At 45.5% G+C, this 144,179-nt stretch overlaps 1 protein-coding gene across 3 annotated transcripts; it reads left to right on the top strand.

Annotated features, from left to right (window-relative positions):
• The first annotated feature begins 27,978 nt into the window (after positions 1 to 27,978).
• Positions 27,979 to 139,536, top strand: KCNK10 (potassium two pore domain channel subfamily K member 10). Of its 3 annotated transcripts, none has more exons than XM_059688776.1 (7): positions 27,979 to 28,864; positions 75,943 to 76,277; positions 93,456 to 93,573; positions 104,466 to 104,626; positions 131,276 to 131,462; positions 135,637 to 135,779; positions 137,685 to 139,536. In XM_059688776.1, exons 1-7 carry the CDS (start codon positions 28,822 to 28,824, stop codon positions 138,303 to 138,305), a joined length of 1,608 nt encoding a protein of 535 aa, XP_059544759.1. In that variant the 5' UTR covers positions 27,979 to 28,821; the 3' UTR covers positions 138,306 to 139,536. The 3 variants fall into 3 exon arrangements, with proteins under 3 accessions (XP_059544759.1, XP_059544749.1, XP_059544769.1); XM_059688766.1 differs by lacking the exon at positions 27,979 to 28,864 and adding an exon at positions 32,138 to 32,634; XM_059688786.1 differs by lacking the exon at positions 27,979 to 28,864 and adding an exon at positions 68,703 to 68,891.
• The last annotated feature ends 4,643 nt before the right edge of the window (positions 139,537 to 144,179 follow it).

The following is a 144,179-nucleotide window of genomic DNA, read 5'->3' as shown; positions in this document are numbered from 1 at the left end:
GAAAATATTCATTACCTTTTTAGAAACTTATTATTTGGTTGGGGAAAACATGAAAAAAAATCAAAAGAAAAAAATTCAGAGGCAAAAAACAGGAATATGCTTAAAGCAACCTTCAAGTTTTTTTAAAAACAATCTAATAAGAATTGATGTGAACATACTTTGTAAATTTTGAAGCACTGTGACAGGTTCAGGAGTTTTTATTACGGTTCATTGAACAAATACTGAGCTTTTTCTGTGTGTCAGGCACTGTTTTGAGATCATTCATAATAAATGCGTGGAAGTTAGCAAGGTGGAGAGCAAACTGAGTCAGTGGGAGACCTAGAATCAAGTCATGACCAAAATGGCTTGCAGGTTATCCCCCCTCACACTGCCACCAGCTTTTTAGACACCATCATGGCTTAGAGATACAATGGACAGTGTTAAATTCAGGCCTGTGACTGGAATCCCAACTCTGCCATTCATTAGTTATTTGACCTAGTTAAGTCACTCGAAGGTCATTGATAATAATATACCTTGAAAGTCCCTAAATGTTTCAGGGTAGTATGTGTAAAGTAAGTCAGGGCACTATCAATGGAATCTTTTATCATCCTTAGGAGCTAGATAGGTGTCCTAGGGCTGCTGTAACGAAGTACCACAAATTGGGTGGCTTCAAGGAACAGAAATGCATTTCTCCCAGCTCTGGAGGCTTAAAAGTCCAAGCAGGGTTGGTTCTTTATGAGGCTGTGAGAGAGAATCTATCCCATGCCTCTCTCCCAGCTCTTGGTGATGTCTGCCAACCCTTGGCGGTCCTGGGCTTGTAGATGCATCACTCCAATCTCTGCCTCATCTTCATGTGGCCTTCTCCCTGGACCTCTATGTCTTCCCATGGCATCTTCCCTCCATGTCTCTCTTCTTAGAAGGACAACAGTCTTATTGGATTAAGGGGACATCCTACTATAACATGACTACATCTTAACTAATTACATCTGTACAGACCCTATTTCCAAATAAGGTCACATTCTGAGGTTCTGAGAGTTAGGACTTAAACACATGTTACTGGGCAGGGGGGGGGGGGGTGCAAGGAGGACTTGAGTCAGCTTCTCATCCCATTCTATCACAAACCAGCCATGTGACTTTGAATGAGGTACTGCCTTGGATCCTTAGTATTTTCATTTATAAATGGAGATAACAATGCCTACCTTACAGAACTGCCCTAGGAATCAAGAGAGACTATAATGAGAGTGTGCTGTGAACTGTAGAGCATTATGTAACTTAAATTAACCATAAGCATTTCTGGGGTATCTTCTCTGGTGTATTTCTCTGGGTGCCTATTCTCGTTCCAGCCGTCAGCTCCCACAAGCTCCTGCAAACCTTTGGATGCACCCCAGTTCCTAGCTTGCCTTCAACAACCCCAAATAGGACATTTTATTAACCATTCATTCTCTTAACTCTAAGTGAGCTAAATTCTGCCTGCAAATGATTGGGCCGGGCAATTGAGTTAGCTGACAATTTCCATGTGAGCCCCAGTACTAACCTAATGCAATGTGACAGCTCTTTCCTGTAACACATTCTCAAATGTGATTATTCTGAGTAAGGAGACATTCATCGGAAGGCTCACGTGGATTGCACAAGACCTGTTCAGTGTCCATGTGGAAAGATGAGGCCTCAGGAGTGAGAGCCCAGAGGGTAGCCAGCCTGCCTGCCAATCATCTTCCTCGGGCTGCAAATGGAGCAGAATTGACATACACCTGGTCTTGTCACCTTCTTCAGAATGAGGGACGTCGCTAGCCCTTGAATAATGAAATCTACTATTAGCCACAGATTGGAGGAGGTTGTCTGTATTTTGACTCCAAGAAAACAATTTAAAAGGAACTAAGGCTTCTACACTTTCCCAGACCAGGCACATTAGGGCATTCGAGGCAGCCTTCACTCAAGTTCTTCATTCCATTGCGATTGACTGCCTGTTGCCAGTGTCCTTTCAGTGGATGATTTAAAACAAAACACAGTCATGTGGTTTATTCGTGTTTACTTCTGTACTGAAAAAATGTAACTTTTCCTTTTTTGTTTTCTATTTCTACATGATGCTTCCCTTCATCAGTTATTACCCACCCCCTCCAGAATCCCCAAAGTTACCATCTGCCTCAGCACTTCCACTCCTAGGTATATATGCAAGAGAAGTGAAACCCTATGTCCACAGAAAACCTGTGCACAAATATTAATGGCAGCCGATGAGTGAAATAGCTGGGCCAAAGGGTGTGTTTCTTTTCTGGCTCGGGACAGTGTCCTCTCACTCGTGTGCAGCCTGAGGCACAAGGAGACTTCCCTGCAGATCTCTGGAGCTTCCTGTTTGCTTCCCTCCTCTCCAGATACCAGCCACATCAGCATTCCCAAATTCTTGTCCCTGTCCTTCACTCAGAAAGACTGGCTGGCTGTGTTTGGGCTCCTCCTTCCCGTACTGCAATTTGCAAACTGCATCCAGGCAGTAGACTGGATATTCCCAGGCTCAGCTCATTCATTTCCCTTCTCGCAGAGATCATAGGCCAGTGCTGCCTGGCGCCCGGTGCCACAAATCGTTAAATCATATATTTGATCTGCTTCCTTTCGTTGCTTGAGGTGGCAGGGTCAATTCGACCTGCTATCCCATCATGACTGGAAGCGGGAGGCTAGCTTCGCATGCTTTTGAACTTGATAAAAATGGATCCACAGGCCATGTGTTCTTTTGTCTCTGGCTTCTTTTGTTCAACATCATGTCTTTGAGAACCAGCCACGTGGTTTGAAGTGGCATTTGCTCCTTCATTTTCACTGCTGTTCTGTATTCACAATTCCACAAGTGCTCACTGATTTCTTGCCATGTGTGCCAAGTTCTAAGGATAGGAGTTTTATCAAGAGAGGTACCGTTTCCACTCTCAGGAACATATAACCTAGTGCAGGATTCAGCAAACTACAGCTCATGGGCTAAACCCAGCCTACTGTCTGATTTTTATATAAATTGTATTGGACACAGTCAGACCCATTGATTTGTATATTATCTATGGCTGCTTCCATGCCACAGTGACAGAGCCAAGCAGTTGTGACAGAAACCATATAGCCCACAGAGTCGGAGATATCTACCATCTGGCTTTATATAAAAAATGTTGCTTATTTCTTATCTAGTGGATAATATTAGTAGCTTCTCACTATCACAGAGCACAAATGTGGGCACGGAGGCTCAAAGAGGCTAAATGATTTACCTAAACTAGTCATTTACACCCAGATGTGCGGGTAAAACCTAAGATCTGGCTGTCCTTCCTATCTCCTCCCCCCACCCCCCAAAAAAGAGGTATGAATATTATACATTTTACCTTTGTTATAAATTATAAAGAATATGATACCCCATTTTACAAATAATAAAAAATGTATAATATTCTCTTTTTTTCAGCTGTATACAGCTCTGTATAAATTGCCACAGTTTTCTGGGTCTAGGGTGGAGGAAGTGGGGAGTGGGGATGGAGAATAGCTGCTAATAAGAATGGGGTTTCTTCTGAAGGCATTGAAAATGTTCTGAAATTAGATTTAGGTTATAATACTCTGTAAATATACTTAAAACACCACTGAACCGAAGAGCTTTTTACAAGCAATTTACTTTCTGTCTCCATGGATCTGCTTATTCTAGACATTTCACATCAATGGAATCTAACACTATATGGCCTTTTGTGACAGGCAATATTCTTTATTGTGAATTCCATATGACCCATTGATTCTCAATGATTGCTTTGCTTGATTTTTGCTGAACTCTTCTAGCCATAGGTAAGCAATGGTTGCAACTGATGATCAAATGCAGTTCCGACATGGTGTGATGATATTTTCATTTATATTCAGGAGCAAAGAGAGAAACAATAAAGACGTGTGTCAGAACTTCAGTCACACTTCAATGATGTGAGCAACTTCTTTGCTGACTCGCATACTAGTTTTTGAATACTGAAAGAATATTTTCTCAATGTTTTATGCCATTCACAGTGTAACAGCCATCAACACAGAACCCTTTTAAGTTTCATCTTAATAATAATTTCTTCATCACTTTTCAAATCCAGGCCAGGACTTCACAACCTTTTTCTTAAAGGAACCCACAGTAAAGATTTAGGCTCAGGGGCCATACAGTTTCTGTTGCATCTGCTCAGCTCTCCCATTGCAGCATGAAAGCAGCCATAAACATTATGTAAATAAATGGATGGGGCTGTATTCCTGGGAGACTTAATTTACAAAAACAGATTGCAGGCCCACAGGCTATAGTTTGCCAACCTCTGGTCTAGACAATCAACAAAATAAATAAAAGACCTGACTTATAGTGTTTATCAATTTCTAGGACATAAAAACTCCCACCAGGATTCAAGCTGCCAATAAGACATCAGTGAATGCAACGTTCGGAAGGGATGCACAGTAGGAGGATATGCTAGTGCTCTATTACTAAAAGGAGATAGACGAATAAAGCGTTGGAAGCATAGTATTTAACATGAGACCCACAGCGTATGTAAGGCATCTTCTATCTTCCTGCATATCTTCCTGCATAAATACTGATGGGCTTTGCTCAGGCCATGTTCTCCAAAGATAAGGTACAAGTATAAAGGGAAGGGAACTTTTATATATCTTTATCAGGCTAATAAAGGTTTTGGTAATAGAATACAAATTAATATTTTAAGTGGCTGAAGATATTGTATTTTCTTATGAAATGATGAATATTGAAGAGAATGGTCTAAATAGATTTCAAGGAAGGAAGGTAAGTTTCTAATAAATGCATGAACAAACCTTCTAGCAACTCATTCCTTTCTGCGATCCAGAGAGAAGTATTGTTCATAACAATAAAGCACACGTATTTCTCCCGTTTACCCAAGTTATATTGAAATTCAGTGACAACTAAAACATCCAGACCAAGTCTCCTCAATAATCCAACAATATAGTTTATCTTAAAATGGCAATTTGTAACACTAAAATATTATGATGGTTTACATCATCTCTTCCTACCTCCCAGTAGCCGGAGCTCAGCCATATGACCCACAGACCTAGCAAGGGGGGTTGGGACATGTAGTCTTCCTGTGTGCCAGGAGAAAGAAATGGAGAGGGGAACATCTAGCATTATGTCTGTCAAGTCTGCCCCATCTAACCACCTAACCACTGGAGCCAAAGCAATAATCTCCATTGGTTCTTACCCTCTTCATCTGGAAATTTATGAAATAAGAACAAAAAATCATCAGTTGCATAAATACCAAAATACAAGGGTAGCTTAGAGACCAAAAGGACTTCTATCAAAAAAGTTTAACAGCAAACCTGTAGCAATCACTGCCCTGTAGCAATTTGAAACCTTGGGTACGGGGAGGGCTCCCAACCTTGGGGGCAGGGAAAGTTCCTGGACTGGGCCCTGATTCTGCCTCTGGCTATTATTCTCTGTGGCCCTTTTCTCTTTAGGAACTTTGACCTTTCTTCCCCTTGGGCCCACCTGACCTGAGTGTTGGCAAGCATGTCCCTTTGGGAGGGAGGTTTCCAGGGCCTCTGGAACCTCTTTCCTGGTTGTGAAGATGTGGATGGAAGGGTTGTTTCAGTTAAACTGGTTGAGGTGTGTGTTTTTAAAATCATTTTTTTTTTTTGGCAAAGAAATTCCTTCAGAAAGCTAAGGCTTTGATGTATTTGCTTTCAATCGATTGACAAAGGCATTGGTGTGGGTGAGCTGAGCTTCACACACATTGAAGGATCTGGCTTACTTCTTTGAACATGACTGCATGGTTACCTGGGCATCCAGCTGGCAGACGGGAGGGGGGAAGGGACACTGGGGGAGCAGAGGATTACCCACGGATATTTTTATGGGCCAGGCCCAGAAGTGGCCCACATCACTTCTGCTCACATCCTATTAGCTATGTTCTCAAGGGAGGTGGAGAAGTGTGGTCTAGCTGTGAGCACAGGAAGAGCAGGTTATGGGTCTGGTTGTGTACATGCATATTGATGATCAAACATGAAATCATTTGTAGGGACAGGCTGGACTCTGCACTCTAGAAGTCCTAGCAACAAGCTACTAAAAATAGAACTCCTCCTCCGTGTTAGTCAGAGAGAACCTCTCACTTCTTGGCTGTGGCTCTGTGTCATCTCCGCTCTGCCCTCTGCATGAACAGTTACTGACGACAAACGCAGTACAAATGGACATCAAAGAGAACAAAGCCACCCTTGTTCCAATAACCCTCAGCTGTCTGGATGCATCTGTAATTCCTCAAGTTCTGATGCCCATGTTTCTTGGAACTGATCTCTTTAAACCAAACCAAGCTGCAACGCACTTAGCATTCATCATCTCCTGCTTTTATGTTGCTCTGTAGTAAGAGCTCTGAGGCTTCTTGTCAGACCCTTTGTTGTTGTTGAATAAAACACATTTGTTTAGGGGGCGGGGGATAGAAGATGGCAACATAGAAAAGAGAGCATGAGTCCATTGCAGCAAATATAGTGGGGCCGCTCTTCTTTGTGGGATGGGCTGTCATTATAGGCCAAATGTCCTCAACCATGGCCATTGTCTCTCCTATAGAGAGGCTAGTCTGACAATGGAGGGATTGTCATATTCAAGATCCTGGAAAGACCACAGGCATTGATCCAAACCAACATTTCTTAGCCAGAGAACATATATGCATAACCCATAGACACAGACAGCAGTGTGGTGACGGCCAGAGGGATAGAGAGAGGGAGTGAGGGCCAGGTGAAAGTGGGCAAAGAGAGGGAAGGGGAGGAAATGGGGACATCTGTAACAATGTAAACAATGAAAATAAAACAAAGGAGCCCTAACTGGTTTGGCTCAGTGGACGGAGCATCGACCTGCGGACTGAAGGGTCCCAGGTTCAATTCCGGTCAAGGGCATGTACCCTGGTTGCGGACACATCCCCAGTAGGGGGTGTGCAGGAGGCAGCTGATTAATGTTTCTAACTCTCTATCCCTCTCGCCTTCCTCTCTGTAAAAAAATCAATAACATATATTTTTTTAAAAAAAACAAAGGAAAGAAAACATTTTCTCAGCTTAACAAAAGCACGTGGAACACTTAGTCATTGCATAGTAATGTGGCGGAGCTTTATGCCTTAGGTGAGGTTTACATGAAGTCTACGATGTAAACGTGCATGTCTTCCCAGCTGTTTTTTGAGGATAGTTCACCTGCAGAAACCATTGAATGGCAGCTTGTCATATAGTCATACGAACCTGTTTCTATTTTGTAATATGTGAAATATAAAACGCACGGACTATGTGATTGCTTTGCAAGAGTGGTTACACGGAGTCTAGTTCCTTCCCCACTGTGAGTGCACGTCAGCCGTAATGTTGTAGCTGTTGACCACAAGTGATGGTAACTAATTAGGATTCGGTAACTTTGGAGGCTTATGCCATTGCTCACACTGTATGTTGCTTAGCAGTCGTTGAGATGTGCCATTTTAAATCATTGAACCACAGAAAATGCAAGTTACCCATAGTTAGGATGGATCAATAACGATAACTATGATAATAATCTTGATATCAAGTCTAAAGACACTCTAAAAGAGTCAAAGGGGTAGAGAAAAAAACCTCAATGGTATGCAATATAATAATAATTTCATCAGGTAGAAGCAGAAGTTTGAAAGAGTACAAGTGCCTCACTTGTTCCTGGAGCTGAGTGTCTTTCCATCAGTGGAGCTCACTTTAATCCTCTGGGCTTGTGGCTCCAAGCCTGGTCAGGCTGACGCCCAGCTGGGTGGTAAGATCAGTCTGAGGCTGGTTGTGCCCTAGCTACCAGGCAACCATTGTTTGGTACAGTGAGTAGAACCATCATATCCAAAATGAGAAAATTTTACCCCATCAGCAAGGTAATCAAGCAGCTAAGGAGGAGCACGGACAGTATTTATTGAGCATCTGCTAAATGTGAAACACCATATTGAATGCCTAGAAAATGGCACAAAGTGGCATGTTGGTAGGGGTAGGTGGGGGAAGACGTGGACCTGACCTTAGAAATCAGCAGATGTGACTTGAATTATTTAATGTGAGTATAGTGTCTCCTGCAACTCCCACACTTGCCTCAATAGACTGTGCATTCCTGAAGGACAGGAACTCCAAAGAGATGCAGCACAGTATGAGGGAAAAGTCAGGTTATGGGGAAAATAGTTCAGCTTTCCAGTCAGATCAGCCTGCTCTGGTCCTGCTGCATTTCACCTCTTCTGAGCCCCATGTTTTCCCTCTATATAATAAGCGTAAAAGCAATGACCTCAAAGGGTTGTTGTTGTTTTTTTGTTGGTTTTTTTGTTTGTTTGTTTGTTTTAATATATTTTATTGATTTTTTTACAGAGAGGAAAGGAGAGAGATAGAGAGTTAGAAACATCGATGGGAGAGAAACATTGATCAGCCGCCTCCTGCACATCTCCCACTGGGGATGTGCCCGCAACCCAGGTACATGCCCTTGACCGGAATCGAACCTGGGACCCCTCAGTCCGCAGGCCGACGCTCTATCCACTGAGCCAAACCAGTTTCGGCTCAAAGGGTTGTTTTCACACACATTAGATGCCCAAGGTTAGCTTCTCTTCCTCTGGGAGCTTGCTGATAATAGATGCTTGGTAGAGAAATGAATTGAGGACATTTTGTAGAATTGTGGAATGTTAAAACTTGGAAAGCCTTTCAAAATCATCAAGTTCAACTATCACACTGAATTTAATTATATTTTTCCTTTTCTTTGAGTTATGAATTGATGGGAGAAGATATGCTACCATCAAAACATGATGACATCTTGTCTACTAAATGGGAAAAGATAAAAAAGAATGAGATACCAAATATTGGTGAGGGTGTAGAGAGACTTTATTCACATGCCTAACAAGCCTACACAGGGTGTCCCAAAAACATGTATACACACTTTAACAGCTGATCGCTCAATTTTGAAAATGAAATGTATTTTCATAAACACTACGTTTATAATTATTCAAGGTGTGTGTACACATTTTTGGGGGCACCCTCTATAGATTAACTCAATTTTCCCAGGTTGCAGTCTGGATGATTGACCAATTGCACAAAGATATGTATGCAAATGAATCTTTATTGTAGTGTTGCTCATAATAGCAAAATGCTAGAAACACTCTTAATGTTCTTAATTAGGGATTTTTAAAATAAATTATTGGTACATCTATGCAGTAGAGTGTATGATTAATCTATATTAATTGGTATAGAAAGTCTTCACGATGAATTGAATGGGAAAAGCAGATCACAAAACATGGTGCTGAGCAGCACTTCATTTCTATGCATTTAGTAAGGCACCCATGTCTCTCCCTAATCACAGAGATATTTTCAATTTGAAAAAAGTCAGAAAAATAAAAATCCCTTTGTTTCCCAATTTTATACTCTTCTAAAATGCATAGATTAGCTACTTGACAAAGGAGGCAAGAGCATACAATGGGGTGAAAACAGTCTCTTCAATAAATGATGCAGGGAAATTGGACAGGTACACACAAAAAATGATACTAGACCACCAACTTACACCATACACAAGAATAACCTCAAAATGGATAAAAGACTCAAATGTAAGTTGTGAAACCATAAAAATCCTAGAAGAAAACATAGGCAACAAAAACTCAGAGATCTTTCCTAGCAATATGTTTGCCAATACATGACCTAGGGCAAGGGAAACAAAGGGGAAAATAAATAAATTGGATTACTTCAAAATAAAAAGCTTCTTCACAGCAAAAGAAACCATCAACAAAATGAAAAGGAAGCCCATCATATGGGAGAACATTATTTGCCAATGATACATCCAATAAGGGGTTAATATCAAAAAATATAAGGAACTCATACAACTAAAAAGGAAGACAACAATCCAATAAAAAAAAAAAAGGGCAAAGTACCTAAATAGATACTTCTCCAAAGTCGACATACAGATGACCAAGAGACATATGGAAAAATGCTCAAAGTCACTAATCATCAGAGAGACACAAATTAAAAGTATAATGAGGTGCTGGCAAGGATGTGGAGAAAAGGGAACTCTACTACACTGCTGGTGGGAATGCAAACTGGTGCAGCCATTATGGAAAACAGTATGGAATTTCTTCAAAAAATTAAATATGGAACTGCCATTTGACCCAGTTTCTAGGAATATACCCTAAGAAACTCGAAACACCAATCAGAAAGAATATATGCACCCCTATGTTCATAGCAACACAATTTACAATAGCTAAGATCTGGAAACAACCCAAGTGCCTAACAGTAAATGAGTGGATTAAAAAAGTTGTAGTACATTTATGCCATGGGATACTATGCAGCAGTAAAAAGGAAGGGTCTCTTACCCTTTGAGACAACATGGAGGGACCTGGAGAGTATTATGCTAGTCAGAGGAAGGCAAGTATCACATGATCTCACTCATATGTGGAATCTAAAGGCCAAAATAAATTGATAAACAAAATAGATCCAGAGACATAGAAACATGGAACAGACTGTAGAATCTCAGAGGGAAGGAGGAGATGGGTGGATGAGAACAGATCAACCAAAGAATTTGCATGCATTTATGCAAAACCCATAGACACAGACAATAGTGTGGTGAAGGCCTAGGGCGTGGAGTTGGGGGGTGTGACAGCTAGAGAAGATCAATGGGGGAAAAAGAGGAACATATGTAATGCTTTTAACAATAAAGGTAAATTTTAAATGTATGTATTAGCTACTTGAGCGTGTATTCACTTTATAATCAGAAAAAAATCATAAAGATATTTTCAATTTGAAAAAAAGTCAGAAAACTAAAAATCCCTTTATGTTTCCCAATTTAATACTGACACTTGGGCAGTGTTGCTGGACAGAATCCAATTTTATCTTTATTATTTAACCTGACTGGCAAACCAGTTGTTTACATGGTCATAACTGTACAAAGCCCACACTCCAATCATCCCCACTTTCTCCATCTCCTCTTTTTGGAGCTTCTGGGACTTACCACAGAACTCTTTTTGAAATAAGGCAATCTACACTAATAAAAGAGAAAAATGGTAATTGGCGTACGACAATACCCTTTTCATTGGCTAATCAGGGCTATATGCAAATTAACTGCCAACTATGACTGGCAGTTAACCGCCAACAAGATGGCGGTTAATTTGCATATGTAGGCACAATGCAGGGAGGCGAAAGGGAAAGCAGGAAGAAGCCCCCTGCCACTGACAGTGATTGGAAACCCAGGGGGGAGCTAAGAGCTGGGGGGCAGGGCAAAGGCGGCCCTGGGGCTGCCTTTGCCCTGCCCCCCAGCCATGATCGGAGAATCAGGCGCCTTTGCCACCCTGGCCAGTGATAGCAGGAAGTAGGGGTGGAGCCAGCGATGGGAGCTGGACACGGTCGAAGCCGGCAGTCCCGGGAGCTAGGGGTCCTTTGCCTGGGCCTAAAGCGGAGCCCACGATCGCGGGGCCGCTGCAGCTGCGGGTCCCCGCTGCCCGAGCCGGACGCCTCAGCCAGAGGCGTTAGGCCTGGGCAGGGGCGGAGCCTGCAACCGCGGGGAGCTGGGGGTCCCCTGCCCAGGCCTGACACCTCTGCTGGAGGCTTCAGGCCTGGTCAAGTGGCCGATCCGGTGATTGGTGATCGGAGGGTGATGAGGGTCAACTCCTCTGGCCAAGGCATCAGGCCTGGGTGGGGGGCGGAGCTGGGGATTGGGGGGATATGATGGTCCCCTTGCCCAGGCCTGAAGCCTGGGTCAGAGGCGTCAGGCTTGGGCGGGGGGTGGAGCAAGCGATCAGAGGGAGATGGGGGTCCCCTGCCCAGGCATGATTCCTGGGCCAGAGGCCTCAGGCCTGGGCGGGGGCCAGAGCCAGTGATCGGGGGAAGATGGGGGTCCCCTGTCCAAGCCTGACACCTCTGGCGGAAGCATCAGGCCTGGGCAAGGGGCCGATCAGGCAATCGGAGGGTGATGGGGGTCTACGCCTCTGGCCGAGGCATCAGGCCTGGGCAAGGGGCAGAGCCAGCAATCGGAGGGGTCTGGGGGTCCCCTGCCCAGGCCTGATGCCTGGGCCAGAGTCATCAGGCCTGGGCTGGGGGAAGAACCAGTGATGGGGGGAAATGAGGGTCCCCTGCCCAGGCCTGACACCTCTGTCAGAGGCGTCAGGCCTGGGCAAGGGGCTGATCCTGCGATTGAAGGGTGATGGGGGTCAATGCCTGAGGGTTCCCAGTATGTGAGAGGGGGCAGGCTGGGCTGAGGGACACTCCCCCCACACACACACCCAGTGCACGAATTTCATGCACCAGGCCCCTAGTGAGTTAATAAACACATACATAAATAAATAAAATTATTCCTGTCTCTCCCTAATTGTACAGCTTATACTATCATAAGTCCATTTCTTCCCTAAATAAAAGCAGATGGTTGACCATCCTAGAGAGTAAATCTCTCCTTAAATGACAACCAAACCAAACAGATTTCCTGTCTTGTGATTAAAGAATGTTAAGGACTAACGGGCAAGATGCAGGATGTGCACTGTGTAGTGGTTGCCATGGTTTTGCCTGAGGATGTGCTATTTAAGCTCATCCTTAATTTGGACAGGCATGAGTCTCGGCTTTGCAGGCTTAAAAATGGTGCAAAGGGCATGGCTGTTTTTAGATTAAATGGGAGTTGAGCTATAGTAACAGTTAAAAATAGAGATTTCTCGCTTTAATTAACCATTTGGCTACCAAGTTGGATAAATAAATTAATTGCAGTAGATTCTTCTTAGAAAACAAAGCTAGTATGACAGAGAGAACGCTGGTGTCTAATTATATATCATTTAAAAAGCAACAACCTGATGTGTTTTTTAAAACCTGAAATATATGTATATATTTTAAAGGCTTGTTAAGCTTTAAAATCAGCTAGTCAGTTCCCATGGCAGCTTTACTCTACTGTAAAATTCCAGATTGCAAACAATTTCATGTTCTTTGCAGCTAATTTCTGTTTCCACGTGCAAATAGCACTTTGGAGCAAACAGGCAGTGGACTCCTTTATAGTTTATCCTTCGTTCTGTTAACCATATTATTTTATGCAGTGTGCCATGCATTATTTCTAAAAAACGCAGCTGGTCTCTGTCCCTCGGGCTTTAGCATGGAAGATAAGGGAACCTATAAAGGCTGTACTAGTATAAATAAGGTTATAGCCCTAGCTGGTTTGGCTCAGTGGATAGAGTGCTGGCCTGTGGATTGAAGGCTCCCTGGTTTGATTCCAGTCAAGAACATGCCCCGGTTGTAGGCTCTATCCCCAGTAGGGGGAGTGCAGGAGGCAGCCAATCAATGATTCTCTCTCATCATTGATGTTTTTATCTCTCTCTCCCTTCCTCTCTGAAATCAATAAAAATATTTTTTAAAAAATAAATAAATAAGGTTATAATAGTTTCTGCTCAAGACTTCCACCCTCTCTTTTTGGAAACTTCATAGGCTCCATGATGGGCATCTGGTGGTCTGGAAAGGCCCTCCAAATCAGAATCCAGAAACAAAAGCTCCAGTTGGAGTCTTGCCCCAGCCTAGCTCTGGGGTTTGGGGCAAGTCCCTTAACCTGCTCGGGACCCAGTTTCCTTGATCGTCAACTCTTACGTTTTGAGGATTCTTGGACCAGATGAGTTAGTCTACTTTAAAAATGTTATTAAAGAACATATATGCCTACCCCATGGACACGGACAAGGGAGGGGGGCTGGGGGGATGGATGGCGGCAAATGGGAGGGGGGAAGGGGGACACTGGCAATCATGCCAACATCAAAAACTTTTAATAAAAAATTCTTATTTCTTATTTTTTTAATGCTTTCTTCAAACAAACACATGTGAAAGCCCCTTATGAAGAAAGAAGAAGTGGAATTCCACTTGTTAATGCTAGTCTGGGGTTGGGAGGGTTTTGGGTTTTGCTCTCTTGGTCCTTCTCTAACCAATCCCTGCACCCCCACCCCCAGGACACACCAAGTAGGAGTCCCCAGGGCTCCCTGGAGCACAATCTAAGGACCATTGGTTTAAATCAACTTTAATGTCTCATTTAATTTTAAAAGCCAGTCTATGGTTCTGAGAAATCTCAAAATATAATGCCATAAGAAAATTTTAGAAGCTTGAAGCCTCCATATTATACCAACAAAAATAAGCTATAACAGCTTCCAAAAGATAGAAGTTATCCTTTTCAATATTAGGGGTTAGGAAAACGGTGGCTTTGGTTTTCCCGGTATTTGACATCAGGGGACATTGTGTGAGTCCTCTGAGAATAAAATGATTTACTGCCTGATGCATCCCCTTTGCTATTTTGTCTGTTTACAAATGTCTACGCATTAACTCATCGTTTCATAATCTAAAGATTTTTATGTTCTTTTGGATTTTTTATGGCTGTGCCTGGTCCATAAACTCTATTATTATGAATAACAGGATACTGCTCATAAGGATAACTTGTTTATTCTCAATGTTAGTCCAGCTTCTATCTGTATTTACCTATTAATTACCTCTTTCACTTTTATTTACAGAGGAAGTCGCAACACTTAGAAGAGCTCTGGTTGGATCAAAGGCTGGTGGGCTCACGTGGAGAAAGCTGAATGAGCTCCAAAACAGAGATTTTTTTTATTAAAACCTGGTTATGCTATATCGGCTACATATAGGCTACTAGTGGGAAATAGCAGTAATATGAAAAAGGATAGAAAATCTCAGATTTTCTTCATTATTTCAAACAAGCTCTCAGGATCACCAATGAAGGCTTTAGCTGATGCTTGCTTTCATTTAATGTCTCTTGTAGCTGTGGTCTTCATGGGAATCAATTGTTCTATAATCCACAGCTGGAAATCAGGAGGGCTTCTGGGTGTAGCGCTCACAGATCAAGTATAACACTGAGTGAAAGTACTATGACTTCATAATGCGATCCCTGTGAGAAAAATACTGTGCACACCCCCTCAGGCTTAAAACTAGCATTTATAGTATGCTTCCCAAACCGCTCGACAAGCTATTTATAGAGCAATCACATCAACCGCCCACCCCTTGTTAAAACAGAGCAAGTATTTTAACACTGAAAGGCAACCTTATAAAACAGCAAGGGAATTGGTAATGGGAGGAAATGACAGGCTGGAAGTGACAGGTTGATTCCTTCCTTTTTATTTTTAACCTTTAAAGTATAATATGTATTCAGAGAAATGCATATGTGTCAGCTCACTGACTAAGCGCGCTTGTTGCATTGGCGCTCGTATGAAGAGACAGAATCTTACCCAAACTCCCCAAATCTTCCAGTCACTGACCTTCCAAGGCCGCCCGGTGTCTTGTCTTCTAATTGCGTAGATTGGTTAGTCTGTCTTTCATTTCACATCAATGGAATGATGCAATAGGTCAGTGGCTCTCAACCTTGGCTGCACATTAGAATCACCTGGGAATCATTTTAAAAATCCTGATTTCTGGGCCTCATCCTCCGGAAATTCTGTTTCTTTGTTATGGGGTGGGGCCACAACATTAGTAACAAAGAAACAGAATTTCCGGAGGATGAGGCCCAGAAATCAGGATTTTTAAAAGATTCCCAGGTGATTCTAATGTGTGGCCAAGGTTGAGAACCACTGCAATAGGTGCTCTTTTTTGGTTGGTTTCTTTCATTTAACTTTATTTTTGTGAGGCTCATCCTCATCCCTGTTGTTTTTTGTAATTGTTGTTTGTTCATTTAGCTGCAGAGTACTAGACTGTGCAACATGGATCGATTCCACTACTGATGGGCATTTTGGTCGTTTTTTGGTTTTGACTGCTACAAATTGTGCTTCTAATGAACGTTCTTGGTCATGTCTTTTGGATATATATTTAAGAGTGAAATTACTATGTCATAAAATAAGCACATGTCCACATTGATAGGTACTGTCAAATGGTTGTACCAATTTACACTCTCAACAGTAGTGGATAAGATCACTGTATATACCTGCCAACACTTGTTATTTGCTTGTGGGAGAGAGGGTGGGGAAGTGGTAACATATTATGCTTTTAAGTTGCATTTCCTAGATGACTAAGGAAGTTGAGCACCTTTTCACATGTGTATTGGTCATTTGCATAGCTTCTTTTGTGAAGTGTCTTTTCAGCAATTTTGCCCACTTTTCTCTTGAATGTCTATCTTTTTCTTATTGGGTTCTAGGAGTTCTTTATATATGATCAATATTGTCTTCATTTTCTTTTGCACAATGTGATTTTAAGTGTTCAGGTTTATGCTAGGTATGTTTTATGTTTTTAGTTACTCTATTTACTATGCACCTTAGGCTACTGTACATTCAGGTCTGAAAAGTTTCTAACAACATTTAGAAAGAAAAAGTAACTGTATTCCAGAATCAGAGTGCTGCCTGCAATAAGCTACCATAAAATACATCATCACTATTCAATGACTTTACACGCACAATCTTTCGGAATTTTCACATTGTTTGATCCAGTGCCTAAAATTGAATATATATTGAAGAAAGGGACAAAGAAATCAATGGGAGGGAATAATGATCTCCTTTAAACTTGTTAAAATAGATCATGAAGCCTCTCATTTGGGAAAGTATCTATCGTGAAATTCATAAAAAGTTAAAAATACTGGTTTGGATTTCGGTTTTGCAGCTTATCAGTACTTCTTGGTCAAAACACACTAGAGATCATGCCACTTTTGTCTGTCCAGTCTGTTCCTTTTGGTAATACAGTGGGGCCTTGACTTACGAGTTTAATTCGTTCTGAGACTGAGCTCGTTAACTCAAATTACTCTATCAACTCAATGCAAAAAATCCGCGGAGAGACAGCTGGTATCTCAAAAAACTCGTTAGTCGGGACACTCGTAAGTCAAGGCCCCACTGTAGTATCCTGTATCTTTTTGAGAGCCACCCTGATCACAGCTGGTCCCTATGTGTGGAATCTACCATCAGCTCCAGCAGAGAGCAGCTGCCACTGATTCAGACCTGGACAATTAAGCATCATCCCTTGGGTCACAGTCATTGGTTCAAGGATGGCCATGTGACCAGTGAGAACCAATGACATGTAACAACACTTGTGCTGCAAATCCAGAGGGAGAGGAAGCCTCCCTGATTGGACTTGATTTGAGGAGGACGTAATGTGGAACTCCTGAGACTGCTTTGCACACTCGAGAGGAAATTCTGTTGTCAACAGAGCCAGCCCAGAAGAAGCGAAGCTGAGACGCAGGCAGAGAGAAATGGAATTGGAATAACATTTTGAGGCCTGTGGATCAAGCCATGATTGAAGCCGGTACTATCTGGGCTTTTCAGGAATGTGAGCCAGCAAATTCCTTGTCTGCTTGGATTGATTTTCCTGACACTTGAGACCTAAAGTGCTTTAGTCGATGCAAATACCTGGCCCAGGTGGGGTTCTCAATATTACGTGTGATAAACAAAGTAAGGAATGATATGATTGTAAGCAAAGCCTTCTCTCTGTGAGGCTAGCACTGCTTGAAATAATGGCTTTAAGATGTGAAGTTTCTTAAGGACTTGTGTATGGAGTGAAATGTTTCCTATCGTGATAGCATTTGGTTAGAGTTCATTTGGTGGGGGTAGATGGGAAGAGAGAAATGTGTGCCCATCTCTATGGTCATGAAAAATCACTGTGCTTCATGAGAGTGGTTCCCAGACACCTGTCCTAGACCCGTTCTATCAGAATTCCTGGGGAAGCTTGTTACAAATACACATCTTGGGGACCCACACCTTAAGATCAGAATCACTAACTGTGGGATGGTGTCTAGAATCTGCAGTAGCAAACAAACTCCAAGATTGGGGAACCAGTACTTGACTCCAGGGTTTACCCACACCCACCCAGCCCTGGGACACTGATACTAGTACCTCCTGTGTACCTTCCTCTGGGAATTCTGAGCCAGGCAAGGGGAGAAACTGGGCAGGAGAGAAAGCTTAGAGAAGGGAGAATGAGATGCAGACAGGCCATTCAAGCAATGTAACTGCTAAAAGACTGAAGACTTCTGAGGTGGGGGCAGGGAAAAGAGACTTTATATTAATATTATCTTTAAGGAATCAGAGCTTTCTAGACATAAAAATAAACTTATTTGTGAAGGCTCAGGTGTATTCCTGTTCCCTCCCTGGATGCTTTAATTATGAGGAAGAAAATGAAAAGAAGGTGGTCCCAGAGTTCTCTGGAGTTGTTATTGTAGTTCACACACACTGGTTTTCGTAGGGAGCCAGAAAGAGGATATGAGCTCCATTGTATAGCTAGCTGTCGGTACAATAGATGGGGGAAAAACTAGCAATTATTCATCTTCTTCAAGTTAAAATTTTCTAGTTCCTTCAACTCTATTACCATTCACACCATATACACTAATAAAACATAAAGATTTCATTTAAGGACATATGTTGACTTTGATACAGTTTCATATGTGAAAAGCCTCCAGGCTCAGTTATTAAATGAGAGAACAGATACCAATAAGTAAGTATTAAAATCACTTACTTGATGAATCTGGTACCAGGGAGAAGAGCTAGTCCTTCCCTTGCAGCTCCAGGAGTATTACGTTGCACTGACCAACACCAGTTATATTTGAGGAGGGAGCCCTTTCCACTCTATAACATAATTGGAGCCCTGTTCTATTGGAATCCATGGACTAAAGAGCTGTGAATCTGAAACTTAAGACTCGCATATCATATTGTATTTAATACTGAAATATTATTTTTAAAAACTAAAATAGCATTAAATTAAAACAAAGCCGGGGAGAACAAAGTGTGGGAACTGTCTAACTTTGCTGTTTCGTGTTCTGCTTTAAAATGCAAGCAAAGCAGATTCTTCTCAGTATCAACAGAGAAAAAAGCTTTTCTCCTAACCAAACTCAAGCATTTTGATTTCACAATTGATTCAAATCCCACCCCACCCCCCCTTTTTTGTGCACAAATTGCCATTTACTGACCTTCTTGACAAACCACAAAATGCTCAAATTTTACTTCCTGTTTGCCAAACGTATGTGTCAACTATGTAATTATTGTGGTTCCTCTGCATCTGGCAGAGCAATATTCACCAACCTAAATAGCTAAGCTCTCTTATTTACCTTCCAGTGGGAAAGCATGGGCCTGGATCTCACCTGCGTCCTGCTACTAACCAGGTGAGTTCTTTGGCATATTGCCAGGACACCTGGCCCTCCGTTTAACCAAGGATGCATATGGAGAAATGGGTGAGTGGGTCTAGGATTCGCTTATAAGCAGTGGCTGCCTGGAGGCATAGCCAAGGAGATAGTGCATTTGTGGCTTCTGACCAGAACCCCCCAAATAAGAAATAAAATAACAAGAAAAGTAAAATTCATGATTTCCTAATAACAGAAAACAGACAAACAAAAAAAACACCACCCTCATTTATTTGTCAGCTTTGGAGGAGGCTAAGGAACCAACTCCTTATTCTGAAAACTGGTACCTATAGAGAAAAAATTGGGCATCTATCCTGTCTTTTCTGTATGGACTGTACATCAAGGTAATCAAATTATCTATGAAGGGCCATGGCCGGGTGGCTCAATTGGTTGGAGCATCATCCTGAACACCAAAAATGTTTGCAGGTTTAATACCTGTTTGGAGCATGTATGGGAGGCAACTGATTGACGTCGATGTTTCTCTCTCTCTCTTTCCCTTCCTCTCTCTAAACATATCCTTGGGTGAGAATTTTTTTAAAAAATGACTTATTAGGGAAAGTTTTTCTTTCTTTATTTTTTTTGAAAGTTTTTCTTTAATAACAGACCCAGCTACTAAATGCAAAAGGGGTGGTGGAATATTATCATTTTTCAGCCCCAAATAATGGCTCTAGGTAATAAGCACAAATGCATGTAAAACAATTAGGGTTTTGATAATGCATGGGTTAGGCAGACAACACCTGAAACCACTCATCAGTCTTAGCATCGCACAAAAAGAGACCCAGGCATGAATGTGATGCGATGCAAGCACAACCCCCTCCCCCCCCCACACACACACACACCTGTGAAGCATTCTCTCCAAAACTATTGAAGCTGGATTTGCTCAAGATCCAATTTCTAGTGTACAGGAAACACAGGAGACAGGAAATGCTGAAGAGACTCAGATGGATTAAAATCCATGGACTTGTACTGTGCCAATGGCCTGACCTGGTTTCTTCAAGGAATGAATTAGAGGGAAAAAGAAAAGACGGAGAGGAGAGGAACTCCTAGATTAAGAGACTTACAGTAAGAGGCATATGAGCCAAACACAGAATGTCACTCTCCTTTGGGTCCTGTTTCAAACAAACCAACTGAGAAAGAAACCACATTGGCCATATTTGGGAAATTTTGAATACTGAATAGAAATATCTGATATTATTAAAAACATTTTGATAATTTTAGGTAATCTATCACATGTTTATTGTGTTAAGAAGGAGTCATTATCTTTTGGAGATATCTCCTAAGGTATTTTTAGATTGAATAATAATATGTGACAGGGGGTGTATAGAAATATAGAGGAGACTAGATTGGCAGTGTATGGATAATTGCTGAAGCTGGGTTTGGGGAACATAAAGGTTCATTGTATTACTTAGAGTTATCCCTAATTTCAGTTTTTGTACATGTTTGAAAATTTCCACAATGAAGTAGTGTTTTTTCATGGGAAAGAGTAATAAACAATTTGTGATCATTAAACCGCACACTTAAAGGTTTGTTTGTACAGGTTTTTTGCATCTACGTCTTCATTAGTTTCTTGTGGCTGCCATAACAAATTACCAGGAACCGAGTGGATGAAAACAGAAATGTATTCTCTCACAGTTCTGGGGTCTAGAAGTCCAAACTTCAGCGGGGCTGTGCTCCCTCCAGGAGCTCTAGGGGAAAATCCATTCTGGACACTTCCAGCTTCCATCGGCTGCTGCATTGATGAACCTGTATCTGCCTCACCCCCATCTTTTCTCTGGGGTCCCATTACTCTTGTGTCTATAATCTCCCTCCACCTCACTCATTAGAGTTAGGGCCCACCAGATAATCTTGGATAATCTCATTTTAAGACCCTTAATTGAAATTATATCTGTAGCACCCCTTTCCAAATAAGGTAACTTTCACAAGTTCCTAGAATTAAGACATAGGCATATCATTTTGGGGGCCACCATTCAACCCACTGCAATGACATACTTCAATAAAAAGATTTGAACACTAATATTATAAAGGAGTAGTTTAGCCTTTCTAAATTTGATACTAAGGAATAACTTAGAGTTATCCCTAATTTCAATGCGTGAGATATCCTTGATTTCTTCTCTTCTACCTAAGAGCACAGGCAAGCTCCATCATTTTAACTTCTAAAATCGAAATCAAATCTTTGTTTCTTTCCATCCATATTCTCAGTGCCTTAATTTCATCTACCATATTCTACAATGGTCGTCTCACCGATCTTCCTGGCTTCTAATATTGCTTCACTCCCTACCATTCTCCACACAGAAGCCAGAGTAATTAAAAACAAAAAAAATCACAAATCTAATCATTGCTTTTTTCTCGTGCTGTCCCTGAAACAGTGGTCCATTGCTTCCAAATAAAATCCAAACTCTTTGCCATGATCAAGGCCAGGCATAATTCATTCCTTGGCTATTTGACTATTATTTGGGGCCATAACCTTGCCTAACTTTAACTGTCCAGCCCATTGGCTTCCCTGTAGCATCTTAAACATGCCAAATCCAATTCTACCAAATGTAGATTTCCCCCTCCCCCGAAAAAGAAACTGGTCAATTATTACCATTAGAATCCTATTGATAGTTGTATAAATTGTTGTTTTTAAAGTGGAAACAGCAATTCATGTTGAATACAGACACATTAAAAAACATGTAAACAAATGAAATATGCTCCCCTGCCTCCCAACCATCCTATCCTCTAGTGCAGTGATGGCGAACCTATGACACGCATGTCAGAGGTGACACGCAAACTCATTTTTTTGGTTGATTTTTCTTTCTTAAATGACATTTAAATATATAAAATAAATATCAAAAATATAAGTCTTTGTTTTACTATGGTTGCAAATATCAAAAAATTTCTATATTTGACACGACACCAGAGTTAAGTTAAGGTTTTTCAAAATGCTGACACGCCAAGCTCAAAAGGTTCGCCATCACTGCTCTAGTATGATGCCATTTTGGTTGATGTCCTTTCAGAATGTATGTCTAAATAACATAAATACGTGATTATAGAACTTGGTAACCTACCTTTTCTACTTAACAATGAACTGAGGATCTGTTTTCATGTTATTACATATATAGCTCCCTCATTATTGTTTAGGCTTTTGATCCACATTTCATAATCACCCTGTTCAGACTTGCACCAATTTGCATTCCCACCAGCAGGGCATGACTGCTCATTTCCCTTCATCCCTGGGAATCTCTTTAATCTTTGCCAATCTGAGAGATGAAGAACGGCATCCCATTGTTCCTTCAATTTGCATCTCTTGGATGGTAGTGAGGTAGCCCTTTCTCCGCTTCTGATACTGCTCACCTATAGTTCTTATGATTGTGTATTCAAAAGTGTTAGCTTATGTTTTGTTTATTTTTTATTTTTTAATATTTTTTATTGATTTCAGAGAGGAAAGAAGAGGGAGGGAGACAAAGAGATAGAAACATCAATGATGAGAGAGAATCATTGAACAGCTGCCTCCTGCACACCTCCTACTGAGGATCAAACCTGCAACCCAGGCATGTGCTCTAACGGGAATTGAACCATGACCTCTTGGTTCATAGGTTGGTGCTCAACCACTGAACCATGCCAGCCAGGCTACATTTTTTAAAAGAAACAGCAAACCAGCTAAGGAAGAGTGTGCATACTGCTCAGCACAGCCTTGTATTGACCCTGCCACCTCTCCCTCCATAGATTACATCAATGCCTTGAGCTGTTTACCCGCTGTATCTGAGCTATAGCCTGGGCTCCATATCCCTGATTGGTGAAGTCTTTACTCTCTCCTTGTAAAATGTGGACCGTAGAAAATTGTCCACAATCCATTTAAAAGCTTCTTGATTATATTTTCTGGAAATCCATATGGGGAAACAAACAAGAATTATAGCTTTAGAAGCTGAGCTTCAGCCTGTGGGCCAACAATTTGGACTTGCCACTGTCTGGCATTTGATCATCTTCAGGATTCAATCCAGAGTTCAAGTAATATTCTGTGTCAGAATATTCAGTAATGATTTATCCTGTTGTGTTAATTTTAGGAAGCAGTTCAGAGAAAAGTGTTGGGAAACAGTACCTAATACTGGAATCCATTCATTTATGCTGCTTCATCTGAAAGAAAAAGAAGACAGCAAGATATTTTAAGGTATCATATCCCTATAGATTTTCAAATGTACCACAAACTTGCTTCTGTGGTTTCACCAGGGATTACAGCAAGTACTTTAACTGTCCAAGGTCCTGAAAGCTTGCACATTTTAATTCTACAATGTTTAGTATTATTTTGAACTTTGAGTGACTTCCTATCAGTCCATACTTTTTATGTTCTCTTTATTGTATGTTTATTTAAAGTTAGTGCATTTAAGTGTGGATTAACTGGGTGAATATAGCAATTTTATATGTGATAGTGTGCCATATGTTTTAAGAGCTACTTTAAAAAAAAAGAAAACAAAAACAAATAAAGGTGCTTATGGTTGTGATTGTGAGACCAAGTATCTTCTAAAAAAATGCAAAACTGTAAACCAACATGAACCAAACCAGAAAGCTAATTGCAAATAAAAATTCTAAAGAAAGAAATTAAAATAGACCAGGTCATCAGGGATATGAGTAAATAATATGATATACCCCCAAATTGGGAATGCTATCACCAAAATTAAAAAGAACCTGTCAGATAAAAGGGACATGAGGAAATAATGTTTGATTTTAATGGCAAATGTGGAGGCCTAAGGAATAGGACGTGCAGTTTCATCGGCAAGGATAATGCCACTGGAAAGACACACAGTTAGTGCTATTTTAGTCTTTACCAAAACAAAGGTCAGCTGTAATCAGTTATGTGTGCCTCATACACCATCTGTGATAGAAGGAAAGTCAAATTATCCAATGATGGACGTGTCAGCATTTACTGAGTGAGCACTAGATGTAGCTTTGTGAAATAGGCTCTGTGTGAAAAGAAAAATACATTAGAAAAGATGGTCCCTCCCTCTTCGTCTTCCTCTCACCCTCTTTCCCTCCTTCCCTCCTCCCTGCCACCCTCCATCCCTCCCTTCCCCTCTCTCCTTTCCTTCCTTCCTTGAAGAGATACGGCAGACCTATAGAAAGAAAGGACTCAAAATCTCAGAGGCTCAGAAAAGCTAAGTGACTTGTTTAGAGTCACACAGTTTATTAGTGACAGAGTTGGGACAAGAAATTAGTAGTTCCAATCTCTGTCACGATGGTCTTTCCACTCTATAACACCTGTCTCATATGCAAACACTTAGCATCCATATAAACAAGAATGAATTAAAATTAGACACACAGGATTAGAGAAATAGAGCAATAAAATTAAAATGTCTTCAGAGGAAGATAAGTATCCCATGATCTCACTTATATGTGGAATCTAATGAACAAAATAAACTGATGAACAAAATAGATCCAGAGACACAGAAGTATGTAACAGACTGATGAATTTCAGAGGGAAGGGAGTGAGGGGGGAGGGAGAGATTAACCAAAGACTTTAAATGCATATATGCATAATCCATGGACCCAGACAATAGTGTGGTGAAGGCCTGGGGAGTGTGCAGGGTGGAGGAAGTCAATGAGGGGAAAATGGGAACATCCATGAGACTTTCAACAACAAAGATACATTTTTAAAATGAAAGGATGATAAATTGAATGGTGTGGGAAGTAACTGTGCCATATAAGCCAACAAGGGAGACATGTCTTGTTTGATACAAGTTTTAAGAAGAAAAGTACTGATCAAGGAACATGAATGATTCAGGCAATTATTGGCGCAAAGTTACCAAGGGAGACCCATAAACCGTAATCAAGCGCACGGGACCAATCAGAGAAAAGGTTGGAGGAATGTGCTCAGCAAAGAAAGGACAAGGGTGTCATAAATGCTTATTTAACCATAATGCATCTGAAACAAGGAGTTTCAGATAACTAAAATTTCTGGTTATATAACTGCTTTATTCACAGATGAGTGGGGATCTGGTTTGATTTCTACTTCCATCCCTAATTATCTATGTTTACTTGGAGAAGTCACTAGCCTCTCCTAGCTCCAATTCCCTCCTCCATATGTCTATGCCTAAAACATGCCAGGCACTGTTTCATATAAAATCATGTTGATAAGAGTACCCATATTCTAGGATTGTTATGAGAAATAAATGGGGTAATCTTAATATGATTGCTCTGTACCTGGCACAGAATAAGAAAGATCTTATGAGGCAAGTAATTATAAGAATGATCCTTTAAATGTTAAAGTTTAAAAGTACTTTCACATCTATTATCTTCTTAAGCAACCCTGTAGGTAGCACTAGCCAGGTATGTAGTATCTCATTTTATAGATGAAGAAACTGAGTGAGGCTTGGCGCAATTCGCTTACTTGGTTGTACTTCCTACTGAAGAGGATGGCTGGCTAACATGTGGGTAAGTTAGCCAAATACTTTGTACTTATTACTTCTCCCTGTTTTATAGATAGAGAAACTCAGTAAGGCTTAGAGAGATTTTCATTTTTTATTTTCTGAAACTTTTAGCAAAAAGATGCTTTTTAAAAAAGTATGTTTTGCCCAGTCGGCATGGTTTAGTGGCTGAGCATCAACCTGTGAACCAGGAGGTCACAGTTTAATTCCCAGTCAGGGCACATGCCCTGGTGGGGTGTGCAGGAGGCAGTCCATCAATAATTCTCTCTCATCGTTGATGTTTCTACTCTCTCTCCCTCTCCCTTCCTCTCTGAAATCAATAACAAAAAAATTTTTTAAAAGAAAAGTATGTTGACAAAATGCTTGTATATTTTGGGAAAGGGGTGAAAAGAGTTACTTGTCATGAAGAAGAGGATGTTGGACAATTTAATCTCCAACAGATAAAAGTTACTATAAGGGTCTTGTTGGTCTTTATCTTCCCTTAGGTATTGGAAAAGTAAAGAAGGAAGATGTAGACTGGAAATAATATTTGACCTAATCAAAGTTCCTCAAAATTTGGAAAGCGTATCAATACCAAGTTTGGAATCTCTTTCACTAGATATATTTAGAAATATTGGATGGTCATATAAATTGGAATGCTATTTAGAGATCAGAAGCTGAGCTAGAAAGTATCTTGACAGGGCTTTCCAAATCTGGTTGCATGATTCAGCAGACTTTTAGATGACTTAGTGGTAAGAAAGCAAGCTGTAACATTACACTTGGTCCAATCATTTTCAACCAAACACATATTTGCTTCAAAAGCAGCAAAAATGAAATTAATTTATTTCAAACATTCCCATTGAACACTGAGATTATGTCCCACCTCTTCCTGAACAAAACCTCTTCCATTGGTCAGACTATCCCAAGTCTTTCATTGGCTGACTGGGAGGAGCATTTGTCAATATGACAGGATAGTAGGTGCCTTCAAAAGGATTCTCTACTCTTTGCCAAAAGATTCTGGGACTAAGGGTTGCTCATAAATAAATAGGTTGTTGAAAACATGAATGCCTTGTACAAGCCTTAAAATTTTGGTTCAAATTAAAACCTTCCTAGAATGACATGAAAATCAGAGCTCACTCATTATGGTGTGTAACCTTGCTGAATTCTTGTTTTTAAATTCAGTAAAATACCATATGTCCCTGTCAACTTGATGTGTATGTGTGAAAATGCTCACCCATCCCTGAAGCAGGGCCGTTTGATGAATAAGAAACAAAGATAACTACTCTGACTAAGGCTAGGCTAATTCCGGGGAGAAGCTTGAATGAGCAGGAATACAACTAACTACTTTCTGTTTCATGGATACTGGCATGCACACATTTATAGAAGGCCTTGAGTTATTTTAATGTCCTGCTATGGTCAGGAAATCATGTGTTTTCCCAATCTTTGACTCAACTGATCTTTAACTACATCATGACATTAAACATTAGCAGACAGCAAATGAATTTGGACTCTTAAAAAAATCAATGTCATTAAAAAATAAAAAGAGCGAGGCCCTGGCCGGTGTGCTCAGTGGTTATAGTGTTGGCATGCACTAAAGGTAACGGTTCATCCTGGTGAAGGGCACATACCTGGGTTAAAAAATTTGCCCAAGATCTCGATGTGTTTGGGAGGCAACCAATTGATGTGTTTCTCCCATCTCTCTCTCTCTCTCTCTCTCTCTCTCTCTCTCTCTCTCTTCCTCCCTCCCTTCCTCTCTCTTTCCCTCTCTTTCTCTCTCTTTCCCTCTCTTCTTCTCTCTTCCTTCCTTCCACTCTCTCTGAAAAGCAATGGAAAGGGGGGGAAATCCTCTAGTGAGGATTAACAAACAAACAAACAAACAAAGATTGAGGACATTTTCTAGGCTAAAATACACTAAATATATAGAACAGATTCAACCTTTGGCTGGATCCTCTTTTTTTACTAAGTGAACACAACATTTGTGCGTGTTTGAAATTTTTTCAAAATAAAAAAATTGAGGGAAACCCAAAACAATTCCAGCTCCAGCTCTCAAATTTTTTTTTTTACCTGGGATTATGTTTTCCTAATAACTCAGAGAGAGGGAATCACCTTAAAACTTTTTTATAAGGAACTCTGCACATTTTGGTTAAATGCTTGGCACAATGCTTTATGGGTGCTTAAATTATATTTTCTCAAGGGCTAAAATTTAAAACAAAGCAACTCACAGAGGGAGAGGATATGGTTGCTGGTTATGAAACACGTTCATCAACCCGATGTTCTAATTACAGCTTCTTTGGAGTTCAGAGTATGCTGTCCTCATTAACCCCCATCAGAGGTCTGAGTCAGGCAGTAACGCTGCAGGATTTACACACAGGGGGTTCTTGTGGAGCAGTCGAACATCTGACACCCTCTGCCCTGTAGCTGCCCGTATGCCTCTAGCCTTTCCCAGAGCAGTGGAGCCCAAGATTAGAGCAACATATATTAAGGATGTGCTTCTGCAGATGCTGGTTGGGACACGGAGACGAATGTTCTCAGCTTAAATGCTGAGAACACAGTGGCAACTTCACTAGGGAAATAAAACATTTCTGGTAGAAGAAGTTCGAGCGAGTTCACTTTCGTACAGAATGGTCCCATCGGTTTTATACCAGTGACTCTACACGGGGTGTGTATGGGGGTCTCTTCACAAAATGACGTGGTTCTTTTGGGGAAGAGGGCTGGGAGGTGACTTGGGAATGGGGGAGGTCTTGGAAGATTGGGGTTTCTTCTGGACCTCCAGGGGAAACAACCCGAGGCCGATGAATGAACGCATCCTGATATTCGTGAATTAAAGTTGGTTCTAATCAGATCTGTTCCCCTTCTCCTTCCGTTTGTGGAACCAGCACTAAGCAAGGCTCCCCAAGCTGCTTCACCTCTCCCTGTCCGGACTCTTCTCCTGCTGCGCCCCTGAATCCCTGTTCAGCAAGGACTCTTTCCTGCCGCACCCCGCGATCCGCCTTCAGCAGTCCTCAGATGGAGCGGGGCCTGGGCAGCCACTCCGAGACCCCACAGGAAGCAGTCAGCTCCCCTCTGCTCCCCCACAGTCCGGGTTGCGCAGTGGGGAGGAAGTATAGGAGCCAACTCGCGGAAAACTTCCGCGGGGAGATGACTGGGCCACCTGGCGCTCATTGAAGTGGTGCCGCCAGGACTGCAGGTTCTGAGCTGCGGAGACCGGGGGACCTGCAGCCACGCCTCCCGGCCAGGGCCTGCGTCCCCCCCCCCCCCCCCCCCCCGAAAGCGCAGGGGAGGCTGCCCGCAGGCGGGAAGCTGAGCCACTTGGCACCACGATGCTTTGTGGTCCTGCCGCAGGAGCCCCAGGCGGTCGCTTCCCCCCCGGACTTCGCCCGCAGCCATCAGCAATAGCCATGGAAGTTGGGGCAGCACAGAGCGAGAGGGAACCGCTTGGCGCGGCATCTCTTCTGGATGCTTTCCCTCTGCACAGACGCCTTCTTCCCGCCTGGCTGGGGTAAGTGGAATCCAGTTTGCAGTAACGAAGGCAGAGAATGGAAGCTGATGGAAGGGCATGGCAGTAGAGCAAAGGGTTAATGTGCTAAGTTGTTTTACTTGGGGCTGAGGCGGGGGAGTGGGGGGCGGGCTTATCCCTTACACCCCACCCCCAGTCCTCAGCTGTCTATTCCAAATACTAAGCAGATTAGGAGTTGGACTTGATTTAGGCCAGTTAGGGGAGGGGGTGCTGGGGTTAATTAATTAATTGGTTAATTTTTGCTGAACTTGCCCCAGCTCCCGCCCTCCCCTCCCCCCCCCCCCCCCCCCCACACACACCCTCTGAGAAAGCAGAATGAAAGCAGAGATGAGAAAAAACTCCAGAGGTTGTTCTTGGTGGTGGTGGTGGTAGTTGTGGTGAGGGTGGTGGGGAGGCACTGAGTGATTTAGCAGAGAGATGATCATAAGGGCCAAAGACTAGTGCCCATCTCTAACAGCAAGAGGACTCCGCAGCCCTGGTCCTGCTCCTGCTCCCTCACCCCGGTGGGTCCGTCCCAACCCTCCCAGCCTCTAAGCAGGCCTTCCGTTGTCCTGCTGATGCTTTTCTGGGGAAGGTTCTCCAGGCCCCAATATAACTTTTAAGAAAAACTGCAAACCATCTTGTACACAGGGGATGCTCCCTATTTGTTCTTTGATTGGCTGAATCATGCACCCTAAGGCTGTATATTGTGCCTCGGGAATTTGCCTTGGACAGTGAACTAATTCCCTGATGTAGACCCCAGGGCAGGAGGTTAGTCCAACTCATTTTGCAATGGAGGGGCTGGGACCAGATGAGCTCACTTAGGTTTGAATCTCCGTGTTGTGACCTTGGGAGTGTTTTGGGGTGTGTGTTTTTTGGGGGAGGGGGGGTTGTGGTTTTTTTGTTTTGTTTTATCTTTCTGAGCTTTGATCTTCTCACCTGTAAAATGGGACTCCTTAGGGCTTCCTCAGAGGAAAGATGTAGGGAAGCTGGATGGAGAGAAGTGTGAGAAGGAGAGGGATGCATTTGATAAATGTTAGTCTGACATCCCGTCCTCAGAAGATTCAGGCGAGAGGGTATCTTTCCCTGTGGACACCTCTCTGACTCGGATGCAGGTGGGAACATGGCATGGCGGTGACTGGCCTAGAGCCCTCCTGGCCGTGAGCACTTGAGGAGAAGGCAGAGAGAGGCTCTGCAGGCTTTCTCGGGAGCTCACCAGCTGTTCCCTTTGGGCTTGGGAGCAGGATCCACATGCATACTGATGTCACTGGGGCATGGCAGGAGAAGCAGAAATTCCTTGCTCGTCTCATTTCCATCTCATCCATCCTCTCAAGCCTTCTAGTGGAAGGAAGCAAAGTGCAGAAACAGAGTCTCAGAGAAGCTGGCTCTGACGGGCCTGGGGAACCTGCCCGGGACCTGTGCGCTCCCTGGGGTGGCTCTGTCAGATTGGTACCAGTTTTTTCTGAACAAGGTTTGCAGAGAACTCTGGCTCCAGCCATGGCAGCCTGAAGGGTCAGTGACCAAGCACTCACCAACCTCTGCCACGGATGACAGTAGCCCTCTGTGCATCTTGCCCTGGAACTCAGAGCCTGGATGTGACTGTGGAGAATCGATGAAGAAAAGGATGCCACTGACACAGGCCCCTCAGAAGCCTCAAGCAGTTCAGAGAGCAAAACTCCGTGGAGGGTTTAGGGCCCCAGCTGGCAGGCAGGAAGTCACTTTCCCCTACTTAAAGTGAAGGCAATGACGTCTAACGCCAGCCATGGGCAAACTACGGCCCATTTGAAATGAATAAAACTAAAAAAAAACAAAACAAAAAAAAAAACAAAAACGTACCCTTTTATGTAATGATGTTTACCTTGAATTTATATTAGTTCACACAAACACTCCATCCCTGCTTTTGTTCCGGCCCTCCGGTCCAGTTTAAGAACCCATTGTGGCCCTCCAGTCAAAAAGTTTGCCCACCACTGGAACCCCACCTCATGGCATGGACCGTAAGGCCCATGCCTATTTTGTGCTTTGCCATATCACCAGCACCTAGTGCAGTGATGGCACATCGGAGGGGTTCAACATATGCGTGGCATGGACAGTGAACGGACAGTAACTTAAACTACTTCCTCTCCAACACGCTGTATGCAATTCATGCCTTCCTTTAGCAAGTATTTCTCCAGCATGGACTAGTGCACGGCTCCCATGCTGGGCACCCAGAGTCATTTCTAAACGTTGTTCAGATGGGTACATCCAGTGGCCCATACAAGACCATCTCAGCCCACTAGGTTCTCTTGGAGACTGAGGTCCCACCACAAGCTCTTGTGTAGTTTCAGGCGGAAGCGGGACGGGGGGGGGGGGGGGGGGGATGAACGTGTCTGGAGCCCCGCGCACCTGTACCCACTGGGCCCTGGGACTCCTGGGGCCACCGCTTCCAGGAGTTGCCAGGTCTTGGCAACTCCGCTTTCCTCTAGGGCCACTGCGTCTCTCTCCACCCTCTTCCCCGGCCTCCAACCAGCGGCCTCAGCCGCCCGCCCGCAGGTAGCAGGAGAAGAACCGGGGCTGTGCCTGGGGAGCGAGCTTCCTGGGCGGGAGAGCAGAGCTGATCTGAACGGTCCCAGAACAAAAGGCTCATGGCTGGCACCTGCGTCCTCCGAGCGCGCCGGGGATGTAGATTCATTCGGGGCGCAGGCGAGAGCACCTGGCGCGGGAGGACACCGGAGCGAAAAATGATGTGAGAAAAGAAGCGGGGTGCGCCCAGGGTGGGAGCGGTGACAAGAAGTGATCCCTGAAGCACAGGTCTGCGGCAGGGCCACCTCGGCTCTTCTTCCACCTCCTGCAGCGCCTTCCAGGCAGCCAAGCGTGTCTCCGGCGGCAACTCCACCAAGAGCCGCGCCTGCCTCCCCGCCCGCCCGCCCGCCCGCGGAACCAGTAAGTAGCTGTGCGCCCGCCGCCTGCGCCCGCCCCACCGCAGCTTCCGAACCCGCAGCTTCCCGCAGCCCGCACCGCACGCACTCGGCGGGGCAAGTCCGCAGCTGCCGCTGTCTCAGGCCAGGCGCCAGGGGCAGAGCCCTGGCCAGGCATCTCCACCCGCCTCGATCTCCCGTCTTGGCGCGGCTTCTGCAGAGCAAAGCGCAAGCAGGGAGGGTCGCCCGCCCTCGCTGCGAGCTCCCTGCGCGCCGCGCCACCCCTCTGTCCAATGGCTTTTCGGGGGTGGAGAGTGGGGGGCGTCGCCTGCAGGCGAGGAGCCACTGGTGGGGTGGGGCGTGCGCTCTGCACCACCGAACCAGGCTGACGTGCCCGCCGCCGGAGCGCGCGCCGGGCGAGTGTGTGTGCGGGAGTGTGTGCACACGCCTTGGGGGCTGGAGTGACACTGCAGTGGGCTTCTCCCTCCGCAGCCCTCCAGCGGCTCGGCCCAGACCTGCCCGCACGCTCGGCGTTTTCCATCTTCCCGAGCCTCCTCCATCCTCCCCTCGAGGACCTCACTTTTCCTTGTACCCAGGGGGTTGCTCCCAGGCACCGCTCAACCGGTGCAAACATCCCAGCCGCCTCCAGTTCTCTCCTAAGCCACTATTTTCCATTTGTCTTTCTCTGGGGTTCCTCCGCGAGCCAGTCCAGGGCTCCCCCATCCTTGGAAATTGTTTTTGTTGGACTGCTGTGCCGAGGTGTTGAAAGCTTGAGGACTTTATCATTTTGATTCTTTCCCTTTCCTCCCCATCTGGGCAACGGAGCAATGAAATTTCCAATCGAGACTCCAAGAAAACAGGTTAACTGGGATCCTAAAGGTTGGTATCTCCTACTTTTGGCCGCCCTCGCCCTGCCTGCCCTGCCTCCACCTCCGGCGTGTGCGCGCCTCCGCGAGTGGAAGCACTCTTGCTCCCGGCAGTGTGTGTCCTGAGGCAGAAAAATGCGCCTGGGAACAGCAGTAAGGGTGGGAGGAGGGTGGAGGCAGCGTGGGTTCCAAACCCAGATAGTGCCTGTCATTATCATATAGTCATTGTCCCTCCTGGATTGTTGCAAAATCTATTTAAAGATACATCAAGCTGGCTGTTTGGCTTGAAATTGCACCAAGTGTCGGTATTTGCTTTTGACTTTGTGTGTGTGCGGGTCTGTGTGTGCCCTTTGTTTCTGGTGATCTTTGTCTCTCTGGCAGATGGGTGCGGTGCCTCCCCCTGGACCTGGGGCTGCTGCGCTGCCTGCTCAGGGTGTCCTCAATGGGAAAGGTTTCCTGGCAGCAAGAGGAGCTCAGATCTACAGCAACAGTCCCTGGAGGTGGCCCTTCTTGTAGGGCGTGCGTAATAATGGAGCCCAGGGGGCCTTCTGAGTCTTCCCTCAATCTTATTACCAAACCAGGCAGCTAGTTTGGCTCTGACCTGAGTAGGAGGAGGAGGGGGCAGTGGTTTGTGAACAGGGTGGGGCTGGAAAGGGCTGGGGAGGGGGCAGTCCAAGCAGTAGTGTCATTTACAAGCTAAGAATGTTGGACAACGTTTCCTCCAGGCAAGAGACTAAGTCAGATTTGCTGTGCCTAGCGCTGGCCACCGTGTCTGTAATTAGCATACAGATGCTAAGGCTCCTCTTGAGAGCATATGGGACTGGGACAAGTTGAAAGCTAGTGTCCAGTTTTGACAAGAATGCTGTATTTAACATTTCTCTTATCTAAAGGCTGATTCTGGCTTGGACACACCTCTGTATATATTGGGGTTGAAATTTCTTTTTTAGATGTGTGTGCGTGTGTGTGTGTGAGAGAGTGTGTTTAGTGTTCTCTGAGAGTACTTTTTCTTTTCTTTTCTCCAGACTGGAAAGGAGGAAACCCACTCACTCCTTAAGTAAATGTCTCATGGATTGACTGGCTACTGAAGAGTGGAGAGATAGTGCCAATTTTTAACCCTAAGGCTGTTACACCTTAAATATGACCTACATCTTCCCTTTTGTCTCTAGATCTTTGGGAATATGGAAGTGTGCCTTGGTTTTTGTTTTGTTTTTGTTTGTTTTTTTCTAATTCCCTGCAAAACATATTCATTGAATACCTGCTACATAACAATTGCTGTCCCAGGTACTGGAAATACAGATAGAATAACACAGACAACAGCTCTGCCTTCTTAGAGTTTATAGTGAGGGAGACAGACCTAAACCAATCATTGCACTGAGTAATGCATAATTATAAGCTTACTAGTGGTCCGGTGCACAAAATTCGTGCAGGCGGGGGTGGGGGGGTGGGAAGAGGGTGTCGCTCAGCCCAGCCTACACCCTCTCCAATCTGGAACCCCTCAGGGGATGTCCGACTGCTGGTGTGGGATCAGGCCTAAACCAGCAGTCGGACATCCCTCTCGCAATCTGGGACCGCTGGCTCCTAACCGCTCACCTGCCTGCCTGCCTGATCACCCCTAACCACTCTGCCTGCTGGCCTACTTGCCCCTAACTGTCCCCCCACCAGCCTTCTCACCCCCAACTGCCTCCCCTGCCAACCTGATAGCCCGCCAATTGCCCCCCCAACAGCCTGTTCGCCCCCAACTTCCCCCCGACCCTGCTGACCTGATCACCCCCAACTGCCGGGGTCCAACCCCAGCAGGTCCAGGGGTCCCCAAAGGTGTGGACGGAGTCGGTGAAGAAGGAATGGTCTCGATCTCCAGAGAGGTTCTGCTTCGGATCTCCAGCCAGGTTCTGTGGCCAGGTCCTGGTCCGGTTCTCTTGCCAATCTCCGCAGTCAGGTTCAGTCCAGGATCCCTGCCATGCTCTCTTGCCAGGCTCCACCTCCAGGCTCCGAGGCCAGTCCCTGTCCAGGATCCTCCGGCATGCTCTCGCCAGCGAAGTTCTTCTGTCTCTAGAGAATGCTCTGTGTAGGTTCTGTGCCTAGGCTCTGTCTCTCTTGGTCCTGTCTTCCAAGCCCTGTGTTCTTGATTCTGTGTTCTGAGTTCTGTCTTCTTGATTCTGTTCTAAGTTCTGAGTCTTTCTGTCTTGTTACAACTGTATTTATACCAGTTGATTCAATCCTATCAATCTCTATTACAAAGGTTAGGGCGTTTCTTATCTCCATTCCAAGGAGAAAAGATTATGTAGTTTAAGCATGATTGTTCATAGTTAAAGGGATTAATTACCCGCCTGGCACTTAGTTGAGGGGTTTTATTCCCTCCCTAACTTCAGGGGGAAATCCCTACCTGGGGATTCAACCTTTCTCGGAGAGGTGACTTTGGTTAAAACACAGCGCCAAGAAGGTGAGCAAACATATTAAGAACCGTATGCCATATATGCCAGGTCCCTTGAAACAGCAAGGATGGACCGGCTCCCAGCACCCAACTGCCCTCCCCTCCTGGCCTGATCGCCCCTAACTGCTTCTGCCTTGCCCCCACCACCATGGCTTTGTCCGGAAGGACATCCAGAAGGTCTCCTGGTCTAATTAGCGTATTACCCTTTTATTAGTATAGATGTATGTTCCATGAAGGAGAGCAGCAGTGTTTTAAGAAAGTATCTGATAGAAGAGATTGACAAGAATCAGGGGAGGTGGGTGGTCAGGGAATGCATTCAGACACTTGTATTGAGACCTGGAGGATATGTAGGGATTAAATGACTAATGAGGCGGACTGTTGCAGAAAAGGAAACAGCAAGTGCAATGGCCCCGAGGCAGGTGTGTATTTGAGGAACTGAAAGGAAGTTTCTATGGCTTGAGCAGAAAGCAAGGGAGTGTGTGTTTTGAGGTATGGCTGGGGGATCTGCAGGATCAGACCCCGAAGCCACCTGTTCTTGCAGGTAGGGTGTGATTGTGGCATGCAGGAGAACCATAATCATAATCTTAAGTCACTGAAGGGTTTCAAGTTTCAAAATAAGTGCTGTGTAGCTCTTGTGGATGTGAGGGACCAGATACCATGGTGTCAAGGGTGAGGGAAGGAGAAGTGGATGGAGTAGGGGGCTACCGAGGACACGAAATCTACAGGCTTTGAGTGAAGAATTTGTGGAAGTGGAGGAATTGGAATGACTGAGACAGCAGGGCAGGACCAGTCTTGAGGGAAAGCTCGTGAGTTCAATCCAGGACCTGCTGAGTAAGAGATGTCCCTGTGTCCATCAAGAGGTGTGTCAAGTGGGCAGCTGTCTAAAGAGTCAGGTAGGGATCTTCAAGGAGCTTTGATAGGGAGGACTGTGGGGCTGCCTCCGTGAAGCTTGCCTGGGCTTTTAAACTACATTTCTATATGACTATCATTCTCTAGATATTTATGTCACAGTGATAAACACAGATGAATCCCACATGTTAGAGCCTGACACAGTGACGAAATAAGCAAGTAGCATCTACAATCACAACCATTGATGCGAAAAGTGAGAAGACCCTAATAAAAATAACAGCATTTGATGAGCAATCATTGCATGCCAGATGTGTTCTGTACATTATTTCATACTAGAGGCCTGGTGCACGAATTCGTGCATGGGTGGGATCCAGCCAGCCCACCCCAATCTGGCCGATCGGGTGGCTGGGGGGAGGGGCCGTGGACAGTTGGTCGGCTGGCCCTACCCCCTGATTAAACTCCCCTGGTCAGACTCTGGGTCGAACTCCCAGTCGAGGGGACAATTTGCATATTAGCCTTTTATTATATAGGATAATCATTTTCAGATAAGCATTATGATTATGTCCCCATTTGACCCTGGATTGCCATTAGGACACCCCTGAGCTGCTACCAGTAAGGTGCTTGGCTGTCATGCACAACTGTTCCTGAAGCTGGGGTGACAGTAGTTTTCCCTAGCCAAAAGGGTGGAGGCAGAAGAAGAGTGGAAGTGACGGTGACATATCTCACACCTGTATAGAACTATGTGCCAGACGTCGTATCGTTTTACATGCATTAAATAAATAAATTACTAAAATTAATTATACAATAGAAGATTAATTTATTTCATCTTCTTTATTTAATCTCAGGCGGAAGATACTGTCCTTATTTTACAGTTGAGGAAACAGAGAGGTTGAGTAACTTGCCCAAAGTTATAGAGATAATAGGTGGTGGGGATGGATTATATTATAGGTCCTTAAGCACTCTTTAAGTCTATCTCTTAAGTTGTTGGGACCTCTGGCCCTTGCCTTGTGAGGCTACCAGAGTTCAGAGACTGGAGAAGCTTGTTTCAAGGAGAAAAAGAAAAAGAGGGGAGGAAGAGGGGGAGGAGGAGATACTGGAGGAGGAGGAGGGAGGCAGGCAGTGAATGAGCCTTTCCCACTAACCCGTCCAGCCAGATAGCATCTCTGCATCTTCCTCTGGTGAACCAGTCACTGGTCACTGGACAGACTTTGGGTCTGTCCTTTGGAGGCTTGCGTCTACACAGGCCAAGTGTGTTTAGCAGGACAAAGATAAAGGGGAACCTAGAATTATACCAGAGAAGTGAAGGGACAATTCACGTTAAACAGACTGTAGGATTTGGGTATTCACAGATTTGAACCTTCAGGTGGAGGCGCTCACAGATTGTGGAGGAAAGTTGTAATTACGATGTTTTGCTTACAGCACCGTTACCTGACAATTTAATCGTTCAATATGAAGGCGGATTGAGAACAGATTGGTTTTGATTGCACTTGGGTGAATTACGCAAAGCACAGTCAAGAGGTTTAGGTGTCAAATTAAGACCTAAAGGTGAAATGATTATTCTCTGGTGAGCTCCGGCCTCCCTCCTATTTGCAAAGCTAAACCTTTAACAAATGGCTCCTGTTTGTGTAGGACCAAACAGAAGTAGATTGACACTGAGTTCCAGCTTCCGTGACAGAACTTAGGTGTATTTTAAATTGCTGGGATCGCTTGATAATTTTTCTGCTGAAAATTGGGATTGGTCTGCTGGCTTTATGTATGTTAAGGGCTTTAAAAAACACACAATAAAAAGAGCAAACAATATTCACACAGTTTGAGAGAAGCTGATAAATATGGCTTTAAAAACCCTTGATTTGGGGGCAGAAGAACGAGTTGCTAGAAGTAGCTTCGCAGTAAGGTGTTAGACTTTGGGCTGCTCATTGAGCCACTTTGGGCTTCACTCTCCTGCCATGCACAAGGGGCACATTGGCCCTATTGGCCTCTTTGACCCACCTCTTCAACGTTCCCCCTGCATCTGACTTTTGGGCCACTTGGCTTCCTTTGTTCCTCAAATAGAGGACACTTGTTCCTGTCTCAGGGCCTTGCACTTGCACTTTCCATAGCTTACAATGCATGTTCGCATGACTGACTGCTTTCTGCCCTTTGAATCTCAGCTCAAATGCCAGCTCATTAGCAAAGGACTTCCCTGTCCCCTCTGAAGACCTCTCCTCTCCTTCCCCAGCCCTGTCACTGTGTCAACTGTTCAGTTGTTTTCCTGGCACTTGTCCTGATCTGAAGCCATCCTGCTTACTCATGTGCCCTCACTAGCATGTGAGCTCCAAGAGCAGGAAGTTTCCCCATCATAACCCCAGTGCCCAGGGAAGTGCGTGACACACAGTAGTCACTAACTCAGTTGCCTTTTGCTGAATGGATGAATGCATGGAAGAATGGATTGGAGAGGATCTCTCAGGCTCCATGCAGGATGGAAATTCCAGGACTTCCCCAAGCTACAAAAGGCAAAGTACACAAAGGAGAAGGGAAGGATATCTCTAAATAACGGAGTATCAGAAAGGACAGCAAAATCACCTCTTCCTTGCAGGCTCCTAGCTCTCTCACACCTCCAGCAGGCTGTTTTCCTTCTGTTCTTTGGTTCACCAGGAGTGAAATGCAGGCTGGGCATGAGGTGGGGATGGCTAAGTGAGCTGACACAGATCTCTTTGGTGTCCAGTGAATAATTTGGCTCATATTGGCCATTGGTGTGTAACTTTTTTTGAGGTATTTAAATCAAAGCTGCAGAGCTGAAGATGTTTTTTAAAAAACCCTGCATTTTTAGTGCATATTTTAATGCAAAATTCCAGAGAAGCCTGTATTGTATGTGTGTAGCATCTTTCAGTTTACAGAACACTTTTTACAAATTATCTCACTTGTTCTTTAAGCAGCCCTCTTTTTGTCAATATTGGATCTAGATTTACTGTTGGCAGTAGAAAGAGTAATGACTTGTTTGAGGGGGGCGGGCAGGACTGCAAACAGGTAGAGCTGCGTCCAACCCAGGCCTTTTGGTGTTTATGTCAGGGCAATTTCTCTTAAGCTTTCCTCCCTTCTACACTTTCCTGTTCTTTCTTATCCAAAAATATATTCAGAGGTTGCTCTGAAGGATTTAGAGAAGAAAAGGCTCTCGGTTGATCAGCGAATTCTCAGTCGATGGCTGTTTTTTGCAGGTTGGGTTTGCACTGGTCGCACTTCATCCCAAGAATCCAGTTCAAGTCTCTGGGATCCCACTTCTCTCCTGGCTAAAAAGAGATTCTGGTCTCTTTGAATGTGAGCCATGCTCAACTTGCAAGGCCACTCAGCTGCCATCTTCATTAATGTGTTTCCAAACTCATTTGTGTAGCTTCGATTTTCTGGAAAGAAAATAATCTGTTTTGATTTAATATCCAACTTTCAAGAGATCAGCTTTCCAAATGGGATTAATAATGTGCCAAAATCACCACAATTATCCTAGAAAGTAGAGAGGAAAGATGTTCCAAAGACTGCCTGAGCCAAGGTTTCGTCCAGGCTTCTATTCCAGGGGTGTCTAAGGGAGCTTCGTCATCCTTTGCCAATCCCAGCGATTTTTTGGTAGAATGAAGACCAGCTAGGTTGACTTTGTTACTTCTCCCATTTCCAAAACATCTGTGTTTTGGCTCTGTATTCATCTGCTCAGACTGTCATAACAAAATACAATAGACAGGGAGGCTTAAACTATAGAAGTTTCTTTTCTCACAGTTCTGGAAACTGGAAGTCCAAGATCAAGGGCTAGCAGGGTTGATGCCTGGTGAGGGCTCTCCTCATGGGTTACAGATGGCCACTTTCTCACTGTGTCCTCACAGGGTGGAAAGAGATAGCTCCGGTGTCTCTTTCCTCTTCTTAAAGGGCACAAGCCCTATGAATTACATCCCCACCCTCATGACCTCATTTAACCTTAATTACCTCCTAAAGGCCTCATTTCTATTACAGTCACATTGGGGTTACGTTTTCAACATGAGTTTTTTGGGGGATATGATTCAGTCCATAGCAGTCTCTATATGAGTATCATCTTAAATCAGATACATTTAAAAAACAATCCACATCTTACCCCAAATTTGGGAGACTTCAACCACAACTGAGATGTGGGATAAAGTGTATCTGATAGAGGCACAGAACTAGGGACCCACTGTCAGCAATAAACATGTTCATCTTGGATAGTGGATTCCTTTTACTTTCTAATTTCCATAGGGAATTAGAATGTGTTTAATGATGAACAGAATGAAGCGATTGTATTGATAGTCAATTAGGAGGTTTGCACAGCTCGCTTGGCTGAAGCAGAAGGGTGCGTACAAGGGATGAATTTTGCTGCACTCAAATTCTGTTCTAAAGGACACTGACTGGATGACCAGACAGGGTTAGAGTTGGTTAGGGGCTCAGACTTGGTTACGGAATCTCCCTAAACATGGCACCAGCACCATGTTGGTGACACCCACATGGCAGATTTCTTCTGGAGGAAAGATGTTCACAGTCAGCCTGCCCAATCGAAAGTCTACCCTGCAACCACTGCGATTGCAGAAGGATGATGATGCTCCCCTGACACCGCTGGGAAAGAAGCCTAAACCAATCATGGCTCAGACAATCTTTGGAACATCCTTTTTCTTTAAGGAGGTCAAAGGGACCTTCCTCTTTTTGGCTCTGATCTGAGTGGTACTCTCAGTGGAAGCTACTGTTTTTTGTTGTTTTTTGACATCAAGTTCATGACTGTTACCCAGAATGGAGAAACAGAAACCTCATGTTTACTTAAAAACATTTATTTGTGGTCTGCAAAGTGTGAGATTCATTTTCCCTCGCAAGTGTCTAAAACTGACGAGTATGAATTGAAAATGAAGTCTGATTTTCTAATCCTCTCTTTGATGTTTCCACCACCTTCACCCATTTTACCCAACCCCAACGCCCTGCCTCTGGTAACCACCAATCTGTTCTCTGTTTCTATGATTTTGATTGTTTTGGAATCCACATATAAGTGAAATCATATGGCATTTGCCTTTCTCTGTCTGACTTATTTCACTTAGCATAATGCCCTCAAGGTCCATCCATGTTGTTGCAAATGGATTTACCACCACATTCTTTTCATTAGATGAGAGTCCCTAAGTGTAGTTCACGCTTGGGGAAGGTAGGTGGGGTAGGCTCACGCTGGAAGGGAGGAAATGATTCGAGCACATTTTAAAATCACCATAAGCATTTCCCCTATTATTGAATACATACAAAGTGCCTGGCACAGTGATAAGAGCTCTATAGTCATGATCTCCTATACTTCTCATTCTAGGCCAAAGAAGCAAGTAAAATTATTATCCCAGAGCTTAAGCAACATGTCCCAAGTCACCTTGTAGCTCTGTGACTTGAACCTGGGTGTCGGCTAATGCTGTCACTCTCACCTCTAACTTGTACCCCTCCCCTGACAATCCTACAGAAAAGAAACCTAGTTGATTTCATTTAATCCTGCCTTTCCCAGTTTCCCACAGAGCCATGGTTCATTGAACTCCATTTACCCCTCCAATTGCTCATTGCCCGAGGTGGTATATTTGAAAGATGGTGAGTAGAAAGAGAATTTATGTAAAATGTAAATATACAGTCTTATAACAGCATACCTCCCATTCTAAGCAGATTATTCAAATACAGATAGCATCCATTAAGTCTGTCTTGTGTGAGCACCATGCTATGTGTAGATCTGTAAAACATTCACCCAAAAATGACCACACAAAGTAATCTGTTTCTTTTCACTGTGAATCGAGAGGTTGAGAGTGACGCCTCATGCACCTGAGGTGTCCCAGAGTCCCCTTCTTTGACAACCCCCTTCCTTTACATATTTGTGACTGAAAACCTAGCCTCCTTGGATAAAACCAGCAGAACAGGACATCCTTCAGGCTGAGCAGCAGAAAGGTCAGGGGTGGGTGTCTGCTGTGTGTCTGCAGCAGCCCTCCTGTCCATGTGGTGTGATCTAAGCACAAGTCAGGGTGTAGCCAAAATGACAGGGACAGTGTGCCTGGGAATGACATCACATACACAAGCAGAAGCCACTGGTAAGGACTGTTAGCCCTCCCTGTCCTATTTCCAGTAAATATATGTATATTTAATCCTCACCTGAGGATATGCTTATTGGTTTTAGAGAGAGAGAGGAAGGAGAGAGAGTGAAACATCGGTGGGAGAGAGGACATCAATGAGTTGCCTTCCATGCATGCCCCCGCCAGGGATGGAACCAGCAACCTAAGTATGTGCCCCACCCGGGAATCAAACCCACAGCCCTTCGGCATATGAAACAATGCTCCAACCAACTGAGCGATGCCAGCCAGGGCCCAGTAAACATCTTTTTACTACCTTGTTGCTTTTTTTTTTTTTTTTTGCTTCGCATTCTGAAAGAGAAAATGATTTCCAGGAAGTAAGATGCATTTGATAGCTTCGAGGTCCCCATGCTGCCAAACATTGAATGCCTAGCTTATTTCTGAGGCAGTTTCATATTCTGCAGACAGTGTTGGAGCTTCGGTGTCTAGGGCAGAGGAGAATGAAGACAGTTTTTTTTACTGCCACCATGGGCTTTGTTGACTATGTCACTATCCATGCACAAAATGGCAAAGAGAGGAGAGCCCCAGGGCACGGGGAGAGTGGGTTGAATGTGGCAGCCTGGGCCAACTCTCATGGCATCTGTAACCATAGGCTGAAAAATTGTCCGGATGTGGCTAAACCATTGTACCCCCCTCTGGTTCTGTTGTTTTCCCCTCAATTTCTTTATCCAGAAACTATCCTCACTCCCTGCACCTTTCCTCCCTACCCCGCCCCCTGGCCCCATACAGTTACTGACTTTCAGGGTGGTTTCTACACTGGTGATTGAACTTCCCATTGATTCTTCATTTTCAATTCTTGGACCTACAACTGGTTTATTATGACCCAGTCTAAGCCACATGCATATGATTCCTTAGTGTTTCAATTTCTACTGTGAAAAATTGATCTTAAGTCATGTAGTGTACATACTTCAGATTTAAATGTAGCTGTGCATAATGATGGTGGCTTGTGGCACTCCTTGTTTCAAATAACACTCCTACACTTACAATCTGGTTTAGATGTCTGGAGTTTCAGATGTGTTATAAAAGAACAAAGAATGGCAATGAGGTACAGTAAGGAGAGCTCAGGTCTCTGGCCAGGAGATCTGGAGTTTGGTACTGGCTGGAGACTGAGGTGTGTCATGGTGACATGAGGATGGCGAGGTGGCCAGGTATAGTAGGCATTGTAAAGGAATTTTTTTTTTCTGAGAATAGTGGGAAGGCACCAAATGGTTTGAGGCAGGAAGATGACACAATCAGATTTATATTTTAAACTAGAGGCCCAGTGCACAAAAATTTGTGCACTCGGGGGGGGGGGGGCATCCCTCAGCCCGGCCTGTGCCCTCTTGCAGTCTGGGACCCCTCGGGGGATGACCACTGCTGGCTTAGGCCTGCTCCCCAGGGAATTGGGCCTAAGCTGGCAATCAGACATTCCTCTGGCAGCCCGGCAGCCATTGGGGGATGTCCACTTGCCAGCGGGGAGCAGACCTAAGCTGCAGTCAGACATCCTTAGCGCTGCTGAGGAGGCAGGAGAGGCTCCCACCACCACCGCTGTACTGGCAGCCATCAGCATGGCTTGTGGCTGAGCAGAGTTCCTCCATGTGGGAGCTCACTGACCAGAGGGCACCTACTGCATTGAGCGTCTCACCCCTGGTGGTCAGTGTGTGTCATAGTGACCAGTCATTCCCAGTCTTTCTGCTGTTAGGGTCAGTTTGCATATTACCCTTTTACTATATAGGATAGAGGCCTGGTGCATGGGTGGGGGCCAGCTGGTTTGCCCTGAAGGGTGTCCCGGATCAGGGTGGGGGTCCCGCTTGGGTGCCTGGCCAGCCTGGGTGAGGGGCTGATGGCTGTTTTCAGGCTGCCCGCACCCCCTTCAGGGTGGGGGTCCCCACTGGGGTGCCTGGCCATCCTGGATGAGGGGCTGATGGCTATTTTCAGGCTGCCCACAGCCCCTTTAGGGTGGGGGTCCCCACTGGGGTGCCTGGCCAGTCTGGATGAGGGGCTGAGGGCTGTTTTCAGGCTGGCCAAGCCGGCGACAGAAGCTCCCAGACTCTCCTTTTTTTCTCTTTTTTAATTCTGGGATTTATTTACCTTCTATAATTGAAACTTTGTTGCCAGTCCAGCTCCGAGGCCAGGGCCTGCTGAAAGCAGGTATCTGGGGTTTGTATAGCTTCTATAATTGAACTTTGTTGCTTAGAGTGGAGCTCAGACCTGGGCCGCTGGCAGGCGGGGAACCTTGGCTTCCTCCATCACTGGAGCAAGCAAGCCTCCTGCTCGCTTCAGCTGCGTGGCTGCCGGCCACCATCTTGGTTGGGTTAATTTGCATATCCTGCCGATTAGCCAATAGGAAGCATATCGGAGGTATGGTCAATTACCATGTTTGTCTATTATTAGATTAGAAATTATTTACATGGCCCAACCAGCATGGCTCAGTGGTTGAGCATCAACCTATGAACCAGGAGGTCACGGTTCAATTCCTGGTCAGGGCACATGTACAAGTTGTGGGCTCAAGCCCCAGTTAGAGTTGTTCAGGAAGCAGCCAATCAATGATTCTCTCTCATCATTGATGATTCTATCTCTCTCTCCCTCTTCCTTCCTCTCTGAAATCAATAAAAATATATTTCAAAAAATTTATTTACACTACTCATAAATCAAATGATTGTTTCAGGAAATGTTTATGGAGGACCGACTATGTGTCAGGCATGGTGCTGGGTGCAGGGCTCATCTGGGGGATTCCATTTTCTTATAAGAAATCAGAGGAATTTTTGAAAAATATTTGGACAGGAAAATAGCTTTTCTTGACATCTTTGGTTGCAAACTACTGGCTGCAAATGGGAGGTGTATCTTAAAGGAATGGACCCCCATGTTTTCAGTTTCTGTTCATTAAAATTACTTTTTCCCTGGCTTTGTTACATGGCTTTTGATATTGTGATACTTTACATATCTGCAGTCAACCAGCAATAACCCAAAAACCATGGTGCACCCATATTTTATTGTACTTCAAACGCCTTTCGGAAGCATTCAGCATAATGGCCCTCATAGGAATTGCCAGCATCCCCTCCATACCCTCTGTCACTTTGTTACTGGTGTGTCGGGAGGCACTGTGACATTGGGGTATTTCTCCTTTGACTACAATGGGGCCCCCTGCTAGTTGAGTCCTTGTGGCCTCAGCTCAGAAGCCACCCCTGAAGCCTGAATTAATGAGAGACTAAGGCGGGCTGGTCCCTTTCTCTGGCGGAGTGAGAACACAGCTTCTATAGCAGCATGAATGCCTGCTCAGCAGGCAATGCTCTGCATTCAGACTCAGTCTAAAGACGGGTCGAGCCGACCACCACAGGGGGTGGGATTAAAGCATATCAGTCCCTGTCTACAAGTGACCCACATCACTCTTTCCCATGACTATCAGATTGCCTAAAATCCATCAGCAGCTCTATTCATCAACCTTTCATTCATCCATGTGGTTATTCCATACACATTTATTGAGTGAGTGCCCACAGAAATCGAGCTAGGCACTAGACAGAGAAAGATGAAAAGGAACTGAGGTTTCATACCCAGAAAAGTGACAGCCACCAAGGCAGGTGCATAAACAAGTATGACCATATACCACGATCAATGCACTGATAGGGATGTGGATTAAAACATCATCTCCAGAACGCATCTGGTTAAAATGCAAATACATTTCCTCTGGATAACATATGAGCTCTCCATTACCCATGGGTATAGCCATGTTAATCAAATTTCTATGAGAGCGCGGGGCCAAGAGGGGATGGAACCCAGGGCTAAAAACATATTGATGGGTTGGGATAAAGTGGGAAGGGAGAAGTCAGGAGCATGGAAGACAGGCTTTGGGAGGTGCTGTGTAGGGAGCAGAGCGAGGGCCCTGGCTGCTTGTACCGTTGTGTGACGGGGGCAGGTGGGATGGAGGCGAGCAGAGGCAGAGGTTGCGTGATAGAGGAGAAGGGCACTGACAGTAACCTGTCACTCATGTAAATGTCGCCCAGTTTACACTGAACTCCCTTCAGAAACTGGAAGGGACTTTGAAACACCTAAATCCTCTGAGGCTTCTCAAAGGATCACACTGAAGTCTAGAAAGGTCAAGTGGCCGGCCCCTGCCCAGGCGGCAGAGGGGACAGAGCACATCTTTGAGCGCTTATCTGCTAACCTCCATTATTCAACATCACCTCTCGCGGTAAAGCTGACAGGTGCCGGGGCCTGTCTGTCCCACCCCCTTCCTTTGGGAAGAATTAACAAAGAGCTACAGCTATACTAGAGCCTACAACAGTGGTTCTCAACCTTCCTAATGCCGCGACCCTTTAATACAGTTCCTCATGTTGTGGTGACCCCCAAGTTCATTGTTACAAATTGAACATAATTAAAGCATAGTGATTAATCACAAAAACAATATGTAATTATATATGTGTTTTTCCGATGGTCTTAGGCGACCCCTATGAAAGGGTCATTCGACCCCCAAAGGGGTCAGGACCCACAGGTTGAGAACCACTGGCCTACAGCATATGGGCTCTGAGATTGTTCTTGCTCTCCATAAGTCTACCACAAGTATGGATGTGAGTATACATTCAGCCTCTTGGAGAAGATGTCCATTCACCTACTTAGTGAATATTTTTAAATATATTTTTATTGATTTTAGAGAGGAAGGGAGAGGGAGAGACAGAAACATCAGTGATGAGTTGCTTCCTGCACACCCCCTACTGGGGATTGAGCCCATAACCTGTGCATGTGCCCTGATCGGGAATTGAGCCATGACCTCCTGGCTCATAGGTCGATGCTCAATCACTGAGCCACACTACCTGGGCATCAGTGGATATTTACTGAGCGCCTGCCTTGTGCCTGGCGCTGCCCCAGGCCTGGTGACACAGGGATGGACGGCACAGTCTCTGCCTCCTGAAACTTGCCACCTGGCCAGAGCTCAGCTGCTCTCACAGACACTCAGCCCACTTTCTCTGCATTCGAAAAATCTCTGTCAGGCACGAGTAAAGGGGTTGAAAAAATGTAATACCGAGGATGAAAATAAGGCCATTCTGATGTTATATTGCTCTGCAAAAAAAAAAAAAAAACGTTTCATTTGATAATTGAATAGGAAAGGAAGGTTGATCCTGATGAAGGCAGCAGTATTCTATTAGAAAATTCAGCGATTTCAGAGGCCTCAGAACTGCCTCGATTGTGTTGACATTTTATTAAGAACCTTTGTTCATTAGGACCATGTGGCTTGTGCACATATCGCTGGGATGTGACGAGTTTGAGTCTCCCCAGAATTATGACATGGAAATTAATCTCCGAGGAATTGCAGGAGGCCCAAATGTTAGCTACTTAAAAGCTCTCTCCATCTCTCTCTCTCTCTCTCTCTCTCTCTCTCTCTCTCTCTCTCTCTCTCAGATGGGTATTCTGGTACACATGGCTTCCAAAGTGTCTAAATTGACACGTCTTCTGAACAGGGGGAAATTGGGGCACCTGTTGGTTATGAGCCTGGTAGTCTCCTTGCTACATTTGGGGTGCTGGGGCAGCCAGGTCAACAGTGACTCCAACATGCCAACCTGGGTCATGAGGGCTTAAGGAGGCAGCAGCTGGTTGGAGTGTCCACTACCAATCCAGGGAGGGACTGGCTGGGGTGTCCACTGTGAATCCAGGGAGCTGTGAGAGTATTGCCAGGAGTTTGCGGCACTGTGTGGGTGAGGGCACACTTCACTGCTAGGATTCTCATCTGAGTGGCTGGGAGAGACCTGTAGGAGCCAGCCAGCCAGCAGCTACCAGAGGTTTCTGCTCTATTTTAAACTGGTCCTAGCAAGGGGGGGAACCCTGCCTGATGGTGCTGATGGTGGTAACAATGGCCATTCTGTGATGGAGATGAAGGGTGTGTGATGAGGCCAGAGCTCAGGTTTGTCCCCATGCTGGTGTTTGTGGACAGGAAAGGCCTAGCACCAGCTGGCTCTTGAACAGGGATGTGTGTCTTCCTTGGATGTGCATCAAGAAACTAGCTAGTCTCTGATGGTGACACAGCCCATCCTGTGAAGAGCTGGATTCCCCATGATTTCCAATAACTGCTTCTGTCCTGCCCTTCTCCCTCATGTTAGTCCAGGGAAAAGACCCCATTTGATCATTAAAATGCAAATGAACCTTCCATCTGCTACCAAAGAAGAAGGTAAATAACCAGATGTACCTCCTAGATCCTCTGGCAACACCATTTTAAACTTTACTTTGACTTAAGAAAGGTGGGAATTGGTCTTTGAAGTAGCGGGTTAGCTAAAAGTACATGAAGACCCCAGGGTTCAGGAAGCAGGGATGTGCTTGTTTTGTAAATTTCTCATGGGAGTGGCCTTGTTCCTCCTCTTGGTTTATGTGACTTTCAACGTCAGCCCGGGATGATGTCACAGATGTACCCCTCCTTACCCCTTGGCTCTTGCCACTCAGGGGAAACTGGCTGACTTCTGAGGGCCAAGTCTTGCCTTTTTGGCCTTTTTCTCTGCTGCTCCCATGGGATGCAGAAAGTGCAGGGGACTTGGTGCACCCGCAGAGCAGCCCTCGGCCAATGACCAGTGAGAGATGGTGTAAAAACACCCCAATTCCCTCAGCCGTGGTAAGAGAACTCAGGAATATGTTTTGCGTGAGGTCCCAGTTTCCCCAGAGGGAAAGTTTCCATTCTCCCACAGGGATAGCTAGCTTGATACTCACTTTTCATTGGTTTTCTTGGCTGCTTTCCAATCCCCTTTCTTTTCTACTCCCCTACGGGTGCTTTCCTCACCTCCCAAACAACTACTGTGCTCAAGTCCTTATCTTGGATCAGCTTTTAGGGGAACCCACATTAAGACCTAGGATAAAGCTTTATTTTTCCCTGGCTTCTCTGCCTGAGTCCCCAGCCAGCTAGCTTCCAGTGAGCGGATAGGGTACGGTGCCCCAGATGCTGCCCAGGCAGGCTAATGGCTCTCAGGGGATGCCGTCTACAGCTGAGCAGCAGCTTTCTCCCCAAGACATTTTCAGCACAAAACCTGTGCTGCTGAGTAATCCATAAAGCATGAAAAGAGAGGTTAAGGCTTGATGAGACTCATCTCAGCCTCATCAAACCGTTGCTCCCATAATCCTCCTTCTGAGAAGATGGCAAAATGAAGCACAGTTGACTCTTGTCATCTGCAGTAGCTGTGTTCTATAAAGTGGCTGCGATCACTGAGTTATTGAACACCAACCACTGCTTCTAGGGAAAATACAGGGGTAGGTTCCTGCAAGCCTCACCACGTTTTCATCAGCTGATCAGTACATAACCTTGTTTTCTGTGTGTTTCTGTTTAATGGCACCTTCTGGGATGTGTATTGTTGATTCGTTAACATTGACCTCATGGCAACAGCACACATATTTTCTCCATAAGGCATCAAACCCGGCACTCAGAAACACTAGACAGAACTTCAACACTGTGCTTGAGTGCAGTTTTAAACAATTAAATGACAAAAAAAACACCAAATATTGTGAAAAATGGGGTACTAAATAGACACAGTGTGAGAGCTGATGCAAGAAGGCAGCACATTGCCATATTCGACCGCACCTGGGAACACATGTGTTGAACGACTCAAGCATTTTGTGGCTCTGCACATGTCTGCAAAAGTGCCATCAGTATTGATTCGGGGTTACAGATGAATTTTAGCAAGGAGGATTTGCAAATCCAGAGTCTGTGAGTAATATGGATTTACTTTTTTTTTTTTTACCCCAGTACGTTTGGGACTCCATTTCTATTTGGAATATTTATTAAACACGTGTGCCAGGCTCGGCGATTGATTCTGAGATGATCGTTAGATGCTCTCTGCCTTTAAGGAGTTTCCATTCTGATGGCACAGGGAATTAAAACTCTGACACAAGACAGGATGTGAATTGGAGGCAGGAATAATGACAAGCAAAAGACTATTGGGAAGAAAGTGCAGTAACCGGGTGAAAAATATTGAGATCCTCTCAGAGGTCTGGGCTAGAGGGACCACTGGGGGAGTGAAGAAGAAAGGTCTAGGGATATACTGGCCACCAGCTTAGTGGAGTCAATTCTTTCTCTTAAATTAAAGGAAAGCAGTGTCATCCACGAGGTATGGAATGTTGGGAGACATTGATTACAGGGAAAGAAGATGAGGATTGCAGTTCTGGGGCCTGTGGGTGAAGGGGAGGTGGCATCTGGTGGATAATTCTTCACTGTGAAAGAACAGAGGCAGTCAGTCCATTGTCTGTGGATTCCTTTTATTTTGTCTGTACGTAGCCACAAGGATAAATAGCTGTATCATGTCTGTGTGGGCTTTTCAACTCTAGAGTCATTTAGGTCACACTGAGAATGGACATCATTGCTCTTGACTTGCACAAGGGTAGCCTGTTTTGGGAAACTGGTCCACAGTCTCCGTGAAAAGTCATTTGAGTTATGGGCAGGATGCCTCTATTCCAATGCCTTGTGTTTCACCTGCAAAGGATCTGACCTCCTATGGCTGTGGACACCATCCTCCCTCAACACAGAGAAAAGTCTAGAGTGAATGCATTCAAGCAAACAGCAGACGAAGGGTTAGCCAGAGCAGGGGCTGAAATTCAGAGCAAAGAGAAGAGTGGCCCTCTGATGCTGGTGGCACCTGTCACCAGAAGTTTTCCCAAAGAACCTTCTACATTTATGAATCTCCAACATCCATCTATATTTCTTTTCATCTATTTTATATAATGCCTATCTCTGTAGCCCATGAGGTGAAATGCACTAATTTTTTAATTTTTTACATTGATTTTTAGAGAGAAGAGAGAGGAGGAGGAGGAGGAGGAGGAGGAGGAGGAGGAGGAGGAGGGGAAGGGAGAGGAGGAAAGGGGAGGGGAGGAGAGGGGAGGGGAGGGAAGGGGAGGGGAGGGGAGGAAAACATCTATTGGCTGCCTCCTGCACACACCCTGACCTGCACGCACCCTGACAGGGAATCAAACCCACAACCTGGGTATGCACCCTGACTGGGAATCAAACTTGTGACCCTTCCATGTACAGGACGATGCTCTAACCAACTGAGCCACACTGGCCAGGGAGAAATACACTAATTTTAATGGCAATGAGTAGGGCAAAACAACCCTCGGGAGCTGCTCTGGCAGGAAGCAGATGCTGAATTCTTCTAACGGAAGCGTCTTTGACGACTGTGACTCACTCGCCTTCATCCCCATCACCGTGCAGGGATTGGCTGGGTGCCAGGCAGTCTATAGCCAATTTAGTGGTACAAGAGAAAGGAGAAGGCACTGGTAAAGGGATCTGTTTTCCCGGTTATCAAAGACGGCAATGCTGTGCCCTAGCTGATAGGAACCCAAAGTGTACTCTGAAGATGCTGCCAGATGAGTCTGAATAGGCACCTGATGTTTTATGGTCCCAGATACCGCACACTTAACAATAGTGTCTACCTTCAAACAGGCCATTAGGTAGACAGTAGGCTTTTGAATCAATTACTATATCTAGGTGTCCCTTCTGCGAAGGACACAACAAACTGTTCGGAGTGAAGCTTATTTTATAAATGAATTCGAGGGGAATGTCTGGTGAAATGATGTGTTTAAGTTTTAACATGATTTTCCTGTTGCATCACATTTTCTTTTTGAATAACAGAATCTCCTAATGCGGCTGTTAGGGAGTGCATTCATTCATGCATACATTTATTCATTTAACAAGTATTCATTTGCCGTCCGCCAGGCTCTGTGCAGCACTCTTGAAAACAAGAATAAGAGCCATGTTTTGTACTTTTTAATGTTTCTCCAAGAGAAACTGTTCCATTGTACTGCATTAATTATAAGATGCATTATTTTCATTATATAACATTTCTGAAATCAGAATGTGTCTCCCTACCCATGGTACATAATCATTCAATTGGCATCATTAATTTATTAGAAGTACAAAAAAATAATGATGCATTTTGTACCCGATGATATGTTAGATTTGATAGGAGATATTTGCACAACCAATATGTGACCCCTTTTGGGGTTTAGGACTAACGTTAGGCCTCTAGTTTTAGGGCATTGTAGTTGGCCCAGGGATGTCAGAATTTGGGTGTCAGGATGCCCAGGTTAGGTTCGAAGGTGCTAGAGAACCAGTGGTTCAAGCTGCACAGTAGAGGAAGTCTCTGATGCCTGGAGCCTCTGCCTCTTCTCTTCCTCTTTGAGCTGCCACATAAATTCATGGCGGTCAGACTCGGCCAGACATCAGAACTGAGCGGGAGGAATGAGAACTGGCACTGATGGCTGCAGCGTGGGAGATGGAAGGCTAGAGTCCGTCTGGTAAAGTGAAAAACGAAGTTACAGTGATAGTAGCGACATTCCTTTATCACGTGCACTATTATTATTCATTTCAAATACACCATTATTTTTAGCTCATCGAAGTAAAATTGACAAACTGCCATGTACTTAAAGTGCATCATGTGATGATTTGATATACGTACCCATTATGAAAGGATTCCCCCCCCCCCTTGAGTTAATGAATGCATCCATCTCCTCACATAGTTGCGTTTTTTTGTGAGAACACTTACGTTCAACTCTCTTAGCAAATTCCAATGATATCAACTATAGTCACCATGTTAGTCATTAGATCCTCAGGCCTTAGCCATCTTAGAGCTGTAAGTGTGTACCTTTTCAACAGATTCTCCCTGTTTCCTCCTGCCCCCGGCCCCTGGCAGCCAGCATTCTACTCTCTTTCTGTGGGTTCAACTCTTTTTTTTTTTTTTAGATTCTACATACCATGCAGTTTTTGTCTTTCCTGGTCTGACTTATTTCACTTTGCATAATGTCCTCCAGGTTCATCCATGTTGTCGCAAATGGCAGGATTGCCTTCTCTTTTAAGGCTGAATAGTATTCCTGTGTGTGTGTGTGTGTGTGTGTGTGTGTGTGTGTGTGTGTGTATCCCATTTTTTAATCCATCCATCTATTGATGGACATTTAAGTTGTTTCCACACTTCGGCTACTGTGAATAATGCTACAATGAACACGGGAGTCCAGTTATCTCATCAGGACACTGACTTCATTCCCTTTGGATATATACCCAAAAGTGGGATTACTGGATCATATGGCAATTCTATTTTTACTTTCTTGTGAAATGTTCATACTGTTTTCCATAGTATCTGTACCAATTTACATTCCCAGCAGCAGTGCACCAGGCTTCCCTTTTCTCAACATCCTCTATAGCATCTATTATCTCTTGTCTTTTTTATAATAGCCATCCTAACAGTGTGAGGTGCTATCTCATTGTGGTTTTTAATCAAATGCACTGTTTTTTAAAAATAACAAGCCTTGCCTTAGCTGGTTTGGCTCAGTGGATAGAGCGTCGACCTGCGGACTGAAGGGTCCCAGGTTCAATTCCAGTCAAAGGCATATGCCCGGATTGCAGGCTTGATCATTAGTTGGGGGCATGCCAATCAATGATTCTCTCTCATCATTGATGTTTCCATCTCTCTCTCTTCCTCTCTGAAATCAATAAAAACATATTAAAAAATAACAAGCCTGTAAGATAGGTATTTAGAGGGTGCCATTATTATCCTGGTTTCATGTGTGGAATTGGGGCTCAGAGAGGGTAAGTGACTTGCCCAGCATCCTATGCAAGTCAGTTCTTGCACCAGGATGCAGGCTTTGGATTATGGAGCATCAAAGTCCACTCCACTTCCAACATGTTGCACACATCCAAAGTCTCAGATCAGCCCTAGCTGGTTTGGCTCAGTGGATAGAGGGTTCGCCTGCAGACCCAAGGGTCCCAGGTTTGATTCTGGTCAAGGGCATGTATCTCAGTTGCAGGCTCCTCCCTGGCCCAGGCCCTGGTCAAGGCATATGCAGGAGGCAACCAATCAATGTGTTTCTCTCATGTTGATATTTCTCTCTGTCTTTCTTTCTCTCTTCTACTCTCTCTAAAAATCAATGGAAAAATATCCCCATGTGAGAACTGGAAAAAAAAAAAAAAACAAAGTCACAGATCATGCAGTGACCCTATGTCCATTCATAAGAGGTCTCAGAAAAGTTCATGGACAAGTACATATAGTAGCATCAGAATCCAAAATTAAGGCCACTGAGCAGAAGTCCACCAATGTCTTGAGTAACTTCCCTGTGTGCTGTGGCACAGGCACATGGAATGGACCAGATTGGGAGGGGGCGAGTGCCCAGAAGGCCCAGGGAAGTACCTGGTAGCCAGGTGAGTTAAGTGCTGAAGTTCAAAAATTTGTACTTTACTCCAATCAGACTCCCGAAGAGTGGATGTGCTCTTGTCGCTAGGATTCCATAACTCAGTGATGGGTACTTTAATAAAGCTCATGATCCCCAGAGGAGCTTGCTGTAGAGATGAGCTTACAGTCCGTAGCTGAAAACGGATGAATAATTTTAATTATGTTTCTAATATTTGTAAGGATGTTCTGCCCTCAATAGATTGCTTTTAGATTTTGATCCTTTGCAGATTTCAAGGAAATTTAAAATGATTGGGTTCATTATTTTGAATCACTATTTTATTTTACTTAGAGTTATTGAATAGCTAAGAAGAATTTTATAAATTATAAGAAAGAGTCCAAGCTTTCAAACACCAAAAGTAGCCCTAGCTTGTTTGGCTCAGTGGATAGAGCGTCAGCCTGCAGACTGAAGGGTCCCAGGTTCCATTCCAGTCAAGGGAACATGCCCTGTTTGCAGGCTTGATCCCCAGTAGGGGGCACGCAGGAGGCAGCTGATCAATGATACTCTCTCATAATTGATGTTTTGATCTCTCCCTCTCCTTTCCTCTCTGAAATTAATAAAAATGTATTTTTTAAAAAAACACCAAAAGTAGCTATTCAAATCTGAGAACTAGGAAGAATTCTAAATTGTTCACCTCACAACTAATTTATTCTTACAAGGGTGACATTATTATATTAATTCAGAAGAACCATCTCCAATAAATGGTCAGAAAAGTTGTCTTTCTAATGATGCAACACAACCAATGTCACCCTTGTCACCACTGTTTGTCATTAAGCATTTGTTGAGTACCTAACTACTCATAGCCTTGTGCAAGGTGTCCCACAAAGAGACTCGTTCCCTGTCTTAGAGTTTCCACTAAAAGAACAAACATATGGGGAAATACATATAAGAAATACATTGAAGAGAATTGGAGTATTCTGAATTAGGACGTTAATGAATGCACAGTGAGAAATGTATAACCTAAACAAGGGTCATAGGTGACTGTGTTTAAGTGTTTTCTAACGGTTGAAAGTAACATTATAATGCACCAAGAAGGGAAGGTTGGGACAGTACCCTTGAAGTTGCATGTTAAATTTAGGTGAAGAAAGAGAAAGCTGGTATTTTCAGGCCGGGAATTGATCGTAATGGCAACACTGCTGCTGAAACTGGTGACCTGAAGACCCATCAGTGCTTCGTGTGAGCCTTTGCAGTGTGAGGCCATTTGTGTCTAAGGATTCATTGAGACCTGAACCTTCTGGGCATAAATGTGGGCACTGGATCAGCCAATGTATCTGTTAGGATGGTTTCTACTGCAGGTGACAGAGAGCCCAACCCAAGTGGGATCCAGCCCATTCTAGGACTCAGGACTAAATGCATCAAGGACAGAGTATTTTTTCATTTTTCCTTTATGTTTATTTTTGCTTTTTTAATTGTTTTATTTTTTAATTACAGTTGACATTCCGCATATATTAGTTTCAGGTGTACCTCATAGTGGTTAGACATTTAGATAACTTATGAAACCATCCCTCTGATAAGTCTAGTACCCACCTGACACCAGACATCATTATTACAATTCATTTCTTTTTTTAAAATCCTCACCCAAGGATATTTTTTTCCATTGATTTTTAGAGAGAATGGGAAGGAGGGAGGGAGAGAGAGAAGGAGAAAGAAACATGGATGTGAGAAATACATCAATTGGTTGACGTGGCTAGGATCAAACCTGCAACCTAGGTATGTGCCCTTGACTGGGAATCAAACCTGGGACCCTTCAGTGCAAAGGTCAACTCTGTAACCACTGAGCAGCATGGCCGGGGCCAATTCTTCATTTCTTGATTTTTCTCTGCCTTGTTCTATTCTAGGCATGTTCCTTCCTGGTGGTTCTAAGATGCTGCCAATAGCTCCAGGGTTTCATCCTTCCAGATTCACATCCTTCAGGGAAAATAAAGCTAAATTCTCTAAGGCTCAAACAAAAGTCTTGCAGTTCAGTTGTCTTAGTCCTGATTGGCCTAAGGTCAGAAAGTCATCTTTTACCCAATCATGGTGGGGAGTGGGATCCAGAGTGCTGATTGGCTTAGTCTGAGTCATGTGCTTCATTCCTGGAGCTCTGGAGTGAAGGTAATTACAAGGAATGGGAGTGGGGCTGGAGTGGTTTCCCTAAACAAAATCAGGGTGCTATTGCTGCAACATGGCTCATCATGGATGCTGAGCAAATGGAAGGAGTAGAGGCAGGGCAGGTGAAAATGGAAGCGGGGATACTAGTTGGGCGATATTTGAAGTCCAGTCAAGAACACATGGTGGTTTGGATAATGAGAGTGGCATTGAGATGGAGAAGGGTGGACAGATTTGATTTATATTTTGTAGATGGAAGCCACAAGGTTTGCTGATGGGACACGTGCTGAAAGTGGTTAAAAAAAAAGGGGGGGGGTTACTTAGAAATGACTCCTAGGTTTGTGGATGGAACAACATGGAAGAATAGTGGTACCAGTTTTTTGAGATAGGAAGACTAAAGGGTTTTACTTTAACGTTTAATTATTATTTTAGTCAACTTTGCTATTCTAGCTTGGTGGAAATTTGCAAAGCCTATCAGATATCTGAATGGAAATTTCAACTTCTACCTTCACACTTGTTCTGTTAGGCCAACCTTGGATGATTTCCCAGGAATCTCCCAAAGCATTTCAGGGTACTTTTAAAACAAAATAAAAATAGAATAGAAATGAAAACAATTATTTTAAGGTCTTCAAAAGTCCAGATCAATCTTAATCCAAATGACCTCTCATCTGATTCAAAGCTCCCCTTCCCCTGTAGGTCAGGCGGGGCCTGAGATGCCACAGACCAGCAGTGAGAAGGGACGCCCATGTGTTCTTTCTCTCCTTGTTCAAATTCCCTCCCTGATTGTTTTGTGGCTTCTGGTTCTTCCAGAGGCAGGTGGCAGGCAGAGGTGAAAAGGCAAAAACATTTTACATAGTCATAGCCGATTCCCTCTGTGGGTCTCTCCATCACATCTAGTATGATGTAGATTAAAACCTGTTTGTGTTCCTATTGTTGTATAACAAACCATCTAAACTTACTGGTGGGGAACAAGCATTTTATTGTGCTCATAGATTCTGTAGTTTAGGACTTCAGGCAGCACTCAGCAGGGGTGTCTGGGGCAGCACATGGGAAGATTTGAAGACTACAGATGTTGATGGGGTGGAGGGTAGGGGAGCTGGAATCAACTCCAGACATCTTTGTTCATGTGATTGGCAGTTAACACTGTCTCTCAGCTGAGATCTTAGCTTGGCTGTTGGCTGAAACACCCACATATGAACTCACCATGGGATCTCATGGCTTAATTTAGGCTTTCGCAGAGCATGACAGCTGGATTCCAAGAATGAATGCCTCAAAAGAGCCAGGACTTTTATGATAGTTGGAGGTCACATAGTGTCACTACTGCCTTAATCGCAGCCTGTCCAGATTCAATGAGAAGGAGCATAGATCTCACCTTCTCCCGGGAGGAATAGCACAGTCACATAGTGAGAAGAGCGTGCTGGACGGGAGAGGTTGTGGCCAGTTTGGGAAACGTATAGTCTACCATGAAGCTTAACCAGGAGACCATTTATGAGACTAATTGGCTTAAACGACTCAATTACTTCTAAATTTTGAACATGTCCTGAAATCACGGTCTCTCTTATTTATTAACAGACTTGACTGCTCTTGACCTAACTTGTATTAGCGTTCAAAGGTTGACTCATTAGAACTGGTAAGCGCTCATTCATTTAAGAAACACTGATGCAATACTTACTTTGTGCAAGACCTGTGCTAATAGCTGTGGGGGCAAATTGAGATACCACAAGAAGTCAACAAGCTCAAAGGAAGACCAGTACTGTTGGTTCTCAATTAACTACACTCTGGAGAGGAAGAAGGCCATTGACAATCCCTAATGATAATTACAATACAAGTACTCAACACAAAGCACAAGGTGAGTTTAATGGAAATATACTCAGCATTGTACTCCATGTTCAGAAATATATTTCTTATTCTATAGACTTATCAAATTAATTATTATTATAACTAGCAATTATTAAGTACTTACTATAACCATTCAATATACTGGCACCCTGCAAGTATGATATCATTTAATTTGCAATGTAATCCAATGAGGTGGGTTACTGTATCAATTTTATAGAGAAGGGAGAGATTAATAGAGAGGTTAAGTGAGCCAGGGTGGCATTTGTACCTGGATCTTCTGCTCTCACAGTGTATGTGTGCAAAGCTAGAACAAGACTCCAAGTTCTGGATTTTCTCTTTGGTGTTCTTTTCTCTAGACTCCTGCTTTCCAATAGTGTCCCATGAATCATCCAGGTCCTAAGTGGGTCTTGAGACCCAGTACGAAGAATAAGAGGGAGGGAAGGCTTATAGGATTCTGGACCCCTACTCCAAATTCCAACAAAAAGTCTCAATAGCCTTTGAGATATGTTACATTATATATATTACTAGAGGCCCGGTGCACAAAAATTTGTGCACTCAGGGGGGTGGAGGGACCCTCAGCCCGGCCTGTGCCCTCTAGCAGTCTGGGACCCCTTGGGAGATAACGACCTCCTGGCTTAGGCCTGCTCCCAGGTGGCAGAGGGCAGGCCCAATCCCTAGGTGCAGCCCCTGGTCGGGCTCAGAGAAGGACTGATTGGGGAGTTGGGGCGCCGCCCCCTGCCATACACAGAGCAGGGTAATCAGAGGTTGTGATTCCACCCTCAGTCACGCTCAGGGTAGGGCCGTTTGGGGGGTTGGGGCACCATCCCCTGTCACACTCAAGGCAGGGTCGATGGGGAGGTTGCGGCGCCACCCCCTGTCATGCACAGAGCAGGGCCAATCAGGGGGTTGGGGCATTTCCCCCTGTCACTCACAGAGCAGGACCCCTCAGGGGGGTTGGGGCTCTGTACCCTGTCACACACAGAGCAGGGCCAATCAGGGGGTTGGGGCACATCCCCCTGTCACGCACAGAGCAGGGCCCATCAGGGGGTTGGCGCGCCATCCTCTATCACCCACAGAGCAGGGCCGATCAGGGGGTTGGGGTGCCGCCACTCTCACACTCAGGGCAGGGCCGATGGGGAGGTTATGTCTCTACCCAGTCACACACAGAGCAGGGCCGATCAGGGGGTTGGGGCACCGCAGCCTGTCACACACAGAGCTGCAGGGCGATCAGGGGGTTTGGGCGCTGCCCCCTGTCACGCTGATCCCGGTGCTGGGAGGCATATTACCCTTTTACTATATAGGGTAGAGGCCTGGGGCATGGGTGGGTGCCAGCTGGTTTGCCCTGAAGGGTGTCCTGGATCAGGGTGGGGGTCCCCACTGGGGTGCCTGGCCAGCCTGGGTGAGGGGATGATGGCTGTTTGCAGCTGGTCACACACCCTTCAGGGTGGGGGTCCCCACTGGGGTGCCTGTCCAGTCTGGGTGAGGGGCTGAGGGCTGTTTTCAGGCTGGGGGTGACTGAAGCTCCCAACCACTCCTTTTTCTCTCTCTATTTTTTTTTTTAATTCTGGGCCAGCTTTAGCTTTGAGGCTTGGCTCCAGTTCTTAGGCCTCTGCTGCTGAAAGTAGGTTTCTGGCCTTTGTTTACAATGTTGCGATTCTGCTGGCTGCAGCCCGGCAGGTTTCTGGGGTTTTGTTTAGCTTCTATGTTTGTTACATAGTTGCTTGCAGCTCAGAGGCCTGCAGCTGCAGGCGGGGAACATTGGAGTCCTCCGTCACTGAAGCAAGCAAGCCTCATGTTAGTTTCAAGCTGCCTGGCTGCCGGCTGCCATCTTGGCTGACAGTTAATTTGCATATCGCCCTGATTAGCCAATTGGAAGGGTAGCGGTCGTACGCCAATTACCATGTTTCTCTTTTATTAGATAGGATATTATATTTGGTCATCTCTCTCTTCTGACCTCAACTTCCATCAACGCCCATTGCAATGCCATTCTTTGGGTGAGGGGCTTCCCCAGGTACCACCCCAAGGCTGGACCTTGGCCCTGAGCATTCCAAACCCCATGTGTCCTTGGAAGGTTGGCCACTTGGGTGATGGCTGCATGGCCTTTCATGCAGTCCATGAGGATGCGTTAGAGATTGTCTTCATTACACAAGCAGATGTTACTGGTGATGGCCGTGGTGATCTGGCATCTGGATTCCTATAACTGATAGCCAGCAGAGCTCCCTCATTATTCAGCTGCAGAATGGTATGGACATCTGCAGTGTCAGCGTGGCTTAGCACCTAGTCAGAGCCTGGGGACACAGCACCCCTGCAGCTCCTGCACCTTTTACACCCAGATCCCCAAGTTTTCTTCTGCTGGACTCTGCCGGTGTCTTCACTGGGCATAAAGATCTGGGAGTCATCAACAAGTGGGTGGGGTTTAAAACCATGGCCCTAGAAGAGGTCACTCGGGGACAGAATACAAGTCCAATATTTATTAATTTTTAGGATGAGGACTTCACAGAGTGAATTTAGAAGGCTCATCCAGAGAGAGTGGAGGAAAATCTTGAAAGTTGGTGTCACAGAAGTGTCAAGAGTAGGAGCATTTTAAGAAGGAGCAAGGCCTTCTGTGTGAAGTGCAGCTGAGTGGCCAAGTCTAACATGACCGTGATGGTGTCCTCTGCACCTGGCAGCAGGAGAGAGTAGAGACCCTTCAAGGAGCAGTTGGGTGGCCTCACCCAGTGTCGTCCTGCCTACATTGTGGCTGGTTGTGTCGAGTGGCTGGTGGCTGTGCTTCTTCTGTCTACCTGGCTTCAGGTTGCCAGATAAAATACAGGACAAACAATTAAATATGAAGTTCAGGGGGGGAAATGTAAGCATGTCCCAAATATTGCATGGGACACACTTATCTTAAAAAGTTGTTGTTGTTGTTTAAATCTGAAATTCAAATTTAACTGGCTGTCCTTTTTTCTTTTTTCTGAGTCTGGCAGCCCACATTGCATTGTACACTTTAAAATGGTAGAAGTCATGGATTTTATATTGTGTGAATTTTAGCACACTCACAAATCTCACAACCCAACCCTAACTAGACTGTCATGTAGGCGACCACATGCTCTGCTTCTAGGTTGAGCCACTAGGGCCAATAAGGAAGCCAACCTCGAGGGATGTTATTTCTGGGAATAACTTCTATTCAGTTCCCTTAGGGCACCTCACAGAGTGTGAAGCACATAGTAGGCACTTATCAAAAGCTGGTTTGATGGAAAATCAATGATACTTGGATGAAAAGGAGCTCCCCAGCACCTGTGACACTACTTACAGGACTCCATGGGATGGGCCTCAGGTGGAAGTTCTCAGGGAATTAAGTCATGTGGCGCTGGTGGCTGTGCTGGGGGCACCAAGTACTTACTCCAGGACACACTATTTTAGCCCTGTGGCTCTGGAGCAAATGGCTTTGCTGAATTCTGGACATCCCAGTTATAGCTTAAATGCGGCTGGCTTCAGAGAGGCCATTAAAAATCTTTGAAAGGCAGGGAACTCTTGGAAATGCCCACAAATTCTGAGACAGCCAGTCAGAGTCATTCGCTAGTTTAATTGGATGCAGCAATTTCTCTGCCTTCCTTTCTCCCCTGTTCTCTGAGGTACAGGAGACATAGCCACAAGACTATTTCCAATGACCTTTTCAGAGGCAATTTCAAAGCAATTAATTGAATCTGAAATGTAGGACAAATTACATACCAGCTAGGACTTTCTATGAAGATACTATTCCTTGGTTAAAACCTGAGAAACCCAAAGGTTAGATTTAACTATCTATGAAAATGGTTTTGTTCTCTTGTGGTTTTCTCCTGAGCTTTGCTATTTACAAGAAGCCTGCATCCACAGATAATGTTCGTTTGCATGGCAAGCTGAATGCCATATTTGCTTTCTACACTGATTGATTGAGTCCTACTGTGTGCCAGTATTCAATATCTAACTGGTGTTTTGAGCAAATTAGATTTTCAAATAATGTTCCATGGTTCTAATAACTGGGCAGTTCCTTGAAAGGGATTCTGCTTATGGTGGCTGCTTAATTGTGACTAACCCATCACATAGTGAGTTTGCCCACATAACAGATTTGGGTCTGAGGGTGGTCGTGTGGAAGAGGGGTTTAAGCCTTGAAAATGAATGACAGTATACCCTTGCTTTATGACCTGTTTCTTGGGGAACAGCTTAAGGACCAGCACAGCAGCTTGGCAGATTCTCATGCGACCCATATAAGGATCTATCTACTTTCTGAGATTTTGGAGGCATGCTCTAGATCAGTGGTTCTCAACCTTCCTAATGCCGCGACCCTTTAATACAGTTCCTCATGTTGTGATGACCCCCAATTTCATTGTTACAAATTGAACATAATTAAAGCACAGTGATTAATCACAAAACAATATGTAATTATATATGTGTTTTCTGATGGTCTTAGGTGACCCCCGTGAAAGGGTTGTTCGACCCCCAAAGGGGTCACGACCCATAGGTTGAGAACCGCTGCTCTAGATCTTTGAGTGCTGGGTCTTTTCTGAAGGCATCCCCCACCCCAATTCACCCAACCTTGAGTTCCTGGACAGTGGGTGTGCTGCTCCATCACTTTTGTGTCCCCTGGTGCCTGAAGCACAATGGATATTTGATCGACACTTGTCAAATCCATTCTGTGAACGTTAACTCTTGTAGGCTGTACACTGGGGTTGGGACAAAGGGACCATGTTCTAGGGGCATGCAGAAGAATTGACCTAGCCGGAGGAATTACTAGTGAGAAACGACTGCAGCTATTTGGAGGGTAGAATAAGGTGTTGGTTTAGCCAGAAGGTCTAGCCTATATTCAGCAGCTCTCTGGTGTGGAAAATTCCCCTGCAGTTCCCCTGGCAGCACTGACTCTTGCCTTCATCCCACCCCCTTCCATCCCCCAGACCCAGGTGGTGCTGGAAATACACGGAGCTGGTTTATGGAAGCTTCCCTTCCCGCCTTTTGACATTCACTTCCCTAATTTTTCAGTAAGTCTCTTGATTCCTTGAAGACTTCACTCATTAAAGCTATTGATAATGGTTTAAAAATGCTTCTCAGAGGAATGGGCTGGTCCGTTTTCTGCAGCATTCTCTTCCTAGCCTCCAGAGGAACAATGTGGGGATTCTTTTCCCTGTTCGGTTCAGCGCTCTGGCTCACCGCACTCGCTGCCAGCCTCAGAGCTGCATTTGCAGTAAATTGGAAATGCTGATGTCAGCAGCCGTGATGCTGCATTAGAGGAGCCACCTTGGAGGGAATCTTCCTGGAGGGCGATGCTGAAAGGCGAAGCTGTTTTCTAGGGTATTCTGTAGACACTGTTTTCTTTCTTGGATGGACCTTATTCCCTTTTGCAACTTTGTAGGCACAGCAAAGGAAGACCACCTAAAAAACATGTTTTCCCCCAACTGAGTTTTCCTGTAGGAGGTTTTGGTGGCTATGAAAGGTCCAGCAGTGCTGAGCCATGAAGCCACTGATACTGCTTGCCGGGCAGCGTGCACTGGGGCATTGAGACTCCAGACCCCAGGAGGAGGGCAAAGCAAGAGTACACCTCATTCTGTATCAACGGTTTGTTCTTAAAACTGTAGAGATATAAGCCAAAGCCCATTTTACATGCACACAGAAATCTCTGTTTAAACCAGTTCTGCAGGAAATTCTTGTGCAAAGTAAATATCTAGGTTGCAGAGGGATTTCCAGATACGATTTCAGGTTTGTTTATAGGAGAATCCACCTTAATATCTTCATGACATGTCCTGACTGCTGGCTCTGAGCAGGGAAGCAGGGCAGGCTTGCAGTGGGCATCCAGGGCAGTTGAGGAAGAAACCATGGCTTTAGAGTAGCAGCCACCGCCCTGGCTGTCCGAGTTCTCTGCCGCAGCCAGGATGTACCCCTGAGCAGAAAGAAAGAATAACAGTTTCCAGGAAAGGACAAAGGAAGTTGAGTCTGTTCCCTGAAGAGTGGAGTGTTGAGCACGGAATCTGAGCTGGGTGAGGAAGGAAGAAAGGGAATGTCGTGCGGAGGGCAGGGCGGAGGGCGAGTGACTGAGGGTGAGAGCGGGAAGGAGAGGATGCTCAAGTCCGAAGTGGGTCTCCTTAGTGGGGCATGTCAGAGGCAGGGCCATTTCTTGCCACTGGAAGAGGAGGTGGTTGCAGTGGATGCTGGCGGTGTTCCCAGCTCTCGCTGATGGTTTTCCTGGACCTGTGCACCCGACTCCAGAGTCTGTGAGCTTCCCCGCAATGCCTCCCGACAGCCTTGTCAGAGGACTCTCCTGGGTCTGCTAGCACCTCTTCCAGGCTGGTTCTGGCGTTCATATTCCCAGGGGGTTGTCTGAAGCCAGTGACTGACTGGGTGAGAGAATGAATGTTTAGCCCCCTTACTTCAAGATGGCGTGAACTCGGAGACACAATGTGTGCTGCAGGGCTCCCCAAGAGCTCAGGCAGAGATGGGGCCTCACCTGGAATCACACCCTTGCGTGGTTCCTGCCCTTTACTTACCTGCGTTCCCACTCCCTCATGGCCTTCTCCCGGAAGCACTTCCTAAATAAATTGCTTGCAAACCAATGCTCATTTCAGGATCTATCCATGAATCTACTTAGGAATCTGATCTAAGTCCCTGGTTGAAATAGAATGGAGATGCTGATAATGGTGAGGAAATCGAGGCAAGGGGAGTGCAGATGTTAGATGGATTGTCCGCGGGGCAATCACCCAGGAGGAAAGCAGGATCTGGGTGGAAGGCTTCAGGGAATCTAGGAGAGAATGGGGTCTCCACCAGCAGCCATGAGGAAAAGGAGGAAGTGGACGAGCCAGAGGGCTTGGGTCTCAAACGAACAAGGAGTTTGACAGAGTGTAGACTGTTGGTTTTCTGGAATAGGGTGGTCCTGGTGTTGTGGGTAAGGGAGATTGAACAACCTCTACCTGAAAGCCACATGCAGCGTGCCCTCAGGGGAAGTCCAGGTGTCAGGGAACAGCGTGGAGAAAGGCTCCCTGAAAAGGCTGAGGAAATAGGGGTGCTCTTGGGTAACTGGGGGCCCTGAGGTGTTTTTGAAAAGGCTTGGGATGGGGAGAAAGGGAAGGATGCATCAGAGCAGAGGAAGCAGAGAGTGGAAGAGGGATCAAGGCTACGGGGAAGGAGATCAATCCACAGGGGAGCTTACATTCCGTGGCTTCACTGGCCTCACACTTCTCAAAAGCATTGGTTCCCCCGGTTTCCAGGTGGATGGCAGCTTGGCAGCCTGGACAAGGTGTGGAGGTTGGTACTGTTCCCTGCACCTAGTTGGCATGTACTAACTGAGTAAGCAGATGAATGACACAACAAATTTCTAAATGCCTTCTCCTATCACTTCTATATATTTTATGCTCTGATAAATATGGAACTTTTAGAAAACCTTGGAATTTATTGAAGTACCTCTAGCTGCTCTCACCATCATTAGGTGGAATGCAATAAACAGAGTTCCTAAGGTTAAGGAATTAGACAATAGCCAAGTTTATGGACTTGGTCATAGGATCTGTCTCCCTAAGGCAATGATTCTCAACCTGTGGGTCGCGACCCCTTTGGGGGTCGAACGACCCTTTCACAGGGGTCGCCTAAATACAGCCTGCATATCAGATATTTACATTACGATTCATAACAGTAGCAAAATTACAGTTATGAAGTAGCAACGAAAATAATTTTATGGTTGGGGGTCACCACAACATGAGAAACTATATTAAAGGGTTGGGGCATTAGGAAGGTTGAGAACCACTGCCCTAAGGGATTAACACATTTTTCAGTTTTTCTTTCTACAGTGGATCTTTTAAAGGAATTGGTTAGCTCGGTACGACCACTCATGCATTTGTGACTGCTGATATTGATGGGAGTTTGTTGGGGTTGGGGGAAAGCGTGGAGAGGCTGAGGTAGGGCTGAAGAAGCAAGCCGCGCCCTGAGTACATTGGAAGCCATGTGCAGAGCCATGGGAGTAACTGTGGGGTTTAAACAGGGGCAAGATTGGGATTTTAGGAGGATCACCAGCTCCAGCCTGGTTGTGGGGCATGCTCTGTGTGGAGCCCAGGGAGAACCACGAAGTAGGCAGCCCACGAGATGAGCAGTCCAGTGGGAAATGCCAGGGCTGTTCTGACCAGCTCAGCACGCATCAGGACTAACTCTGGTCCTGGGCTCCATGTGCTCATGTGGGTGTGTGAGGGCCCCTTTCATTGTAGCATTAAAGGCATCCCCCCTGGTTCAGGAGTTACCTACAATGTCCAGAAATTCTGGAACAGGTTTTCTTTTGAAGAGAGCTTCCTGGCAGCCAGGGAGAGAAAAGGGTCTATGCTATGAGACAGCTGTTAATGAGCAGCAACATAATGCTGTGTGCCAGCAATCAATTCAGCAGATACACACTGAGGCTCTTCCAGGCCAGCCCTTGTGAATGATGCTGCAAACAGGGAGGTGGTAGAAGAGCTGCCCTCCCCGATGCCCAGGATGCCACATCCTGCTTCTCCTGTGTGCTTCTCCCCTCTGCTGTTTCTTGAATGCTGCTCCTTTGAGCACCATCTTTTAGTAGCTGCTCTTTCTCCATCTCCCTCTGGACCAATTCATCCAGCTCTGTGGTTTTCATACCACTTCTATTCTCACTAGAGGCCTGGTGCACAAAATTCATGCACTTGGGCGGGGGCGTGGGGGAGGGAGGGGAGCTCAGCCCAGATTGCAAGAGGGTGCAGGCCAGGCTAAGGGACCCCATTGGTGCAACAATTGGAGCTGGGGAGGGACACAGGAGGTTGGCCAGCTAGGGAGGGACTGTGGGAGGGCTCCAGGGCATGTCCAGACCGTCTCACTCAGTCCCAATCAGCCGGACCCCAGCAGCAAGCTAACCTACCAGTTGAAGCATCTTCCCCCTGGTGATCAGTGCACACCATAGCAACTGGTTGACCGGTCAACTGTCTAATCCCTGGTGGTCAGTGCAAGCGGTTGAGTGGCCTTAGCATATTATACTTTGATTGGTTGAACAGATGCCCGGATGACTGGATACTTAGCATATTAGGCTTTTATTATATAGGATGGCTCTCAAACCCAGGTTCCAGCTAGATTGACCCCACCCCTGAGTCCCAGTCCCTTGTGCCCAGTCTCTACCAGATATCTCCACCTGGGTGTGCTACAGGAGCCGCAGACCTAAATCTCCTGCCTCTTCTGACTTGGAGAACACCATGCTCTCCCAAGCCAGGTGCCTGAGTATCATCCCAGACCCTGCCCGCCACATGCTTCTCATAGGGGTTTTCCAGCCCTTGTCTCTGACCCCTCTTCACCTCTTCTGCTACTGCCTACGTTGAGGCCCAAATCCTAAGATCCTCATTCTCTGGGCCCTTGTGCTGGTGAAGGATCCTGACTGTGTACCAGGCCCCTGGTGCATAAATACAAGGTATTGGGGGGGGGGGGTTCCAGGAGAAACCATTTGCTTACTAGTCCTGAGAAGGAAGTCTCTGGTCCTTTGACCCCCAGATGAACCAGCAACATTTGTACTCTCCCCAGGATGGGTGGGAGTGCCTGGAGGGGGTGGGGTTCAAGGAGAGGGCAGGGCTTCAGCCTTTGGGGTCCTCAACTCCAAATCATGCTGTTTGGTCCTGGTCAGAGGGACCCCAGGAAAGCGGACTGGAGGGGAATTCTGCCTGGTTGGCCCCGGCAAGGTGACTCACCGAGGATGATTCATGCCATTCAATAGATTTTTTTTCCAACCTAAGGAGTATTTTGTACCCATGAGTAAAAGGTAATCTTCTAGCCCTTTGTGAAGAGAACAAGAAAGCTCAGAGTGTTTGGAGCACCAGGAAGTGAATTACTTCTCTGTCTCCTTTCTGGTCTTCCCTAGCAATTGACAATGGAGCCATGAAGAGCTCTGCTTGGACTATTGACTTTCTGAGAACTTGACACCTTGGCCCAGGATATCTATCTGTGGAATAAAAATAAACACACACACACACAATAGTACCAGGGTGCTCATATCTTCAGACGCAGAGCATTCTGCAGTTACATGTTCTTTGGGGCAGGTGTGTGAACTTGATATCCTAAATGCCAGCTCCAGGCAGATTTTCAGGAGTGGAGCAAATTGTAACTAGGAGCCTTCCAGGTATAGGCACTATGCAACACTCCACGTTGAGACTCAGAGAAAGCATAGAGCAGTGGTTCTCAACCTCGGCTGCACATTAGAATCACCTGGGAATCTTTTTAAAATCCTGATTTCTGGGCCTCATCCTCCGGAAATTCTGTTTCTTTGTTACTAATGTTGTGGCCCCACCCCATAACTAAGAAACAGAACTTCCAGAGGATGCGGCCCAGAAATCTGGATTTTAAAAAGATTCCCAGGTGATTCTAATGTGCAGCCAAGGTTGAGGACCACTGGCATAGAGGAAAAGCACTGATCCCACTGGGGGTGAGAGGGGCAGTCAGGGAAGACTTCTTGGAGATGGTGACATAGGAAGTGAGGTTTAAAGTATGAGGAGGAGTTGGCAGCTAAAGAGTCGGGAGGAGAAAGGAATATTGGAAGCAAGACCCACTCCTCTGGGCTCAGCACGCAGGGACTTGGGTGCTGCTGGGTTTGACTGGGGCGAAGGTTGAGTGTGAGGGCGTGGCAGCGGTAGAGGCTGGGGAGACAGGCAGGCGCCAGGTTCTGGAAGAGAGTCTGGTGCAAGCCACGGAGACAGCACTTATTCTGAATCCCCGTGGTGCCCCCAGGGGAGCTTAAGGACCAAGTGGATGTGATCAGATTCACACCTGAGAGATTGCCGCCTGGCTGCGTTGGGGAGGATGGACTTAAAGGAGGTTGTCTCGGTGATTCAGGTGAGACCAGGGTCTGCACAGAGGTGAACCGAGGTGGCAGCATATTCTCAGCTCCCTCTCGCTCCCTTTCAGCCTCGTTTCCTCTCATCTTGGCTGTCTGTCTATAAAACTTCCCGGAAATTTCATGGTACCTTGGTCTTTTCCATCTGCAAACAAAGGCTGAGGTCTTAAAGAGGGTGAGGCGAGAGCAGTGATGAAACCCAAGGGGAGAGCCTTTTCCGTGGTGGCATTTGGGGGCTGGTAAGAGTACATGGCTTGCTCACTTACTGTATGAAGACTGAGCTGCCCCTGTACTTTTACCAGGACCAGCTCGATCACCGTGAAGATACAGCTGCGCCCTGGAAACAGGAAAAACAAGGTTTAGAATCAGAGGGAGCACATACGTTCTTTCTGCTCTTCGCAGAGGCAGGTCATGGCTGAAACCAGGTGCTGTGACAGCGCAGGCAGGTGGGGCTGGAATTGTCTGCTCCTCATTACTCCTTTCCTCTACCCAACACCTCACCCCCCGCCTCCTTTCCACACCCAGCCCAGCCCACGCCCTGGGCAGCCTTTGGGGATTCCAGGCACAGCTGTAACCTGGGGCTCTGTGAAAGCTCTGAGCTGCCTTGCAGGTGGCCCTGGAACAATTCCAGACCTGAGGGAGTCTGGGGAGAGCAGGGGGGCGGGGGGCAGGTGTTCTCTGCCTCTCGCTGAGTGTTGTGGTCACAGTTGTACTTTGCCTGGGTCAATAGACGGAGTCACATTGCCGGGCGACAGTGGCACCTCTGAAGTGGCTGCGTTTCAGGTTTCCAAGAGACCCTGCGCCTGTGGGTGATGTTTGTTCCGGGTGGAGTGGGAGGAGTGGAGGCACTCGGGGTGCAGTGTCTGAAGACGGATCCAGGGACGTCACTGCTTGTTAGCTTGTGATTCGCTAGTCAGTGTCCCCTTCCACCAAGGGAGATAGACAATGACGACTGCCCTTTTGTGAAGATAAACTAGGTTCCCACATGATAAGATCTTTGTCAACTCTCCCACCAACTCCGAAGGCAGGGATGTGTTTATTTACTTATATATCCCCAGCACCACGCATGTTGCCCAGCAAACTCAAATGTTTGTTGATTGAATGCATGAATGGATGATGCAGTGAAGTATGCAGGACATGGGAAACTCTGAATCGTGTAAAACTAAGAACTCATTCAACCAAGAAGAGGTGGATCTCCACATGAGCCCTCCTATCTACCCACATTTAGGTAAAAATGAATGGGCTAATGTTTGTGAGGAAACGTTTTAAAATGAGCATCAACAGAGGGATATGTCTTCCAGCCCTTCCTCTCATGTCAGTTGGAGTCATGCGCAGGATAGGCTGTTACTGATGTGACCCGCCCACTATTGATTCATTCAATGGGCAAACCTCCATCACCTCCAGGAAACTACAGTGGTCAATCTCATTGGCGGGGAAATATATGCATGCCTGCCAGAGACACATGCCTTTCTGAGTTTTGGAGAAAAGGGCCTTTTCCACCTGGAATTTCTTTGTTTCCTAGTTTTCTGTATCTATGCTTCATAGGAGACTTGACTTTGAAGTCAGATTCCTCTCATTTTAATCCTGGCCCCACCACTCTCGCCCCTCTTGGCCTCAATTGAGTCATTGAATTTCTCTGGGTCCCAGTTTCTTCATCTGTGAAGTCGGGTGGGTGGTGGCCATGAGAAAGCGTATGCTTTGCAGGCCTCCAACACCGGGAGGGCGAGGGAGGGAGCATAATTGACCAAGAGCTTGAGCTGCTGCTGTGGAACCCACTGTGGGCTTGCCCTCTGGGCACGTTTCCCGGGGTATGCTCCCAGCTGGGGACTGAGTGCTGCAGGGCCCTAAGGCAGGTGTCTTCCTGGGAGACACATGATTCCTCAGATGGCCAACTTTGGCTCAAGAACTCCTGAGTTGCCATGCTGGACCTCCCCTGGGCTGCAGGGGCTCTTGAATGCTCTTGTCCATCCTTCCTCCCTCTCTCCATTGCTGGGGACCAGACTCACAGTGTGCCTGCTGGCTGCACTAGCCCCCGGAAGGATTCCCATTTTCTCTCACACATGCATTTCCCCTAATGAAATCCATGCACAAAATCCCATCTTGGTGCCCACTTCTGGGAGGAACTGGAATCACACAGGGCGATCATACCTCATGCTGAGCACCAAATGCAACAATGAAAGCAAAGAGTTTATTAGAGTGAAGGGCACAAAGGAAGTGCTCAGTAAGTGGTAGGACATCCTGTTACCTTCACCAGCACCTTCATCATCACATGGCCATTTTGCTTCTTTGCTGGCTTCAGGCACAGCGAGCTCCAGCAGCATCCCAGGTCTCACGGCAACTTTGTATTAGAGTGAGAGCCACTATGGCTCCCGAGGAGAAGGAATGGATTAATTAAAACACCCTTTAAAAACGTATCCAATTAAAGCAAAGGGCACAAACTAAGTCCTTTTTCAGCCAATGAAATGTGCAGCCAACTTTGCTAAGGCAACCAACTCCATTTTCAGTCCACTACACCAAAGATTTATAATATTCCAAGGTTCCTACCAGTGCCCCTGATGTCTATACATATACAGTCAAGCCTCATTTCTCGAATGTCTCCCATCTCAAACAATTCGATTTTTGACCACGTTGTTCACAGACAAAAATGTCTTCTTTGTTGACCAAAACTTCAGTTTTCCACCTGACAGCCCTTTTATGCTGATATCCAACATGACAAAAAAACTTCTATAATGCAGCAAGCAAAGGGAGAGAATGTGTTTGTTGCTCATGAAATTGAGGATTAGCACAATTTTAAAACAGAAAGAGGCCGAAACTGGTTTGGCTCAGTGGATAGAGCGTCGGCCTGCGGACTGAGAGGTCCCAGGTTCGATTCCGGTCAAGGGCATGTACCTGGGTTGCGGGCATATCCCCAGTGGGAGATGTGCAGGAGGCAGCTGATCGATGATTCTCTCTCATCGATGTTTCTAACTCTCTATCTCTCTCCCTTCCTCTCTGTAAAAAATCAATAAAATATATATTTTAAAAAAAATAAAATAAAACAGAAAGAGGCCATCAGGAGTGCTAATGTTGCAAAGGGTGTGAAAGTGCTCACAAAACAGCAATCGCTGGCAATTGAATAAGTGGAAAAACTGTTGTTTGTATAAAGGAAAAGCAGTTAGCTGATGATAGCATTTTGTAGGCAGTGATATATGAAAAAATTCCTTTAAGGGTGATAGAGGGTAGTTCTATAAATTTAAGAAAAGAAATGTTTATTTATAAATTAATCAGCACATTAGACATGTGCTGTGACAGGGAATCACTTGGTGGTCTGGAACGGATTAATTCAATTTACATTATTTCTAATGGGGAAAAAATTATTCTGTTTTTGAACAAATCACTTCTAGATCAGCCTTCCAGAATGAATTAAGTTAGAGAAATGAAGTTCCACTGTACTCCAGGGCACCTCATTTGCTGTTCCTGAAAACTCTGTAGGGGTTAAAAAAGAATTGGCCATTATTATTCATATTTTGCAGATAAGGAAACAGAGAAACTAAGGGGTGGTTTCATGCTCACAGGTTTGGGACTGGAACTCTGGATTTTGCTCCTGGTGCTTTGGAAACTCCGGGTTTGGTGGATTCTGTTCTAACTCTGTTCCCAGGGACAGCCCCTTAGCAAACTGGCACCATGAACTGGCCTGAAAAGACCTTTCTTAAGCCCACTTCTGCCCAGCTTTGTGATGCGGGAGTCAGTGAAGGGGACCCAGCACCTAGCCTCCATGCTTAGGCCCATCATTTCTCATCCAGCGGGGCTCCATCCTGACAGTTGCTACCTGAGGCTGTGGACTGTTCCTTAAGGAGATTGTCACTCCCTCCACGCCCACGCTGGGAGGGATGGTGACTTAGTCCCACCACCATACAGCTCCTCTTGCCCATTTAGTATTAAATGAATACTTGTTACAAAGGATGGTGGTGATTCTGATGGAGCTTTGTTTATAGTTTGAAGGAATTATCATCAATAACAACAACAGAAAAGATGTATTTGCTCTGTTCTAGGCATTGTGCCAAGATATGGAGTTCTAACAATTGAAAAACAAGCTTTCTGACTCCAAGGAGCCTACAGGCTCTTGGGGGGGCAGACAGGTCACGTCTGCCTGGAGAGTCCAGCCCGACTTCACAGAGAAGGCAGCTCTGAGCTGAGACTGAGGAGGATGGGAGCTTCCCAGGCAGATGAGGGTAGAACAGGGCTATTGGCCTAGGGAATGTCCAAGAAGGCGTGAACAGTGATCTGCTCTGTTGGAGAACCTTCTGTCCAGTCTTGTTGGAATGCCAACAAGTTTTCCACTCAACACCACTCATCCACATTGTATGTATAGTTTGGATATGACAACATTTCTTCCTTCCCACCATTCTCCATTCATTTCATCAGCCATCACTGTTTGGCCTCCCTTTGCCTGCCAGGGGTGCAAAGGTGAGGGCGTAGACATGGTGCCTGCCTTCCTGGAACTCTAAGTCGAATGACGGGTAGACAGGCTCTACCAACATCAGGGGGCAGTGGGTGTGGGCCAAGGGAGACCAAGATAGTGGGGGTTATTAGTTCCTGTTGCTGCTGAAATGAATTGCTACAAATGTGGTGGCTGAAAACAACACAGATTTATCACTTTATGGTCTGGGAGGTTAGAAGTTCAAAAATCTGTCTCAGTGGGAGGACATTAAAGTGTGGGCAGGGCTGAATCCTTCTGGAGGCTCCAGGAGAAGAATCTGTTCTTGCCTTTTCCAGCGCCCAGAGGCTGTCTGTATCCCTTGGCTCATGCCTACTCACTCTGACCTCTGTTTCTGTCCTAACATCTCTTTTTTTCTCTGGCACTCCCGCTTCCCTCTTATAAGGACACTTAAACTGAGCTCACCCAGATAATCTAGGAAAATCACCCTATCTCTAGATCCTCAATGTAGTCAGTCACCTTTGCAGCATAGTCACTCTTGTGCCACCTGAGGTAGTGTAGGCATAGGAATTAGGGTGAGGATGTGTGGACATCTTTGGGGTCATTGTTCTGCAGACCACTGAGGGAACAGGGGAGAGATGCTTCCAGAAGTGGTATTTACCCCCAGATTTATGGGTCAGCAGGTGGGTGAACGTGGAAGCAGGGAGGTCACCTAAGAGGCTACTGGACTGGTCCAAGCAAGACAGGATGGTGGCCTGGACAAGGCCGGTGGCCATGGGTATAGTGAGAGGTGCAAGGGATTGAAATGACAGCAAGGAGGTTAAATGGATGGGAAATGCAGGCAAGGTTGAAAGAAAGCTTCCCTAGACAAGGCTCACCCTCCCAGTGTCAAGGACAAGTGGAAACTTGTACATACTGTCTTCAGGGAACATAATTCCCGGGGCGCAGATTCTAATTCTTAAATATCTCAGATATTTCAGAGTTTTATGTTCCTGTAACTTAGAAGGAAATGTAACATGTAATGACTTTATTTGATCGAATAATATATATATATGCCTAAGCCACTAGCTATGATGTGCACTGACCACCAAGGGGGCAGATGCTCAACGCAGGAGCGGAAACCACAGGCATGGAAACATAGAACAGACTGATGAATCTCAGAAGGAAGTGGGGAGGGGGGAAGGCAGGAAGACATTAACCAAAGATCTTATATGCATACTAGAGGCCCAGTGAACAGATTCGTGCACCAGTGGGGTCCTTCAGCCTGGCCTGCAGGGGTTGGGCCAAAACTGACTCTCCAATATCGCTCAAGGAGTCCCGGATTGCGAGAGGGGCGAGGCCAGGCCAAGGGACCCCACGCCCACCCCAGTGCACATATTTGTGCACCAGGCCTCTCGTATACAATAAAGGCAGATGCTCAGGTTGGTTTCCAAAGAGAAGAGCAGATTTTGAGGCTCTGGGAGGAAAGGCTGATGTACGAACCTAGATTCCCCAAGGTGGTGATCCCTCCGGCCAGGTGTTGTCAGGGTCACTGGTGTTTCCCAAGGCAGAAACTGAGCAGTTTAGCTCTCAGGAGTGAGGTCGTTTGCCGCACTTAGGTAATGAGGTTTGTCATCTCCTAATACCTTATTTACACAAATGTCGGGCTGCACCATGAAGGAGACCATAATAAGCATTAGTACAATAAAGGGAGAACAAACCGAAAGGGAAATGGCTGTTTTCTGAAATAGCATTGCATGTGCAACACCACCCTCAACTTCCTGCCATTCCGGAAAAGACCCCAGCTTCGCACATTTATTTCCAAGGTAATGAAATTGCTCTCATGGAGATGAGGGACCTTTGAGAAGTCCATGTGTTTAGAAAACTGGGAGAAATTTCCTTTTCAGTGGCTTCTTATTAGAGGAAAATAGAAGAAAACTTTTATTATTAATAGGTCAGGAGTGATTACATCTGAGTCATCACATTCTCTGTTGAGAGGAATGTTTAGGAGGCATTTTAGTATTCTTATATTTTTCAGGAAACCAAGTTAATTGGCATAAACATCACCCATTGCTTCCTTCTTTCTCTATGCCCACCTTTCTTTTTCTTCGCCTTTAGTAGTCTTCAGAAACCAAACTTTCTTGACTGTGTCTCATTTTTGACTCATCACCGTTGTAGACAGCTCACCTTTCTTTTCTTTGTTTTGTGACATCAGCTCTGGCTAACAGGGACTGTTAAACTTGCTGGTCGTTTACCTCCTCTCTGCTCTGCCCTCAGTACTTGGACAGAGTAGCTGGGTATCCATCTCTCATTTACTTCCTCTCCACGTGGAACAATGTCTGTTTTTCCAATATGGTGATTTGATGTGTATCTTACATATTGTTTGAACAAGGAGAGAGGAGATGAATAATAATGGGGACCAGGCTTCAGATTTGGACACTTGTAGAAAAATAGAAGCATTTCAAATGCAATTAATAACTTAAAAAAAAAAAAACTAAGACTGATCACATTCCCTAAATGCATCTTGGTGAACCATTTTACTCCTCACACTTGAAAGCTGGCCTGAGGAAGACATCTGTGCTTAATTTCTGAGCAGTTTTGTGTTCTGTGCTTATAAACAAACTCTCTTTCCCTCTCCTCTCCCTGTTTCCCAGTGGCCGTTCCCGCAGCAGCGCCCCCAGTGTGCCAGCCCAAGGGTGCCACTAACGGGCACTACCCGGCCCCACGCCTGTCCATCTCCTCCCGAGCCACGGTGGTAGCCAGGATGGAAGGTGCCTCCCAGGGGGGCCTGCAGACCGTCATGAAGTGGAAAACCGTGGTTGCCATCTTCGTGGTGGTGGTGGTCTACCTTGTCACGGGTGGTCTCGTCTTCCGGGCTCTGGAGCAGCCCTTTGAGAGCAGCCAGAAGAATACCATCGCCTTGGAAAAGGCAGAATTCCTGCGGGACCACATCTGTGTGAGCCCACAGGAGCTGGAGACGTTGATCCAGGTGAGCAGGGCGGGAGTCAACCACAGAGCCACCTGTGGGGACGGAGGACAGCACCAATTTTGTCTTTCTGGTTCTGGGATTACCTGCCTTTGGTTATGATGCTCCTAACGGTCGGAGAGGACCTCTCTGGGGAGGTGACATTTGAGCCAAGACCGCAAAGAAACTGGAGAATAAGACATGTGACAATGTGGGGGCAGAGGGGCCATACGCAATGGCCCGGATGTAGGAGCAGGCTGTGACCTGCATCACCTGCTTTTGGATGTGGTGATCAGAAGCAACAGCAGGCAAAAAGGCTGTGGGTTTCCAAATTCAAGTCCACCCATGTGCACTGATTAACTTCCTGGTTCTGAAGTCCAAGTGAGACACTGGGGTAAGAGGGTGCCCTAGGAGCCAAAGAAAGAAGGCATTTTATTTTATTTTATTATTTTTTTAAATAAAAAATTTTAATTGAATTTATTGGGGTGACATTAGTTAATAAAATTATATAGGTTTCAGGTATATAATTCTATAATAATTCATCTGTGTATTATATTGTTTATTCACCACTCCAAGTCAAGTCTCCTTCCATCACCATTTATTCCCCCTATACCCTCTTCTACCTCCCCCGCCCCTTTCCCTCTGGTAATCACCATGCTATTGTCTGTGTCTATGAGTTTTTTGTTTGTTTGTTTGTTAGTTGGCTTAATCCCTTCACCTTTTTCACCCCACAATCCCCCTCCCCTTTGACAGCTGCCAGCCTGTTCTCTATCTATGAGTCTGTTTCTGTTTTGTTTATTAGTTTATTTTGTTCATTAAATTCCACATATGCCTGAAATCATATGGTATTTGTCTTTCTCTGACCAGCTTATTACACTTAGCATAATACTCTCCTGGTCCCTCCATGCTGTCTCAAAGGGTAAGATTTTTTTTTCTTTTTTATGGCTGAGTAGTATTCTATTGTGTAAATATACCACAGCCTTTTATCCACTCATCTACTGATGGGCACTTGGGCTGCTTCCAAATCTTGGCTATTGTAAATAACATGGCAATGAACATAAGGGAGCATATCCTATATAATAAAAGGGTAATATGCAAATTGACCCTAATGGCAGAATGGCCAGAACAACCACTGGACCAGTCACTATGAGGTTGTCCACTATGTGGAGCAGCCATTTTGGTGGGTTCATGGGGATGAAATAATAAGGATATCAGTAATAATCAAGGTTGCTATATGTGAACACTTACTGTGTGCTAAGGCCCTTGCATACTCTGGATATTAAGAAAAAAGATCCATTTAAAAATGGAGGCAGAGAACTTGGGCTACCACCTGGAGAAGCAAGACAACGAGAGCAGAGCGTGGAGGTGACCTTGGCAGTGGTGAACTGGGCTGGGAAGGGCTGTGGGGAAGCAGAGCCATCTAAGGTGGTGTGATGGGAGGAAATGAAATGGGGCTGGAGAAGTCAGCAAAGAGAGAACTGAGTCCCAGGAAGAGGAAAGGAAAATGGTGGGAAGCCCAGCTTGGAGGTGAGGGAGGATGGCTACTTCTGAGGCTGAAGGTTGATTTCCTCTCCTACACACCCCACTGAACCATGAGGAGCTGGTCATAGTGGAAGGTGGTGACATTTATGGAGGCCAGGCAGAGTCTCATCTTTCTGGAAGGTCTAAAGTTTGAAAGGCACAGGGACTTAAAGGACAGCTTCCATGATTCCTTCTGGCTCTGGGATTATCTGCATTAAATTCTAATGGCTACTACAATCCAGGATTCTGCAGGATTTGCAAATCTGGGCTGGCTTATTATTTATCCATTTCAAATTGCATTGATAGGAGGGAAATTCTAAGGTCACTATGACCTAACATCTTCATAGTAATGGTATTCTTTTAAATTAGTTTTGATAATCTGACCTGACTCTTCAATAAATAAAAATGCACATTTTCCACCTGGGAATAATATGATATAATACATATGTCCTACAATTTTTATGCGAAAAATAAAACTTTTAAATGCTAACATTCAAGGGCAATGTTTAGCATCACTTTTTCACTTTTTCTTGGATGGTCTTCTCTTTTTCTTTCATGGGAAAATGCTACCAAATGTAGTGGTGACAGCATGTTCCAGATTTAAGGCCTGGGGTGCCATAGAGAATGGAGGAAATAATCATGGAGTAGTTTCAACTAACAATGCAATTCCATGTTGTTTTGATATGTGGTGAGACCCTTTTTTACTTTGTTACAATACATATAATAACCTAAAAGGTGGTCTGAATTGAGTCTACATTCATGCTTGAATTTTTCACCCTTAGTGATATCTTGAGGAAAAGGATGATGTCTATATTTGTATCCATGTATAGCCTATTCATTGCTTTGCATCTAAATATTACCCAATAGAGAAATGCTTTTGGAATGATCTATAACATTGGTGGTGCTGCAAGATATCTGAGCTTATTCATGCATTTGTTTATTATTTCAGGATTAATTCTTTGGCTCTATCCTTTAAGAAAGGGTTCAGAGGCCAGAGTGAAGGACAGGACAGGGGAGTGTAGAGGTTCTAATTCTGGTGCTGCCAATTAAGACTCATCCCAGGTTTTGAGCTGAGGGGTTTCTCTGTGAAATGAGGTGTGTGTGTGTGTGTGTGTGTGTGTGTGTTTAAGATCATTTTAATGACAATTGTAAAAGCTACCTTTTATTAGGCACCTGTTATGAGTTAGGCCCCTTATACCCATTATGTTAATCTTTCCAACAACCCTCTAAGATGGTATTACGATGCCCATTTTACAGATGCGGAAATTGGTGCTAAAAGAGGTTGAATAACTTTCCAATTGTCTATGGGGCAGAGCTGGGATTAAAGTGAGGTCTGTCTGATTCTACCTTGCCTCTCCTGGTGAGTCTACAAGCCCTTAAGTAGGTCTTGCTTAATCATAAGTTCCACTCTTTCTTAAACAATTGTTTTAGGTGAAATACTTTGTAGAATTTTAGCAGAGTTGAGAAACATTGGCGTTCCTTGCTCTACAACAGAAGCATTTCTCTGTTTCTTTCCTCTATAGCCTGTGAGTGTCAGTCCTGGATATGGGGAACTTTAGGATCTCCAATTGCTGTAACTGAAGGATTTATACTTGTGTTTCTCTCCAGCTTTTGTAGGCTAAGTAGGTTTAAATGCTGAAACTGTAAATCAAGAATCAAACATTATGGTTTGCCCTTCACTTCACTTCATTGGATGAAAATGTCCACACTTATAGACCAGACAGCATTCTCTCATGTTATTCCTCTGAGCAGCACTGTATATAGTGTACATAAAAAACCCGGTATCTGGGAGGTTTTGCAGTGTGGTGTTTTCTCAGCTGGAAAATAGTATTATTGTATCTCTTAAAGTTCTGAAAGAAGTGACTGATAGGTTGAAAATTAGATTGATGGTATTTATCTGATAATACCAGTATTCTTGTTTGGATTGATTGATCTCCTCATAAATCTAAGCCAGAAGGTGTTATTAAGGCTGTTAGTACTAATACAGAGTATCCAGAATAGCATAAACCCAAGGAAATTGCTAGATAGCTTAGAAGAGTCATTGCTGGGGAGGAATTTTCCAATGAGTTGAACGACTTTATGGGGTACTATGGGACTCTGGAAGAGACTGACAGGTCATTGTTCCTGAAAGGTGAAGAAAGATGGATTGTTGTAGTGGAGGAGACCATCTCATTCGTTCAGTCATTCATTCATTTGTTCATTTGTTCTTTCGATCATTCATTCATGTATTCCTTGAATTGTTATTGAGCTTCTATGGTATCAAGTGACATGCTAGGTATTGGGGATGGAAAAGATGAGAATAAGACACACCTTGAGGAAATTACTTACCTCCCTGTGATCCAATTTATCAATAAAATGTGCCTAAAATCCTCTACCCTTTTGGTGTTGAGAGGATTAAATTCTATAATTTATGCAGAGAGCTTTGAACTGTGCTTGACATCTGGTGACTACTAAAAAAATGATAGCTATCGCTGCTGCTATTTGTATTATTATTCAAATTGCTCATAGTTTTAGGCAGTGGTTCTTAATGGAGCGGGGGTTGCCTCCAGGGGGCATCTGACAATTATGTCTGGAGATGTTTTTGGTTGTCCTAGCTGGGGAAGTACTATATCATCTAGTAGGCAGAGGCCAGTGATGCTGTCAAACACTCTACAATGCACAGCATAGTCCCTCCTCACCAAGAACCACCCAGACTAACATGTCAACAGGGTGAGAAATTCTGGAGGAAGAGTCATATAAACCAATCATTAGAATTAATTGGTGTGGAACTTTTTGAAGTATGTGAAAAAATTGGAGCCCCAGTGAGGCACACAGGGAAGATTTTATGCCTGTTTATCTCCTGTGATGGAGGACTTTTGTACCTATTTATAGATGAAGAAACTGAGGCAGCAGGAAGTGAAGTTACATGCTCAAAGTCACATGGTTAGTAAGTGGAAGATTTTGCGCAGTATCTTTATTCGTATCCCAGGCTCTTAACCACCAAATATTTGAACAGAAATGTGGGATATGAGAGGGGTTCATTCGGTAGGCCATGGTGAAGGGCATCCCAAGGACATGTGTGGGCCTATGAAGGGTCTGCAAGTGGTCCGTGCGGCTTGAGCTGAGCGGTGTGGGAAGTGATGGTAGGGAGGCTGGGGACTGGGGTGGGCACTGGACTTAAGAGGTGCCCAGAGAGCCTTGCTGAGGAGTTTAGGCTTTCTGCTGTGGGAAGTGGGGAGTCACTGAAAGATTTAAGCAAGGTAATGGCATGATGAAAGTTTTCTGTTGGAAAGATAACTCTTTCAGCAATGGGGAAGTTTGGTTGGAGGAAGGAGAAATCAGAGGAAGAAAGACCAGTTAGAGCAGCAGTTCTCAACCTGTGGGTCGAGACCCCTTTGCAGGTCGAACAACCCTTTCACAGGGGTCACCTAAGACCATCAGAAAACACATATATAATTTACATATTGTTTTTGTGATTAATCACTATGCTTTAATTATGTTCAATCTGTAACAATAAAAATACATCCTGCATATCAGATATTTACATTACGATTCATAACAGTAGCAAAATTACAGTTATGAAGTAGCAACAAAAACAATTTTATGGTTGGGGGTCACCACAACATGAGGAACTGTATTAAAGGGTCACAGCATTAGGAAGGTTGAGAACCACTGAGTTAGAATGATATTGCAACATCATAGATGAGAGATGCTAAGAGATAGAGACAGCCACACTTAAGATAATCCGACAAAGTAAACTTGAAAATGACTCATTCCCTGTTCAGCAAAGAGTTCTGGATGCCTGCTCCATTCTCCACGTCCCTGTCCAAGCAGAGGCCACGTAGGCAGCATAGCCTGGCGGTCAGCACCCAGACTGGAGTTAACCTTCCCAGTGATCTCTGCACTGCTCATGGGCATTGTGACTTGGGGAGCCACCCTAGGCCTCAGTTCCCCTTCCCTAATAACTTGTGTTCACTTGTTAGGGTGCTCTGAGGATTAAACAAAAAAAGCTCAGTTGCTTTTAGCTATTTGTGATTACTACCATGTATTTGTTAGGGAAGGCAGAAAAAGCAACCAGAAAGCCCCTGCGGTGTGGCATTCTGGGGTTCTGCTAAGAGGAAAGAGAAGCAAGTGCCTGAAATGCCCTTTGGGACTTCAAATCCTAAATATTCCAATTGGCCAATTTCCTCATGTTGCTTCTATAAAGTCCTCTTCACGGAAATTGCTCCCCTGAGTGCTGGGTTGGGCTGCTTCCTCCGAGCTGCTGTGTCTTTGTGGCTCGAGCCCAGGGAAGCCACTTAGCATTTTCTATTCTATGTAGAGGGCTTACGCTGGCCACCTAGATAATCATTTTTATGCTGAGCTTTGGTGGGGACGCTCGGCCTTGTATCTATCTGGTAGACCCTGGGCTGGCTCTGTTGATCTCAGTTCCTCCTGATGGTTCTCTGTGTGGTTTGAGACACAGTTTCAGGGAACCTGGGGGACCCAGAAGGCTCAGGCAGCCCCCAAGGAGCAGATCACCTGAACAATGTGGTGGCCATTGATTTCAAGGTGTGACTGAGGGCAGGGGCCTTGTATCCTCTGAGCCTGGCTTCCACATATCCCAGTGAGGCACCTGGATTTTCTAGTCTGTGCCCTGGGGCAAGCTACTTAACCAGAGCGGGGCCTCAGCTGGTCAGCCCATAGAGGGCACGTAAGCCCCATCCATCTCTAGAATCTCACCCCTGAGACAGGTGAAGGAGTCTAGATGACTGTAACAGGGAAACCACACAGAGCTGTTGTGATATTAAAAAATAGCTACCATTCATTGGTGGTTTACTTTCCTCCAGGACCGTTCATTTTAAGTGCTTCCGTCCTTGAGCCCATTTAACCCTTGCAATAAGCTGATGGGTAGGTTCTGTCTTCATCATTCCATGTTATGGATGAGCAAACAAGTTCTAAGACATTAAGCAGTTTGCCCATGTTAAGTGGGTAAACTGGGATTTCAGTCGGGGGGCGGGGTGGGCAGAACTCCAGAGCCCATATGTCTAACCATTGTGTGATACCATTAACTGTGTGACTAATGAGTGTTCACTACACTATGCCTGGGCCTTTTCCCAAAGCTTTTACTCCAAGGAAAAGCCTGGAGGGAGAAGGAGGGATATTAGGGAAACCTGGGCTGTCTGATATGGTACTATTGCACTCCAAATATGGACTGTTGCATTTTCAAAGAAGGAGATGTGCAGCGGGGGATAAGTAGGGACACTAGAATCAGGTAGGCCTGATCCCTTATCCCACTGAATGTCAGGCTCCACCTATGAAGGGACCAGGTAGTCCCTCTCATTCAGAATACTGGAAGGAGTGGATGAGATAACCCATATAAAGTGCCTGGCATTTAGTTGGCATTTAGGAAACAATTACGAAACATTCGCCCTGTTCCATCTTTCTTCTTCAAGGTGAAGTCCAGGGAACAGAACTGAATATACAGTGATAAGCAGACCCGGAGTACTTTCATTTCTTTGGCAGTGGAATAAAGTGAACTGATTATGTTTTTGAAGTCGCCTTTGCAGGGAACTTGATGTGATAGTCACGCCATCCCAAGAACTTCTTTGTCCAATGCTTTCCCAGGCCACAATCGCTTATTTCCCTGTCCCCAGTACAATTGTCTTAGAAATACTGTCATGACTAGTCTCGGAGAAAGCAGTAGACGTTCATCTTTTGTAATGCTCAAAGACAAAATCACGAGGCGGCTTCACCGGCAGACGGGACAGGACAAATGCTTGTGTCTGTGTGGCTAGGGATCTGTGATCTCCTTTCTCACGCTTTGAATTCTTAAACGTTCAAAGACTTTCCATGGGGTCACACGGTGGTGATTTCTCCAGGTAATCACCACATTGACAGGCGGGGAGTTTCATGGCGGTGGGTTCAGTGTAGGATGAGGTGCCCACCAGGGAGGACATGGGTTACATTCGCCTCTACTTTTTAGACTCTGTTGGATAATCATCACTGTTCTCATCTATCTCCTTCCTGTCACTATGAGCTCTTTCAGGTTGAGTCTGTGTCTTTCATAGGTATATCCCTCACGCCCGGCACAGTGGCTGGCCCAAGGACGATGTGTAGGTTTGAGGAATAAATGAATGGGGCCTTCTAGATCTGTTTTGGAGACCAGGCACCCTTCAAGAAACCTTCCAAACCTTCAAGAAACCAAGCAGAACATGATTTTGTTTCTGTGCAACATAAGACTTCTCTTTCCATTCTGGTTGTCAAGAGTACTCCTTTCGAATCATCTTCCTGTCTCTTTTAGGCAGAAGATTCCCTTGCTGTCTTCAGCCCTCAATGCTTACATGGTTAGAAATGTAAAGATTTTAAGAAAAAAGTGACACCTGACACACCTATTCATCACCCTGTGGAAATCCTTGCCAGATAAGCTTTCTCCTTCCTGTTCTGGGTCATCCCTTCTTCCCAGCAGCCTTTGTGCAGGAAGTTTAGGCCAAAGCCCAGGCAGCAGGTGACCTCTGGTGAGTGCAGGTGTGGGTTCTTTCTGCCTAAGGACACAGCTCTGATGAGTTGAAGCGTCTCCTCCCAGCTTTGCCCTGAAGTCAGAGGCCTGCCCTTTCTCTAGCAAAGCCGACATGCAGAAGATTGTTCCATGCGGACAAGATTGGGCCTGTGGCTTCTTGCCTGTCTCTACAGGCCTCCACTTCATTATTATTATTATTATTATTATTGTTTTTATCCCTGGGGTTGTTGATTCCATCACTGTGTAGTGAAGAAGAGCTAAAGCTTTTAAGCCAGAAATTAAAGAGCTAATAGAAATTGGCATGTCACTGGAAAAATGAGTTTGCAAATGAGAATTCAGTGTTCAAAAAAAAAAGCCCATAAAAATAAAACAAATCCCAGAAATGAATGCTACTGTGTTTACATCTATACATAAATGTGCACATGTTCGCTCCTTTTTTAGAGCGAAGCGAGAATCCCTTTTAGCAAGATTTTGATGGTGTGTGGCTCGTACAATTGCTTCCATTCCTTGTAATCAAATGTATTCATTTAGATAACTAATATTTACTGAATGCCTGTCCTGAAGCAGGTGCTGTGTTAAGCTCTAGTGATCAGGAAAACATAGCAAAAGGTGCAAGATGCCTACTTCCTGTCCCCCAGAACTTTTGTCTAATGTCAATAGTGTCCCTACCTACATTTGCATGTTGTTTACTGTGGCCAGGATCTGCTCTACATGCTTTCTGTATTTTGTCATTTAATCTTTACATTGATCCTTTGAGGTAGGGGTAAGCAACCAAGAAACAGACAAACTAAATAACCTGCCCACACTTAAGTGAGAAGTAAAAGTGGGATCTGGATTCAGGGCCCAGAATCCATATTTTTACCCACAATGCTCTATTCTTGGTTGGGGAAACCAACTTGGCTTGAGTGGTTAGTTCGAGCCCAGTGTGACTGGGGCTGTGCACAGAGCAGGAGTCTCTGATTCAACCTGTGGGACCCCCAAAAGGACCTCCATTCACCTGTGACCAGACCAGAATATAATGATTACCTGTTGGCTGTGCTCTAGAGGGGCGTGGCTTTTCACCTTCATGCCAGGTGTTGAGGCTGGGTCAATACAGTCTCTTTAAAACTAACGTACATGAGTGATCACTCAGGTCTGCATCAGTCTATGTGGAAAGCATATCTTTTCTTTTCTTCTCGGTGAAAATGGGCAGAAGGGAGGAAAAGCTTGCTGATGCAGGTTAACTCCACAGAGTAAATGAGGGTTTTGTCTTTTGTTCTTTGAAAAATGAGGACCAGAAGTACAAATTCATACTTTTCTTACTGTCATTTTCTCAGGTGGGGGAAGGTGACATAACAGACGAGCTTTAGAAAAATGTTTGCAAGCTGGGCAGACAGATATCTGTGGTAGAGAGGGGGAGGCCAGAACTAAGAGAGTGGACTTTCACCCAGTCCCCACGCTGGTGCTCACTAACTGCTGCAGGAGTGGGCAAGTGACTTCTGTTTCTGTTGTCTTGTTTAGAAAATGGAAACAATAATAGGATTTATTATCACAGGATTTTTTGTGAGGACTAACTAAGGCAAGAAGGCACATTGCAAATGCTGGCAACTATGATTATTTTGAAGAGAATTCTGGAACTTTCTTCAAAGTTTCTGGGTCTTCACTTCTGTGTCTGTCCCCACGTCAAACATTGATAATCAGAGAGATGGTGTCAGTAGGCGCTGGCATTCTCTAAGGGTGCAGAGGAAATGAAATATTAATTTGAGATTAATATTGAACACTCAAGAGCAAGAAAGAGTCTCAGTAAACAGCTACAATAAAACAAGGTAGCAGAAGCATCTTTTTTTAAATCATGATTTTAGTAATCAATTAAAGTTCAGACTCTCTCCAATGCATCAGCAATAGCAGGAATAGTGGTCTTTGAGTCAGCCCATTCTGCAATGAACCGGAATCCCTGAAGCTGCTTTTGTAGCCCAGAAATTGGCTAGACTCATCTTTGATAGGAATAATCTCAAGTACAGAGACAGCAGGGCATACATCATACACTCTCCTCAGACCCAGGCTGATTTTTCAGCATCACTCTGCGAATTTGTTATGGAGTCTGTAGAGGTTGAGTCCAAACTGGGATGAATGCTGACTGCAGACAGTGTAAAAGTTTATTGACCTATCAGAGCATATATCCTCACTTCCTTAGTAGACTTGATAATTTCCTCGTGGCTTAAAATTTCTCTTCTTTCATCCTTCCACATAGTTAAAGAGAAAGAAACTTAATTTTATCTTGTTAGGTGCGATTTGGATGGTGAAGGAGCTCCCCCATTATCCAAATTTGGCTGGATAATGTTTACATAGATTAGTCATGAGTGTAGGTGCTGATGAATTGAGCTTTAGAACATTTCATCCCCAAAGAATTAACTGGTGATAACAAGGCAAGCGAGCTTGTCTAAGACCATTGGCTCTGAATGTGTGGTCCAGAAACCTTGGCTTTCTTCCTCTCATATTCTCCAAACAGATTTCCTAGTCATCCTGTCCACTCTGCAGCTGGGCTCTAATGTAGACTCATAACCAGGCTGTGAGGTTCTGATGAAAGCCTGGCTTCCTGGCTCCCCCAGGGACCTGATGAAGGGCTAATATTTACACATAACTGATACTTAGGACAGCAGAAAAATAAACACCATCATAGTACTCACTGTGGCCCTGAAGTTGCCTTTCTCTTTGCTTGTTTATGGCCTGGATTGATTGATTGATTGATTTTTTGAGTATTTATTTGTGGGACCCTCTGAGGTGATATGGCCATAGAATGCCCAGTCCACTCCGGCCAGCCCCGGCCTGACTACCACATTGTTCATCTGCCTGGGTGGGAGGTGAAGGCACATGGGCATCAATGCCCTTTCCCTTCTCCTTTCACCTCTCATAGATCCTGGAGCTGCCCAGCCTGGGTGGGAGTCAGCCTGCTCTCCCCAGAGGGTCTGAGATGGGGAGAAAGAAGAACACAGAGGGTGAAGAGAAGCTGCCTTCCCAGCATTTAGGATGGCCATCTTCCTGTTGACAATTCTATTAGTGTCCACAAGCTGTGTGAGCACGGGTAAGGTACTACGCTAGTCCAAGTTCATGTGTCTCATGGGGATGCTAGCCATGCCCATCCCAAGAGGTCATCACGGGGGTTAACTGAGTAAGTCTGTGTACTAGTAAGGGCTCAGAAAGAATTCTTGTAATATTGTTAATATTATTATATATGAAATGACAAGGCACACTGTCCAAAATCAAATACACATTTTTTTTAAAAATCCCTGCTGGAAGGTCCTTCATTTTATAGATGAGGAAACTGAGGCTCAGAGAAGTTGAGTAACTTGCAGGGGCTCAATACAAGTTGCTTCCATGCTCTATCTCTTCACACTGAAGCAAAGATTTCTTGGAATCAGCCCCAGAAGCGCCTTGCTGGGTTGAGTCCAGACTTTCTCTCTGACACCCTCCCACTGCTGTTTGAAATACTATTATTTTTAATCATTTTTTGTTTTTAATTACAACTGACATACATTATTATATGTGTTTAGACATTACATAACTTACTAAGTGGTCATCTCGATAAATCTCCCACCCATCTGATACCATACATTATTACAATATTATTGGCTGTATTCCCTGTGCTGTACTTTATAACACCATGACTATTCTGTACCAACCAATTTGTACTTCTTAATTTCTTCACCCTTTTTGTCCATCTCCTTTATCCCCTTTCCATCTGGCAACCATCAAAATGTTCTCTGTATCTATGAGTCTGTTTCTGTTCTGCTTCTTTACTTATTTTTAGTATTCATTGCCATTTTATTGTTAATATATATTTTTTCTTTTTTTCTTCTTCTTAAAGAAAACCTTTTTAACATTTTATATAATACTGGTTTGGTGTTATGAACAAAAGCTATCATTTAGAATCAAAGGACAGATAAAGAACTTCCCAGACCAGAAAAAAATACAGGAGTTCATCACCACCAAACCTGTTTGAAATACTATAATGTGGCCTTTTAAAGTGCAGAGACAGCAGGGTGTACATCATATATTCTCCTCAGGACCATGCTGGTGGATGTGAAATTGCCCCTCCCCCCACACCAGGATATTCACTTTTGCTTCGTTGAAATATTTATATGAGAAGCACTTCTGAAGCAGGAGAAATAAAAAGCAACCGTGGCAACCAAATTAATACCATTTTTCCACTTCCTACCCGAGGCCCTTCCTACCCCCTGTGTGAGGAGGTAGAAGGATGCTGCTGGCGGTTTGCATTATTAGAGGCTTTTTTGAGTTGGATGCATGTGCCTTTGTCCGCCTCCCAGGGTCTGTGGCTCTCCTTCTATCCATTAATGGCTGAAAGAATGCTCACGTTTAATACATTTATGAAGCCACTTCCACAGCCACCCCATCATCCTGCCTCAACCCCTGGCTAGCTGTCTACTCCATAAATCCCTTTGCCAACTGGGACTAAGAATACTGTACACACACCTTTGTGCCCTCTGATGAGGGGTCTTTTTGTTTCATCCCAGGGGTGTGAGCTATGAAGAAAGTGGCCATGCATGCTGGGTTGCACCTGCCCTGTGGTCCCAACATGATTATGAACAGAGCCGCCTTGTATTCTGCAAGCATCCTCAACTGAGCCATACGTCAAATGAACACTCTCGCCATCAGTGTACACACATAGGGCACCCATCTGTGACATTCTTTAGCCAGTCTCAGACAAACTGAGTGATGATAGCGCAGATTTTTTTTTTTTGGTATCACATAAGGAAACAGATGATCTCACCGAGTACACAGATCATAGGAGAAAAGCCACGGACAGTTAGTGGTCCCCTGTGGGTCATTGTTCATCTCAGTGTCGAGCTAGCACTCGTGACGGTGTCTCACGCTGTCTGGAGAGTGATTTACGCAGCCAGGCTTCGAGTTATGGGATTACAGCACTGGGGACAGTTGGGAGGGAGAGGGGGGGTCCAGGTGATTGTTACCCCTGTCACTCTTCCTTCACATCAACCTGAGGCCTGCCTCACTGGGGAGAGGCTGCAGTTTCTGTTATACCTCCCAGGTGGTCCTAAAGCATAAGGGTAATGGAGGGAGAATGGAGAGGGAGAGTTTTGGTTGATCTTTAAGCCAAACAGGACACAGCTCAGTTACCTCATTTCACTCTCCGTGTGCTCAGACATTTCTAATGGGCTGGCTTATCTTCACTTTTGCAGCCTGAGTGCAGAGAGGGAGGCGGGGCAGGGGAGAAGCAAATTAAAAGCAAATACATTTAATTTTAAAATGTTTTCTTGAGTTCAAACGATTAAGAGCCTTTGAAAATCTTTTAGAAGATGATTAAAGTTAGAACTACGAACTCAATCAGAAATATTCTTATTGAACTAAAAATGATGCTATTAATTCAAGTAATAACAGTTGTTTGTGCTGGGTTTTCCCTATGTGTACATAAGCCAAGTGTGCTGATTCGTTTTCATGCTGGTGGTTTGTTGGAGTCTTTCTGACTCATCAGATCTAGATAGAGTCAAACCTCATGCCCGGGACTAGGGATTGTATAAAGCCTTAGCAAGAGCTCAGTGACTCGTTGCAGGGCTTATCTTTCTCACTCTTCCCACTGTGCCTATAACAATGCTTATATTTAATTTCCACAAAACCGCTTCCCAAAGGCATTTGGGTGTAGAGCCCACTTTGCTGAAGACTTGGGGGAGCGAGAGCGGAATTTACATCATAGATAAAGCAACTTCAAGTTGGATACTGGCACAATCCTGGGCAGCCCTGGCTGGTGTGGCTCAGTTGGCCGAGGGTCATCCCTTGCACCTTCAATTCCCAGTCAGGGCACATACCCAGGTTTGGGGTTCAATCCCCAGTCAACATGCGTACAAAGGGCAACCAATCCATATTTCTCATATCTGTGTCTCTCTCTTCCTTTCCCTTCGTTTCTCTCTAAAATAAAAAAATAAAAATAAATTTTTTTAAGTCCTGGGCAATGCTGGAACTGACCTGGAACCTCCCACATGTCAATGGACACTCCTTTCTCTTTTTCCTTCCTCCCTTTCGGGGATTATTCTCTCTTTATTCTGCTCTCTCCTTCTCGGGGTGTAAAATCAACCTGTCCAAATTTTTTTTCTTTATTTTTAAATTTAATTTTGAATGCAACACAGTTAAGCTGTTACCAGCTCCAAGAGCCAAATAAGGTTTGGTGCTTCCACTTCAAGGAACTCATCTCATTAGAATTGATCCCTTGGGAGGGCCCTTCTGCCTAAACTCTTAGACGATGCCAGTCCTCATCTCTGCCTGGAGGCCAGTATGGCTGTGGGAGAGGAGTGTGTTCTGGGTACCATATGCAAAGGAAAAGGCAAAACCATGGCTTGGGCCCAGTCAGGGTTTGAATCCTGACTTCTCTGCTTCCTGGCTGTGTCCCCTAGGGTAAGTTACTTAACTTTTCTGAGCCTGTTTTCTTACCACTGAAGTGGGAGATAATTTTACTTTTTTGCAAGTTGTAGAAAGGATAAAATTGAATAACTCACAAATAGTGCAAAGGATAAAATGAAATCACACTTCTATAGTACCTGGCTCCATGCAAACACTCAACAAATGTTAGTTACTTTTCTTTTCAATTGATAAACACTTTACATTATTTATTTATAAATTGCATAATTCAGAAAAAAAAAGATACTTGAAAAGGAATCCGGATTTTTTTGATGAAACAAATAATCCTTTCCGTTTGTCTTTGCTGCAAATATGTATTTTTATATGCAGCACGGGGCCTGCTTATGATGTTTGTCGGCAATACTCAGCACAGGGAGACTTGGTGGAAACCAAGCTCTCTTTGCAGCTTCATAGAAGTTGGAAATATTAGTTATTGATGGCGTGATGTGAGGTCACCCAAGTGCCTGAGACCCAGAGCTGCTCCTGCGGTATTATGCCCAGGTGGGCCCATCAGCGCTGAATAGCTAATGAGGAGATAAACACTAGTTAGGGCCTGTTGCTGGGTCTGGTGGCACTCACAGTGTAGGGAAAATGGATATTTTACTAGCAGAAAGGACTCGCCATCTGTCTTTTCTCTACAGCAGAACAGAGCAGAGCCCCTGATGATTGTTGTCAATTAGGCCGATTTAAACCATTGGCAAAGACAGCCTGTATGCACCCCATGTAGCTGGATTTTAAATTCTGGGGTGCCAGGGTTTATGTTAGAGACAGTGGGCAGCATAGTATTTCATGTTCTTAGAGAAAGGAAAGAATCAACTAAAGATTTAACAAAAGGGGATTTTTTTTCCCATTATCCAGTCAGTTGTGCAAGGGCAGGCCAGATCCAGCCCACAGCCTGTTTTTGTGCAACATGTGAACTAAGAATGGTCTTTGCATATTTAAGCGTTTGTAAAAGGAAAGGATAAATATGCAACAGAAACCATACGTGCCCCCAAAGCCTAAAATATTTCTTATCTAGTGCTTTATGAAAAACGGTTGCTGATCCCTGGTCTACAGAGTTTGAAATATCCCAGGCTCATAAAGGCAACATATAAGGGTGATTCACTTTTTCACCTGTGATCTGATCTTGTGGCAACCATGTCTGTTTTAACAAAGCTTAAAGGGCATTTTTTAAGGATAAATACAGGGTGTCCCCCCAAAATGTATACCCACTTTAATAGCTGTTAGCTCAATTTTGAAAATGAAATGTATTTTAATAAATACTGCCTTTATAATTATTCAAAGTGTGTGTATACATTTTTAGGACACCCTATATAATCGCATGTCAATATTGTGTCTTGGGGAAGGCCTAGGGTGGGGCGGGGGTTGGGTGGAAGGGGGGCAAAAATGGAGAAAATGGGAAACATCTGCAATGCTGTCAAATAGAAATATATTAAATATATATATATTTAATTGCATCTTGTAGGCTCCACCTGCGTTATTCCGGGATCTCTAGTTGTTCTAGAACAGTCATGGCGAACCTTTTGAGCGCGGCGTGTCAGCATTTTGAAAAACCCTAACTTAACTCTGGTGCCGTGTCACATATAGAAATTTTTTGATATTTGCAACCATAGTAAAACAAAGACTTGTATTTTTGATATTTATTTTATATATTTAAGTGCCATTTAACAAAGAAAAATCAACCAAAAATATGAGTTCGCGTGTCACCTCTGACACACGTGTCATAGGTTCGCCATCACTGTTCTAGAAGTTGCTCTATGTCTGTCACCTCCCTCTGCAGCTCCCACCTGTCCCTTCCTGGCCCCAGCTCACCTGTTTGCTCTTCCTCCCTGCTCTCCCCTCTCCTCTGGCCTGAAAGGGTTTGGCCGGGTCCAGCTTAGAAGGGCTGCTGAGAGATTTTCACTGTATTCTTCACAAACCTCCCGGAAAAGCAGACCCGGATTAGACCCTGAAGTCTGAGCACGCTCAGGGAGGGCGTGGGCAAAGGTCCAGGAGGGAGAGGGTCTGTCTCATGGAGTGTCCTGCCCGGGCTGGAGGACTTAGTAGTATCATCAATGTGGCCAATTTGGGGGGAATTTTAAGGTGTATGGGTCTCCAAATCCAGTAGGTCAGTAAGGAGTGACTGCTGTTTATTTTGAAAAGGAGCAATATGTGTCTGTGTGTTAGGGGAACAATGAAATGACATTGGCTGTTAGTTAAATCCTGACTTGGTGGCGGGCACTGAACTAAGTACATTACCTGGGACCATTTCATTGAATCCTCCCCACCAGAGTGTGGGGAAGGTATTAGCATCCCCAGTTTTCCAAGGAGGAGAGTTAGGCTTAGAGAGGTTGGAGTAGCTTCCGCAAGGGAGGGTAGTCTGACCTAGTAGCCCAAGCTCTGATCTCCTGTGCTCCTGAAACAAGCTCAATGTCAAACTTTCTAACAAACAGAAAAGAGTCAAAAGCAGCAGAAAGCCTGTCTTTCAGGAATGACCACTCTGGGTAACAACTTTCAGACAGCCCTTCTATGTCTTTGCTAAGCAATCTGTATGCAATTTGCATAACCCAGGGCTGGGTTGCATAAACCTGTGCCTACAAATGTTACCCAAATGGCACCATTAGTCTATATACCCTAACTTTCCCCCACTCACCACGCATTTTCTCGTTTTAGTTAGTGGGTGTGTAGTGTTTCTCTTTGTGACTGTACCCTCATTCACGTAACCAGTCCCCTGTAGATCACTGCAGGTTGTTGAGCAGGAAAATTCTTTTCCTTTAACTTTTTTAACCGAGCCTCGCGCTTTCTCACTCTCTCTGCAGCATGCCCTTGACGCTGACAACGCAGGAGTGAGTCCGATAGGAAACTCCTCCAACAACAGCAGCCACTGGGACCTTGGAAGTGCCTTTTTCTTCGCTGGAACGGTCATCACCACCATAGGTAACTGTTTGCTTGCCGCTCTCGCTTCCTCTGCAGGCCATCCTGAGGGATGGCGCTTGTCAAACTTCCGTCCTCGCAGAACACACGGCAGCATAAGGCTGAAGGAGGCTTATGAAACACTGTCACATGAATGCAGGGGTCGTCGTGGCTTTCGATGAAAGGCAAAGAGGAATGAAGAACTGCACCTGGCCAGTAGTTTAGTCGGTTAGAGTGTCGTGGTGATAGCCAAGGTTGCGGTTCATTGGCCAGTCAGGGCACATGCAAGAATCAACCAATGAATGCATGAATAAGTGGAAAACAAATCTCAATCAATCTCTCTCTCTCTCTCTCTCTCTCTCTCTCTCTCTCTCTCTTTCTCTCTCTCTCTCAAAATCATTTAAAAAAATGAACCAGCCTGGCCAGTATGGCTCAGTGGTTGAGTGTCAACCTATGCACCAGAAGTCATGGGTTTGGTTCCAGGGCAGGGCACATGCCCAGGCTGGGGGCTCAATCCCCAGTGTGGGGTATACAAGAGGCAGTTGATTAATGATTTTCTCTCATCATTAATGTCTCTATCTCTTTCTCTCCCTCTCCCTTCCTCTCTGAAATCAATAAAAATATATTAAAAAAAAAAAAAAAAACTCAGGAGCTTTTAGTTTGAAAGAACCTCCTGACAAGGTTAGAGTGAAAAAATCCAAATATGAATCAGGGAGTTGAACTCAGACTGCTCGGTTGTGCTCAAATTCCTTTTTAAAAATTGTACTTTTTATTAAAGTTATATATGAAAGAACCATATAAATGTTCTAGAAGGTTTGTTTATGAAAAACAGCAGTTTTCACCTCCCCAGGGCAACCACTTTATGCTCTTTTGCTTGGTTATTTTGATATTTATCTCCATAACTCTGAATATCACACTCATGTAGCCACTTCCTGAATGTTCAGGTTTTAGGGATTATGTCTTGACTTCCTGTGGTGGAAGGTGAGGAGTTAGTTCTCTTTCATCCACTCCACTGGAGACGGCTCTCTTCCCATCCTCCTGTCCTCCCACTGTCGTTTAATTAGATCAAATGTGAACATTTGCATTTCTTGGACTAGATAAATGCTCTTCACAACTGATCATATGGTGATCTATAATTACTTCTTTCCTGCAGCAATTTTTGTTGTATAATATTTGCGTGTTTCTGATACTGGGGGAGTTTTGTACTTTTATCTTAGGGATTAACTTTATAATTATAATAATATCTAACAACTTAGTGTTCTAATCTTTTAGCAATATCTAATATTTCCCTATTATGGACAATGACATCGCCCTCTGGATACCATCCTTTTAATGTTTACTTTTAAATTATTAAATATACTTCAGCTGATTTTCCCTCTTTCGATGTATGATACCTCTTGGCTCTCAGCTACAATATAAGGTGAGCTTAGCATCCTCCTCCTTTCCCTCTTCCACTATCAATTATTACTCTGTGTCATTCTATATCATTGGGGTATATCATTTACATTCTGGTCTGTTCTCCTGATACATTTATTTTAGTTGTAGTTCTCGGTTAAATGTCGTCAGTATTCATCTCGAGTCTTTTTTGCCGTGGTTTTCCTCATCCTCACCCGATTGGCTGTAATTCAGCTTCAAATGGTTGCCTTAAGAATGGCTCACGGGAGTCATATTCCCTAGGGTCTTGTGTTGTTCAAAATAACTTTCCCCTGGAATGGCAGTTTGGCTGGAAATGAAATCTTTGACTCCCATGTTTTTCAGGGTGTTGTAGGTGTTTCGCTCTCTTCTGATGGTTATGCTGTGGTGGAGAAATCTCATGTCAGCCCAATATTTTTCCCTTTTGTAAGTGACTTGATGTTTTGTGCAGCTATGCAAAAGATTATGTCTTTATCTTTCATCTGATAACACTACTCGGTTTTGTTCCTTTGATTTTAGGAAAGTTTGCTCGATTGTCATCTCCAAACGTTTTCTCTGTTGTATGGTTTTAGTTCTGTCCTTTGGGGATTCCAACTACACATATATTATCACTTTTCTGCCTATATTTTATGTCTGTAACTTTCCTCTGTGCCTTTTTAACGCTTATGATTTGGTTCTCATTTTGGTAATTTTATCCTCTCCATTCCTTTTTTGTGTGTTCTTCACAGTGCCTATTCTGCCATCTGTTCCTTCCAATTTTATTTTCATTTCATGATCATTAGTGGATTTTTTTTCCCTTCCTATTTCTTTCCTGAATTCCATTAGCTCCCATTTCGTCCTCACTAGTTATCCCACTACTATTTTCCTAATTTCTTGCATTGCTGCTTTGTGGTTTCTCTGTGAAAATGCTTAGAGGCAATGACTTCATAGTTTGTTACAATTTTGTCTGGTTGGGGCGACATTTTTCTACTGAATGCCTTCTATTCTTTGGTAAGTTTTGCTGCTCTTTTCACATTCTTTTTTAAAAAAAATGGAAGCTTAATATTTATGCTGGGGCAGGTTTTTGTGAAGTACTTGACACCAAACAAACTGGATCTTCCTGTACCAGCTATCTGCCGAATGTTAAATGGGGCTGGGAGAGGAGAGCAGGGAGAAGCAGGCAGCTAGCTGTTCAGGTAGCACATCCCAAGACTCCCCTTTCCTGCTGCCAAAGAGACGGCAGGCCCATCTGTGTTCCTTCTATGAATAGTCCTGCCTCACCTGTTTTTTGGACCGGATTAAGGCGGGAGGGTTGCAGGGCGGGAGGGGGACTCGGAGGGGGAGGCTTAAGCTGCTATCCCTCTTCAACCTCTACCCACACCTACTGCAAACAAAGATATCTCTTTCAAAGTTCAAGGTGACACCCTTGCCGTCCTAATTGGATGTTTGCTGGCACTTTGTGAGATTTGCAACTGATGGGCTCTTTTATCATTCTCTGTATTTCTTCTGTTTATTTTCTTTTCCTACATGGTGGAATTGCTAGGTGCTATCCCTCTCCCAGCTCTGCTGAAAATGAGTTTGACAGGTATCTTCCCGACTACAGTAGTGAAGTCAATAAAAATTCTCATTCAAAAGAATGGGAAACGCACAGCAGTCCCCATCCATAGAAACGGAGGGCAGGCATTGGGAGGCCCCTCTGCCCTTGCAAGGGGAGGGTTCCTTCCTTAACACCGGAAAGGAGGCCTCCCATCTGCTGCTCTCTGAGACCAGCTATGCCATCAGGGAGGCTCTTCTCCCCCTTGTCCTTCATGACCACATGTTAAGTAGGTGCCTAAGGGTATGCCTCCCTTGGGGGGGGGATGCACAGCTTTGGTGATCAACTTCTTATTGGTGTACATTTAGGAGGCTAAGGGTTGTTTTAGAGGCACCACATTTTGTGTGTTTTTAGACCTAGCCTTTAGGACAAGTGGTGTTTCTACATTGGCTCAATAAAGGAAGTTATGTGCCGTAAGAAAATTTGGAATGAAAGAGAATTGTTCTTTTTTAAAAGACTCTTCATCTAATTATATGTCAGAGTAGATTCACACTTGCAAATCTGCTTATCCATTAAGATCAGCTATTACAGATATTAGAGGTGTGCGTTACACTAGGGCAGTGATGGCGAACCTTTTGAGCTCGGTGTGTCAGCATTTTGAAAAACCCTAACTTAACTCTGTTGCCATGTCACATATAGAAATTTTTTGATATTTGCAACCATAGTAAAACAAAGATTTATATTTTTGATGTTTATTTTATATATATAATGCCATTTAACAAAGAAAAATCAACCAAAAAAATGAGTTCGCGTGTGACCTCTGACACGTGTGTCATAGGTTCGCCATCATGCACTAGGGTCTTGGGGGCTAGAAGCCTTTTCAGACACTCCAGACAAGATTAGTCCACAACCTCACAGCCCCAGCAGGAAAAACATTCAAATTTTCCCATTTTATAAAATGGCTAAATCAGGGTCTGTATGATGCACTGAAAAACACTACAGCTGCATTGGTAGGAGTCCTATGGTACTTATTGTGTCAACTCCTTAGGAATCAGGGGCTTGGTTTCTTGAACAACTGTGTTCATTGGCCCATATGACCTTATGTGATAAAGGAATGGTGTTTCTAATGAGAAATATTTGATATGTAACATTTCCTGACTTTCTTATATTCTAATTCTAGAATCTTTGAGTTTGTACAAATGACACGTAGTCCTTGGTTTCTGATGCCTGGCATCCATTTACTTATTCTGAAAACCATTTCCCCAGTGGTCCTCTTCCCCACTCTTGGCCTCCAGGTCTCAGAGGAAGAATCACCTTGTCTAGACTAAGAAATCCATTACTTTGCACCTGAGTGACCGCTGTCCTTAGCTAAGAGATGGACGTGAGATCTCTTAACTCATTGGGATTAGCCCAATAAGAACCTCAGTTCCTGGACTGTTACTTGACCTTTGGAGGAAGTGACTTCCTGTCTTACTGGAGGTATATCTGGAAAGAGATAGGCCCAGGCCCCTGCCAGTCATTTCCTTGAATTGCTATGCCTGGAACTCAGCTAAAGAAGCAGAGTAAGAAAGGGGGCGTGAAAAACAGGCTTCTTTTCACATCTTTTGAGCTTTGGATGGAGCTGTCTGTGAAGTGTTACGAAATAAATGCTAAATCTCCTGTTTACCAGGCTCCATGCATTTCCTTTTCTGCCTAAGCCAGCCTGCATCGGGTTTTCTATTACCCAGCACTGAAAAATACTAACTAATACATATGTTTGGGTCAGAGATCATGGAGGGCCAGACAGTATCCTCTGACCTTCATGGCCAGGGTCTGACCTTGCTGGACACTGCTGCTGCCATCGCCTACCTCCTGTGGGCCACTTGCTCTAGATTTAAAGTCTTAGGCAGAGCCTCCCATTGGATGAGCTTCTGGGTTCCCGTGCTTGTGTCCTGGCTGCTTGGGAAGGTGCTGCCTCTATAGTGGGAAGCAGGACGCTGTGTCATACCGAGGCACAGGCTTGGCACTTTCCCCTAAATCTGAAGGAAGGTGGATGTTGAACAAGAAACGACTATAAAACAGGCATGAAACAAAAACACAAATGAAACCCAAACCATAAGCCTACTTCAGTATCATGGCTCCGTGTTAGTGCTAAAGATTGGGTCCTTGTTCCATTCAATGAAAAAAAGGCTATTTTGTCCCTCTTTCTCAATACATTGCAAAAATAATGTATTGTAAGATGGCCACCATTTAGCTGGCTAAATTTTAACTCCAAAGTGGGGAGTATTTATAAAGTCACACAGTTTGAGAATTCTAAAGAGAACCATAGTACAATGTTAGTAGAATAATAAGGTGAGGAAATAATGGTTTTTCATCATTCATCATATATGGTAGCAAAGCTTCTAAGGAAAATCAGAACTCACTGATCCTCTTAGTTTTTCCTGAGAAATTTTTCACAATGTAGGAGTCAGGCAGGGGGAAGCTGGAGCTGAGGAGCTGTCTTTTCATTGTTTGTGAAGGACCGACATGAGCCTGCTTGCTTGAGTTCATATACGACATAATACTGGAAACATGTCCCCCTATTACTAAGCTTCTCTGAAAAACAATCTGTGATGGGTTCCATGGCTTCTATCATCCACACTGTGATCCCATATTGTTGGAGGCCGAAGCTGTTTCTTCCTTTAGCATCACCATGAAAACTGCTGTACATGAAGTGTGGTCTTCACCGTTGGTTGTTTCTTTGGAAAGATCCCCAAGGGATTGCCGTGGCAAAGGTCATGAGCCTTTTAAAGGCTCACCAAATTGCTCTCCAGAAAGACTTTCGCGGGCTGCATGAGGTTGTGTACCTTTCAGACACACAAAAACGTGTTCATTGCTTAGAATGTAGGCAGAGAGATCTGAGGAATAATAGATTCTTTTCTGAAAAGCAGCGATACTACTGATACTACTCAGCATCAGAAGTCTCTTTTATCTGAATGGATCAAGGCCTTCTTTTTTTTAGAAAGCTTTTCTTGTACTTAGACATACAGAAAGATTTACAAGTGTATGGCCAAAGGGAACGCATTTAGGCGTTTTCCAAGCTAGGAGCCCCGCCACGAGGAAGAATGGACTCAGCTCCGTCTTTGTTGAGGTTGCCCTGTACCTGTCCCCTTTCTCAGTAACGAATGCTGATGTGAAAAAGTCCCACCTGCCCTTGAATGTGGACTCTGCTGGTAGAGAACCCAGTAACTAGCTTTTCTAATCATGACACTCACTCTTGTATGCAGAGACTTCCCCATAAACAAGCACCAACAGAAGGGCCACAGGTGATGGCATTCTGACCAACAGCTCCCGAGTGCAACTGGAGTTTAGTCTTTGAGGCATTTTTGGATTGAGTCACCGGACTCCACCCACATCAGTGAGAGCCCGCGGTCAGGTTCCAGATGGTAGCCAGTAACTGTGTTACTTGCCTGGCAGCCTCATTTAAGAGTTGTGCCTGCCAAGGAACCTGGGCAGCTATTTCTAATTAACCAGCGCTTGGTTGGAAGTTTAACCCATGATTTGGGAAATAGCAGTCACTGTGGCCTGCATTCACTGAGCACTTGCCAGGTTCAGGGCACTGTGCTCCACGCGCCTTCTCACAATCTCTCATTAACACTAGAAAGACTGAAATTTAGTATATACCTATATTGCCCAAAAGCAGTCAAAATGACTGCATTGTGAAAGAATAATATCGGAGCACTCTTCACTTATGTTCCTTAGCTTTTCCAATAACTCACTTCTATTGGACATTTCTTTCATGAATTTAGGGCGCAAAAGAAATAAAATAAACAACTTATTAGAACAAGTATCACTGCATAAAGATTCGAATAACAAGTACTAGTTTAGCTTATTGAGCAACTGCAACTTATCAAGTATCGACAGTTTATCATGTACTTGTATGTTATCATGTGACGGTAATCAAAAAAAAATGAAAACTGTTATTTCAATACAGAGCCGAACTGGTCATATAAGAAATTTACTCAATTCAATAATAAGAGTCATTTGATTATTTAAAATTTCCCCAAGCAGTCAAAATGACTGCTTTTGGGCAATATAGGTATAACACATATATATATACCCGAAATGAAGGAGGGGGAGGTAACTACAATTATTAATAAACGCATTTATATGTTGAACAAAAAGTCACAAAATTCTAAGACATTGTGTCCTTATATACATAATTGTTTTTCTAATTGAAAGTAAAAAGCAGTCAAAATGACTTCCTTGGGCAATCTAGTGTTAACCACAGGAGGCAGGTACTATTTATTAGCCTCATTTTACTGATGAGAAGACTGAGGCTCAGAGACGTTAAGTAACTTGCCCAATGTCTCACAGTGAGGAAGCAGTGGAGTTTAGTAGCTTCATTCAGCAGGACCAGCTACAGAATGTGCGGGGCCCGGTGCACAATGAAAATGTGGTCTCCTTGCGAAGAAATGCGTACGAATGTCAAAACGGCACCAGCAGAGCACTACCCACAGCACAGGGCCCCTCGAAATGGGGCTTCTGTTTGCACAGGTTTCACACCCATCAAGCCAGCCCTGTGTACAAAGACATTCTGGTTTTAGAATGCACACTTGTCAGCACACAGCAGGGCTGCATAGCACGTGGGTTGGCGAAGGTGTGACTTTGGCACATAAATAGCAAATAAGAGCATCATCTGTGTGCTCCTCGGGCACACATCCTCCCTAAACATCGGCCTCTCTTCATGGGACTGTTTCCTAGCTGGGGGGTCAATGGAGCTAAGCCCCACCTTGGTCCTTCTCACATGTTGCAAACGGTCCTCACTGGGCTCATCTCCTTTGAAAGTCACCAGAAGCCAGTTGATGGAGTAGCTCCTTGGATGTCTTTTGTTTTACTTAAATCCAGTTCCAATCGTCTGGGCTAGGTCTGCCTCATTGATTGCTTCTCTGGTAGCTGTGTATCCCCTCTCATTTCCCAGCTTTCACAGCCTCCTGCTGCATCAAGAGATGCCCACACCCCAAATCCAGCCATGGGCCCGCCCAGGTCAGTGAGCCAGCCACTGGAGGTACATTCTGTCCCGTGTCCTGGCACTGTGGGAGAACAGCAGAGTTTCCGGAGGGAAAGTAGGAGCCAGCCATCTGTTTTCTCCTGGGGCTTCATTTTCCTGGAGACATATGGCTCAGAAGTGATTTCTTCCTACTGGAAACCACAAGACGATAATCGCTAATACTTTCTGAGCGCCTCCTGTGCATCGGGCTTCACATACACATATTTAATCTTCACAGGTAACACATCTCACCTTTAGTAGCTATAAGGTGAGTGCTATCAAAGAGCCTCACTGCTCAAATGCGGAGCAGGAGGCAGAAAGGTTAGGTGGGTTGCCAACATCCGAGAGTTAGTAAGCGGAAGAACCAGACAAGAATCCACATTTATCTCTAGTTCTAGAGCCTACGTACAACCCTCAAACCTCACTTCAAAGTTCTCCCAAGCATTCTGGAAGGCTGGGCAGGACAGTCTAACAGGCCAGGTAGGACTAGAGCCAAGAATCCAGGAATGTGGGCCTCCTATTGCCTCAAAGTTCCAAAATGGAAGTTCTAGGCTTTTCCTAGAGGCACAGGGTTGACAGTCCAACTGCAGCAGTCACTCCAAATAGTTCATTGGAGGCAGGGGACAAAAAAGCGCATGCGCACACCCATGCACAAAGTACAGCGTCACTCGGGAATGGCGATTACTTTGTGTCTGATATGACACGATGCCCTTAAATATGTTTAGAGACGTAAATATCACCTCACTGGCGCCTTAACCTACGAACTTTGCTTTAATTTGACTTTAGTGTTCCTCTCTGTGAAACACTGGGTAAATAAGGAGCCAGTGATGATAATACTACTTTCCATTGGTGTGGTACTTGACACTTCATTGATTTTTTCCCCCATGTTGTCCTTGAACCCCTCCAACACCAGGGTTTGCAGTGGTTAAGTGAGTCTAAGGACAACTGGGTAGAATGAAATGAATTGAATCTGGAGCCTCTGTCTTCTTACTTCTCTCTCATGCTCGTGATGACCCTGGATGACCCCTGACTCAGGGGTGGGGGCAGGTCCTCTCTGAGAGGAAGAGGAAGTGTGCACAGCATTGGTCAGGGCTGTGAAGATGCCTCGTCAGCAGGTTCAAAGCCTAGGTTCGTTTGCCGGTGTCTGCAGTATATTTTTTTCTGAGTTATCAGACTGAAAAAAAAAACCCAGATCCCTTGATAGTAGTCAGGCAATTATGAGACAGCCAAGCAAGAGTATGAATGTTTCCAGAAGTTACTAGAATGTTTCCGAGAGGGAACCTTAAACCTGCATAATGTGAAACTGTATAGGCACATGTGTTCCCTCTCCAAGAGGGCTATGTTGTGTAAATTGGATTATTCTAGAGGGGGCTGCTGAGAAAAAGAATTGTTTCCAAGTTCCTGAAAGCACCTGAAAAAAGTTCCAAGGGTTGGTTATTGTTGTGTGTGTGTTTTTCTCACCATTAAGTCAAAACGGTGGTGAGTCAAAGAAATGCAAGATTTAGGAGGCTTGACTGAACACTCCTTGATGAAACAGCAACTGTGATTTAGATACTTTGTGATAAGAGGTTTGAATGATTCCAAGTGGAAAGTTGAAAAGGCAAATAGCAAGGTGACTCATTGCTCAAGGGCAGAAAGCACCAGTGAGCTCGCCACATGCATAGAGGAGGATTGGTGGACCAATCATCAACGTTATTCTTTCCTGTGCTGCTAACCATGAACCCAATAACTCACCCACTGATGGCTTTAAAAATAGACCTCACATGAGTCACCCTGATATCGGAGGATAGTCAGGTGACTACCTAGATACTCCTTGACATGAAAATGAGTAACAAATGACTTAGACTCATTTCTATACAAACTGTGCTAGTGCCATAAGCCAATTTCCTCCAACACCACTGTCTTTAGTCCCATCCATATAGAGTAAGGCCACTATTCACTCTACCTCAGTTACTTACTAATATGTACTTGCTGCAGTCTTAAGATGTTGGTGTTTCCAAAGCATTGTTTGACAAACATACTGGTAGACCTGGCTATGAAGGGCTTCTTTTATCTGTAAACATCCATTCCACCAACAAACATTTATTTAGCACTTGATATCCCTTGATGCAAGAAGTGGGTGGGAGGCCCTAACCGGAAGTAGATAGAGCATCGGCCTGCGGACTGAAAGGTCCCAGGTTCGATTCCAGTCAAGGGCATGTACCTTGGTTGCGGGCACATCCCCAGTAGGAGGTGTGCAGGAGGCAATTGATCCATGTTTCTCTCTCATCAATATTTCTTACTCTCTATCCCTCTCCCTTCCTCTCTGTAAAAAACCAATAAAATATATTTAAAAAATAAAAGAAGTGGGTGAGGGGATAGGCTGGACTCAGAGATGATGCAGGGTTCCCAGTAGAGAGAAAAAGAGCCACTGTCCTTCCCCCGCTCTTGACTGTTTTCAGGCTTCCCCGGCTAGGGCTGTGTGGTCCATGGGTCCTTTCTGAATGTGTGCTAGACCACATAGCCTCCTCAGTGCGGGGTACCCATGACCCTGGGAAGGCAAATGTTGAAGGCAGCCACAGTCTGGAGGGGCTCATTTCCAACCTAAAAACAACAATGGCGAACCCTTCTTAGGTGTGCAGGTGTCCCTAGACCAGACCGGTCCAGGATGTTGGTGTTTCTGAAATGGATACTACCACTTTCCATTAGAAATGCAATTTTGGGTGACCACACATTTCCTAAAAAGTAACCTAACTAAACACATTAGATCCAGGAAACCTGGATCTCCTTAAAACTATTGACAAGAAGGAAGGAAAGGAGACAATGGGAACAGTGTTCTGAAGTTTACGGGCCTTTAAAATGAAGTGCTACTTCCTAAAGTTCATCAAATTGGGGGTGGGGATGCAGGAAGGTTTGGAAGGGTCTGTGGAGTCTTTGGTTCTGTACTCTAATTTCTCTGCTACCTCACCACTCTCCCTCTCTCTTTTTAATATTTCTCACCAGGGTATGGGAATATTGCTCCGAGCACTGAAGGAGGCAAAATCTTTTGTATTTTATATGCCATCTTTGGAATTCCACTCTTTGGTTTCTTATTGGCTGGAATTGGAGACCAACTTGGAACCATCTTTGGGAAAAGCATTGCAAGAGTGGAGAAGGTCTTTCGAGTGAGTACTGCCTCTATGTCAACCCTGACCTCTGAGATCCAATGGGCTTCGGCCTTTTGGGATCCAGGAGGAATCATCAGGGTCTTGTCATATCATTACCACTTTTAAGGGAATAGTCTGGTGTCACGATCATATTTCCTGTGTGGCTGATGGTCGTCACAGGCACTGTGCCGAAGCTCTTCTCTTCGGTAGTTAGTTTCTGTAGAGTGGGATCTCTGGAATCACAACACAGAGGGTTAAGTATGGATTTGCCAGCACAGATTTTGTGGAGACATGAAGCACACTCCGTTTCTTCTTACAGATGGAAGATGAGTCCTTATGTATTTGCAATAAAGTAGAGAACTGTAAATTCATCCATTTGGTTTTGGAACTTCCATTTTATTTGCAAGCTCGGTGTCTTCAGGATGATCCTGGCTTCTGGGATCTCTTCCAGAGCCTGTCTTTTCTAGGCACTGCTTCGTGCTTTGTATCTGTCTCCCCGTGGCCCCTCCCTCTTTCTCCTTCCACCGCTGTGTTCCCTCAGCAATAGGACACTGATGTGCTAATTCATACTAAGGTGCTGATGGCTGCTATTGTGTTAGTGGGGTTATTTTTTCCTCTTAAGAATACTTACCTTTAAACAAGGAACAAAAGTCTCAACTCAAGCAAAATTTATTTACTAAATATGGCATTCCTGGCATCAATGACAGTCATGTGACATAGATGTGATTGCGGTTCCCAAGGCCCTCTAACTCACACCTATTCATATGATTTCACAGAACACCTGCTTTGCTTTGGTGTAGGGTCATTTCTGCTCTTTTTCTCATTATTGACCTAATGTTCAGGTGTTCCAAACCTTCTTTAGGGAATTTTTCTCATGACTTAATATTTTAAGATGACACTCTGAACTTGTTTTTCCCTCTGAGACAAACAATCACGACCAGCTTTTCTTTAGAAGACTACAGGGAGTTCCCTATGTTAGTTTTGTTAGAACAGTTTCAGTTTGTCAGAGTGGATGAATAAGGCTTAGAGCCACCTTTATAAGCTCAGGGATCCCGAGTGAGAGGGAGCTGCCTCAGTTTACTCCTTAGCAAAAGGGGATGGAATTCTAACCTGCTTTATAATGTTTGGTAATGATTAAATGAAATAATGTATGGAAAAGAGCCTGGCATGGGGCCAGACACGTAGACTTCAGAGAGCTGTGTGTCTGTCTCCTGAATGAAGTGTTTGTTGGCAGGGTAGCCGCCCATTCACATGTCATCCGAGCAGCTCAGCGGCATGTGGGTTTTTCCTGGAATGCCCCACAACCTTTGCTCCCTAAGTGCTGGCTAGTCAGCCAGCCTCATTAGAGCATGCACCCGGCTCAGTGGTCACCATGGAAACCGCCAGAGCTCAAGTTTCTCTGCTTCTCAGAGGTTCAGGTCCGCCTGAACCAGACAGGGCAACCCTGCCTCCAGGAACAGTTCTCAGAGGAGCCCTTCTAGCCCTCACAGCTAGAGAACAGTAAATCTGGCGGAGCAAACACTCAGAAGAACAGGATTCAAAATCCGGCATTTTTATGTTTAAGTAATTTCTCTAGATCATAGTGTCTTTAGTTGTAGAAAAAACTGATTAGACTACAAGCTTTTGAAATTCTTTTTTATAAAAAAAAATGAGGGACTGTACTCTAATCAAGGAAAGAGGTTGCACTCATTTGATGACACCTGCTACCAAATTTGGGGACTTCGTTTCCCCTGATGTATTTTGAACTTCAAGGAGAGGACTGCTCTCCTTCCCCTGAAAGCTGCCTCTCAATGCTCAGTTCAACGGGCCCTGGGACAGCCTCAAAAATCTCACATTTCGTTTTTTTGTTTGTTTGTTTTTTAACTATATTTTATGATTTTTTACAAGAAGAAGGGAGAGGGATAGAGAGTTAGAAACGTCGATGAGAGAGAAACATCGATCAGCTGCCTCCTGCACAGCCCCTACTGAGGGTGTGCCTGCAACCAAGGTACATGCCCTTGACCGGAATTGAACCTGGGACCCTTCAGTCCGCAGCCTGACGCTCTATCCACTGAGCCAAGCCAGTCAGGGCTCACATTTCGTTTTTATGCTGATGCCCACTCAGTTCCAGGAAGCTGAGGGTGGTGTATTATGGAATTAGCAGCATACAAGGTAGGCATTTGCAGCCCAGTGGAGGGCGCTGTTGTCAGGAATGATGAGATCCAGGAGCCGGAGAAGCATACTTCCTGGAGATGCAAACAGCAATTTGGCTTGCTGCATGCGGCCTTGCTAGAAAATCTCCCAGCTCCTTGCCATTCATTTAAACTACATCTAAAAGGCCAGTTACTCTTAGGTGATTATTTGAGAACTGAAAACAACAAAACTTGGGGTTGGGATTTCTGGTTCCCATGGAGAAGGTTCATTGTTTTGTTTTCTCACCTGCTCGGTGACTGTTAAGCCTTTCCCTTCATCGGTTGTGGTTTTTGGGGGATAGAGAGGATTTTTTTGTGGAGTAAAGATAAAATATGAAGTCAGTCTTCCAGCTGTCTATATTCTGAAGTGACAGGATTTGGGTCCTTCTACCACATCTGAGCCTCATTTTAAAGAGTTGCTGAGGGTGTCTGTATTATGTAGGAATGCTTCTGGCTACAGAGTAACAAAATGCTTGGGGTTAGCATGGGGTGAATAAAAGAAAACACCTAAAAAGTCATCTGAAGCTCAGAACTAATTGAGAAATAAACATAGAAATAAACATATGGAGATTGGCTTTATTGCTGATAAACTCATCAGAGGATGTAGCTTTAGCTTTGATGAGGAGGGACTTTTCACTATCTCACCCTCACCCTGCTGCATTGTATTTCTATTGCTGTACAACAAATGATCAGCAATGCAGAGGCTTAAAAAAGCAACACCCATTTGATTTGTTATGTCACAGTCCTGGGGCTGACCACATCCCTGTGATGAGCTAAATTTGAATTCTGTCGGCAAAGAAGTTGGGGGAAACAAATGACAGCCGCTAGCCACACCGGCCACTTACTGGGAAGCTGTTCTCCCTCCATTTGTCGTAAATCAGGTGACCTTTGGGGTCCTTGAATCACTTAGGGGAGACTGGATTAATCTATGGTAACAAATAACCCTCTGCCAGGGTCTGCTGCAGCCCAGGCAGCACTCCAGGCTTTAATGGGTTTGGGGGGGGGGGTAGATGGGGGGAGCAGCTAGGCATCACACACTGGCTCTTAAGGGCTTTGGCCTCCAGTCACAGCCCTTTGGCCTGAACTAGTCACATGGACCCACCCAACCACAAAGGGGCCTGAAATGTTTTGTTTGATCTCCAGGAAGGGGCGGAGGTGGGAAACTGGTGAGCACTAGTACTCTCCTGTGCCCATTCCCTGGGACTATTCCTGGGCACACTGTCTTGCGACAACCATCCCTGGCCTTTAGAACAGAAGGCCTGTCGATGGCTCTTTGGAGAACACGACTCCCGTGAGACTCATCTCACACCCGAGGATTGGAACCTGCGGTTTGTTCAGTGACTTGCCTGAAGCGACTCAGTGAGTTAGTTGGTGGCACAGCCTGGACCCGGACCAGTAATCCTGTCTCCTCGTCCAGGTGGGCCACTAATCTTTACTGTCAGAGGTAGGAGCCACGCCATGGATCCAATGTGGAGTTTAGGTGTTGTGAATATACCGTTCGAAGTCGTGGAGATGATTTTTAAGTATTTACGTAGTACACAGTAAAAGTCCTTCCTCCTAGGTTTCCAAGTGCAGTCTGGGCAGTTGGCGGTGAAGGATGATGGTTTGGGATGACGCAGGCTTGATCTTGGGTCCCAAAGCAGATTTGGGGAGCGGGCAGCCTCTGTGTCCCCTGCTGTGGGCGGGCTCCTTTGCGGGGCCAGGCCAACGGTCACTTGAGAGGATGCTGCAGGAAAACTGGTTTGGTGTTGGACTGGATCCCGTTGTCTTGCTCTGAGCTGGACTTTGGCCTCTGGTGGGAAGCAGCTGCCCCTTTTTCTCTGGCGGGTCAGCGGGCTTTCTGATCTTACTCTGTAACGAAGGGACACTCTTTTCCTTTTCCTTCCTTGGCCTTTTCCCCCAAGGACACCGCAGAAATGTTCATTTGCCTCTGGAGCCAAAAGAGCCTGGGTGTAGCTGACACATAATCACACATTATGCTGGGTTTATTGGTGCCACGATTCCCTGGGGACTTCAGAGCCTGCCAAGTGCTTAAGGCCCGGTGACTACGATCTCAATCTGCTAATGATGCTCAATTAGTGGGCTCGTCCATCACTTTGGATTGCAGGAAGGGGCTGGCAGTGGAAGCCAAGGACTCCTGGAGGCCTCTGCCATGGGCCTGGCGTGAGCGGAGGAGAGATTTGAAGGACACATTTGCAGGAGGCTTCTGTTTCTCACAAGGAGTCTTGAGCTAGCTCCCAGCAGCAGTGGGGTTCACTTTAAAAGATTAGTTTTTCAGGAAGATCAAAAGCCTTGTTTTGGAAACGGGGTGTTCTTTTCAGCTCTGTGGGTACAATGTTCCAGTCCTAATAGGAGTGGAAGTGTTCATTGAGGAATGAGTTATGCACATCAGGGTTGTGCCTAAACAAGTGTGGGGGGGAGCCAGGTAGTGGGCCCGGAGTGCCCCAGAAAGGGGGTGGAACTTCTGGGGAGTCACTCGTAAACCTCTGCGTGTCGGGAATTTTGCAGGGAGACTCGGATTTGTCATTTGTCCAGGAGGATTGGACTGAGGTCAGACTGAATACTATGGCACCTCCGTCTCAAAATCTAGAGATAAGATGCAAATCTGCTGCAGGGTTTCAGTCTATGCCAGACGCTGGTTATGGGCTCTGCTGGGAGGAAGCTGTGCCACAACCCTCTCAGAAAGGCCATGTCACCCTCTTCCTTGTATGAGACCAGAAGGTGCACATTGGTTTGGTGACCTGTCCAAGGTCACCCAGGCCATAAGGAACAGAGCGAGGATTTTCTAACCAGACTGAGTCTGTCCGCTCTCCTTCCTTCCTTCTTTCTCTTGTAAAGCAGGGGTAGCATCTGGTGATTCAGGAAAGTCTTCGTGGGACAGATAAAAGCGAGAACAAGTTCATATTGGCCCTGTGTCTGCTCTCGAAGGGTTTTCCAACTTCATGTCATCCGGCGATAACTTTGAATTGGACCATAGCCTCTGATTCGTTCCTACGCACCTGTTTTGTCTCCCCAGTACTGGGTCGTTCTTAGCAAACATCTCTTGCTCAGTGTTCTCTACTCCTGGAGATGAATCTAGGATTTATTTTTATTTTTTTTTATTTTTTACTTTTTTAATATATCTGTATTGATTTCAAAGAGGAAGGGAGAGGGAGGGAGAAATAGAAACATCAACGATGAGAGAGAATCATTGATCGGCTGCCGCCTGCAACTCGGGAATATGCCCTGACCAGGAATCGAACTGTGACCTCCTGGTTCAGAGGTAACACTCAGCCACCGCAGCCAGGATTTAATGCCTCCTTGCTTATGTCCACGATGTGACTAATGTGAAGGTGGGCTTCTAAAAGGGGCTTGTGCTATCCCGATAGCTGACTTGTTTGACCCACCTCCGAGAGAGAAGTTGATGATATTCTCTACTCTCTGTACACTTTGTACAACCCACTCATTGTTGACAGTAAGAGGAAACACAGCTCACAGCCAAGCCCTTGGGCAGCCCAGGCAGCTGGTCGTGCCCTCAACACCACACTTCGTTTTCTGGGCCCCACCGATTGCCTCCGCACTTTGCTTCAGTGGTTTGGAAAACCTGGATTTGAGGGAGTCAACGCCAAGGTTTTAACTCCCACTGGGTGTTTACTCAGTCCTAAACTCAAGGAACGTGGTAGAGAAGCTCCTCCAAAGCTGTCACCCCATAGAGGAAAGTCTCTGGAGTATTTCTGGGTTCGTTCTCTCCAAGGTTGTGCCCATTGAAGAAATGATTCCACAGATTTGATTAATTAAAGCAGCTTATATCTTTGCATTTGGGGGCCACCACATGCTCTCAATCCACCACATGGTAACCTGTTTCTAAAACTTCCAGGTACTTTTGGGTTAAAACTTTTATGCAAGAATGTTATGAGCACTCATTTCTATTAGTATCCTCGAGTCAGCTTACTAGGTGGACAATTTCCCATAGTCACCCCTCACCCCATTTCACAGGCTAGTGTGGGTCCTTGGCAAGGCACGCTGACATCATCCTATATAGCAGTGATGGTGAACCTTTTGAGCTCGGGGTGTCAGCATTTTGAAAAACCCTAACTTAACTCTGGTGCCGTGTCACATATAGAAATTTTTTGATATTTGCAACCATCGTAAAACAAAGACTTATATTTTTGATATTTATTTTATATATTTAAATGCCATTTAACAAAGAAAAATCAACCAAAAAAATGAGTTCGCATGTCACCTCTGACACATGTGTCATAGGTTCGCCATCACTGCTATATAATAAAGATGAAATATGCAAATGGTCGTTACACCTTGATGCGTAATGACTGACCATGTAACGTCCAGATCACAGATCAGCAGGAGGGTGGGGCAGCGAGCTACAAGCGGGCGGCAGAGAACTACAGGAGGGGGCAGGGCAGCAAGCTATGAAGGGGGGACAAGGGGAGCTACAGGAGGGTGGAGCAGCGGGCAGAGAGCTGCAGGAGGGGGAGGGCAGCAAGCTATGAGGGGGGACAGGGGGAACTACAGGAGGGTGGCAGCAAGCTACTGGCACATGGATTCGTGCGCATGGCTACTATTAGAATAATATCCTTTGCCCTCTTAGAGAACTCTACTTTTAAAAAATTACATTTATCAATGTAAAACAACAACAACGGGTTTTTCTCTTATATTAAGCCCCATGCTACTTGTGTCAGCCAAGCAAGTAATAAACCATTCTAGTGTAGCTTCCAGAAACTGAGGTGCCTAAAAATTGAGAGATGCCTTTGTTGAGCTGCGTCTGCCCATCACGGGCTTACACTAGGTGGCACATTCCTAAATGACTGGTGTGTCGGGAGTCGATAAAAAGTAGCTTTAGAACTTCTCACTTTAGGAAAGGGAAAATGATTAGAATACATCATTACTGGGAGGCGAGCCAGTGTTTGGGGCCCTTTACCCCAAAGAGACAGCTCCCTTGGGAGGTGCCAACCTGCCAGGCACAGCCTGGTCACACTGCTGGGCAGGCTCTGGTGGCTTTGTATAAGGGGGGGCTGCCTGCTGGCATGGATCCAGCCTACGTAGGAGAAATACACTCTGTGATTCTGGGGGGAAATGCTTTGCTTTTTATTTTCTGAGAAGAGCTGCATTCGTGTATCACAGCATTTTTGACCTAATGGTTTTGAACTGTGTCTTGGAGTTTATTGCTGAGCTTTAGCCTCTCGTTAGTAGAGAGCTGTGGTTCTCCCTCTGTGGGCGGTGGGTCCCCAGGGGCCTGAAGTGCTATTTTAAAGGACCGAGAATCCTTTCGTGCATCTAGCATTGCTGGTAGAGAGAATAAAGACTATGTCTCCTTCACACATGTGCTGCCCTTTTCCAAATGTATAGAGTGGGGTTGTCATCCCTTAAGTTCATTTTAAAAGGTGATAGTATCTTTCTTCTTGATATGTTTTCACAATCAGTGGGTACCAAAGGTTCTATTGTTCTGTGGGGATTGAGGAATTTTTTTTTATGTTCCAAAAGGATTCCTAGCCTCAGAAAAAGTTGGGTACAAAGGGATAGAGCAACGCTGGCTTTTCCCATCAGCACTGTTCCCATGTTGTTTTGGGGGGTCTTTTCCCCCATGGAATTAACATTTTTGTCCTGGCCATAGTCACATAGTTTCAAAGAGGTTCTCAATTAAGGTAACCCCAGGAGTTACTGGGGTGCTATAAAGCCTGCTTCCGCTTTTTCTTTATCCCTAAATTTTTATTGTGGTGAAATATGCATTACATAAAATTCTAGCTTGTGTATTTGACATGGCTTGTGTATTTACCATATTAGCTGTTTAAAAATATACAGTTCAGTGGCATTAAGTCCATTCACCTTGTCACCACCCATCTCCAGAATTTTTTTATCTTCCCAAACTGAAAGTCTGCACCCATTAATGATAACTTATTCTCCCCATGCCCTCAGCCCCAGTCACCGCTGTTCTACTTATGGGACTGCTCCAGATACTTCTCATAGTGTTTTTCCTTCTGTGTCTGGCTTGCTTCACTCAACATAATGTCCTTAAGGATTCATGCACATTGCAGCACATCAGAACTTCCTTCCTTTTTAAGGCTGAATGATATTCCATTGTATGTATGAACCGCATTTCGTTTCTCCATTTATCTGTTGATGGACAGTTGGCTTGCTTCACCTTTTGGCTACTGTGAATAATGCTGCTATGAACACCACGGGTGTGAAAAATCTGTTCAGGTCCTTGCTTTCAGTTCTTGGGACAAACCTAGAAGTGGAATTACTGGATCATATGGTATGTCTGTGTTTCACTTGTTCTTCTCTGTTTCTTTTTTCTTCTTCAGCTTCTATGGGCCACAAAGACAGCACTGGATAACTTGCTAGGTGATTGTCCCTTATGTTTTAGCTGCTCCGATAGCTGCCATTCTGTTACATTGGGGGCAAAGGCGAGAGGCAGGGCCCCATGCTGCGCCTCCCTCTGGCACCTGCCCCCTTCCTGTCCTCACCTCCAGCCATGCCCCCTGCTTATGCCCAGCCTGCTCCAGCTCTGGCACTGCAGCAGAGCTACTGGGAGGGAGGTGGCCGGATGCCAGGCCACCTTGGGCCTCTGCGTGCTGGTGACATCTAGGCTCCCCCTTGCCTTGCCGCGGCTCTGAAATCCCTTTATTCACCCTGTAATGATTCCCTCTCCAACTCCCCTCACAGCTTTTCCTTCATCCCCTTCCCAGTTCAGTTTAATGAGCAATTATCAAATAGCGCCTTCTACAGTGGCAGCCCTGGGATATGGGGCAGTAAACAAGAGACAGTCTTCTCACCTGAGAAGGAAACAGGCATGCATAGAAACCAATGTTGCCCTGGCCGGTTTGGCTCAGTGGATGGAGCATCAGCCTGCAGACCAAAGGGTCCCAGGTTCGATTCCAGTTAAGGGCAGGTACCTTGGTTGCAGGCTCCTCCCTGGTCAGGGTTCTGCTCATGCAGGAGGCAACTAATCAATGTGTTTCTCTGACATTGATATTTCCCCCTGTCTTTCCCTCTCTCTTCCCCTCTCTCTAAAAATCAATGAGAAAATATCCTCGGGTGAGGATTAAATTTAAAAAAAGACCAATGGCTGGGGTGGGCAGCCTCTGAGGTCACACTGCCTCGGTGCCTAGGTCATGTGACCTTAGGCTGTGCCTCAGTTTCCTCGTTTGAAAAATGGGGATACAATCCGTAGCTACCTCTTTCGGTACTTAGCTGATGCTTGTGAGCAATGCCTGGCATGCTGTCAGCTCTCCATAAGTGGTGAACATGGCTATGACAGGCACCTGTCAGCTGTGGAAACTCAGAGGAGGGACTGTGGATTCTAGCTTGTGTATTTGACATGGCGTGCATCTTCGGGGATGCACCTGTCTTATGTTGCTAATGAGTTGTTCTCGTTAGGTAAAGCATGAGGGGCTTGAAACTAAGGGCTACTATGTCTTTCTTTCCCTGTACCTCTGCTCAGCGCTAAGCACTTTGGAAGTGTTCAGTAAATACCTCATTGATTGCGAATTCATTGGGGATGAGAGAGAGATGGACTAGATTCCTTCTCACATACCCAGGGTGTGCAGGCCATGCAGCACCCCTGACAAGCCCAAGTGAAGAAGAGATGTTTGCTGATGCTGCTCTCAGTCCTACCTGTTGGGTGGAAGGGCTTGGAGCTGGGACTCAACTCCCATCACCAGTCATTGCCCCTGGAGGAGAAGTTGCATTGGTCATGACTCAAGAAGAATACAGAAGGTCTGAGTGTACCCCTGCCAGTCTGTCTGTGCAAGAGAGGAGGTTGTACTTGCTTTCTCAGCTGCACTTAATGGGCTACAACTGTTTACGCAGATGTGTCCATGATATTCCACTACATACATAGATTCTAGTAAAAGGAAGATAAAAGAATGAGAAGGAATTTATTTTAGCTGCTTGGGGGTTGCCTTTCAGCCTGTGGGTGCTCTTACTAGATCTTGAACACATGGGCCAGTTCATCTATACTAATAATAGAGGAATATGCAAATTGTCCAGGACACCATCACAGTAACAGTAACAACCAGCAGGCTGCATGGGGTGACAAGGCCGGCAGGGGGATTAGTGAGGGACAACCAAACGACTGAACAGCAGGCTGCATGGGGTGACCAGGCCAGTGGGGGGCGGGGGCAGTTGGGGGCAACCAGGCTAACAGGGGGGACAGTTAGGGGCGATCAGGCAGGAAGGCAGGTGAGCAGTTAGGAGCCAGTGGTCCCAGATTGTGAGAGGGATGTCCGACTACAGGTTTAGGCCCAGTCCCCAGGATCGGGCCTAAACTGGCAGTTGGACATCCCCCAAGAGGCCCCAGATTGGAGAGGGTGCAGGCTGGGCTGAGGGGACCCTCCCCTCTCCATGCACGAATTTCATGCACCAGGCCTCTAGTATTTTTATAAAGCCTCAGTGTTCCTAGGCATTCTTCCCAAAAGAAAACTGGCCCAGCTAGATGGAGCAATGTCCCCTAAGTTAGTTTTTTCCACTCCTTGTTAGAAGTAAATTTTATTGTAAACATTAACAATCTTTCTACTGGAGCCTGGGGAATGGTTGAAAGGGCTCATGTTAAGTTATTATTATTAATATTGTCTGTCTACCTATCCACCTCCCCCCAGGTTCCCTTTTACTGCCAAGTTGGTACAAACCAATGCATTGGACATCCCCTATTGGTTATCAGAACTTTCTCTTCTAATTTAACACTGCTTTGCAGTTTAGTTTGAAGAGTTAATTATAAATAGATATAGATATAGAGATAGAGATAGAGATGATAGAGATAGAGATAGAGATAGAGATAGAGATAGATATATTATCATGCAGTTAAAAAAGGAAAGGAATCTATGTTTGATTTTAAGGATAGAGTACAGAAAGCTTCTGTGTGATTTTTTTAAATGAATTTTGCTGAGCACCATAACAGAGTTGGCAGCAAAGCTAACAAGAAAGCAAATAGCAACATTTAAAATGAAATGCATGACATATAAGTGCCATGTGGTGTTCTCTCAGGGTTATTACAACTTTCTCTTTGGCTTTCTTTTTTCTCTTTGCTTCTTGCTTCACTCCGCTTTTAAAATTTTTAATTATTCTCAGCCCTTTGATTCTGCATTTCTGTTAGGTTTATTTCTCTCCCGCCTACCCTTTGGAGATGCTTCAACCTCTTCTTCATGGGAGAGAAGGAAGAGGGCCTGTCCAGATGGCCATACAGCCAGGTGCCACCTGCTTCTGGGAGCCTCTCCCGGGGAGCGGAGGGCTGCTATGATCACCCTCTGCCTAGGAAATGCTTTCCATCTTTTCTACTTTTTTTCTTTCAGTGAGGAAGGGAGAGGGAGAAAGAGAGATAAAAACATCAATGACAAGAATCATTGATCGGCTGCCTCCAGCACACTGGGAATCAAGCCTGCCACAACCTGGGCATGTGCCCCAACTGGAAGTCAAACCATGACCTCCTGGTTCATAGGTCGACGCTCAACCATTGAACCATGCCAGCCGGGCTTCTATTTTTTTTAATTATCACAGGCCTTTAGTTTTAATAAGCTTCCTTTAAAGTGTCTTAAATTCAAATTCTCTCTTATGATTAGGGAAACAACAGAAAACAAGCCCACTGATCAGATTTTGTGGAAAGCTCATATTGACCAAACATTTAAAAGTTTGTCACAGTTAGCACTCTTTCCCGGAGTAAGGTCCTTGACGACAGTGTTTGGGGAGAAATCTGTTTCCACAGGGGAAATTGAAAGGCCTGGGAGTGTGCACTGAACACGTCACAGCCCGTCACTTCCAGACTTTCCCATGTGATGTTTACGGTGCTTCCAACCGTCCGCATCCTCTTCCTGCTCTCAGGGTAGGTGTCAGTTCTTCAAGGAGGTTTTATTCACTCCTCAGTGTGGCCAGCACCTGTTCCCCCTTCCATCACACCGTGCACACCCCCAGAATAGCATTCATCTCTCTGATAGGAGGTATGCGTTCGATGCCCGCTATGCCCATCAGCCTGAGAGCTCTGTGGGAAGAGGTCCAGCCTGACCGGTCAGCAGTGTCTAGCTCAGGGCGTGGCACCCAGACCTGGTGAATGGATGAGCATCGCTAGATATGACCTCATACATTTTGATATAGAAAATGACCTTGAAACCAAAAGGAGTACCGTATGCAAATAAATGTCAGTGGAACAAAAAACAGTCTTAACCTTTGAAATGTCATTATTTTGATGAAAGGGCTTTTTAGTAGGGGAGCTGTCCATTGATGATTATTACATGTGGCCTTTCTCTGCTCAGGAACCTTCAACTCATTAGGCGATGCCTGTAAGTGTAATTCTATAGATTTCTCAGCAGGTTATAAAAAACTTCCAGAAGCTCCTTAAGCACAATACACAGTTTAATTGTATCCAGTGGTGCTCAACCCTGTAATACCAAAACCCACCCTCTTTTCAAAATTGGTGAATACATTTTTATTGATTGTACTAGGGTGACATTGGTTAACAAAGTATATAGGTTTCAGGTGTGCAATTCTAAAATACATCATGCTTATATTGTATTGTGTCCAACACCACCTTTTGTACCAATCCTTATTCATGACCTTTTACCACATTGAAATGAATTTTATATTAGACTAGAGGCCCAGTGCATGAAATTCGTGCAAGGGGCTTGGCCCTCACAGCCTCAGCTGCCTCACGGCCACACCCACTGGTCATTCCAGAAGGTCGTTCCAGAAGGTCATTCCACCATCTGGTCTAATTAGCATATTAGCTCTTTATTATGTAGGATGGTGCAACTTGCCTACACAGCTAATTTTGAAAAATTCAACACTATTTTCTAGCTACAACATGAAGGAGAAAAAAAAAAGGAAAGTCACTTACAATAAATAATACATGTTTCAGTAATAGGTGCTCGGTCATGAAACCCCAGGGGACCTTCTGAAGCAGAGGGACCCTTGCATCTATATGTAGAATGCCGTAGCTCCCAACCTAGGCTGGTCAGGTGCATCAGATCCATGACTAAGATGCCACTAGGGACTTCCCCGTCAGTGATACGGAAAATGGAGAACAATCCTTGGCAAGGCTCCAACTAATCAATATTCAGGCTTTTCTCAATTTACGTAGAAATCATATTCTTGTAAAATTCAGCCTATATTGAAGCAGTACCAAACAGGTGTTTGTGTGTGTGTGTGTGTGTGTGTGTGTGTGTGTGTGTGTGTGTGTGTGTTTATGTATCAAAGGGAGTTCTCAGCTTAGGTATTATAAACATAAATTTTGTCCGTGGGACATTGATAACTCATGCTAACTTTGGGATGATTCTCTGATTTGCGACACTAAGGCTTGTATTACAGGAAGCACCTCTACCCACTACATGCCTGGAGTGTCCCTCCAATTGTGTGACAACCACAAACATCCTCACAGATTGACCCGTCTCTTCCCAGGGTGTTAGGATCTAAACAGGGTTATAAAAAATAACTTTCAGGAGCTCCAGTGTAACTTTCCAGAGTGCACGCACATGATTTTTATTCTCGTGTCAGTGGCCATGTTCAAATAGTCAAGACTCTCCCCTGGACTCAGTGCCTGTGGTATTAATATTCAATCCAAGAAGTACAGATGTTGTGCATGTGTGGGATGTGCATCCCTGCGCCTCTCCATCACATGTGCGCTTCCTAGCATTCCACGTTACAAAATCCTGGCAGTTTATCTCTTGTGGGATGAAGAGTTTTGTCTTATATCCTTCATAAAATAGTTTACCTTAAACAGTTACTCTCGTATTTTCTCTGGGGGCTAAAAAAGAGGGAGCAGGTGTAGAAAAAACGCGCCATGGAGGGCACCCAGGATGCAAAGATAGTGCGACACACAAGCAGGTAAACAGCAAACCAGGAGGAGCTGGTTGATCGACAGGGGAACATGCCAGGAACCAAGACAGCCGGGAGGAGGACCCTGTTGCTTAACCAGAGGGTGGAGGGCTTCCTGCAGAGGCAACACTGGAATTGTGTTTTGAGGAGTAAACAAGAGTTTGGGAAGCATGACAAGGGGAAGGACATCCAAGCAAATAGAACAACCTTTTTAAAAGGCCCAGAAGCCTCTGGCTGGTGTTTCCCAGTGGTTAGAGCGTCAGCCCATGCACCAAAGGTTGCGGGTTCAATTTCTAGTCATGGGCGCCTTACTGGGTTGCAGGTTCGATCCCCAGCCCCAATGGGAGTGCATGTGGGAAGCCACCAATTGATGTGTCTCTCTCATATTGATGTTTCTCTCTCTCTCTCCTTCTCTCTCTCTCTCTCTCTCTCTCTCTCTCTCTCTCTCTCTCTCTCTCTCTCTCTCTCTCCCCCACCCCTTCGCTCCGTCCCTCCCTTCCACTTTCTCTAAAAATCAATGAAAAAAATATCCTCAGATGAGAATTGACAAAAAAAGGCACAGAAGCATGGGCTGGTGCTATATCTGAGCACCAATAAATGATCCAGTCCCTTTGGGTAAGGTGCAAAAATAACTAGCATTATACACAAGACGGAGAGGGAAGGCAAGTGCTTGCCAACAGCAGGCTCCCAGCACTTTGCTCAGGAGGGAGGTACGGGTTTCTGTAGGAAGAGGAGGTGGCCCTGGCAGCGAGCGGGCTGCCATGACTGAATTGGAACGAGGCTCCCCCCCAGCTCCCACCGCCACCTTTGGCAAACGTCCCTGGGATTACAAAGGCTCAGACAAGGCCCATCTCTCTTACTTTACTGTGGGGAATATCTACGCTCATTCTTCTGGTTTTCCCTCAAGGGCATGGCCATCACCCCTTTCCCAAAGAAAGGAAGACAAATTGTATGATTTTCAAGGGCATTGTGCTATTTCTGGAGGGAACCACGTGGTGTCTGTGAGCATGTTCGTTGTTTTCTCTTTCCCTTTTCTCCTCATGATTCCTCTTCCTCTCCTCCTCTCCCACCCCGCCTCCTTTTCCTCGTCTTCCGTTGCAAACATTACAAAGAGAACACATGGTCACTGTGGAGACCTTGAGAAACACAGAGGAGTACAACGAAGCAAATAAAATCCCCTGAAAATCCATCATCCCAGAATTCCACCACTAACGTGCCACTGATTGTACCTGTGAATTTTTTCTCTTTCATCTATAGTTAGCCCAAATCCCGGCTGCTCCACTGGTCCTGCAGCAGGCCCCTCCCCAGCTCTCCTGTCCAAGGTCCCCTGCCCGCTAGACGTGTAGGGGATGTCACCCATGGCTGTCCTGGCCACAGCCTGTGTTCCCCATTAACTCCCCTGGATTGCCAATCACTGCTCTAACCACCGACTTCTCTTGCCAATGCTGCCGGTCCCTCCTGCAGGGGCAGAGCCCTCTGCCTCAGTCGGGGGTTGCTACTGGGAGGAGGCTGGCACTGCTCCTCCTGTACCGCCCATCCCAGGAATGGACACAGCTCCTTCCGCACCACGGCCAAAATGAGCTAAAGTTTTTGATAAGACTCTTCTGAAGATTAGGAATGTCGGAGACATTCAAGTGGTTAAATCAGATCTGGTTACCGTTCTGGCTGATCTTGAAGCAGAATTTCAAACCGGCCACTGGGGCCGGGGGGGGGGGGGGGGGGCCGGGGGGGGGCGGGGGCGGCTGTGACCCTGACCTGCCTCCAAGTAGCCAAGTCAGCTTACCCTACCTCCAGGAGACACACTTGTGGGCAGGCAGCTTGGCTGAATTGTGAGAAACCAACTATTGTGATTTACACAGAAAAGAAAGCTTTAAGAAGGATATGGGATCGTTACCAAATCCTCGGGATGGTTGGAGACCCGCACTTGGAAGGCAGCCAGCTGAGAACAATGACCCAAATCATGCCACAGGCTGGTTGGTCCTGGAAGAAGCCACCGCAGTGTCTGCCTGCACAGCCAGCAGGGCCCACTTGGAAGACCCTACGAGATGCAGTTCCTTCCTCCCCAGGAGGAGTGGCTAGTCTGTCTCCAACCCTAGCCCTCGGGGCAAGGAAAACTGGTCCTGAAGGCATGCCTCTGAGGATCTCCATCTTCAGTTAGAAAAAGCCCTTGGGATACAGGAGAGAGAAAAGAGGGAGAGGAAAACACACAGAAAATCATCAGGTGGATACTTCAGGACCAAGTCTGTCACATCTGCCTCCCTGGTCTCTGGTTTATCTATATTTTTTAGAGAGAGGGAGAAGAGAGAGAGAGAGAGAGAGAGAGAGAGAGAGAGAGAGAGAGAGAGAGAAAGGAGAGAGAGAGAGAGAGAGAGAGAGAGAGAGAGAGAGAGAGAGATCAATTGCCCCCCACACACACACCCTGACTGGGGGTCAAACCCACAACCTGGGCATGTGCCCTGGCCAGGAATGGAACCCTCCACCTTTCAGTGCATGGGACGATGCTCCAGCCAACTGAGCCACACTGGCCAGGACACTAGTGTCTGGTTTAAAGCCTGACAGGTCTCCACGGCTGGGGGAACCTGGTGGCATGCTTGTGTCCTTGCAGTGGGGAGGCTGAGAAAGTGGGTAGCGGGCATCCTTCAGCTTCTGCATTGGGAAGAGTTCTCTGTCTTTCACCAAAGCAAAGAAGGGGATTAAGATGATGGGCAGACCAAAGGAATGACCGGTGTCCTCTAAAGCGACAGTGCCCAGTCGTCTCATTCCTTTAATTCCCTCACAACTTGACAATGGGGTGGTGTCGTTCCTTAAACAGCATCCTTGATGGTCATGAACAGGATGCTCCAGGCTGAGTGTCACCAGCATTGGTCCAATCCCACTTGCTAATCTTTCTTCCAGCCTGCGGGGAGCATCGGGAGGCCTCAGTGTCCTTTTCTGCTCTCCTTGTTTCTGGTCCTCTGCGGAGAACTTTTCCAATGAGCCCATGAACATCCCTGCTAAATACTTCGCAGGGATGAATTCACCTAAAACTATATTCTAAAAAGAATACGTTTCTAAGAAAATATTATCTGCAGAGATGCAACCCTACCTAAGGGTAGACCACTCTGCCCACAGCTGCTCTCATTTGCATAGCTAAACAGCCCAGTCATTTCATGAAAGATGAACGTATACTTTAGTCATTACATTAAACTCCGTTAAAAGGTTTGTATATAAGTTAATTCTTTTAAAAGGAAAAAAAATGTACCAATTAACTAACCACAAGGATATTCATCATGTGTGTTCAGTAATCTAAACAAGCTTCTGTTCGATTATTCTAATCAAACCCACATTCTAATCAAATTCATTCTAATCAAATTAAAGAACAAGGCTGCCCTTAATAATGGAAGGTGAATGATAGATGAATAAACACAGATGGGTTATGTATTCATTTATTTGTCTCCAGTTCATGCACACTTAGAAACTGAAATTTCCTTGGACATTTGTATGAAACTTGAGTGAGGTACAAAGAGGACAAGTCTATCAGCATGTCAAGATAGCCACTCTGGCCCAGCCAGTGTGGCTCAGTGGTTGAAGTCTAATATTACTCTAGTCCTCTGACACTAGAGAATATGGCTTCTATCTCTGGACAAATGGGGTTCCTAATACAGCCCAGAATTCGACAGGCGATTACTAGAAGCACTCACTTCTTGAGGGCAAGTTGCTCCCAAAAGGAGGGCAGGGGAGAAAGACCCCGTCCTTGGTTCCTTGGCCAGAATAAGAGGCTGAGTCCATGTGTGTAGTGGGTAAAGTTCTAGGAAAGAAGCATCAGGGGTGGGAGGGAACGTTTATCCTGTTTGGTGGAATATTGTGCCTTGACTATTGTGGACTGCTTGGACAACAAACTTTGACTTTGAACCTTTGTTAGCCAGCAGAGGGAGAAGAGTGAGCACCTTTCAGCTGTCTGTAGCACTGTGACTGTAGTAATATTTTGCCTGTGTGATGAGGGGAGCATTTTAGGGTAAAGCCATTGTTCAAGTGCTGCTGACATCTGGGTAAAATAAATGTGGGGTTTGGGTGCGTGAGCAGCTGGGCAGGGCATTTATCGAGTTGCCAGGAGTTATGCTGTTGATCTGGCTCATCAGGCGGCGCCCTCTTCCCCCACTCCGCTCCTTTCCATGGGTCTGCCTTTCTCACCTCATCGAGAGAGAAAGATCATTCTTCAGCCAAGGTGACCTCTAGATGGTTCCTACATCAGTGCGATTACTTATGTGACATAGTTTCTGAATGCTTAGCTAACAAAGATCCAATGACCGTCCATTGCACTTGGCATATTTGTGTGTTCCACATGCCGGAGCTACAAGAATATTCCTTTCTTCTCTCTCAGGTGATGTTTTTAATCAGTGGTATGTCATTCAGCACTAACCTTTGTCATCAATAGCCGGACCAGTGCTGGGCACCTAGGACAGCGACACAAAACATGTTTTCAGTCCTAGACTCAGACATCTCTTCCTCCCACCTACCCACCCACTTTGTGTACAGACTTTGTGTGCAGGATGAAGGAACTTTTTCTTTTTTAAAAAACTTGTGTGTTCCTTGCAACTATGTGCTGACTTAATTGGTTGAATTTTGAATGCAAAATCTTGTGTGTTGATAGAGTATTATTTTAAAACTAGTGGCCCAGTGCATGGGTTTGTGCACATTGAAAGGAAATTAATTAAAAGAAATATTTTAATATCGCTATTCACCATTTCTCTATAATAGTGTCATAGATGAAAGAAAATTAGTAAAACATATATGAAAATAATATATAAATTGATTAATAAACAATAACAACATGATATAAGAACAAAGAAATTATATAAAACAACAAAAATATGATATAAAAAGAACATTGATAAAAACAATGACTGACAAATTGATTAAACTTATTCTAATATCTCCCTGTATACCACATTAAGAGTAAAAACACTTTCCAAGTGCTTGAATGATTTTACTTGTGAAGTATTTACAACTTTAACATCACACGCTCTTTGAACTTGAGAGAAAGCAACACACGCGTGTGATTGGTGCCAGCGAGAGCTTCACATGTATGGTGCATGTGCAAGTCAACATTTATTTTTAAATTGCCAGTGCGTGCCATATGTACCGACTGGTCGGTCAGTCGGTTAGACAGACGTATGGTCGGTCACTTAGCCTTTTATATATATAGATGTTAAAAGCCACTGACTTTGAGAACAGAAAACTTTCCAAGATTTTAATTGAGATGTTCCTGGAGTGGAACAGCTGAGAATTTTTATTGTTTGTGGATTTAAGGTTTTATCCATCCCAGATACACCTATATTGGCATTTCAGTGATAAAAGCAATTTAATAGTAATATGAAGTGTTTTCAAAAACTGCATGATGGTACCAGAAAAATACTGAGTTGGCCAATGTTAGAGAGTCAAATGCTAGCTATAGCTTTATTTTTTTGTATAGCTACTATTTATTTGTGTATTCAGCTTTTGAGTAGGACATTTCCCATAGTCTCCATGGAGATTTTGCTGCATGATTCTCACTAATGTGTGGTTACAGTATCTCTTCCATGGGGATTATATGAAAATGGCATTTTAAAAGTCTCCTTGCCCTGCTCAGGTGTCTCAGTTGGTTGGAGCATCATCCCATTCACCAAGAGGGTTGCAGGTTCAATCCCCAGTTGGGGCACATGTAGGAGACAACCCATTGATGTTTCTCTCTCCTCTCCTCTGCCTTCCTCTCTCTCTCTCTAAAAATCAATGGAAACATATCCTCAGGTAAGGATTATTTTAAAAGTCTCCTCAACACAGAAGGCCAAGAGACAAATGAAAACATTCTCAAAGTCACTAATCATCCAAGAGATTCAAATCAAAACGACAATGCAGTATCATCTCGCACCTATCAGAATGCCTTTCATCAACAAATCAACAAACAACAAGTGCTGGAGAGGATGCAGAGAAAAAGGAACCCTCTTGTACTGCTGGTGGGAATGTGGACTATTGCGACCAGTGTGGAAAAGAGTGTGGCGTTTCCTCAAAAAATTAAAAATGGAACTCCCCTTTGACCCAGTAATCCCACTTCTTAGGAATATATCCCAAGAAAACAGAAACACCAATCAGGAAGGATATATGCACCCCTATGTTCATAGAGGCAAAATTCACCATAGCTAAGATTTGGAAAGAGCCTATGTGCCCATCAGCAGATGAGTGGATTAAAAAACTGTGGTAAATCTACACAATGGAATACTATGCTGCTGTAAAAATGAAGGAATTCTTACCATTTGCAACAGCATGGATGGACCTGGAGAGCATTATGCTAAGCAAGATAAGCCAGTCAGAAAAAGATAAATATCACGTGATCTCACTCATTGGTAGAATATAATGAGCAATATAAACTAATGAACAAAAATAGAGCGAGAGTCATGGAAGCATTGAACAGACTGTCCAACCTATGAGGGAAGTTGGGAGTGAGGGGATAAGAGATCAACTAAAAGACTTGTATGCATGCATATGAGCATAACCAATGGACACAGATGTGAGGGGGGCCATGTGCTGGGGTTGGAGGCTGCTGGGGAGAGGTCAATGGGGAAAAAAGGAGACTGATGCAATATATTAAACAATAAAGAATTGAAATTTCAAAATAAATAAAATAAAAGAGGAAATTTAAAATGTAAAAAAATAAATACAAAGTCTCCTCATAATCTATGTCAATGGTTCCCAACCTGTGGGTCACGATCCCTTTGGGGGTCGAACGACCCTTTCACAGGGGTCACCTAAGACCATCAGAAAACACATATATAATTACATATTGTTTTGGGGATTGATCACTATGCTTTAATTATGCTCAATTTGTAACAATGAACTTGGGGGTCACCACAACATGAAGAACTGTATTAAAGGGTCACGGCATTAGGAAGGCTTAGAACCACTGATCTATGTGGTGCTACATGGATATTTGTTGTGATGTTGAAAGTAGTATTAGAAGTGGCCTATTAAAAAGAAATATTTGTGGAAAACATCACAATTTTGGAAAATAAAATCAATTCTTGTGTGAGGCAGGTCCTACTATCTTTCCATTTGGAAAAATTACTCTCAGTTCAATTGTATTACCCTGGCAATATGTCTGCATTTCAACAAAACAAAACTGAACCATAAGTGACAGCTGGTCATGTCTAGCTCCTGTCCTAGGATCTTTATCCTGGTATCTTTATTTTTATAAAATATCTCCAATGTCTGGCTAACCATCACAGCAAGTGCACAATTTCTCACCTAGACACAACTTGGGTAGCTAGTCTCAGAATTCTAAGAAACCACTTAAAAGTGAAGAAAAAACGCATGGTCATTGGAGAGGGGATAAAAATCAAGTAAAGAAATAGCCCACAGGTGAATGGAAATATACTTCCCCTCTAACATAACTTGTGGAAGTAAACAAACACAGGCAGGGCGTATGCTTCCTGAGAACTGGACATGAGGCTCAGCCCTCTGAGGTCTGAAACTCGCCAACACTTCCAGAACGGTCCGCGCATACATCCCTTCCTCGAAGGGGCCTCTTAGAGCTGGCTCCCCTGCCTCCTGATTAATGATGCTTATTTCTCTCTGACATAATTGCATGTGTAATTTTGAGAATTAAATGAACCCCACAGAAGGTAGGTTTCAAGTTCTTCAAAAATTCCTACAGTTAACATCAATGGGACACAGGAAATAGCTTTGCATACTACTGTTTGCACAAGGAGATGGAAAGAAAACATTATCTAATCAACAAAGTGGGAAAACAAGATTTGGACAGATACGCACAACAATCCTATCACTTCTGCCCAAATATTGTATCAAACCATCTTTTCTGGGATAACAATTTTGTCAGTCCAAGAACACATTAGCTCAGTCAGATCTGGACTCACCCAAGGTTTTTGCCAGCGGCTCTGCTTACTGGTAAATAAGCAATGAGATTTTGCCTAGCAACCCCACCTTGGAAACACAGCTGGATTCCCTAAGTGGTGGGAGCGGTGGGGACAGGGCGAGGAAAGCCACGCCCGCCTCTCAGGTCCCTCTGCAGCGGGTTCCTGATGTCACCAACATTATCTGCAATTCTTGGCAGTTTCAGAAGGATGATCAAGATCTAGGGGGAAATTAATTGAAAGGCAAATAAAAACTGCTTTCAAGCTTGTGAGCTAAAACCATCTGGCAGCATTCTGGAGTCAGCATAGAAGAACCAATGAAGACTTTTCTCTTATTGAAAATGAAGTAATTACAATGAGAAAGTGTATCCAGGAAGGGACGACCAACAGTGACCTCCTAAGCTAAACAAAGATGATCTTAAGCCAGCCCTGAGGGAACATGCCTTAATAGCAATGGGCAGCATCCAGCCTGGGACTGTCCACATCGAAGGAAATATTTGAACTTTGACATAAAAAACAGTTGCCCTGGCTGGTGTGCTCAGTGGTTAGAGTGCCAACCCACACACTAAAGGGTGATAGTTTTGACCCCCAGTCAAGGGCAGATACCTAGGTTATAGATTTGATCCCCAGACCCAGTTGGGGAGAGTGCTGGAGGCAACCAATCGATATGTCTCTCACGTGTCGATTCTCTCTCTCTCTCTCTCTCTCTCTCTCTCTCTCTCTCTCTCCCTCTCCCCCTCCCTCCCTAAAAATCAATGGGAAAAATAACCTCAGGTGAGGTTTAACAAAAAGTAAAAACAGTCATTAGCGATCATTGAGCACTTAGCGAGCACTGTGCTAAGGGCTAACACACTTATGTAATCTTCCAAACCGTCCTATGAGGTGGATTCTCTTTCTCCACAGAGATAAGATGCACAGAGGAGTTGAGACACTTGTCGGAGATCGCTCAGCTGTTTAGTAGTGGGGACGGGATGTGTCTAGGCAGGCAGTCTGCCCCCAGACTCCAGGTCCTCAAACACCACTTTACAGTATATCTAACAGTTGCAGGGCCAACCAGACTAAGAAGCCCAAGATCTCCGAATGAAATATAAGATAGTCTATGATTCTATCCTGAAAGCCACTGTTTCAAATGTTCAAATAAAGCAACTTTTTAAAAAAAATATCTAGAGGGCAGAAAAAACACGAGTATCTAGAATAACATATATTGCTAAAAACCCTACACCCACACGCCTTCCTTTTATACTGAAGCATGGGTATTCACATTTACACACACACACACACACACACACACACACACACACACGCCAGACACTTGATTTCTTAAGTCCCTAAAATACCCCACTGATTAAATTCTCCAAGCCCCTGAGCATCACCCCACCATGTCTGGAGGAAGCAATCCAGGGACAGACGAACTTGTTGGCTTGGGTAGTGAGCAGTGCTGACACGTGTACCTGGCTCAGAAACTCTCCAGCAGACAGTAGGCTTTGTTACACACCTCCCTGTCTGCCACCAGACCAACCCCATCCCTCGGCCCACACCCTGGAGCCTGAGAGTGTCTCCAGCTGCCTCCAGACTTGCCGCCCTCCTTCCCCAACCTCCGCCTCATTTCATCTGCAGTTGCGTTCACATCCTAATTTATGACTTAACAGGTGTCTCACAAACATTTAATTCGCTTTAATTTCATTATGCGTTTGAGGAGGACGACTTATAAGTGGGCGGGGAATGGTGTTCCCATTGCCAGCAATTAATTAACCTCTGGTACGATCTCTTTTGGGGCTCTGGATTTTTGCTCATGTCTGCAAACAAAACTAGGCTAATCATAACTACCTTCCTGGATTCTCAGAGGGGCTCAGCTGCCCCCACAGGGTCCTCCCATAATAGCCAATATGGAAATTCATACAATGGGTGAAACATTCCCTGGGGTTCTCAGGTAATTTATCCTGACATGATACTTTTATTTGTGGGGGGAAATGGTATTTCATGTACAGTTTCGAAAGTGTCAATAAAATATCTTTTTTTTCCCAGATGGCTTTTCTGAGGGATGGGCACAAACCCAATTATTGTTCCCTGTTCTACATACTGAGTGTCCCCTGGGGAGTTAGAGCACATGGCTTTTTTTTATAAAGAAGGATTGTAGTTTTGTAGCTTTTTTTATGCATGTTTAGGGAATATATATTGATCTGGGAACTGGAGCGTAAATAGTGCTGACTTAGATTGGTGCAGATAATATTCTCCGTTATCACTGTTCTTACTCATTTCATTGCCCTCTCCATTCTGCTATGTTGACTATACCTGGGACTCGGGACCCCAATCAAGTGGGGCTGCTTTTTGGGGGGTTTGATTACAGGCAAGCGCAGCTTCCCCCTCTTCAGCTCTTGTTCATTGGAGCTTTCCAGTGAACAGGCAGCACCCATGTTTATCCCCAAAAATCAGCGAGGAAGAGAAGGGTGGGAGGAAGGGACACAGAACTGTAATCAGCCTTCCCGGCTCTGAGACCTAGTCATTTCCTTGGCTGTCATTTTGGGATGGAGCCACGTGGCCGGTGGTTGGAGAATCTCTCTTAACCGTGTCTGTCCTGGGAAACCTGGCCCAGGTGTCACTGCCGGGACGGAAGCTTCAGAATTCCTGAACAGGTGGTCCAGCCACAACTTTGTATTCTCCATCTTCCTTCCCAGAAGGGAACCAGGTGGCCTCTTCCTCGTGGAGGCTAGTCTGGTTTCTGTTGTTAGGGGATGGCTCTGGCAACTTTGTTTGAGCTGGTGAGTTGTTGAATGACTTGAAAAGCTGTTTCTGGACTCTTTTCATTACTCCCTGGACTGAGTTAATCACCTCAGAATCCTATTCTCAGCTCTGCCCTTAATTAGCAGCAGCACCTATGCAAGCCCCTTCACCCCTCAGCTTCTGTTTTTGCATCTGGAAGTGAGGTTTCTGAGCGCACGGGTCCCTGCACTCTGAGCCGTCTGCCTCCTAATTCACCGGGAGGCAATGGCTGGAAAAAAGATCACCTGGTAAGGATTTCCTGCACTGACTGCCCTCCACGTGGTGGACTTTCGCAGAAAACCAATCCAGGCGGTGTGGCAAGGCCCGGGCACTCTGGTGTTCACTATAGATTTATGACGGCATATTGTTTTGATGAGGTTATAATACTAGGGTCTCCCGAAGACAGTCTCTGGTGCCAATTCCGGCAGCTTTGAGACCTTCAGGATCATTCAGCTCGGAGGCAATGCCACGGTTTTCGGTGTGTGTTCAAGGGGAACACCACTGATGCCTCTGACCCACCTCTGGCCTCCATCAGCGTCCTTCCCCTTCCAAATGCACTTCGACCTCTTCACTATTGACTCCTTCAGAAGCTGATGTGAGCTGACGTGCCTACTACCCATTTTCCACAGTGACCCTGCCATCCTGACTTCAACTCCTGCCCCGACCCTTGTGTGTGATTCAGCAGCAAACACGATGACCACAGCACAGCTTAGACACGTGTATTTAAAGGAAAAGTATAACTGTCCGACCTCAGCCGGGGAAGGAGGGTGAGGACACACGCAGGGACTTGCCTAGGGTCTGTCACAAATGTGAGCGGGGATGGCTGTGTATTTTCTCTTCAGCCAAACATTCTGGCCTGTTTCAGGTCAGTTTTTATGGTGTTGTGTTGTGTTTTGTTTTGTTTTGTTTTTAGAGGGGGTGGGAGGTTAGCAGCATCATCCCTTTTTTTAAAATATATTTTACTGATTTTTTACAGAGAGGAAGGGAGAGGGATAGAGAGCCAGAAACATCGATGAGAGAGAAACATCGATTAGTTGCCTCCTGCACACCTTCTACTGGGGATGTGCCTACAGCCAAGGTATGTGCCCTTGACCAGAATCGAACCTGGGACCCTTCAGTCCACAGGCCAACACTCTATCCACTGAGCCAAACCGGTTAGGGCAGCAGCATCCCTTTGATGCAAGGGAACCCAGGGAGAGACCCTCACCAGCACTGTGGAGAGCCCCAAACCCGGCCGCCATGAAAACTGGCAGCAAGCCCCTCTTGGGAGTTCCTTATGTTTTCCACCGGTGAGAAGGGGAGACAACGTCTGCCTGCACTCATGAGCCACGCAGAGGGCAGCTGAGGTCTGAGCCCAGCGGGCTTCCTTGGTCGAGTCCATGAACTGGCCTCCTGGGGCCTGGGAAGCACCCAGAACACCTGAAAACACCTGTGTGTGCGTTCTTGTAGGGGAAGGTCCACGGCTTTCATCAGATTCTCTCACAGCTGCCCCAGGCCAAAGAGAGGTTAAAAGGCACCGACAAGTTTGCTCATTAGAAACCACACATGAGTGAAATCATATAGTACTTGTCCTTCTCTGACTGGCTTATTTCACTTAACATAATGCTCTCCAGGTCCATCCATGCTGTCGCAAAGGGTAAGACTGACGAACAAACAAAACAGAAACAGACTCATAGAGACCGACAGCTGTCAGAGGGGAGGGGATGCGGGGCAGGGTGAAAAAGGGGAAAGGATTAAGCAAAAAAAAAAAAACAACTCATACAGACAACAGTACAGTGATTATCACAGGGGAAGGGCGGAGGGAGGGGGAGGTAGAAGAAGAGGGTAAAGGGTGGGGGAAGTAAAGGGTGATGGAAGGAGACTTGGGATGGTGAACACACAATGTACAGATGATATATTTTAGAATTGAACACTTGAAACCTCTCTGATTTTATTAACCAAGGTCACCCCAATAAATTCCATTTTTAAAAAGCCTCTGACAGAATACATTTTCTTCTGTATCTCTGGCTCCAGGGCGATGAAACTGACTTGTCTTTCTCCTTTGCTGTTCCCAGAAAAAGCAAGTGAGTCAGACCAAGATCCGGGTCATCTCCACCATCCTGTTCATCCTGGCCGGCTGCATTGTGTTTGTGACGATCCCTGCCGTCATTTTCAAATACATCGAGGGGTGGACGGCCCTGGAGTCCATTTACTTTGTGGTGGTCACTCTCACCACGGTGGGCTTTGGCGACTATGTGGCAGGTGAGCACCCCGGGCATCCCGTCACCAGGGCCCCCGTGGGTGGTGGAGAGGTGGTTGGCAGTGCTTTTCAACACCATGAGCAAAGGAGCTGTGAGAGAAGCGAACGACAAAGGCCCGGTATCCCCGCTGCTGTGCACGGGCTCATTTCAAGGCCGTGGTCCTCTGTGATCTAAGCAGCAGCAGGCTCCTGCTGTGAGAGGGAAGGCAGCCTCTTCCTCCCAGGATGCATAGCGCCCTTATCGTCATATGAATTATGCATGAGTGAAATGAATTTCTCATTGAAGTTGGGGCTTCTGAATTGTATTAAGGCTCCTTGGATCCATCGATAAAGGCTATATTAGCAAGCAGCAAATGTGAAACCCTGAAGAGATTAGCACAGAGCTGAGCCCGCAAGGATCTGCAGCTTAAGCTTCCTGCCACACCTGAGGTGAGGGCCGTTGTCCCTGCAAAAGCTGTCCAGGGCGTGCCCACAAGGCTTAGGACTCAGTTGACAACCGAGATCAGAGCTGCCCGCTCAGGGAACAGTGTTAACAGATTCTGCATGAATGTGGACAGAAGCAATAGCCTTCAGTGTGAACATAAGTGTCCATGGGCTGGGTTTATGGAAGCCAAAGAAAACCACCCTCACTTTCCTCTAGGGACAGAGAGAGCTGAAAATGAGGCGGGATCCAGCCTCTTACAAGTGCCTACCGCTTTCCCAGAGTGTGGTAGGAAGGCAGGAACAGGAGGAGGAGGCCACCCTATCCCCTCCTAATGGGGTAGTTCCAGGGAGCCAGCCCACTGACCGATCCTTCTTTACTCCAAGAAGTGAGTGCTTTGCGTGAACACCTCCATCGTAAGTTCAAAATGGTGGGTGGTCTATGTGGCCTTGACCAGTCCCCAGGTCAGCAGCAGCCTGGACAGCTCAGGGGTGCACTCCCAGGCCGACTGTCCTTCATCTGGCATTTGATCTTGGCTGTGCCTTGGGATCTCCATGGTATATGGTGCCCACGATGACAGGGACCTGGTCCTTGGGAATCTGGGAAACAGGAGAGTCTGGGGAGGTGGGCGTGGAGGCTCCTCAATAGGTCAGTTCTGTGATACAGATAGCCAGCACAGTGACCTTGTAGCTACTGCAACCGGCCAGGCTAAGATTGATGTCCCCGCTGTAGAAATAGCAGTTTCAATCTGTCTTCCTTTCTATTGACAAAGGGCTAAGAATTGCAAAGTTGAAGTGATTGAGCATTGTGTATAAAAGCCTGGGAGCCCATCAGTCTTTCCTTATGCACAGCACTCAACCCCTTGTGCAATTCCTCACCTCGGGGGACAGTCCCCTGGTGCCACCTGACTAGGGGCCTGACACTGGAGAGGAGCCACAGAGAAGCAGAGAAAAGGAAGAGGAATGATTGTCCAGCTAATTGCTTAGCATCCTCCGGAGCTGGTCTGTAGGAAAACCCACCTGAGGTCCCAATTAAGGCTGTCATGGCAGCTGGCGTTTGGAACCATTTCACAAACATCTTTACGTTCCCCCCAAGCGTAGTTTGCCTCAGAGCACTGTGCTAACCCCGGGCTGCCTGCTAGAGGGCCCTGCTCTAATATTGTTCAGTTCAATCTGTCCATCTGCTCATCTGGGGCACAGATAGCAGAGCCCTGGGAACATGAGATTTTAAAACTTCATGGCTTGTATTTATTTGTGTTAGGCACCATGGACTGTGAGCACTTAGCACAGACCAGCACTTGACCTTACCTTTACTTACCTTAGTCAAACGCCTGGTCCTGTTTCAATTCCCTTACTTACCACTGAGTACATAGCCATATTTCCTCTGTCCTGAGGTCGTCACAGATAGGGATCTCTTATCACAGGAGCCAGCTGCAATTAGGCCAGGCCCTTCTCCAGTTCCCAGGTCCGAAGAATGCATGCCTTAAAAGGCCGGAAGCTTTTCACAGCCTTTTTGGCAATGCTCTCAGGGTGACAGGGGAAGATGCCCGGTTGTTTAAAAAGGTGTACTAACAAGAGTTGATGGTTGCTGTGATTGAACAAGGTATCAACTCTATTAAAAATATAACCAGAGCACCGATCACCACACAGGTTTCAGTGCTGGTTTACTGGGTAGCTGACTCACTTTAGGACAGAGAACATTATAGCATTTCACAGCTCTGACTGGGAGCACAGGGAAAGCCCCAAACTCTGGACAAGCCGCTGATAAAGAGGGAGAAAGGTGATTAATGTGCTGCTCAATAGCGCACCCTAGTGACAATCCTGTTGGATGATGGTGACTGGACTGGCTAAGGTAAATATTTGCTCTCAGATAATAGTCCCAAGGAGAAAGCTCAAAAACCACTTAATGTTGCATGAACTCCAGTAGCATCCTAGAGAAAGCTGCACACAGGGTGTGTGTGTGTGTGTGTGTGTGTGTGTGTGTGTGTGTGTGTACATAAAGAGGAAAAATAAAGCCAGCTTAACCAAACCACTAAACAGCGGGGGTCTGGAGCCCTTTAGCAATGTTTGGAATTCTAATTTTAATAAATGGCAGTAGCTGTTGAGATCTCACGGCTGCATTGAAAAGTGGGTTTCCAGAGGAGAGGAGGGTTAGGGGACTGGGAGAAAGAGGTGAAGGTGTTAAGAAGAACAAATTGGTAGTTACAAAAGAGTCACCGAGATGTGAAGTACAGCATAGGGAATACAGTCAATAATATTGCAATAACTATGTATGGGCATCAGTTGGGTATTAGAAATATTGAAGGAACACAGTAAAGTACATGATTGTGTGACCATTAAGCTATACACCTGAAACCAATGCAAAATAATATTGAAAATAAGCCATGATTGGAAAAAAATATTTGAATATATTTTTATTGATTTCAGAGAGAAGAAGGGAGAGGGAGAGGGAGAGGGAGATAGAAATATCAATGATGAGAATCATCATTCGACTGCCTCCTGCACGCCCCCTACTGGAGATCAAGCCTGCAACCTGAGCATGTGCCCTGACCAGGAATCGAACCATGATCTCCTGGGTTGTGCACTGACACCAAACCACTGAACCACACTGGCGGGGTGAAAAACATTTTTTAAATGGGTTTGGTTGCATTGAGAAGAACCACAGGCCATAGCACCTGGCCCGCTGCTGCTATGATACCGTAAAGAGTTCGGTATGGACTCAGCAATCTAGATGAGGTTACAACCATGACCCAGTGAGAAAGACTAGTTATCACTCTTCATGTAATAGCATAACTACCAGTACATAGCTAATGTCAATTATTTTAGGAATCACCGCCTGCCTGGTTCATTGGGTAACACATCTCACAGAGTGAGAACGAGGCTGACATCAATTATTTCATGGAAGGTCCCCACTTCTTTCAGTGGGGGGGCTGGGCTTGGAACCTATTTTGCTCGGTTGCCTTTGGCAGTGCCTGAAGGAAGGCTAGAATAAATAGGCTTATTATTTGGAACAAATGACTGGTCGGTTCAACGTAACAACCATTCAATGCAATCAGGAAACTGGCCCATTTGGGTTGATGGATTTTTCCTGTAATCTCTATTTATAACAAAGGGATTGACTAGCTGGCCTTAAAGGTCCCATTTAGTTCTAGCGTGGCTGTGGTGGTTCTAATTACTCAGTTTAATTGACCCTTTGGATTAGCATCATGTAAACACCAGCCTCAGCATTAAATCACTATGGCTTGCATCAAAGTGTCAGGAATGCCATAAAGTCTAAATTTGCACTTAGCTCTTGGTAAATGCATGTGCGGTTAAGAAGGAAACGGTTTCATGACTTCCAAACCATGAGGGATGATTAAATGGTGTGTGTTTTTTTTATTTGTATTACATTTATAGAGGTTTAAAAAAAAAGCAATTGACAACGGGGCCTGATCTGTTGTCCTCTGGCTCTAGTCATTCACTGTCAAGCTCAGGGAGAGACTAGGCGGATCAAGCTGGCCACGGGCATATTCTGCTGTGGGTACTACGGTTAGTGGCCAAGAATCACAGGGAGTTCAGCCACAAGTCAGGCTCCTTTAAGAACAGGAACATCTTTTCCTTGTCTTCCAACCCCCATCACATCTCCTGTACAGCAGGCCTAACGTCTCGGTGTTAGAGGGTGATGGGCTGGCATCTCCGCTACATGGGCCAGAATATGTTTGCTCGGCAAAGACCCCGTGCTAGACCCTGCTTCCAGTAACGTTTCGTTGTTTTCAGGGGGAAATGCTGGCATCAATTACCGGGAGTGGTATAAGCCCCTCGTGTGGTTTTGGATCCTTGTTGGCCTTGCCTACTTTGCAGCCGTCCTCAGTATGATCGGAGATTGGCTACGGGTTCTGTCCAAAAAGACAAAAGAAGAGGTAGGACCCCTTCCAGATTCTACGAATGCTCCTGAGATTAGATGAGCTCGTGTCAAGAATCTCCTCTCTCTATTCTGTGGGCTGGAGTGTTTCTTACTCAATGGAGGGCTCACAAGGCTTCCTTGTTTGGGATCATTACCACCTAAAAGGCAAGTGAAATTGAATAGCAATTACTTGCGGATCCTTTTTTGGCAGGTGAGGAAATCTGGTGACTCAGTCACCAGCCCACAGATCCTGCAAAGAATAGTAAACAGCAACTTCATTTTAAAAAATGGAATGAAAAGGAAAATATAGAACTCGTCGGCAGAGGGAGACTGTGGTCGAGGGAAGTGTGCAATTGCCCCCTATCAGAAAATGTATGGGGAGGCTTCGAAAAATCATAAAAAGCTTCAGAAAGCCTGCCTGTCCCTCAGGTCACAGGGCCTGAATGGAAATGCACTTGAACATCAGGAATCTTCCCTGATTCTGAGTGAGACTGAAATCACTGAGCAGCGGCCAGCCCCGGGGAAGCGAACCCAAGGGACCCCTTTCACCTGAACCCCCTCCTGGTGGTCCCATCTGTGGAAAGAAGTATACCCCAGAGCACGCAGCCTTGACTCCCGCAGCTAAACGTGCGTGCAAGCCTACACAAAGGCGAGAAAAGGAAAGTCTGGGAAGGAAAGGCAGATTCTTTGTGAGTTTAAAAAACAAAAGTCCATGTAGTTCTTCTAGAAGAGGGGGAAAGAAATAAGAACGGAGGAGGCAAGGGAAGGAGAAGGGAAGAAGTAAAGAAAGGAAGGGAGATTAAAATAAACAAAGAAACAAACAAAAAGAGGGGCAGCCTCTTGAAGAAAGCTGTGTACTCCCGGGTACAGCCATTCTGTATGCAAGGGTCCAGGAGAAGGTTGCTGAGTGGAGAAACTTGCCCTCTCACTCCTGGGCACAATGTCGTTCTCCTGGCCTCCAGAACCCTAGCAATGCAGTCTCCGCCCAGGCTGAGCCCCCAGGTATCTAACTGGCCTGCTAACAATCAGCTATGACGAAAGAGAACTACCACATACACACTGACTTTCCTCAGTGCCGAAATCCGAGTTCCTCGTCCGTCCGTCTAGGAAAACGTGGGACTTGTGCTATGTGCCATGCTGAGTAAGAGCCCAGAGATCTGATAATGAGCTTCATGCAGAACTGGACTCTGAGCTCGCCCCCTTCCTGCTCCCCCACCGGGGAAATTTGGTTATCCAGTGCCTTGGGGGGAGGGGGGGTCTTCTTAAACCAGGATGAGCCTGACAGCACTGGCCCACATGCAGGGCGACCACAGTCCCAGCTTGCCCAGGGCTGAGGGCGGACCTAGGATACAGGACTCCCCCTTTTAAAATCAGGACAGTTCCAGGCTGACTGGTCACCCGCCCCGGAGAGGCGTCGGAGGGACCGGGAAGGGCAAAGGACTTTCTGAAAATCTGCTCGGTGCCCAGGACTGAGCTAGTGCACGTCTTTCTCTGACATAACACTAAAAACCATCAGCTAGAGGTGACTACCCCAGTAATGTCCCAGGAATGAGACCATCCTGTGAAAAGGCGGTGGGCACATCACGGGAACCCTGCAGGCCTGTCCAACTCAGCCCGCTGCCCTCTCCCCGCAAGTGCCGCCCGCCTCTCTCCCAGGCCCATCTCCAAATCCCAAGCCTCCCTTGCTCCCCAGCACCGGCCCCTCCCTGAGCCACATCAGCCAGGAGCCCACTAGAGACGGGTACTTAGGGGGGAGAGACCAGGGCAGAGGCAGCCTCCACCCCCGGCCCTGGGCGTTTGCAGCGCCCCCTCTGGGCCTTCCCCTGGGGGACACCCCCGGGCGGTGGGCAGAGGGGCGCTGGGGGGCGCCGGGCAGAGCGCGATCTCTCAGCGGGCTGTTGCCCTTTCTGTGTCCCGCCAGGTGGGGGAGATCAAGGCCCACGCGGCCGAGTGGAAGGCCAACGTGACGGCCGAGTTCCGGGAGACGCGGCGGCGGCTGAGCGTGGAGATCCACGACAAGCTGCAGCGCGCGGCCACGCTGCGCAGCATGGAGCGCCGGCGCCTGGGCCTGGACCAGCGCGCGCACTCGCTCGACATGCTCTCCCCCGAGAAGCGCTCCGTGTTCGCGGCGCTGGACGCGGGCCGCGGCAAGGCCTCCTCCCAGGAGAGCATCAACAACCGGCCCAACAACCTGCGCCTCCGCGGGCCCGAGCCGCTGCACAAGCACGCGCAGGGGGCCTCCGAGGACAACATCATCAACAAGTTCGGGTCCAGCGCCAAGCTCACCAAGAGGAAAAACAAGGACGCCAAGAAGGCCTTGCCCGAGGACGTGCAGAAGATCTACAAGACCTTCCGCAACTACTCCCTGGACGAGGAGAAGAGAGAGGAGGAGACGGAGAAGATGTGCAACTCTGACCACTCGAGCACGGCCATGCTGACCCACTGCGCGCAGCCGCCCGCCGGGTTGGAGAACGGCATGGTCCCCGCGGACACCAAAGACAGGGAACACGAGAACAACGCGTTGCTGGAAGGCAGGAGCTAAAGGCTCCGGACACCGGGCTCGAGGAAGCGTTGTGTGTTTTTATATTCACCCCGAGACACGTGCCTTAAACAGACTTCTCCTTAGTCCAAAATTACATAGCATTGGAAAATCGATTTCACTGTGCCATAAAGGACTGAGAAAGTTTGCTCTGCCAAAAGGGATCAAAGAACAAGGACTCCGCTTCTGATGAGCCACCGCGGGACACCCGGGGAGCGTTTGCACGCGTCGGAGGTCACGGCCACCAAGTGTCAAGGCCGAGTGGCCGGTGGTGCTGTACCCCTGGGCAGCGCCGCCCTGGAGGGCACATAGACAAGGGCAGCTATTCCCTAGACCAGCCTTCTGAGAGAAGCAGGTGTGTCTTTTACACGGAGTCTCACTTCCTGAGCCTACCGCCCGTGATGTATGCACACCCAGAAGGGGACCGGATTGGGGGGCGACCTGGGACCGGTAAGGAGGGTTTGTGTTGACATTTGGGCGTGTTGCTCTGAGCTTGAATTCTGATCCAAGCCACGCAGTGCGTCCCTAGCCCTTCTCAGCTCCAATGAGTGCGTGCGGGGCCTGAGAGGTCCCGGGATTTGTTGGAAGCGGATCAGAGCACACGTATTCAAAGGTGCAGTTGCTTTCCTCATCACAAAAGAAGAAAAATAATCGCAAACATCACACTGTGGCTATCACCTCAACCAAGGCCAGAAGCCTACTGAACCTGGTCTTTCTCACGGGGGTAGGTAGTCCAAACGGACTGGCAGGCCTTGGTGAAACTTCAACCTCAACCGCTGCGTGGTGAACAGGCAAAGAATCATGCATTTTCCTCAGTGGGTGCAATGGTGAAATAAACTGGTTTTGAAATGTTCACGTTCACTTTTCTAGTGGAACTTCGGTTGTAACCTGTTTTGATAAGAGGGGGGAGAAAGTACCAAAACAATTGCCTTGCATGATGCCAGCGGCTTGCTGTTCTGTCTAGCTGATCCTAAAATTTTATAAAAATAGGCATCCTGCATGTCTGAGACACACCAAGGGGGACCATGGCATCATTCCATCTCAGGGCTTTTTGTCCCTTGGGGTGTCTTAGGGTAGACATAGTTACAAGAGCCAATCTTGCTATCTCCAAGCTGGAGGAAAACTAACCCCTCAACCAACCCTTGTACAAGAAAACGGAGTCGTTTTTGTTTGCAGTTTAAGTGCCATTAATGCCATTTAAAAAAAATAATACTTAAAAGAAGTATTTCAAATATTTTGCCTTTACGTTTGGGCATTCCTTTATTTTGAAAGCATTCCTTTTCCTTGCTCGTCTCTTTACCCAGTACCTGCTATTGCAACACCCATTGGAACACAAAGGTGATGTTTCAAGGCAAACAGTAACCAACACGCGATACAGAGTTGCTCGGTGAGGCGAGAACCTCAGTGAAGGAAAGTGGGGGAATAGCTAGTCATCTGTTTTGAGAGGAAGACTTTAAACGGATTTTTCCCTGAAAGGGAAACACATGTACTAGGCCAACCATCCCGTGTGAGCCTCCGCCTTTTCCCTAATTGGCTGGTCCTAGGACTGGTTCAGACTTAGCTACTTGGGCCACACACAAGCATTGGGACCTGGACGGCCATGGGCCTCTGCGGCTCGGTGCCGCCTTTGCGGGGCGGGGATTCACGTGACTATCACACAGGTGGATTTATCAAAAGATCCCAGGACTAGCGGAGACTTCCAGGGAAAATGTTACCCACCCCATCCTTGACCCCTGGTACCGTGGGAGACAGCTCTCCCTTGCCTGGAGCACAGGCAGCACCCCCACTCCTGCCCAAACTTGGAGGCTCTGAAGTTGGGCATTGCTCTGGGGAAGCAGCCAGGTGAGATCAACCATGAGGAGGCCCTTCCTGTCCGAGGCAGGCGTGAGTTAGTGCCTCCGTGGGGCTGGAGCAGCAGCTCGCTGGTGACATCCTGTGTCCCCGCAGCAATAAACAGGCGCTTGGGAAGCGATGCTTGTCCGGGTGCGGGCAATGGTTTCTTACCACGGGATCATGGCAGCCTGAAGAGATGTGTTTTAAGAAATTGGTAGATAACTGGGACTTCCTCATTCTGTCAAGTTAAAAAGCTTCCTGATCCAACTGTTCATGGATGTCATTCATTTGGGTATGCACCCTCTATGACTTGGTACTTTCTTTAGAGTGGTGTGATGAAACTCTAGACCCGACAGCCAAATCTGGCAAAGAGGCTTCCCGGTCATGTATCCAGTGCAGTGGTTCTCAACCTGTGGGTCGCGACCCCTTTGGCAGTCGAACAACCCTTTCACGGAGGTCGCCTAAGACCATCCTGCCTATCAGATATTTACATTACGATTCATAACAGTAGCAACATTACAGTTATGAAGTAGCAACAAAAATAATTTTATGGTTGGGTCACAACATGAGGAACTGTATTTAAAGGGCCAGAAGGTTGAGAACCACTGATCCCGTGGCTGCCATAGGCCGGGCATTAGATTAGGCACTTTAAAGACATTGAACCATCCCAATATCAAAGCCACACACTGTGGGAAGTGTTTGCAAACAAACCCCTTGTAGAGATGAGGACACGGAGGCTCAGAGAAGCTAAGTAACTTACCCAGTGGCACACAGCAAGAAAGTGGTAGAGCTGCTATTCAAAGCCTGTCTGACCAAAGTCTGCTTTCGACTTTGCTACAATGCACCCTTGAGTGAGTGTGTTTGTGTGTGGGCATGTGTGTGTGCACGTGTATGCGTTCTGTGCGTGTATGTCTTTCTAGTTTCATGGACACAGCACACAGAGGTGGGGAGAGCTCTACTACCAAGAGCATACATGGTCTTTGTGTTAAAATGGCCACAAGTGTTTGCCTTGCAGAGTGATTGTACGTTCTTTCGGCTTTGATTGTGGGAGTCCTGTGTGTGGCACCCTTTCTGTATGGTTAAAAATGCCCTTTGAAAGCACTCTCTTGCACTTTACTCACTTACTTGGCAGAAACTCTGCAGACAGCAGGAATAAACAAGTCACAGCACCAAAGTGCACACTTGACCAAATGGAAGAGGTGATGGTGTGTGCATGGACGCTTCCCAAGTTGCGTTAAATCACAGTAGTATAAAGGGATTGCAATGGCCCTTGACTGAGAGGGGGAACATCCCTCATGTATGTAACCCTCTCCCTGAGGACAAATGAGGCCAAAACCCTGATGAACAAAATCAAAGACGAGCCCTCCTCCAGGGAGATGGAACTAAACACATGTGGGCAAAGTGTTTGACAAACTATAATGTGGTCTCCAAAGGAGATGCTGGGAAGGAATAAGAGGTTGGACTCCTCTTCGTGGGGGGTGGCCAGTTATTTCGAAGTTGCTTGAATGTTACTTTTCAAAGGTGGGGTCAAATAGCACGTAGAAAACATGTGGATAAGGCAAAGCTGCTACAAAGTCTTAATGCCCATGAGCACAGACCTGCCCTTCCAACCGCCACCCCACACCCCATTGTAAACCTGGAATAGACTTGTTGACTCTACACACAGAAAGGGGACCTGTTCGGGGTCTTTAGCCGGCAGTGTCTTTTGCTTCACCTGGTAATTAGGTCCCGCCTTTTTCTTCCAAAACACACCTGGAGGTTTACTGGTGAGAACCAAGGGTTAATTTGAAGAGACTGAAGCTCAATACACAGTCCTAACCCAATTGGGGCTCCAGAAATTTATCACTTTGGGGGTCAGGCCTCAATGTGTGTGTAGGCAGGGGTGTCCCCGGCCTACAGTTAAGGTGAGTGGGACTATCTGGTCGTGCTCTACCGGTCCCAGCCTGGGATTGCGGGGACCCCTGTCCCCTTGCCGACATCTCTGTTACCTCATCAGCACATCTGGGGAGTTAAACAAAGATCACTGTCAAGGTCCCTTTTAGTTCTGCAGTCCTCTGACCAACAGTCCCTGGTCTACAACCTAAATGTCTTAAGCATGCGTATTAGCTGGGTTTGTGGACACTGACTGATGGCCAACATGAGAGCTTAATCTCCTGCTCGTTGGGATTTGTGTTCTGGATAATTGATAGGGACCAGATGCATCTGAGAGCCTGCGGTCCAAATTAGGAGTGTGCCCTGTTGTAGGGTCAGTCTACAGCACACTGTCACCTGGAGGGCTCGTGCTATGCGGGCATTTTTTGCATGGTGTTAAGACTACTTGAAGAAGTTTAAGCTGTTGCTATTTGCTGTCAATTGTAGTCAAGGTTCCTCTTGGTTACTTCAGGAATTCATTTACTATAGACATCTCTTGCTCAAACACACATGTGCGCACACACACACACACACAGGAAATGGCGACCATTTCACACTGAACGCCCCCATTGCGCTAGACATTAGCAAACCGCCCCCTTGCCTCTCTCTGAGATGATATCATTGCCTGGCTGAGTCCATGCCATTCATCTATCTGTGGGCTTGGCTTTGGGGAGAAGTGAGAGTGTGGCCAGCATGTGGGCAGGGCGGTTTTTACTCACTGGACAGGGTAAGAATGTAGACCACCCAGTGGGCGCCCCGGTGTCCAAACCTTAGGGAAGGCCTAGGAAAGCAAACAAGTCGGCAGAAACTTTGAAGAAAGAGAGAAGAAAAAGCCAGTCCTGCATTTCACGCCCCTGTGTTCTGCATCCCACTCACATTTCCAGGGGGGTCACACCTTCTCACAGTGAGGGTGCAATTGTGTGCAAAGCAGCCACTGCGTGAGTAGAGGGAGTTTCTGGGGGTATAAGAGCGAGTTAGTCACGGCCTTAAAAAAACACGAACAGTAACTCTCAGAAGCAAAGGGGACTTTACTTCGGCATTGTAGTAGGTTCGGTTAATTCTGCACAAGGAAACTTGGCAGCAGTGGGCCCATGGCGTGGCCGTCCAGAAAGCCCTGCCCTCTGTCCCGGCACCATAAACCAGCTGCCCCGGACCTCACCCACAGGTCCCCCCTCCACGTGAACCTCAGTTCCCTCCCCCCAGGGTGGGCCCCAAGTCACCTGACATCAACACAGCGGCATGGAGGAGAAATGAGAGGTGCCTAAGAGATTTGGAATCTGCTTTCTGTTCACGGTTCTTGAGAAAAATCTCAAGTAGTTCCCTGTGCTTTAAAAAAAAAAACAAAAACCCTTGCAAGGACTCCCGCTCCATCGCAGACCTGTGCTGTAGCCGGTAATTGACAAACCTCTCCTTTGGGGTCAGGGCACCCAAGCTTGAAGGGAGAAGAGATATGCAAACCAACCCACATGCCAGCCTCAGGCCTCTTTCCCAGTCCCAGAGTCACAGGCAGGGGACCCGGTGACGACGAAGGCAACAACAATAAACCCATGAGTGGAGGTGTCTCACCTATTTTTCTCTCTAGGATTTCATGGTGCTTTAAAAAAAAAAAAAGGCATTTTACAGAAAATAAGGTGGGGTGGGGGGGAGGAGGGAATTTCGTAATGTTCTTAGGAAAAGTACAAAAGCACATTTGCTTGTGACATTTCAATACGCCGTGCTGCTACTGTCTTTATTTGATGATGTAATTTTTTTTTCAATGATGGAGAAAATTGCAACAAAGACCTTCTGGAAGATCCAATCCAATGTCTCTCCTGTTTTCCTTTCTTTTGTGGGGGCTGAGTGCGGGTGATAGCGGATGGGTTGGAATCTGCACTCGGGACCACGCCCCTCCCCATCCTGGGGACAGGCTTCTGGCCTGGCTGGGCACTCACACATGTTCATCGGGCAGAGCCTACGGAAGTTCACAGTCTTGCAGGCACAGGAGCCCGCCACAACCCAGTAAGAGCACCTTAACACAACCCCGTATTGTAGTTACTTGCACCTCCTCCACAGTTTTATTTGATCCTGATTGGATGTCCCTGGAGGTTGGACAGCACAGTGTCACACTAGGCGAAACGCTAATTTTGGACATTG

The sequence above is a fragment of the Myotis daubentonii genome, chromosome 1 (genome assembly GCF_963259705.1).
Source record: "Myotis daubentonii chromosome 1, mMyoDau2.1, whole genome shotgun sequence".
NCBI lineage: Eukaryota > Metazoa > Chordata > Mammalia > Chiroptera > Vespertilionidae > Myotis > Myotis daubentonii.
Note: the sequence above shows the minus strand (reverse complement) of the source record. Positions and strands in the feature narration are given on the sequence as shown.

What these genes read in the sequence shown, in the direction of transcription:
- KCNK10 (XM_059688766.1), top strand. Translation starts at nt 32,583, where the DNA reads ATGAAATTTCCAATCGAGACTCCAAGAAAACAGGTTAACTGGGATCCT. An exon ending in AACGGTCATCACCACCATAG is followed by an intron (nt 93,574 to 104,465) that starts GTAACTGTTTGC and finishes ATTTCTCACCAG; the next exon opens with GGTATGGGAATATTGCTCCG. An exon ending in CCAAAAAGACAAAAGAAGAG is followed by an intron (nt 135,780 to 137,684) that starts GTAGGACCCCTT and finishes GTGTCCCGCCAG; the next exon opens with GTGGGGGAGATCAAGGCCCA.